Below are 142,697 nucleotides of genomic sequence, written 5' to 3' on the forward strand. Positions count from 1 at the left end.
TATGAATGCCTCTTCTACAGAGGTGCTTTGTGACTGCTGCCGATGTAGAGCCGAGCCAGATCTGCTGAGCCAGTGGCGAGCTCTGAACCACGACTGCAGTAAACTCTTAATACTGTATCAGTTATAAAAATATCCAAAGCCCCAGACAGCTCGCTGATGGGAATTCACCGCAGCCGTCCGTACGAACCCAGTTCCCACGAGGAACGACGAGGAAAGTACAAGACCAGCGCCAAAACGACGCCCGTCCACAAGCTGGCCGCGAGTTCTTCTGCCGCCTTGCGCATGCTCCGATTGCCCTGCCTCCCTCCGCTGAGCCTGACCCCAGCGCTGCTTTGCGGTGGGGTTGTGAGGCGTTTTGCGTTCTAGCCGTAAAGCACAGACTGCCGCCGTTGGGAAGGGAGGGAAGTTTGAAGTAAAGCGGTGTTTTGTACGAGTAAGCGGCGGTATGGAGGGGGAACGCGCTATCCCTGGAGAGCTCTACCTCGTGGATAAGGGGATTCAGAGGTGAGGAGCTTGTCGGAGTAAGCATGGGGAGCTGGGCCCCTGGGGTGAGGGGAGGTTGCGGGGAGCTGGGTCCTTGGGGTGAGGGAATGCCGTGGCGCGGTGCTGGGGGAGCAGCCCGAGAATGAAGCTGCCTGGCTGATGACAGGTGCCTTTCCTTGATAGCTTGCTGGAGGTCTCCCCGAGCTCAGAGCTGCACACCCTCAATGTGCACTGTAACCGCATCACCAGGATCGAAGGTCTGGGTCATCTCTGGAACCTGCAACATTTAGACCTGTCGTCAAATCAAATCCACCGGATCGAGGGGCTAAGTTCCCTGGCTAATCTGCGCACCCTAAGCTTATCCTGTAACCTGATAACGAAAGTGGAGGGTCTGCAATATTTATTTTTGTCCATTTAGCAACAAATGAAGCTTTTCTAGGAGCTGTGTTAAAGCTTGCTTCTGGAAAGTATACACATAATTAAGGTTATATGAACTTAGTTGAGCTACTAACCACATTATGATGTAAATTTTAAAAAGGGTTGTCCTGCTTTCAACTGGGATAAAGTTAATTTTCTTCCTAGTAGCAGGCACAGAGCTGTGTTTTGGCTTTAGTCTGAGAACAATGCTGATAACACACCAATGTTTTAGTTTTTGCTAAGTAAATGCTTAGCCCAATCAAGGACTTTTCATTCTCTTGTGCTCTGCCAATGAGGAGGGGCACAAGAAGCCAGGAAAGAGCAGAAACAGGACACCTGACCCAAACTACTCAAAGGGGTATTCCATACCACAGCATGTCATGCCCAATATGTAAACTGGGGGGAGTTACCTGGAAGCAACTGAATGCTGCTCGGGTCAAACTGAGTATCGGTCTGCAGGTGGTGAGCAGTTGTATAGTGCATCACTTGTGTTTATGGTTTTCCCTTTCCCTTTTAGTTTTATATTCTCTCCCCTTGTTATTTCCCTTGGTGTTATATTGTACTTTAGTTATTAAACTGTTCATATCTCAACTTGTGAGGTTTACATATTTTTGATTCTCCTCCCCATCCTGCCTGGAGAGAGGGGAAGAGGCAGGGGTCAGTGAATGGCTGTGTGGTATTTAGTTGCTGGCTAGGTTTAGACCACAACAAGACTACGTAGTCTCTGTAAGCTTTATCATAGCAAAATGCCTTAATTTAGAAGCTAAACCTGATTTTTATACTGTGATTATAGTTCACTGTCATAATTTGTAGTTAGGATTTTTGAAAGTTGCTCTGCAAGTTTTGATTTGATCAAAGCAGAACATTCTTTTGAATATCTTGCTGTTTCGTTTTTCCCTCATTTTGTTTAGGACTGGAAAAACTCTGTAATTTAACTATGCTGAATTTGTCATATAATCACATACATGATCTCTCTGGTAAGTGACTTTAGTATGTACAGTGCAATAAAAAGCATTTGCCTCACTTTAGTTTTGACCAAGTATATTTTTAAAAGTTTCTAGTAGTTCAGCCAGATCCTGAGTAATGCTGTGAAAGGTGGCAATTCCTCTGAGTACTTGCAGCTTTCAAGTTCCTAACATTAAGGGTTGTTCTGAACTGGAATTTATTCTATATGTGGTGAGTTGAGCTTGTTCACAAAGTAGCACACAAAACATTTCAAGCTTATTTCCAAAGTGAAAGCAAGTGAAAGTCTCAGAAGATATTTCCAAAATATTCATATCTTTATAGGACAGAAATGTAGCTTTGTCTATAATATGGATTTCTCTTCTAAATCTGTTTGTTGGAATGTCCAGTTGTTGCTTCTAACCAAGATTTTAAGTTACAGAATGAAGAGAATAATAGAAAATTTAAATAATAATAATAGAAAATTTAAAAGAACATTGGTAACAATTTTGTTAATGATCTGAGTTATAAAAAGGAACTTGAAGCAAAATGTTTATTTTTCTACATGCTTAACAATTAGAAACTAATCTTTCCTTAAAGCTCCCCAGCTTTTTTTTTTTTTAACTGTGTGGAGGGTACCATAGTTAATGTATGTAGACAGGAATGTGGAGTTGTTATGAAATTTCCAGTTACTATGATGTGTAACTTCCTGAATATCTTTTTATCAAGATGCAATTTGTTCTAAACTAGTCAGGAATTGTAGCAGAAATCATTACTTTGGTGTTTTTTCTCAAATTTTCAGGATTTCAGTGCCTTCATGGAACCAGTCATAAGCTTAGCCATATTGACCTTCACAGCAACTATGTAAACAATATTAATCACTTAGTTCAGTGCACAAAGGGGCTGTGCAGTTTGACACATCTGACACTGGAAAAAAATGGAAAAGCCAATCCAGTTTGTCACACAGCAGGTATGGATCTCAGGTAGATGCTTTGTACTCATTAGGTCAGTGGTTTCTCTAAACTGTAAGCCAGGTTCTGACACTTATTTATTTGTTCATTAACCAGCCAGCTTGCAGAAATCTAACTTCTAACAAAACTAATCTGTTTCCAGTTTAAAAAAAAAATATTCTCTTCACCCCCAGCATATTATCAAAATTGTCATTTGTTGTATGCCTTGATAAGGCTCAGTTTTTCACATTTTATTTTGGATTAAGGTGGGAGATAGACAAAGAGTGATGGGAAAAGAAGGTATCGCAGAAATTGGAGGACAGGAGCATTATATGGTGGGTGGGTGGAGAATTTGAAGAATGTACAGAGAGATATTGAGCTGTGTAGAAAAAGGACAGGCATGGTAAGTAGATGGTCTTCTACTGAGAGAGGTCAGAAGAGGAAGATCAGTAATAAGCACTATTAGCCTTTCCTTCTTTTCCCACAGCTTCAGAAAGTAGTGATGGACTCTATGATGCTCTGCAGTAATTAGCATTTACATCAAAGTAGTAGGCAAGGATTTCACTAGGCAGTGTGGAGACAAGCTGGAGAAATGCATGTGGATATATCACTTTCAGTGTCATTGCCTAGAGCTTCTTGTTTTGGTAGAGGGTTTTTGTGTCCTTTAAATGTTACAGCCGGTGTTCACAAGTTAAGTTCATCCTGTTTTGGTGCAGGTCTTATTTGTGTATAAGAGAGGGAAAATCTACAGGAAGGTAGAAGTGGGGGCTTGATACTTTTGGTGTAGCTCAAAGAGCATTTCATTACGAAGAGCAGAATAGTAGGAATTATATTACGAAATAGCAATCATATTATGAGCACGCAACTGATAAAGGTGTATGTGTACAGTTCTTGGAGATAATTGAGGGAAGACAAAAAAGGACCTAGGTAATGTTTTCAAAAGCACACATGAATGAGTTTTACAGAGGTATTCAGGCACCATGAAAGCAGTAACAGGACTGTTAAAGTTATCTGGATAACTTAGAAAATTACACTATTTTTTTCTGTAAGCGTTTTGCATACCTCTTCATATCTACCTCTGTGGTGGCACTTTTGGAACTACAGTGTTCAGAAGCCCAAATTCTATTAATTTAAAGAAATTTCATTTCGATGTCTTGCAGTTTCATAATTGCTTATTTCATTCACGGAAAAAGGATGACATTATTATCAAAAGATGACATTATCTAAGCCCTGTCTGAACTTGTCTTTCCATGACTGTGTCTACCCTAGCACTTGATAAAACTGTTTTGGTGCAGTAAGCTGATACTAAGTTTGTCCATGCAACTGCTGTGTGCTGGTGGTGGGGGGGAAATGCTCATATAGACCAGGAGTAGGCAGGCAGTTTCCCAGTCAATTTTTTTTTTAATGCCTGTCAAAAGCCTTATGGATGGGGAAAGGCAAGACAAGGTAACTCACTACACATTTTTGTTCTGTTACAAATCCAGTGAATAATTTGTTTAGTGCATTTTATGTACCCCATCATCTTCTTTGGGAATTTATTTCAGTTTAAATGCACTTTGTTTTCCTCAAGGTTATAGAGAAATTGTTCTTCAGATGTTGCCGCAACTAACAGCTCTAGATGGAAGAAATACTTCTGGTGACCCAGTGGGCCCAGCAGAAAAAAAATGTTCAGATTTGCAGTGTTTAGAAGACATCTGGAGCTGTTTGGTTTCACCTGGGTGTCCCTCATCCAAAGATCAGGTGCTGTAGATTCTGTGTACTGATTTGCAAATGGATCTTTTTTTTTTTTATATATATTGCATGTAACTCATTAATGTTACAAGGGTTGTCTTTCCTTTTGATAGAGCTATGTTAGCTTACCAGTAGTGACACCACATATCGACCAGGCATTAGCTCATTTCCATCAGCGTACAAAAATACCGGAACAAAATTCCATCAGCTCCTCTACAGAGCTTGTCTCATCTTCAGAACCAGAGAAGGCTGAACTTGTTAAAATATACAGTGAGATGAGAATTAAAAAAATGGAAGACCAGATTTCACAGATACTGCAAAAGGTGATTTTTTTTTTTTTTTTTTTTTTTTCTGTGATTGTACAGAAAATTTTGTTTGTAAAATGAGGTTTACCTTTTGATAATTCAAAAGCTAACTGGGACAGACTGGAGAATTTCTACTGCTATGTGTGTGCTGACTTAGTGCTAATGTGTTCTTAATAATTATGAGAAACAGGGAATAAACCAAAACCAAGTCTTTAAAACTGAGTAAGTCACAAAAACTTTCATACTGAGTAAAAACCATAAGGTATGGAATTAGGGCATACTGTATTAGAAAATTGTTTTCTGTTTTTTTACCCTGAAGCCATCAATATAGTAAGTGAACCAGAATAAAATATGAAATGCAGCAAAATATCTGGATTATAGAGTTGGTGAAAATTAATTTCACTAGTTGGTCCGATACGTTTGTCAAGTGTGTTTTTGTAACTGCTTGTGGTGTATGTTACATGTTTGCAAGGTGGCTTTGGTTTTAAGTGCTGTTTGTTCCACATTTTGGTCCAAGCTTCTAAGGATTTTACCAAATTTCAGGTGTTTCAAAAAGGTGTTTTCAGAACTGTGTGTTCTCAAGCATGCTGTTCTGTTGGGCTTATTTTAACTTGAAAACAATTAAATGTTTTGTTCCCTCCCTACAAGGAGGGGAGGGGTTGTTCAGAAGCAATTAGTTACTTTTCTATCAAAATTATTCTGTGTAAACTTTTTAAAAGTAGCATCTGAATAAGTATTAGAAATTAGCCAATTAGAAAGGGTAATATGCTTAGATAAAACTTCTATCTGTTTTTAGGTATCTGATGCCTCAGGAAGGGAAGCTTCTCCAAGTGTTCTCAAAGCTAAGAGAGACACAGATCCAACTTCTGAGAGCGAAATTGAGAGCAGGAAAGAGAAGAATAAAAAGGTTACAAAAAGAAGCAAGCTCCCTGCTTACCATAGAACTACATTACCTATGAGGTGTCATGTGCATCCCCTCAAGAACAAAGTAACTGACAGGTATCCCAATGTTTGCCATGTATGAAGCCAGAATGAATTAAGCTGAGTATTGTCAGAGTGAATGTAGTTTAACTTGAAACATTTTGCTGAAAGTGGTAGGTTAGGTAAATTAGCTCTGCTAATAGTGCTCTAGAAATTATTAGCTACTGAGGCTTCACTCAGTCATTTCAGTATATAAGCATTTTTTGTCTTTAGGCAAAAAGAAAATTGCACTGAAGATTCCAAAACACTTTCAGAATTCTAACAGCTTACAGTTTCATCTTTGTTTTAAATTATGGTGACAGAAGTGAGTTACTAAAAGAATAAAAGATTCATGGTGTCAGAACGGTAGTCAAGAATGTAACTGTCTGTATTTTGTGATGAAACTGAGGATGTCATGGTAATTTGCTTGATTTATGTAGCAAATATCAGAAGTGATGAGTAGAAGATGATATAAGTTGGAATATATTAGTTTAGTCAGCCAGTGCAGCTCTACAACTCCTGCTTTTTTAAAATTGTTTTATGTCTATGATCATAGGAGTTTTTTCAGATACCATCTACTAGTACTACATACTTTTTTACAGCTGAAGATTTGAATTTAGCTGTTTTACAATCTGCTTGCAAATTATTTTCTACGTAGTTTTGAACCTCTCTAAAATTCAGCTTCTACAAAGAACTGTAAAATTTTGTTCTGGAAAAATGTCTGAATCCTCTGTTATTGTTTAAACCTTGCATTTTTTTAACTATACCTTGATGCCCTGCTATTACAGGGAAGAGAAGAAGAGTTCCTCAAAATGTTCATACTCCAGTCAGACAGACTCTCATCCCAGTTCATCGTCAAATACTCGATACTTGGAAGTAGTGGGAAAGAAAGCTGAAATGCTAACTGGAAGTCAGAACAATATAGAAAAAGTAGAAGAAATTAATTCAAATGCCACAGAGGAATCAACATACCGAGTATGTTTTGCATCATTTCAAGTGAAATATATTTTCACCTGAAGCCAGGCATATGTCTCCTGGTGAAACTTTAAAATTGGACGTGACAAAAAATAATTGCATGTAGATACTATCAAAAAAATAGTGGAGTTCTTGCAGTGTCAGCTGGAAGAGAATTTATTTTATTTTGTTTCTATGGGGTTATTTGGCCTGGTCGCTTGCACTTTCCCCTATCCTCCATGAGTTCCAGAAAGCAAAAAAAATCTTATTCTACAGTTATGAATATTATTTGTAATTTTTGGCTATACTTCAGTGTTTCCTAGTAAATTGATGCTCACCATATACTTGCTAAGGTGCTGATTCAGGAACTGGATCAGGAGAAAGAAAGGAGGTGGAAAGCGGAGCAAGCAGAGAAGAAATTAATGGAGCATGTCAGAGAGCTACAGAAACATGCAAAAGAAGAAAAGAGTCTTCAGAGTATGGCTGTATACACTACAGACAGGTAGGGAAACAGTGCTGCAGTATAAGAGTTTGTTGTTTGGTTGTTGTTTTTTTTTAATTTAAGACAATTCAATTTATAGTCTTAAGAAAGCAGAACAGCTTTAAACAGTGTAGTTGGAAAATAATGCAGCAAGAAGTAGTGCTAAAATTTCTCTATTACCTAATTAAATTCCTTTCTTCCTGTTCTTGTCTCAGAACAGTATTGGTATTCTAGCCATTATTTTCCAAGCAGTCTGTATCATAATTGTTCAGCACAGGCTATAGTGGCTGTCTCATGCTCATACTTTCGGCTTCCAATTTCCAGTCTTCCTTTCCATCTACAGTGATTGGTTTGGCGTTTTTTGGGGTTCTTTTTTCCTGCACAGTGCGCTTGAACAAAGATGTTTCTGGCAGAGCAGAGTTGGCCAACAGGCAATATTCTGTCCTGGTCAGGCCTATTATATCTTCCTATAGACTGCTGTTATCATCCTTGTAAGTTCTGAGCAGCATTGTTTTTTTTAAAAAAGAAAGTTCTCCCTCCTAAGAGCATTTTTTGTTGTTGGCTGTAATTGGAGATGTCTGTTCTATTTGTCTTAACAGCATTGTATTTATCAAAGACCCATTTTCTTTTGTGTAAGGAAGAAACAAGCCAAATGCTTCCTGAGTTACCATCTGTGACTGGCTGTGATTATTTCCCATTTTTATCCTCTGTTTTAGGTTCACTTCCGCCTTTTATTTATTACCACCTTAAATAAGAGGCTTATTATGTTCCTTTTGTTGTAAGATAGGTCTTGTATCAAAAATTATTAGAGCATTAAAGGATATTACAATTTTTTTCTGAAGAAAATTATTAAATTAGAAATTGTTAACATGTTCAATTTCTGTATAAAGAAAAATGATACTGGAATGCCATTTTCTTGAAGAACCTGTCTCTAGCCTTGTTTCTTTTAAAATGAAGCTCAATATAGTGATGCTGTGCGCAGCTTCAGAAATATTTTACATATCTTTTAACAGTTTTACATGGCAGTGCCTTAAATAGTAAAACTCAACAAAGAACAAGATAGGGTACTACAATGCTTACTGATGTGTTTTTCTCAGTTCATTTGACATCAACCTAAATAATAAAATATTTGTAATACAACCCTATTGCATTTATTCTCAGGCTAAAGGAACTGATATTGAAAGAGAGAAATAATAAAGCAAGACTGCAAGCAGATGTACAACAGTTGAAAGGTGAAACTGAAAGACTTACTAATGAGTTAAATCAGGCAAGAAATAAAGAAGCAGAATATCAGAAGGCCATACAAGCTTTAGAAGAAACGCTATCTAAGAAGGAGACACAGCGACTGCAGCAACGAACAACAGAGGTAAATATTTTTCATGGGTAAATAATACAGTATCAACAGCAATAGCTACTGTAATCCTAGATATCAAGAGACACTAGATTTTATAAGCCTTAAGTCTGAGTTTTCCACAATAGAAGCTGGGGCTTTTTTTTTCATCATAATCATATTTAATAATAAGTATCCACTTTAATTGTCAGTTAATGTCTCTTACAAATAGAGGTATGTCATGTGATGTGGCCTTAAGGTAAAGGAGAGCAAGTCCTGTTAACATGGAGAGTTGGTATTTTCTGACAATATTCAGGAATAACAAGTTTTCTAAAATGTTGCTGAAATCAATAATGATCTTACTATGAGGATGGAAATCTGATAGTTCTGTCTGTTTTACTGATTTAAAGAATTAAGTGTTTTTAATTCCCACCAGAAAAAAAAAACAAATTAAAGTGTTTTTGAGTTTGCTTTAAAGATGAGAACATAATGATGATTTTATTTTTTTTTTTTTTTTGGCAGAGGTACTCTGTTCAGTGTACAAATACATAACATGGAAGATGCTGAAGCAGATATTGCCACTGTATCTAACATAATAATTGGTGAATTTTCAGTGGCCAAATGCTGCATCTACCAATATCTGTTCCAATTGTTTGATTATATTCTGATATTAGCCCATTCCTGTGTCGCTGAAAAACTTCTGAACCACTAGTATGGTGCTGTAGGAAATCTGATCATTCAGATACCCTGAAAAGAAAAAGAACTGCAGAGTTTGCTGACAACTGATCTCCAAGTGCTATTCAAGTTACGAAGTAGCCATCCTTGGCTTCAGGCTTCTGTTTAGGCACCTGAGTATCTCTTCCATTTTTTTTTTTTTTAATTTTTTTTTTTTTTCCTTACCTGTAAATACCCAGAAGCTGTTATGGATCTGGAAGTGACCTTCAGTTTAGATCAGATACCTGTTTGTCACTTTGAAAAGTACCAAATTTAGTGATTTAGAGGAGAGTGGTTGCTTTTTTCATTTGGTTTGGGTTTCTTTTTTTCCTTTCCTGTAAGGAAGAAAATACCTTATTGGTGTATGAGGTTTTTAATTTTCTTTTAAAGAGTTTGTAGACATAAGTAGTCTCTTTTGATAATAGTAGCATCATTTTTATTAACTGCAAAATTTAATTAAGTTCCTGTCTCTAAGATCCTGTAGCAAATACTCTTTAATTATGTTTTGAAGAATAATCATGGTGCTCTAGAAACTAAACTCTCTTTCTGAATGTTCAGATTTAATATACCTTTGGCCTATTTTATCAATGCCAAGATTAACAAATTTTACAATATTTTATAAAGCTTTCTTCTAGTACACATTGGTACTTAGTTTTGGGGTAAATTTTGGTTACTCAGGGTAGTCACCACTTAAGGACTTCAGTCAATATTACTAGATTACTTCTGTAAGAGATTCAAGATAAACAAGCTACTATGCATCTAAATGTGTAAATATTTTCCAGAAGTCTTTAAATTTATATGTATTCTCACTGGAAATCTTTGGGTTTAAGTGTTTCAATTTTGGAGAGAATTGCTTTACTTAATCCACAAAACAACAGCAGTACAGTGGGGCACATGTAAATGTTACTCATGAAGAGGTTTAATATGGGAACTTAGTTTCATATTCAAGTCTCGCAATAATTTTCATACAACTGAAGTTAATGTATGAATTTTAGGTATCTCCGACATTCTCAAGCTGGAACTCATAACATGCAGCAGCACATATGTATCTTAAGGATATATATAATAAGCACATATGTACCATTGCAGGCAATGATGAACATTGAAAACAATGTTTTATTCATCAGTGCCGGACATTCAATACAGCTCTTGATTTTTTGTCTTTCATTTTGATCTTTCAAAAATTCAGCTGAGGGAGACAGTTGTGGCAGAATTGGAAGAAAACAATTTGGGATTTTATTTTATTTTTTATTTTTTGTTTTGTGAGGGTTGCAGGGGGGTGTTTGTTTTCTTGTGAGTTGGAAAATAAACTAGGTTGTATCTTGTTTTCTAGCTCTGCCATTAGATTACTGACACTTAAGACTAATCGATTTGATAATCACAGAATTGATACTCTTGAAAGCAAAGACATAAAACTTGTGTAAGTACAAAATGTGAGGACCCTTTGCTTAGGACAGGTTGACGAGAAAGTTAAGTTGTTACTTCTCACTGCTTGAGCACAAAAGGCTCAAGATGAATGCCACAAGTAATGATGAGGAGTAAGAATATCTTCATTAACATCACCTCTGCTGTTTCTGTGGCATGTGCTAACTTGGAGCCTTCTGAAGTGTCTTGATTCTGAATTACCATTTCATGAGTAATTAAAACCTTTTTTAGAACTTTTTTCATATCTTTTTATTCCTACTTGCTGAGTTAAAAAATACAGCTTGGTTTGTATATGGCTTCAAATTACAAAATTCATAAAAGCTTGCATTAAACAGAAAAAGCAGAGCATGCCACCTGGTATTTATACTGATTCTCCATTTTTTCCTAAAATCATTAGATGCAACTCTGTTCAGCAATTTTAAACATATAACTAAGAAATATACAGATTTTTGTAACTGTGTTTAAAAAAAGTTATATTGAATACATACAAATGTTTTGCTTGAAACTAATGAAATTATTACAATATGAGAGTTTGTAATTGAGCAAATCATTCTGCCAATCAATACGTGTTCCACTTCTGCAAAACATTCTCAAGTTCTTTATAAATTAAGCAAATGTTCTTAGTTCTTCATGAAAGTTGCTTTTTTCTGTTGTAGTAAGTTAAGCAAAGATATAATATTAGACATCTTGTCTGAAATTTCTGCAAGTGTAAAATACACAGTAAATAAAACAACAAACAGGACAAAGGAAAAAAAAAAGACTTCCCTTGTCTTGAGCTAGGTAACATAATAAAATTCCATAAAATTTTATGAAAAATCCTGACATTTGTGGAGCCCAGGTAGATATGTATAACACTGTATTAAAGCACCTGCTCCTGTATGTTCTGGTATAAGACATAAAGAACAGATTTCAGTTTTAAGAAAATCTTCGTGCTCTCTTTATGAATTCTACATAGATGAAACGGGTGCAAGAAGCAGAGCTTAAAGCGTCAGCAAATGAAAGGGAAGTACAGTTACTTCGAATATCCTTCCGACAACAGAAGGAGAAGGTAAAACAACTACATGAACTTCTTATATTAAGAGAGCAAGAGCAAAGGTATGGGATCCTCTGTTTTCACTAATAGAGATGCTAGTATTGCAAATATGTCTTGTTTAAATGTGTTCTGCAAAGTGCCAATGTGTGTTTGTGGGTTTGGGATTGTTTTTGGTTTTTTAATGGGAGAGATGGTCTTTGTAAAAATGTAGATGTCTTCCCACCCATTTTCTTGCTTATTTAAGAGTATCTTCCTATCTTGTAGATTCCTGACTCATAAGTCCATGTAGATAACTGTGCTCTTCCAGCCTTTCATTTGATAGGTTCTTTTCTTATTCTGCGGCTGAACTTTTTATTTTAAATACTTGATCTTTAATCCAGAAAATAATCAGATAAAAAAATCACATTCAAATTATTGTCTGAAGAGCTAATCTGCATATATACAATAACGCAGTGTTCAAAAAACCAGCATCTTCCTCTCAAAATTTTTTTTTTAAGTGTACTTGAAGATAAGTTCATACCGTTTAGTTAATACAATCACATATATGTACTAACTAAAGAAACAAGTGGTGTTTCAATTTACAAGGCTAAATGTATTCAGACACCAAGGCAATTGAGGGTTTAGGTGGGAAGAATCCAATAGCAGTGTTTTGAGATCTCCAATTATTATCTCAAATCTCCAAAAGATGTAATGTGAAGGACAGTGGATGTGTTTTCTGTTTGTGCTTTAAAGCAGATGAACAGAATAGTCTTAAAGTACAAGGTACTTCTGCTTCAACATTCTCTTCCAGACAGGAAGGAGGCTTATCCTGGAACCCTTTAGGTCCCCATTGCTTCCGTTTTTCAGGTTTTGGGCCTGAGTGAGAAGGAAGAGTCTAGTGTGAGGGTGAAGAGAATGACTGCAAAAGAGGGTATCTGGCTGTGGAGTGCTTTTTCCCTATTCCACGATCTCTTCCATATTTTTGTTATCAGCTAAGCAAACAAATGCTAACTAATAGCAAAAGAGCAATTTAACAATTTCTACAAAAGTCTGAATTAAAAAGATTATCCCTTCGGGTGTTTTAACAGTAGTCAACACTTTTCCTTATCCCTGAGCCATTGTCATAGAAGACGGAAATCTGTCTGTGAAACTAAGGAATTTATCCCCTATATTATGTAATTTGTTATCCTTTTTAAGAAATACTAAGGAAATTATTTGAAACAGCTGTGAGATACTGCAGGTCTTGTCTCAAGCATATGTTTGATAACTTCAGGAAAGAACTTGAAACCCGAGTTGCTTTAAATGGACCTGAATTTCAAGATGCTTTGTCAAAAGCAGTGGCTAAAGAGGAACAGAGGCATGAACAGCATGTTAAAGAGTTTCAGGAGAAAATTAATATGTTAAACCAGAAGTACAAAGAATTAGAAGATGAATTTCGTTTAGCTTTAATTATTGAAGGAAAAAGGTTTAAAGAGGTAAGACAAAAAGAACATTTAACAACAATCTAGGTGGAGTTGTAGTTCTCTCAAATTTGTTTGGTTTGAGGTGTTGGGGCTTGGTTTTGGGGGGAGGAAGTGGTTTGGTGGGTTTTTTGTTGTTGTTTTTGTTTGTTTTGCTTTTTTTGGCTGGGTTGGTTGGGGTTTTTTTGACATATCACCAATAAACTAGTAGAAAAACAGTTTAAGATACTCACTAATTTCAAGTACTGTTGATGAACTTATATTTCTTCCTTTATTTGAAATTGAAATGGCATTTGTGTGTATGTGTACATATTTTTTCCAAATGTTAGCAGTTTTCAAGTCTTGTCTTTATAAAACTTTAGGTGAAAGAGGGTTTTGAAAATGTTACTGCTGATCTAGCTGAACATAAACAAGCTGTCTTTGAGTTTGAACAAAAGGAAAAAGAGATGACAAGTGTGATCCAAGACCTTACAAGCATAGTGAAAGAACAGAAAGCAAAGATAGCAGAACTAACAAAAGCAAAGGAAGAAGCTACAGCAAACCTAAAGGTACTTGTTTCAAAACATTTCAACTGCATATATGATTTTTTTTGTAGTATTTTATTTGTAAAAGTTAGCAATGCCATACAAGGTAGGTTGACATGTTTCCTGTTGCACTAAAACCTAGCACTCCACATCAGCCTGTATTCATGCATCCTGCACTTCAATCTCTTAAACACACTGCTCCACATGTAGCAGAATCTAGACTCACCCATCTTCAGAAGTGCACTTCTTCCCTTGTGGGCACTACTATTTTCTATATAATCAAGTGGTCACTCTAAACTGAGAAGTAAAAACCTTAATGAATAGCCCTGACCTCTTTATAAATTCAAAATAATGAAACATGGTTCTGCAGTGGTCACTGTATGTGAAGTAACAATGAAATTGAACAATCAAGAGTAATTATTAACAGCTTAATATCTCAGAGTTGCATAAAATTAGCAGTATTAGTAATTACTTTCTAATTGCCTGATGTTAAAATACTGTGGGCACAATTGCTTTATCTTACACTACTGATCACTATATATTAACATTCTAGTACTACCTTGTTAAATCTTAAAAATCTTAGGAACATAACTTTTAAACCATTGTGTGATCCAGCCCATCTTTGTATTAAAACTTCTGTGCAGTGCAGCCCCTGCACTGTTTCTCATCTCCTCCCTACATGTTGGTGGTGTCCAAACATTGGACAGGATAGCATCCTGCCAGTCAGTGGTGCTGCTACAAAGTTAAATAACTGTATTAAGCACCTGTAATCTGTAGCCTACATAACTGAAGATAAATCTTTATCATAGGGAGTGGGAAGTTCATCCCAGCTTCTGTCTGTTTTCTTTTAATTTGTTTTTTAGTGTCTTAACTAGACTTTCTATTTCTTTTCTCTCTTTGGTTTTTTTTTTGGTGTTTTCCTTTTTTTGTTTGCTTGGTTTTTTTTAAAGTTGTGCGTTTATAATTCTAAACAGGCTTTTCTAATGGTATTGATAATTTAAGGTGGCTGTTTAGAAATCAGCTTTACATTTTTCTGGTATCTAAGTGTGTCTATTTGAAGCAAACATTTGTGTTTTATTTCTGGGAAGAGATGCAGATAGAACCCTATATGCAAGCAGAATATTCTTCAGTTAACTTAATTTGCTGCAAATAAGCATTGCTTTCCTACCACTTAGTAGTGATTTGAAATTTTGAGTACCTGTTTTCAAGGATCTTACTGTCTTTTTTCCAATGTTCATTTATACAGTGTCAAACTGGAGAACTTGAAACTGTAGTCAAGGAGGACAAACAGAAGGCTGCCCAGGTTGAGCTTCTGAAAAAAGAAAATGGAAAGCTTATTTCTCAGCTGACAGCCCAGGAATCTGTGATTGATGGGTTAAAAATGGAAAGAAAAATATGGGGGCAGGAGTTGGCACAACAGGGTAATTTTTTTTCTTTTTCAGAAAAGAATGGTGATGTTCAGTGTCATACCTTTCACATAAACACTCCATTATAGTTGTAACCATGATCTCTGGATCTTACTGATCTCTGTTGATCTTACCTAGTTATAAAGATATATAAAAGTAGGCGCTCTGTAGGATGCAGATCCTTATAGGAACTCTAACAGCAGTTATAATAATTGTGGGAGATAGTTGTAGATGCAGTTTATCTGTTTAACCTAAATGTCAAAATACCTTAATATTATACAAAGAACTTTTAAACATGAAGTTAGGAAAACAAGGATTTGTAAATAGTGTTACATAATGCTGCTTATCTGTCAGATAAATCTAATGTGAAAATTTCAGTATATATCTTAAGAAGTGTTAAATACTGGGTGAAATAAAGCTTGGGCTTTTTTCATTTTTCTTATTGACATGACTCAGCACCACCTTGTGGGTTCTTTGAGACTGGCTGGGTCTGTGAGAAATACTGTTGACTTTATCCTTTGAAACTGATAAAAAGGTAGACCTTCAGTTCTACATGTCCTCTCAAGTGTTACCTGCCTACAGATTAAAGCTCTACAATGTTTCCAGTGGGCAAAATGGTCATGTTTGTTTTTTAAGGTAGTTCTTACTTTTGCCTTCCTCCCTCATTATATATCTTGAACTTACCTGTAAAATGAATGCTATAGTGTCAATACGCTGTTTTATCTAGGAGCTCATCTTGCTCAAGATCGGGGAAAACTGGAGGCAAAAATTGAAGTTTTAACGAATGAGATTGAAATGTTAAAAAAGCAAAAGGAACAGGACAGTGATACTATAAGAATTAAAAACAAAATAGTGGATGATCAGACAGAAACAATTAGGAGATTAAAAGAAGTAAGTGCCATGTCTGACAATTTGTGTGCTTAGCTAAAACTAAGGTGTGCAGTGCAAGTTATAGTAAAGGTTGTGATAAAAGCTGACTGCCCTCCTAGTTTACCAACTTGGAAAGCACCATTAGGCTGACAGTGGCAGCTAATTTCACAGAGAGCAGAAGAGGGCCTTATATAAACTTGATGTACAGAGATGCTACTTTGAATCTTTCACTGAACCTGTTTATGTAAAGACTTTCTTTTTTGTCTCACTTTGAGCTACTTTTGATAATGATTTTGAGAGAGGAAAAATTAGGATGGCATATAGCATTCTTCATGTGAGTTTAACAGAAAAGTAGAAGAAGATTCTTGAAGAGATTGCTTATTTTGCTATGTAAATATTTTTATCTTCTTGTAAATCACTATTTTAACAGCAGAGGTACTATGTTTTAATTCATCTCATTTAGAGACTTCAGACTATCAATCAGAGCAAAGAGAATGTGAACTCAATGATTTGTATATGTAGAATAAGTTGTATTAGAGCTGTTAACAGCTTTTGTCATAACTTGCTTTCAATTTCAGATTTATGTTTTGATGATTAAGTACTTTTCATATAATAATACATTTAGGACAGCAAGCTTTCATATGTTCCTTTCTGCTTCATTCCACCATAGACTAAACAGATCCTGTTAAAGGGTGCCAATAAAGTTAAAGTGAAGGGTGTTCATGTTCTAAAATATTTTATCTTCTGAAGGGCTTACAAGAAAAAGAGAAACAAATCAGAAAACAGCACGAAGAAAACCTGAAAGCTCAAAAATGTTTTCAAGTACAGTTGGATGAAAAAGCTGCTGAAATTGAAGAGCTAATGGAAAAAATAGAAAGGCAAAATGGAAGAAAAGAGGAATTAAAGCAACTGCTAGAAAAGAAAGAAGTAGAACTTGATGACATTAAGGATGCATACAGGTGATACATACAAGTGGCAATAATTTGTGATTATGACTGTGCAGCACTGCTCTGAAGTTATTATTCCATGTTCAGAGAGTACTTGCTTGCTATTAAAACCCACAGAAATATGGAAAAATGAAAACATGGGAAACCTTTTTTTCAGCCCTCCTAGGTGGTCTCTACACTCATTGTAAATATGTGCGTTTTATTTTCAGTGCAGTGAAAATGAAGTGGCAAGGTAAAGAAGAAATATTAAGTCAGCTGGAGGTGCAGGTTAAACGAATGAAGGAGAACTTTGATATCAAAGAGAAAAAGCTGATTGAGGAGAGAGATAAAAGTCTTCAAACTCAGAGGTGAGCACCTTAATAGCTTATTTTGTGACTACGTAGTTATTATAGAGTTGCACTGTTTATAAGTATGCAAAAATGTTTGATTATATGGTGAAGGAATGCATAATACTCTCGTAAGTACTTGGTGAGCACAGTCAGTGCAAAGTCTGTGTGTGTAGAAGTAATTTTTACTATACAGGTAACTGAATTCTAGTTCCACAAAGTAAGTTAAACATTCCTCCTGTAAACTTCTTAGCTGTGTTCCCAATTTCTTTGAATAATTGGAGCCTACATTTGTTCCTCCCTAGTATGCCTGTTCCACCACAGTGCTTTTGTTTTTTTCAGTGAGGAAACTCCATGTTACAATTACATGATAGAGACTCTCTACAGGCATCACACATGCTGGCTGGAGTCATGTAGTGAAGGTGCTTGCACACGAGGCACGGTTTGCAGCAGGGTTTCTTTGAGCATGAGCCTGTAACCCTTCCAGCTCGTGACCTGGATTCGTGGGTTGCAAATCACAGGTTGATGCCTGTAGCCAGCACTTGGACTTACAAGAGAGGCCACGGTATTTCATTATGCAGGATGATGGAAATAGCTTGTGCACTTTATAGGAAATTAAGGGCAGATCCTCAATATTTATCACAACAATACTAATAAATCACAGAATCACAGATTCGTTTAAGTTGGAAAAGACCTTTAAGATCAAGTCCAAACGTTAACCCAGTACTGCCAAGTCCACCACTAAATCGTATCCCTAAGTGCCACATGTATGCACGTTCACCCTTTTGGTGAAGAAATTTTTCCTAATATCCAGTCTAAACCTCCTCTGGTGCAATTTGAGGCCATTTCCTTTCATCCTATTGCTTGTTACTTGGGAGGAGAGACCAACACCCACTTTGGAACATCCTCCTTTCAGGTAGTTGTAGAGAGGGATGAGGTGCCCCCTGAGTCTCTTTTTCTTCAGGCTAAACAGCAGTTCCCTCACAAACACTCTTTTTTCACCAGGCAGCTTTCCAGCCTCTCTTCCCCAAGCCTGTAGCATTGCATGAGGTTGTTGTGGCCCAAGTGCAGGACCTGGCACTTTGCCTTGTTGAGCCTCATGCTATGGGCCATAGCCCATTGATCCAGCCAGTCGTGACCCCTGTGCAGAGCCTTCATACAGTCAAGCAGATCAACACTCCCATGAAACTTGCTATTAACATTTCAGTCTGTGACAAACAGACTGTTTATAAGTTACCTCTCATTCCTTTCCCATAGAGGTAGCAATAGGTTTTTTATTTATTTTATTATTCCTCTTGTACTGTCAATCTTTAATTTTTTTAAGCAGTTAATAGTAAATATGAGATGATACAAAAGAAAATACTTATAACCCAAAAAATAGTCATGGACTTGGATGATGCTCAGTTATTTCAAATGCGTCTGGCATTATGGAGATGTATGGTAGACTACTGCCTGTGATAAGCTTAGATTGCTAGTGTGGTTTTTACTTTATTCTTTGGCCCCTATCTCTTATTTTATTTCCTTCCTCCCTCCCAGCTATTCTTAGGAAAAGATTAGCTATTTAATAAAACTGTATATGTATCTAGCAGTGATAACCACACTGTTACTGAAGTAATAAGCTAGTATGACTAAGGCTTTTTTGCTTTACATTTTTTAATTGAACACATTGATTAATTACATTTTTTTTATTATTTAAGGAAGGTCATATGATTAACAAATGAAAGAAAATACCTTTATGGTTAAGTTTAATTTAAAACAGACAAAACAAAAACAAAAACAAAAAATGGCCACCTCAAATAGTCAATGGTATCATGTGTTGGAAGGTCTGGAGTGAAACTGAAATTTTGTCCCAAATAATTCTGTTCTGTTTCAAAATTTCCTTGTAAATTAATTGCATAGTGGAATAATTTGTCTTGCTTTCTGTTGCTACTTATTTTAGAATTAATAAAAGCAGAATTTGCTTGAAGCCAAGGGAAGGCTTCACTACTGTGAAGCAGATGCTTTTCTATTTCTGTAAGAGATGGGCTTACAGTCTGTTTACAGGATCACATAGTTCAGTCATTGACTTCTCAAGAATCAAAAACATAAGTATGTGTTGGAAAACGGGTGGAGTTCTTATCCATGTTGACAGTAGCAAGCCTGAATCTTTCTGTTGTTAGTGATTAAATGCTTCTAAGAGGAATGCCAGAAGCCCTACGCATGGTGCATAAACCTAGAACGTGTACTTGAGAAAACAGGACATCTGGAGCTAGATATTGCAATAACTTTTTTTTATGCCTATGTTATTAAAACCTTATCAAAGGCAGAATTAGACAAAACAAAATACTTCAGTTGTTTGCAGGACTGTGATTTTTATTTTTTTTTTTAATCTTTTTAGGATTGCTGTGGAAAAGCTTCATGAAATGGATGATGCTTTCAGAAAACAACTTGGGTCAATGTTGGTAGCTCATCAGGAAGAACTATTGCAGCTGGCAAATGAAAAGGAAAAACAAATTGAAGCAGCAAATGAAAAAGTAATTTTAGTACTAAATTTGTATGTTTATTGCGTTTGCATTTTTGTTCTGCAGCTGCTAAAATGGTCCTTGGAATTCACTTGTCTGTATCTATTCAGCTAGTCTCTGAATGGAAATAGCCCTGGTTTAGTACTCAAACTTTGCACAGCCAAAACATCTCTAGAACTTGTACCATCAGGAGGTTCTGGATTCAAGTAAAGTGGCATGTTGTGTAGCTGGTTATGAGGCAATAGCTAAACATTCCCTTACTTATACAGGCAAGAATAATGATGATTATGCCATAAAGTCCACCTAATTCACCTGTGCCGGTGCTAACATATGTTCCTGTCACATACGCAGTAGGTATTTTGGTGTTGGTACATTACTCACTGTCTCCTGGCAAATTAATACTTTTTTTAAAGCAAAATTCTGTTACTGCATACAGTGTCAAAAGTAGTGCATTGCTTATTTAAACATAAGCATGTTACTCTTGCATTGCTTATGAGTGTTTAAAAATAGCCAAGATTGTATGGGTTTGGGTATATTAAGGAAAAGCAAGAATCCTATTTAATCGCTGTGTGCTCTTTCAGGTTTACTGTGTTGAAGAAGAAATGCGGCAGCTTCTGCAGGAAATGGCATACCATAAAAAAGCCATGGAAAATAAAATAAGACGACTTACACATGCACTGAATGATTTTCAACAAGATCTTTGAAAATTGTGTAACACACATTTTTAGTGTATATAGTAACAGATTTTAGCAAATTCATACATGACACTGCATTTTTCCTTGTTTTCTAGAGAATAAATTATTTGATATATTTTGATGGTTCAGGACTCAGACAAGTATTTTTACATTATTTTCATAATAACTATTTATTTCTAATATTTGGTTATTTTTAACTTCTGCCAGAATGGGTCAAAACATATATAAAGGAAGAGCATCGTATTAGCATGTTTAATAAGAGGAAAAGAAGGTTGGGCCTTTGCTTCTAAAACAAAAGCCTGAACCCTTGCTTCCTTGGAGCAGAGATCCAAGAATGTACCTAAAAATACATTCATTCTGCCATTGTTGATGGAGCATGCATGATTTCTTCAACTCAGAGTGGCTTTTTTGGCTGCATAGTTTGGTTCTCTACAGCAATAGGCTTCCTACCAGCTTTTGAAAAACAGGAGATAATAAGCTAACAGCTTTTTACAGAAACTAATCATCAGCTTTATGTTAATATGGCTGTTATATTTCTTTCATGAGGGAGAATTTACCGTCTCTGCTGTACTTGGGCATCTATTGTATATGCTTGTTCTGGGAACATCCTAAACTCTTGTTGCACTACACCACACTGAAGCATTTAATGCTGCAGTAGCAAGTAAAACACTTTAAGTAGTAACCACGACAGGTACTTGTTGGTACACCAGATGGAGCTATTTCTTGCCGTCTTGTAGCTAAAGGAGAGTCCTAGTGCTCCAATGAGGATGGAAGCCAACTTTATCATGGGCCTCTACAGAGCCCGCTGCTGCAGTATAGCGGTACAGGTTCATAATTTTTGTGCCCAGTAAGAGCACCGTTGCTAGTAGAAGGCCCTGGCCTTTGGCTAACTGTACAACGCCTGTTGGGCTTGTTATCAACTTGTTATGAAAGCTTGCTGTGTGAACAAGAGCTTAATACCAGCTCTTCTCATTATGAGGTGCAGCTGAAGCATGGGATGTAACAAAGTCCTTGAAAACATCAGGACAAGCTGAAAGTGGAGTACAGGGTTGCAAAAACAACTCACTGATGATCAGTGACTGGACTTTCATAAAGCACAGCCTTGAGAGCTGGGACCAGGCTGCTTTAGCTCTAAGAAAGGAAGCAGCAAAGCAAAATAAACACTCCAAAAACTGAATAAAGCGCCTCCAGTGGCATAGGAAATCAACAGCCCTTGCCCTGCTGTCCTGGGTTCAGCAGTAGCAGTCATTTTTTCTCCTTCTTAATAGCTGGTGCAGCGCCGTGTTTTGACTTTCAGCCTGGGAACAGCGCTGATAACACCAATGTTTTTAGTTACTGCTCAAATGTTTAGTCTGACCAAGGACTTTGTGAGTCTCATGCTCTGGCAGGGAGGAGGGGAAGCCAGGAGGAAGCAGAGACAGGATACCTGAGCCAAACTAGCCAAAGAGGTATTCCATACCACAGCACATCATGCCCCCGATGTAAACTTAAGAGTTACCTGGAAGGGTGAGTTGACTGCCGGGGTCCGGCTGAGTATTACCGGATGGTGGGTGGTGGTATTGTATTCTCTTCCCTTGTTATTTCCATTATTATTATTATTGGTGGTAGCAGTAGTGATTTGTGTTATACCTTAGTTACTGGACTGTTCTTATCTAGACCCGTGGGAGTTACATTCTTTTGATTCTCCTCCCCATCCCTCTGGGAGCTGGGGAAGGTGGGGGAGTGAGAGAGCGACTGCATGATTTATGGCTGAGCTTAAACCATGACACCTGCACTGCACAGTACTGTTTGTGGGGGGAGGGCAGGGAGATGGCATGGGCTTATAAAGGGTAAAATTTCAGATCCCAGAAAGGGAGCCCACCTGCTTTCTGCTATATGTACAGATACGGCCCTGACCGTGCTGTTATCTGTGTGAGTACTGCTGCTGTACAACATGGCGCATTCAGTGTAATGTCCCTTCACTCTATGCTCTGCTGCCACCTGCGATGGGGCATCTAAGGGGTCTTTTCCCTCACCAGCCCACCACCACCTGGCCTCTGGAGATGCGAGAACATAGTTTATAAAGAATCTAAATGGGCTTCTATCAAAAGCAAACGGTGGAGTGACGAAGAGCTGCCGTGCAGGGCAGAGGCAGGCCTGAGGGGCACCAGGGCCCTGCCCGGCTCTCCCGGTTGGCGGCCGCGGGCAGGACAGCGCCTGGCTCCTGGGAGGACGGGCCTTGAAGCTGACCCTCCCTGCCCCGCGGCCGCAGCCCCGAGGGGCGGGCACAGCCCTTTCCCCTCCGGCAGCCCCTAGCAGCCTGCGGCCGAAACATGCCGGTGTCCAGGCAACAGCGGCGCCGTCACTTCCTGCGGCACCGCCCCTCCCGCCGCAGCCGTCGGGCCGCGGCTCCGTTCCGGGCTCGGGCCGTTACAGTGGTCCGGACACGTGGCGCTGCGGTGCGGCCCCGCAGGGCGGCATGGCCGCGGCGGCCGAAGCGGCGGGCGGTGGCAGCAGCAGCCGCCACGAGAAGAGCCTGGGGCTGCTGACCACCAAGTTCGTGTCGCTGCTGCAGGAGGCCAAGGACGGCGTGCTGGACCTCAAAGCGGTGCGAGGGCGGGGCTGGACGGCGCGGGGCCTGCCAGCGGCGGGGGAACGGTGCACGGCCCCGCCGCGCTGCGGGACGGCGGCGCAGTGGCGGGGCGCCCGAGTTGGGCCGGGCCGGGCTAAACCCAAGCCCAGCCGGGCCGGCCCTGCCCCCGGCGCCTGATCTCTCCTTCCTCTCCTCCCTGGGGTGGTGGGGGTGCCCGGTGATGGCTGACAGCTGCCGCCGTAGGCTAAAACAGGCGTTCCGCCTCTTTTAAAGAGGGTGAAATGGTTACCGTGCATAAAATGTAGCTCGCTGGTTTATTGTTTAATTTATTTTGTACTAACCTGCGTTGCTGTCTTCACTGACTCAGTGTATGGGCCTTTATTTAAGCCTGTTTCTTGTCAGTCCCCCTCGATATCCTTTTAGCAAGGAAGAACAATGTTGAAAACCAGGCCATCCCCTTTTTTAGTACTTTTAAAATCTATATAAAGCAGATATATATAAAAGATGCATAATTGGCGGGGTGGGTGGCAAATCGTCATCACTCACTTCTGCAGGCGGCCGCCTCTGAGGCGTGAAGGGTTGAGCAGCAGGAGGACTTCCCCGGTGAAATCCTGGGACAACCGCAATCCTGTGCCAGTGATGGAGAGGCTGGGGCTTTGCTCAGGCCCCCGGGGCTGTCGGGGCATGCAGCGCGTCGAGGTGAAAGTGTATTTTGGCTGGTTTAGGCCTACATGGAACTGTGAGGGGTAAGCAAGGTGAAATAAGAGGCTGCTTTGGCACTTTGGCTGCTTGAAGTCGTTTGTGGAAAACTGGCCTTATTTGTTGATTGTTCTTAGTGGCTCCATGGAGGTGAATGGTGTTCTCTGGGCTTTTCTGTGCATCCCTGTGGAGAGAGCAAGCTGTTCGGTGATGCTGTTGTGGCTAGTGAAACTTCAGGGTGCACTGGGAAGGACGCTGATAAGTTTTATATTCCTCATCTATTTATGCTGTGGTGTGGGCAGGTAGATTAACTTATTGGTATTTAACTGCCTCTTTCTTTAGTAAAACAGAGCTAAGCTGCCCACATCTCAGGGACTGTTGTGCAGCTTGCTTCTGCTTGCTGCGAGCTGTTCCAGGTCAGTTTGAGAAGCAAACTGTACTCAATTTGTAGGACATCAGGTCAAAAAGCTTAGCCTAAAAAGCTAAAAAAATGGATTTGAACAATGGAGTTGGGCTGTGTAGAGACGTAGGATGACATTTCCCATTTCCTTTTGTGAGGAAGGAATACCCCTAGAGGAAATGGGAAGGTTGGTAGAGTGAGCGTTTCAACAAGCCATAGACATTTCTGCTCAAGACCTATTGGAGACTAGTTTCTGATGCACAGGATACTGTTTGTTAGAAGTAAATACTAACTGAAGTGCAGAAATCGCTTGCAGTTTCATAAACTGTGAGTCAGAATGTACATTTCTGTAGCCAGTATTTCTCATGAATAAGCTGTGTATCTAAGGAAAAATAAAAGCCAACATTCAGGGGAACCGAAGAACAGGACGGTCTTGAAATGGGGCAGTGTTCCAAGAAATGCTTTATGCAGTGAATGTCTTCAGATGTCTCTCTACAGACAGGTATTGTGCTGCTGATGCATATTTCTGCAGCAAAACCAGCAGGGCACTATGAAGGAAATACAAGCTGGAAACATTAAGTGTACTTCTAGCATTGTGATTTAGCAGTTGAGAATGAAATGCTGTTCTGTAGAACATTTCCTGGACAACTTTGGGTACATCTATAATTACAGTTCTGTAAGAGAATACTTTTGGGCGCATGTGCTGAGTCACTGTGAAGAAGTGATGTATCCTATACATGGGAGCTGTTCCTCGCTCTAGGTGCAGGGAGCCCTGCGAGTTCTGTGTGATGAATTTCTTTTGGAAATGTTTCAGTTCTGGACACTTCTCTGCTCACCTCTGACAAGTTGTGGGAGCGGGAGTGAGGATTTTCTTTACATTAAATTTTAACTCTACAGTGCTTACTTTAAAATGAAACAGCTATTCTCAAATCGTGGCACAACTGCCACTGGTAACCCTGTATAAAGAAATCTAGTTATGGAAATAAGCTTAAAACATTAAGGGATGATATAGAAGGGAAAGTAATCAAAGGTCCTATATGCAGCAACCCACAAATTGCAGGGAAGAGAGGAAAAAGAACAAGATGAGTGAATAAAGGATGTCACCTGAAATGATGCCCAAGACATTAGGTATTTTTTCAGTGGCATACAATTACTTCTGCCTTGATTTTGTGAGCAGACTTGTTTTTTAGCAGAATGCCATCCCTCCTGTCCTGATTGTGTTCCTGATGAACAGTGCAAAACATCAGGTACTCTGAAATCTACTTGTTTGCTAGTAACTTTAGAAATGCATTGATCAGGTGCAGATAACAACTGCCTTAGATTGCCCTATTCCACAGAAGGAGAAAAACCCCATCTATTACATGATATGTTCCCTTAACCTTAATGCACATAATGATACTCAATACTTTCACATACAGTTGCCAGGCATGCCTTTCAGTTTAAATCTTCCACCAAACTGTTGACAGTCCTGTTGGGGAGAAGAAGATGTCACCTACTATGGCACAGTCCAGAAAATGCAGGAGCTCCTTCCTTTGACACATGAAGAGCAAGCAGCCATTGCTGGCCCTTCTGCTTTGTTAAGCTTCTCCACAATGACTGCTGCGGTGCTCTAGCAAATTCCTCTGCTCTTCCAAGCAAATGCATTGAATGTGCAGCCAATGCTTCCTGCTGCCTTTTGTCAGCTCCCAGGGAGCAAAGAAATTGTTGTGTGAGAGTGCAACCAAACTCTCAGTTACCCTTTTTCTGGTTGGGTGTTTTATTTCTGGGCAGGGTTTTGTGTGTGTGCAGGCTTGCAGCTGAAACTGCTGACCAGTGTGTTTCCTGTATTCCAGAAGTTGCATGATGTACGTGCACACAGAACTGAAGCCCTGCACTTAGATGTTTTTCTTCCAGTTCTGAATCTGTCTGTGAGGTGCTTATAGTACTTGTCTTTCTTAGATACATACTTAATCAAAGGAATGACTAGGGTGCAGCAGCTTTAGGTGGAAAAGATTTTATGAAGGAACTCCAAATACAAATGATTCAGAGGAAGGACTGTGGAAGCTACATCTAATCATATTAGCAGAGCCACTGTGGTAGATGTCCCTTTCTTATGCTGCTGGATCTGCTTCAGCCGTTTGACATAGGCTGAGAAACTGAGTTTTGAGAAGTGTTTCTGACAACAGATTTGCCTCTGGAGGCTGTTCTAATTATTGAAGTCATTAGTGTGTGGTTTGTGTGAAGGAACTGAATGCCTGAACTTAATTTCTAGCCATGTACCTACCAGGACGTGTTACACTGGACAGTGTCAAGAAGGAACTTTATTTTTTAAAATATCTGTGAAGCTCCCTATAAAATTTTGGGAAGGTAATTAATTAGGTTAAATGACCAACACCAAAAAGCTAGTGAATGTCCGGATTCAACTTCCCAGCTGGCCCCAGTTTGACTTCTTAGTTGGATTTCTTGTTTTAAGTAGTTGGATTATGCAGCTGTGATTGAATTATATACAAGGCTAGTCAAGCCAAATACATATGTAACTGTGGTGTTCATTTTCTCAGTCAGTAACCTGAGGTTCTGGAGCCTAGTTTGCAGCAATGGTGTATCTCCAGTGCTGCTGTTAGTGGGAGCTGTGCTTTGGGGATATGAAATGCAGCAGCATTTAGAGTATTGAGATTACTCCAGTGCTGAACTGTCTGAAGTTGAGCACTCAAAATTATTGACTTTTTTTTTAAGAAGTCTTTAACTTTTGCATCATAGCTACAAATTTATGTACAGTGGTATCTTTTACTGCCAGCACAGTTTGAAAATACATTAAGGGTAGTAAAGCATTTACATATTGTACAGATGGACCTTTTGTAATATCTCAAGAGGTAATGCAGTCTATCTCCAGAGCAGTTTCTTCATCGTTCAGAATAAGCCCTAGGTCTGTATGTAAAGCAGTGAGAAAAAAGCAGAAAGTTGAGTAGCAGCTGATTAATTACGTGCTGTCTATTCCTTGTACTGAATAATGCAGACAGTTTGTAGGAATCATGCCTCTGAACACTGTGAGAGATAAGGGACGTTGATTAAACATTGCATAGGTAGCGTCAGTTTTGTCAATTCCTAGAATCTTGAAGGCTTCTCTTGCAGTTATCATAAGCATTATGTATGTATATGCATGCAGCAGAAATAGCAGGTTATGATAGCAGGCACATACCTGCTGATGCAAGTGACTGAAGAGCCCATTTCCTGGGAGAGAAGTAAAGTGTGTGCCTTATATGAATTTGTATTTGTTTTGTTCTGTTAGATAGGAAAAGATTTTAACAGGCTGCTACAGAAGACTGTACAAAAGCTAACTGTTGATAATGGTATCAGTAAAAACACAGTTTAGTAGGTACATCACTATCAAGGAGAAAAAGCAGAGTTTATACTTCACAGTTATGAGTTGGTTATTTTTTTTTTAAATATTCTTTCTTCTTTAATTTTTGCATTTTAATTTTACTTCACTAGCAAAAATGAAAAATAAGAACTACCAAGTTCTAGTAATTAACTTTCTCACAGGAAAATGTTACTTCTTTGGGAGATTAGCGAGTTTGTTTATAGTTCAGAAAATACTGTAAAAGGAGTTATGTAGACTTTGCTATAAAATGGATTTGGTTTTCCTTCCTAGTTGTGATTGTCTAAGGTTGTACTCTTCATATAATTTACTTTATTAAAAGTATTAATTCAATAGATTGTTAAGACAAACTGAAATAAATCATTATGTGCCTATAGTGGAAATTAGTTGGCTTTACTCACTAGTTCACATTTGGGATGCAGAAGTCTTTGCCAGCTATCCTTCTCTTCTTGTTTTTATTTTAATCTGTTTAATACATATAATCCCTTGTAATCACTGAATCTGAGTTTCTTGAGTAGGTACAGAATCAGACTCCTCTTTGCTTTTTTCTCTTTTTAGCTAATATTCTCTGAACTTGAGCTGCTTCACAGCATCAAAGAGCTGAGGGTGTGGAAGGCACAACTAGCTCAAATTTGCTTATTTTATCTTAGGTCTTTGCTTCAGGTACATAAAAGTCACCCTGGAGAGAATTACAGCATGAAACAGACTGTTTCCTCTGCTTAACACTCTGCTTTGCTTTCAGTGAAGAGCTCTGGCAGCATGCAGACACACAGCATAGTTAGCTGTAATGTAAAAGTCAGAGTGTGACATTGGCAAGCATCCCTGTGATCTGTACCAAGGTCCTGGTGGCTGTGAAACAGCTCTTGGCACTCAGTGTGACAGATAAGAGTAAGCCCATGTATGCTGTGAGGTGAATTTATGCAGTGAAATGTTAGAGGATGATGCTGGCTTGAAGTATTGCAGCCCTCCTTCAGCTGCCATATGAAACTACAGCCCTGTGGTTTCATATCCCAGAACAGTTTAATTGAAACAAAGGCTGCAGTACCTCCAGTGTCAGCAGAAGGGATGATAAACTCAATACGTTGGCTTCAGAGGTTTGCTTAACAGCAGGGTGCTGCTGTCAGCCTTCCCTACTCTGTCCTAGCTTCCAAAAAGAGCAGTGCAGGCTCCTACGTGCAGTTGAATAACATGTGCTCTAAATGCCAGATACGGGTTTTGCAACACATATAAACTCTTCTCAGTGTCGAGGGTAGGCCGTCCAGCCTTCAAAGAGGTGACTCCTCTAGCGTGCTTTGTAACACTACACACAGAACTTCTGAATTCAAGATTGAGCTGTTGAACTGCACCTTCTCCTATCAGAATGACATTAGTGGGCATTTTTCCAAGGGAATGGCTTAACTGTTTTTTGCCCTCAGCATGCAAGTTGCTGATATTTGTTCTTGACAGGCTGCTGATACCCTTGCTGTGAGGCAGAAGAGAAGGATCTATGATATCACCAACGTTTTGGAGGGGATTGATCTCATTGAGAAGAAGTCAAAAAACAGCATTCAATGGAAGTAAGCCATGACAATCTTGCAAATTTTCACATGCTCAAGAGCCACAAAAATTGCTTTTTCTCCACTTACCCTAACTAGATATGACACTGTAAAATTAATGTTATGCTCATCAATCAGCAGTACATTTTAGGATTACAGCAAAGTTGCAAGTGAAAGTCTTCCCTTTAACTTGCATCTTCGATACATAAAATCAAGCTTAAAGCATACAAAAGAGAAACTTTCAGAAAAACTTGCAGTGCTGCTTTATAACTGGCACTTGTAATTGAGTAAATTTACTCTAGGTGAATCTGGGAGGGGTATTGGGACACACTGTCTCCACATACCCACCTTCCTGTAGCCCATGCCTATTTTTCTTTGGGTCATGGAATGTGAAAGCTTAAGCTAAGAGTTAAAGGGGAAGGAGAAATGGCCTGCAAGCCAGCTCCAATGCAGAGAAAGCCTACATTCCATGAGAAAATAAATTTCAGTTAAGGGAAATTCTAAATTTGACCAGATTTTTTTTCTGTTAAAGCACTGCTGCAAGGGTAAACACACATTTCCTTCTGTCCTGGGTTCAGCGGTAACAGTCATTTTTCTCCATCTTAGTACCTGGTGCAGTGCTGTGTTTTTGACTTTCAGTCTGGGAGCAACGGTGATAACACCAATGTTTTTAGTTGTTGCCAGTAATGTTTACTCCAACCAAGGACTTTCTTGGTCTCATGTTCTACCAGGGAGGAGGGGCACAGGAAGTGGGAGAAAGCAAAGACAGGACACCTGACCCAAACCAGCCAAAGGGGTATTCCATACCACAGCACGTCATGCCTAGTCTATAAACTGGGGGGGAGTTACCTGGAAGGTCCAGATTGCTGGTCGGGTCGGGCTGGGTGTCAGTCGGTGGGTGGTGAGCGGTTGTATTCTCTTCCCTTTTTATTTCCCTTATCATTATTATCATTGGTGGCAGCAGTAGTGGTTTGTGTTATACCTTAGTTACTGGATTGTTCTTATCTCAACCCGTGGGAGTTACATTCTTTTGATTCTCCTCCCAGTCCCTCTGGGAGCAGGGGGAGGAAGAAGGGGAGGGAGTGAGCGAGTGGCTGCGTGGTTCTGAGTTACCAGTTGAGCTTAAACCACGACACCCTCATATTGAATATTAGTGGATTTTCAAAATGTTGAAAGTAGTCTGAAAGAATTGCCTTTGCCTGTTTGGTTTAGATTTTTGACTTGTGGTTTCATGAACCCTTATACCTTTTTAAGAGGAGTAGGTGCTGGCTGCAACACAAAAGAAGTCATAGACAGGCTGAGGTATCTGGAAGCTGAAATTGAAGATCTAGAGCTAAAAGAAAAAGAATTGGATCAGCAGAAACTGTGGCTTCAGCAAAGTATCAAGAATGTCATGGATGATTCTACAAACAACCAGTATCCTTTTAAATTAATTCTCTGCATTGTGGAGCCTAAAGTTAAAGCAATAGTTAAAGTGTAGGTAATTGATAAGGTATCATGTAGTCCATTTTATCTAGAAGCCAGGAAAGGTAAATACATTTTTCAGGGTGTTATTCAAAAAGAAAGAAAAATCCAAATCTTATTTACATGACCTTTTAACTTCTGTGACTGTATGATTGGTAACCTGAATAAAATTTAGCACATACATACGTGTGTGTGTATATATATGTATATGGCAGTATTTTTTAAGTCCATAGCATAATCCCAGTGTTTTATTTAAAATTAATTGTATTGGGTTTTGGCATGTGAATTTATACTTTCATACCAGTGCTTTACATAACTTTTATTTGTGTTGCTTTCTTCTTGTGAAAAGATTACTCTATCAACCAAAGATAAAGTGAGTTGAAAAAGTCCTGAAGCTTGCTGGGTTTCAAACAAGAAAAAATTCTGCATGTCAGTACCCCATGAGCAGGGAGTTCCAGCTTCATTGCTTGTAACCATGTGTTTAGCTGTCTTGCAAGATACTGAATAAAATAGGCACCTGAGATTGGAAGCAGGAAAGTGCCCTTCTTAACTATAGCATAGTGAAGAGTGCTTAAAAATTATTTGAGTTGCTCTACAGAAACTGTTCCTGTAAAATGGATCTTGTAGAAGAAGAGGTGGAAGTTAGATGTTAGGAGAAACTTTCATTTGGGAGAGCTAGCACTGGAATTGACCCCCCAGGGAGGTGGTGGAATATCCATCTCTGGAGGTTTTCCGTAAGAGGGGAGGCAAATATCTGTTTGGAATGTCTTTAACAGTTGATCCTACCTTGAGGCAGGGAAATGAGATGGCAAATTCTCTCTCAAGTCCTTCTGGCAGTATTTTTGTGTAATTCTGGGAAGTCCTGTTATGTACTTGAATTCTGTAGTGTCAGAATTCACTGAGGTAAATGGTATTTTTCCAAACAAGATTTTACATGTTCTCCTTCTTATTTTTTTCTTTTTGTATTTTCTTCACAGATACTGATTTTTTTTTTTCCCTTGAAAGGCAGAACTCTGTCATTTTTAACTAGCCATTCTGAAAGCAAAATATCATGTCTTGATTGCACCTCTGAGTAACAGCAGTAAGTTTATAGGTTAGGCTCAGCTTGGACAAATGTCTTTTAAGCAGCGACAAATACTAGTTTTATGTAGCTTTAAAAAAAATGTTCCTTGACATAAATTATGTTCTCATATGTCACCCATGAAGATATCTGCAACTGCTTCAATGGTAAGTTGCTGCTGTTTCTTAAAATGAGGGCCTGACTTTCCTCCTGAAAACTAACTTGCTAATTAGCCTGCTTTTTCCCTTCAAGTACTGTGAATTTAGAAGTACTTAATAGTGATAAGTACTAAGCAGATGTCTCTCATGATGTTCATGACTAGCAAGTTCTAGCGTTTTCTAGTTGTAGTCACAGACTGTATGGAATGCAAGTTCATCTGGTTTTGGAGTACTGGTTTCAGAAGAATTTTCTGTATTCGTGCTTCTCAGCAGCTTGTCTCAGGCCATTAATGGAGCCAGGGACAGGACATGCTGGTCCAGCACACCAGAAAGACGAGGCAGGTCCAAATGTCATAACATTTTCTGATGGCTGTTGTGGACAAAGGGAGCTCCTGATGATGCTATAGATGAATGCTATAAATGGAGCCACCTGAAGTTCAGTGATGGGGCATTGCTACTAAATGGAAAGGATTCCTTCTGAAAAGGAAGTTTGAAGAAGTTGCGAAGAATTTCTAACAGAAGTTACTTGAAATCCTCTCTGGATCCTGGGGCACCCAGGGGAAGATTGCTGTTCAGCCTCCAGCTAGGCTCAGAACATCTCTTCTTTGTCACAGGGAAGAAGGGTTTGGTTTTGAATAGAAATGCAATATCAGACAACTACTGCAGAGTTTAGCAAAAATGAGCTGTTACTAAAACGAGTTAGTCATTACAAAATGTGGAGGCACTTAGTACACCAGCCACATAGTACTTCGTGTCTTAGGAAGCAGAGAAAGAAAAGTGTTATCCCAAGTTCTGGACAAAGGGGAAATGATGTGCAAGTAGGCGAGTGACCTGCAGTGTAAGGCAGGTTGTGCCAGTGTTGTTGATGTAATTGTGATCTACTGACTTTAACCACCATGTTTCAGTGTACATAGTAAGCCACAGATGAGTTTGGTAGCCAGCTGATACATTCCAGTTGTATGTGCTGCAGAAGCTGTGAGATTAGACACTTGGAAGTGCTGGCATCGAAGACAATCATTAATAACTTTTCTTCCTCCTATTAAATTTCTCTGTACTACCACTACTCTTCAAAGCCATGAAGTGAGCTGGACCAGAGAGTTGGTTTAGCTGAAGAAGGAGCTCATTAAATATTTTCACCTCACTTTGTATATACAACTAGGAGATCTGGGGACAGTAACAAACAGGTAAAGGAAGCGGTAAATATTGTACTGCTATGAGAAAAGATTCTTGCAACTATGGTTTAAGTACTAGAACTTTATGATTTATACTGTGCAAAGTACTTACATCTAACAGGGACTATGCAGCCCCCACCACAAGTTTATTTATGCTGTAATTATGCAGTATTACAAGTGGCCTTGTAATATCATTTGAGTGGATAGCATGCCAGACTTAAGGAAAATATGCACACTTAACCCTTTGTTAAACATTGCTATTTAACCAGGAGACACACTTCTAGCAATTCAAGCACCTTGTGGTACACAGTTAGAAGTACCTATACCCGAAATGGTATGTACTGGTTTCTTGTTTACCTAAGCGTTCCACAGGGACAGTGGAAAAGAAGAGCTACATGAGGCATAATTATCATGAATTGCCTTGAGAACTTTTTTAGCAGTGACTTTACGTGTCAGATTTCTCTGCTGTATTGTACTCTTAGGAAAAAGCTATTTAGATTTAGCAGCAGGTTTCGTTCGATTTGTTTAGTCTCATAGTACTAGACTGGATAAACTACAGTCTCACTTTAGCTTAAAGGCTTAAATGGGTGAGATTGGGAGGTCAGATTACTTACCTCTGTCCATCTTTACTTTTTTTTGTTGTATAATTGGGAGACAGCATTGTATGAGGCATGATAGCCACTATGCTTGTAGAAGGCTAAAATTCACCTGAGAAGTTTGACGAGCATTTTTAGTGAGGCTAAGTACAGTCTAGTGTGGTAAAATCGTCAAAAGCTAGAACAATTAAACTAATCAGTGATACTGTCTTGGTCTGTCTCTGCTGAAATCAGTTCAGGCAATGGTAAGGTTCTGTGTGGGACCAAAGTTATCAGCTCTGATGTTTTATCTTTAGGGGTTTTTTGGCTTTTTCTTGAGGACTAAACCAGCTGATCTTAGTCTCTGTCATCATATTCAAGCTGGATGTTTTTTGCTTTGGTTCTTTTCCAAGGCTCCCGTCCCACTTTTCTCACGCTCATTTTTCCTACAATGTATGTGCAGAAAAACAGTTTGCTGAATGAGCCACTGTGTAGTCGGTGGTCTCACTGAGGCTGTGCTAGAGGAAGCTAGTCCTAGCTGTGTTGCTTCAGTAACTTGCCCAAAAGAAAGCCTGGCAAATCAGTTAAGAAATTGTTTCTACTGACTTATGATCCTGTGTTCTCTCAGTCTGGGTGAGATAACCAGCTGTTTTAGCACGCTTGGTACTAACCAGCATCATTCTGAAGCTCCATTTAAAAGGAAGAAACATAAATGCACAGAAATCATTGTTCATCATTGCTGTTACTAGCAAGATGTAGCCTTGCTGTAAGTCTCATGTAAATACAATTCAGTATTTCATTAAGCACTTAATAGAATTTTATGTTTGTGTTCTCTGCAGCTGTGTTTTGTCAGGTAAATACATTACAGGACAGATAACATGTATTAGTTTTAAATACTTTTTTTTTTTTTCCTGAGCATGACTTGATAAGTCTGTGCCAATTCTGAGCTCTTCCTGCTGATGTAACTAAAAGAATATGTGTTTATGTTCTGTATCACTTTGAGAATTCTGTTCAAACATCTTCATGATTTTCTGTGGGAAGTAACTAGGCAGTTACTGTTATATTTTGTAAAGTTAAGAGTTCTCAAGGAATGGTAACTTTCACAATATACCACCATTACAGGGACAGAATGGACAGAAGAAATACCAGATCAATCTTAAAAGTAGTTCAGGACCTATCCATGTGCTGCTTATAAATAAAGAATCAAGCTTCTCCAAGCCCATGGTGTTTCCAGTTCCTCCACCTGATGACCTTGCACAGCCCTCATCACCACCTGCAGCAACAGCAACTCCGCTTAAACCTGCTGCAGCTCCTGAGAATCCATCAGAACAACATGACCTGAGCCAAGCACAAGAGTTACCAGAAACATCAGTTGTGGACACGCCATCAGGTGGGTCCACGGTTTTTCCTGCCTCACATAGGTGGTGGGAGGGGAGGGAACTGGAGGGGAAGAAGGAAAAGGTGCTAGATGAAAGAAAGATCAAGAATTTGCATAGCTTAGCAGCTGTCTGTTAAGAAACTACCCCAAGGGCTTACTAAGAGCTCTGAAGAGGTTACAGAGAAACCTCTTCCTCTTCTGTCTGGTGAAATAGATTCTTCCCTCGTAGCTTATCATCTTGTACCAAACAGGTTTTGAATGTGATCCAGTTAATTATTCTGAGGTGCTTCTCCAGAATGCAGTATGGAAGGAAATTGCCAGCCTCTGATGGAGAATATGATTTGAACATGTACCTTTTAATGAGGCAGATAATACAGGCACCAGTTCCAGCTTTTGTGCCACAAGGTCACTTCACTTCTTCCACATAGCCACAGTGAGAGACTGTCTGAATATCAGGTATATTTTTCATAATAATAGGAGGGTAATAGGAAAAGATTTAAGAAAATGCTGTCAGTGTCACAGCCTGCATTTCTGATAGGTCCTGATTAACCTTTATTTATTAACCTTCAATTAATAGTTAGTTAAACTATGCCTTTGATTTTGGAAGGGCGAGACTCCTCCTGCCTCATCCCAGACATTAGCCATGTTTGCCTCAAAAGACAAAGCCGTGTGCAGGCGGTCTGTGTTCCCTTTTACCATAACAGATTCATAATGTGCCTGTCTTTGCAGACGGCAGCACAGAGCAGAACAGTGCAACCCCAGCAGCTCCTTACTCCAGCCTTCCAGAATCGGTGTTGTACTCCAGCCTTTCAGGCGATGTCACCCAAGCTACAGCTAGTTCAAACGACTACCAGGGCTTGCTGCCCCTGGATGTTAACTGTATTCTCAAGGCAAACTCATTCGACTTGGCAAAGATGGAGGAGCCCACAGGTAGGAAGCAGTAGTTCCTGTTCAAATATTTTTGTTAGTTTCCTAAGCCCTTCTTTGTGACCAAGTTACCAACCAGTTACACAGTGGAAATAACAGGCCCATTTATCTCCTAGTGAAGCCACTGAGCCAGCTCTGAGTATCAAACTCATTTTGAGCAAAATACCTTTCTCTGCTACCAAATAAGTTTCATGTTGTACACAGCTCTAGGGCTGTAAGCCATTTGTTTAAAGTGGCTACTATTGAAATGCAGCCTTCAAGGCAGGGTTTGTGAATACTGCCTAAGACATTCAGAAAATTGGGGAAAAAATGAGGGATACAAAGGTGAATACATTTTACATATTGCCACGGCTCCTACACAGCACATGAGCCATACTTGTACTTTGCAGTTCAGTGTTTTAATGCAGGGAATATGTATTGACTTCCATAAACACATACTTCTGTCCTTCACAGGGATTGGTGGTGATCTTATTGATGAACTCATGTCTTCTGACGGTAAGTATTTAGCATCTTCTCTAATAATCACAAGTAGCAGCATGGGTTTTGTGTGAAGAGCACTCTTAGTTGTTAAATCTGATGCCGAGTCAGTATGATACTACTTCTCTCCCCTATAAAGCCTCCTCTGTCTTTTGTCATTCTTTTCTTTGCTCCCCTTTCCTTTCCCTGCAACAGTGTTTTTTTTAACAAGCAAAATAGTTGGGTTTTAACAATCAAAATATGAAAGTCTTAATCCAGCAAGCACTTACATGCATGAGTAACCCACCAGGCATTAATTCAGGAACAAGGAAAAAACAAGCTGATGACTAGAGTGCTGCCATAAAAAAAACAGATCTGGTTTAATTCTCTTCTGCTTCAGGCTTCCTGCATGTGCTTTGAGTAAACATTTTGGAACATACTGACATGCATGCATGCAGATTGGTAGATGGCACCTTGGTGGCCATACGAGTGCAGAACTGAGCCACAGCTAGTGAGTTCATGTGTTCTCTGCCTCTCTGCTCCATCTCACTGAGGTGCCAGGCAAAGAGGTGAACTCGGCTGGTATTGTTCCTCTTGTCCTCTTCTCTGTAAGCAGCCTCTGCTTACCTGCCTTTCAAGCAGACAACCTCAGGGCTTATCCAGAAAGAACCATGTAATTATAAGATCTGAGGGGCAAAATGGGATTATGTGAATGTGCCAATATATGGCTGAAATGGAAATAGTCTGCTTTTAAAGCAGGTACAGCACGCCCAGCTCCTCTGCACTAGGTTAGTGCTCCCTGAGGTACAGCATGAGGGATGGGCCTTCTCTTCTTGCATTCCCTCCGCAAAGATGTATTGAAGTCCATGCTTGAAATGCAGTGCATGGAAAAACTGCTAGTCTCCATTTATTTTTTTTGATTCCTGTAAAACAGGGATAATTGCAACTTCCTTACTTAAAATGATAAATACTTGAAGGCTGATATAGGCAATACTGTAAGAAGGTGAAGAAGTATAGATATGAATGATGGCTTTCAGGTGGAAGTTTCAAAACCTACTCAGGAACTCCTTTGCTGCAGAAGGAGAAATTAAGTCCTCATTCCACAGGTATCACTCCATTCCAGGAAATTCACTTAAAATACTAAGCAAAACGTGTAGACATGTCACTGACCTAGTCTGAATGAAGGCAGTAGAGGTATTCATGGTATGTGTCTTAGCATGCTTGTCAGATTATCAAGACTATTTTAATTATTAAGACTAACCCTGATACTGGTGATGACAAACATACTGAATTATGAGATAGGGCTGATTTTCCAAAGGTGTTTTTAACTTAAACTAAACTATTCCTGCTTTACAGTTTTTCCTCTCTTACGACTCTCTCCTACTCCCGGAGATGACTACAACTTTAACCTGGATGATAATGAAGGAGTCTGTGATCTCTTTGATGTGCAGATACTAAATTATTAGATATTGTGTCAACCAGACTACTTATCTACCTCTAACTATAACATTCTAGACTTCTTCATAACCTAAGTATTTGAATAATGAATGTATAACTTCTTAGTTCACTGACTCTGGGAGTTTATTTCCTTTTGCTTCCTTTAACTACTTCACAAAACAAATTTAACAATGAGGAAAAAGGGGCTTTTATCAAAAATTCTGGCACATTTTTTCACCTGTGTGTCCTCTGTGTAATCCAGTTATTTGGAGTTTTCTTTAGTAAGAAAAGTGAACATGTTCTATAGTCTTCTGAGCATTTTTCAAAAATGATTAGGCTTCTTGCTCACAGTTAACAGCATTTTCTTTGAAGCTTTACTGCCTAGAAGCTTTCTGTATTTTAACTTTTCAAACAATTTTGAAGCTTTCACTGCCAAGCTGAAAAGGACATCACCTCAAGTTATGCTAAATTGTTTCAGTGAACCAATTTTGTGAAGTGCCTTCTGTTTTAGCACTTTAAGTTTCTCACACTGACTTCTGACATTCCTCTTTCCTAGATGATAGGAAAGGTCTGTTTGTAGTTTGTATTAAAAGTGTGCCAATACTTGTATATTAACAAGATTTTTTAATAAAATTGTACAAACAAAGCCTATTGGTATTTCTTATCTTCATTTCTTGCAATCCCTTCTTTGTTCGTTATGCATCACAACTGAGATAATAAGCTTGTGGCAGCATCCACGTTTACTGGTTCCTTTTCCACAATTGCGGAAACCTGAAAAAAAAAAAGTTTGGGTTTAAAGTACAAAGCAATTTACACCGTTTGGGGAAAAAATGCCACTAATACCTGTTGTCTAGAAGATTAGTCTGTCTTTATGGGTTTAATTTAGGCTAGTATTGCAGTCACAATTCAATAATTTGGAGGAAACCAGGATTCACTACACTTGACAGAGCAGCAGCCAGTACTTTATGCTGCAGGAGAAAGACAAAGCATTATGCCAGTAAGGGCCAAATGGAAACAGGCTCAGCTTTTAGTTCTGAAGTGCTCTTGACAACACTCTTGCAACTTTGGAAGAAATACTATTACAGCCCAAGCGATCAAATTGAGTGTTAGGTCACGGTCAGCCCTACAGGCGCAGGAGCAATGGTGTAGTCTGAATTCCTGCCTGCATGCAGCAACAAGTGAGCAGGGACAGGGCTGGTGGCACCAACTGCCTTGAAACACTTGCTTGGCCTCATCTGTGCTGGCAGCACTGTCACCTATATTTACTTTTACTCAGCCTCTCCTTAAGGTATCTGACACTAGTTTTGTCGCTCCCAGCCATATAGAAACTTGATCACCCCAGGCACAGTAAATAATACTCAACTCATGTCTACTTCTCACAACAGCTGGGGTGGATTCATCTGTACCTCATCCTGGCCCATTGCTTCCTCTCTCCCCCAACCCGGACCATCAGACTCACATACAGAGGAGTTTGTCAGCAGAACTTAAGTTCTGTGAATTACTTCTTGCACAAGACTGCACATAGCCCTGTTTAAGGGACTAGATGAAGACAAGTGAAACACTGTCTTGAACCCTAAGTGCCGCAGGCAAGAGCTTGTCAGGGTTTAAGCCCAGCCAGTAACTCAGAACCACGCAGAAATGCCTCTTTCAGGTGTTGCTACTTCTGATGACGGAATATGAAGGCTTAGGAATTGGGAACAGAGAGAGGCAGAGCTGGTTCAGAGCACTGTCAGGTGCTTCAGGTAGGGAATGACAAGGTTTATCCTTACTTTCTCTGTCTAGTCATGTTGCAAAGTAAGTCTCAGAACAAGGAGCTGGAGCTGAAGTTAACTTAAAAAAAAAAATTAAAAAAAACATAATTTAAAAATATGGTTTTGGAGCCATGCTCCAGCTTGGCTACCCACCCTTTTCTCTCTTTACTTTGGTATTTATAAAGCACTTGAAAATGCTAATGAGATTTCAAAATTACCACACCACTGAAATTAATAAAACTGAGTTTATAGTTTTAAAGCAACTGCATGAATTGCCTACAGTCTTAAGAGCCAGGATATAGTGCTTTGAATATATACATCCCTTTCATTTCCTTCCTCAGATTTTTACAAAGGGAAATTACCTGATGACTCTTCTCAGGTTCTGCTGCTGTGCCTTTTGGTATCTGCTGTATTTCTTTCTGGACTTCCGCAAATGCTTTATTTATTGTGTTAACTTTCTCAGCATTCTTAATGTTTATCTGGGAAGAAAAAAAAAAACCCACATTGGTATTTTTAACAAGAATTCCACTGACATGTGAAACTGCATCATTTTTATACAACTATTACACAGCAAGTCTTATATGTGTATCTTCCAAATTTACTTTTTAGTAGGCTTTTCTGTTACGCAATTATATCATCCAGTCATGTGCTACTAACGTTCTAATAAGCTGAAAATTATGAAAGCAGTCAAACTTGTTCTATTGGAAATGGAGCCCACAGTGATCCAGAAACAGAACATAGAGAAAACAAAGGCCACAGTGTAGACAGGCCCTGTGACGCCATCCTTGGCTCCTCTTAGCTGGACTGGAGTTCCAGGAAAGGTTCCTTCCTTCATTCGTGTGGTGCACTGACCCTGGCTGGATGCCAGATGCCCACCAAAGCCACGCTATCACTCCCCTCCTCAGCTGGACATGAGAGAACATATAATGAAAGGCTCGTGGGTCAAGATAAGGATAGGGAGAGATCACTCACCAGTTACCTTCACAGGCAAAACAGACTCGATCTGGGGAAAAAGTCTATTTATTAAATTTATTACATTTCAAATGTTCTAGAAGCACACTCATACATCTTCAGGCAACCCCATATTTCGGGATACTACTGCTGTTCCACAGGCTACGCCTGTAATTCACCTCTCAGCAATTTACACAGAAGCAAACTGTGAATGGTGACACATATTCATTTTGCTTTCAAAGCTTTTGTAATTTCAGAGCACGTATTCCATTCCACTAATTCCATTTATTCTGAGTCATCAAGAGAACCAGTGGTAAGAAAGCAGTGGCAAGAGGCTGATAAAGCCTGCTCAGGTTAGCACTTCAATTCATAATTGAACCCAAGAAATACAGACTCAGTTCCTAGCTCAGACCAGTGGATGGGACTGTGGGCAACATGATTTACAAAGATCTCAGCTTGCCCATCAGGGCTTGCTACCGTTTTCCAGCTTCACAGAGGTGCTGGAACAATCCAGTCAGTTTTAATACCTGACAGTGGCAGGACCCCTTCACAGAAAGAGGCTCTGTAGCTAGCATGTGTGTATCAAAAGTTGTCTGAGCTTTTATCTATTAAAGAAGAAACCTATTATAACAAATTTTTCTGAACATCTTCCTATACCGGTTAATGGCAAGTAAATCCCCAAAGGCTTAATGAATTAAAGAATACAGCTTCAAACATACAGAATAAAATTTTACTCCTAATAAGCTGAGTTTTCATGAATATGTTTTTTAAACCTGTTTCTCCCTTTATTATACAGAACCCTCTAGACTAAGTGGGGATGTGATGCCATCAACATGAAATTGTTTACTTCCAAAGTTTGTTACGTTCCAGTCCATCTACCACATGAATTTGTCAAGAGGCTTTAGCTTGCAGGAGAAAATCTGAAAGGGTGTTTTTTTAGAGTTCCTGTTTAACTTGGTTTGCCCAACACACTGCCACTAAATCTAATGGGAACAATAAGCCACTAAGTTTCCACTTATATTATCACATGCCTTTCCAGAAACACCAGCTGAACTCTCAGCAGATTACACAGCCCTGGCTGGAGGCATTTTCTGAGAAGCAGATGCTGTATAATGACTTACTGGCTACCAAGAGGAAAATTCTTGCTTAGATCATCCCCCATCCCTTTTCCCCTGCATTGCTCCCAGCCACACGGCCCACTCATTCCTCTTTATTCCTCTCCGTAATAAAAAATTACAGAGTATTATTTTTGCATGCTTTAGCTTTAGAAAGGAGCAGGAAGGCCTTGCCTTAGCTGTATCTGTGCCTGGTGGTTTGGGTCAAGCCATTTTGGTGATGCGTGCCCTGAATTAAATCATCAGTGACGGTGCAAGTAAACATAACCTCACTGAACTACTGACGTTGTCTTTAGCATCCCACTCCCTGAGGCACACCGAGGTGCTAACGGGTACTTTATAAATGACACCCCCCCAAGGAGAACAGCTTTAAGTCTCCTGTGGCAGAAGCTTGCAGGACATGAGTCAAATGAACTGCGCTCCTCTGAAGACTAGATGATCTTAAAGGTGCTTTCCAAAGCTAACCATTCCATGATTCTATGACAGCATCCACAAATAAACCCCACTTTCGGGTGGAAACGGTGTACTCCGCCACTCTGTGGCCCAGAGGAGCTCTGTCCATGAACCACCTCAGTCAGCCACGAGAGCTCCGCAGGACAGGCCCCAGAGGAGGAAGGGCCGCACCCGCCCGGCCCGACCCGGCGGGAACCCCGCGGCAAACCCCCTGCGCGGCTCACCTGCTTCAGCCCGGAGGTGACGGGCCGCGCCCTGCCCTTGCCTTTGCCCTTGGCCTTGGCGGCGGCGGCGCTACGAGCGATGCGGAACACGTTTGCTGCCTTGGCCGCCCGCGACCGGCTCTTCCCCATAGCGGAGGCACCGCGAGGGCGGACGGACGGTGACGTCACTCCCGCGCGCCAGGGAAGCCTCGAATCCCACGCCCCTCACCCCCGCCTCCGCAGCGCCGTCATTGCGCGGCAATCCCGCGCGGAGCCGCCAGGTGGCGCTGCGCCACCCCGGTCCCACCCTCCTGTGCCTCTGACCCACGGCTGCGGCGCGTCCCCGTCTCCGTTCTGTCCCTGTTCCGTCCCGTGCGCTCCCCGCGCTCCACGTGTGTTCCCCCGTTGCCCCGCCGGTCCTCGCCCCTGTGACTGCTGCCCGCCGAGCTACACCCGCGACCCCAAAGTAGTGCCTTAAGGTCCCCTAGCGCGAGGTTTAAAAAGAAATAGTAAAAAAGTCGGGTGGGTTGTGGGAAACCTTCTGTCTTACGGGTCCCGTCTGCAAAACGTGAACCTTCCTACGGTTAATTCCAAATTGAACTGGCTTCGCTGCCCTCGGGGTAAGGCGGGAGGTGAGCTCAGGGGCTGCCTGGCAGCTGTGCGCGCTTTGCTATACTCTTGGGTCTGGGGTGTGACCCCAGAAACAGGCACTGATGTCCCCGTCTCTCTCCGACGCACAACTCGAGGCAGTGACGGAGGAGCAGCACTTCTCTATTGAAGCGGTATCCCCCTGCCCGCTTAGACGGCACAGCACTACGCTGAGGGGCGGCGAAGTGCCTGAGGCGAGAGCCGGCGCGGTGGAGCCAGGGGGCCCGGGGCTGGGGCTGGGGCTGGGGCTGGGGCCGGGGCCGGGGCCGGGGCCGGGGCCGGGGCCGGGGCCGGGGCCGGGCTAGGCGGGCGCAAAGCGCTGCAGGCTTCTTATCGGCTCCCCATCGGGGCGTAGCCGCCCGTCGCCTTCAAAGCGGGCGGCGGTGACGGGGCGGCCGCATCTCGCGTTCCAGCCCGTCCTGGCCCGTCCCAGTCCGCAGCGGCCGGCGAGCAGAGCTATGCTGCACTGGGGATACGATGAGCACAACGGTAAGGCAGCGGAAGGGCGGCGCGGTGGGGACCGGGAGTGGCCGCAGTGCTTTCCCCGGTGCCGTCGGGGCGGCCGGTGCGGCAGGGGGCAGTGAGACCGCCCCAGGGCACCTCCCGAGCCCGTGAGAGTGATGAATGAGCTGAAATGAAATGCTGCTTGGGCTTCCAAGCGTGAGACCGGGCAGGTTTTTGTCTCGGAGTGATGCACGGCAGGCTGCTGCGAGGGGCGTCGGGGCGTGCAGCGTCGCTCACGGGAGTCGGGTCGGGCGCTGGCGCTGCCTCATCCACTGCACGGATTTCGTTTTCTCCCGTAGTTACCAGTTTCCTGTACATACTGAGTATTTATTGAACAGTCACACTGGTTGGAGGTGCTCTATTATCGGCATTGCCTCTCTGATTCAGGGTACCGTCTGCTTCTGTTACACGGTGGGAAACACTAAGGACTAGGATCGGTCATTTGCGTAACTACGCACCTAAGAGGAGATGCTTTTGGATTTTAGTTGTTTCATGGTTTCCTTAATCTTGTTGGTCTTTGAAGTCCCAAGATGTACTCATCAACAGGTTTAAAGACTTTGCTCTGTTTTGCATTGTAAGTCATGCAAATGTTGCTCTGGTGTGCAGACCAGCTCACAAGCCATGCGAAATGAAAGTGCTTTTGTAAATTCGAGACTCAGCTTTGATAAAATGAATAACTTATACTGTCTGTTATAATGCACAGACAAATAAACTACCATGGTACTAAGAGGAGAAAGCTATATATTTGCATATACTAATACCAATAGGAGTATGCTTTCTGTATATTATTACTTAAGAGTTTGGAATACTGTTTGTACTACCTTTCCTGCCTGGCCCCTTTGTTCCATCTTTTCTGGGTGGATGCACTTTTCCTGAAAAACTGGGTGGTGGTTGATCACAGCGATGTTGCAATGATTAGGTGTGTTATCTGCTTTTGTGCAGTGTACTCTACCCCTCCCCTGAAGACGTAAATGGGTCTTGTTTTTCAAATTTGTTTCTCCATATGTTTTCCAAGAGTGCTGTAAACTTCACCTGCACTGTCCAGATAAGAAGCCCATTTTCCCTCCCTTTATACTACCCCTGCTCCTTTGCTATTCTCAAATTCTAGGAAGGGGAGGGCACAACAATTTCTATCAGGGTAGCCCTGGACCTTACTTGAGGCCCCATTTGTTCTATAAAACTCTGTTTACTGGTTGATAACATATTTGGGGTGGAGTTTGGCTTTCTCTCTCCCCTTTTTTGGAGCCCCCAGCAGCTGGGGGGTGGGTAGTTCCTCATCAATCCATCCCATTCCCACCACCTCTCACAAGGGACTAGAGGAGAAAGGCATGAATAGCCAACACTTAACTGCTCTTCCCCAGGATCAGTTTTATTTCTCGTATTTTTCTTTTTTTATGCATTTATTTTATTGCTTTTGCTTGTTTCTTGTTTGGCTGAATAGCAGATGCAGGACATTGCTCTGACTCCTGAAAAATTGTATTGCCCTGCATGGCCCTGAAAATAGTTTCCCTGAAACAAAGATTACATTTTGAAACTAATGAGTCAGAAACCGAGTGAAATTAATTACATGTGTTGCAGTCAGATATTAAAGTTGACTTCCTGAAGAGTTGGAAAGACGTCTGCATTCACTCCGAGTTGTGCATTTGCAGTGATAAATGTGCTGCTTTTTTTAAACTGGGGGAAAACTCATTTGACCCTAATAACTGCAACATAAATCATTATGTGCATAAACTGTCAAATATTACACATACATGTCTGCATATATGGTATATCTATGTATAAGGATATGGGCTGACTGTTACACAGAATGAAGTGTTGTGGTGGGCTGAGGATGACTGGACATCAGATGCCCACCAAAGCTGCTCTGTCACTCCCTAGGGACAGATCACTCACCAATTACCATCATGGGCAAAGCAGTCTGAACTTGGGAAAAAAAAAGTAATTTAATATATTACCTATCAAATCAGAGTAGGATAATGAGAAGTAAAACCAAATCTTAGAACATCTTCTCTCCACCCCTCCCTTCTTCCTGGGCTCAACTTGAATACCAATTTTCTTTAATATCTCTCTACACTGGGAGCTGGTGTTGGTCTGGTTGTTACTTCATTGGACATAGGGGAAGTTTCTGGCACCTTCTTACAGCCCCTCCGCTACCAAAACCAAACCTTGCCCCATAAACCCAGTATAAATGTTCTCCCTTTCTTTGGGCATATATTTCTGTATTTCCTTGGCCTTTGCTTTCTTGCCACTGTCCTTATGTCACAGTTTTGATGGTGCCTCTGTATGGAGGCTTAATATTGAGGTCTTGAAATACGTCTTTTGTGAGGCATTATGCATGCTTTTCTTTGCTGCCCAAGGTTCCTGTAAAAAGGGGAATGTTATCCCCCCTTCACAGAAACAGTCCTTTTAGTTAACTGGAGAATTGGCGTAGTTAAAAGACAAATCAAGAATCAATTGCTTTCAGTTTAATATTTGTTTAATAAAACATATGTATGTAAAATACTTACATATATTGTTGTTTACTGCAAAATATCTCTGGATCTAATTACTACTATATCACTGAGACACTTTATAAATAAAAAGGGATATGAATTCATAGAACCATTCAGGTTGGAAAAGACCTTTACAAGCATTGAGGCCAACTGTAATTCCTTATACTATTTTTTCTCCCTGAGAATAATTACATGGTCCTGACGTCTGCTTTTGAAACAGCACTTAATTATTACCTATTATGAATTGTCAATTGTTTTTATTTGAGCTAATCCTATTGTCACCTAATATGCATCTAAATTACTTGCAAACGTAACTTTGTAAGTTTAAATATTTTGTATATGACAATGTGAGCAATGCATTCACTTTAGGAATAAACAAGGATGTGATCCTGCCATGGTCAGACCATGCCAAACTAATGAACTTTGTGCATATAATAGCAAACTAAAAAAGAATCCACTTTTTCACCTGTAAGTGCTCTATTATGCAAGTATAGAGGCTCAATGCAACTGAACTGTATCCTGCGATGTCTCTGATAGGCTTGTTTCGAGTAAATCTATCCTTTTGATGAAACTTGTCATCTTTTAACTCCAGATGGATAAAAAAGCACTGCTGTTAAATGCTATAGTGAGTTCAATTTCCTGACAAGTTCATAGCTGCCTTCATTATGAGATCTGTTTCATTAACTGAGTGTGTGCAGTGCTGTTGGGAATCATAAATATGATCATCTGATCTAAAAGTGACCAGGGTGTTCATCGCATTTGGTTAATTCTGTGTCCAAAATAAAGGCATGCAGTCTTCAGTGCAGATGGTTTGGGGTTTTTTTGTCCTAAATGTTGGTCACAATGGCTTTGATTCTTAAGAGCTATGAGGTGATGTCTAGCAACAGAGCACTTTCCATAAATTCAAAAATTGACATTTATTAAGCAGATTCTTTTGGTAAATTAAATAATTAAGGGAGCTGAATTGGTGAGTACTTTCCTAGGTATGTCTTAAAGTACATATCTAGAACATTAAAGTGTACATTATGTTGAGATGGAGGAATGTAACTCAGGTCCAAACTCAGAAGACATTTTCATCCTGGATTCCCTATCAGCTTAAACTTGATTGTGTGATATGCAAAATATGATTTTGGTCATCCAAGCTAAGGACAAGTAAAAAAGCAGGTACAATGTCTTTTTAGAACTTTTTTAGAACTTTGTAGAAGTTTATTGTCAAATAACTAGTTAATGACAGAATCACAGCCTTGGGTCCTCTTTTTGGCACATTCGTATTATTTCTGCATGAAAATCATTCATATTATTTAATGTACAATAACTAGTTATTTCTGGGGTGGAGCAATAGAATCATCGAATCATAGAATAGTTAGGGTTGCCTTTCTTCAGTTAAGGAAAACCTGAAACATTAAAATAAGGTAGCAATAAGCTTTTTCTAAGTGTCCCAGATCACAGTACTTAGGTATAAACAATGGAGTGGTGCTGATTGTAAATAAAATTGTGCATTGCATCTCAAACTACAGGGTACTAGGACATAAACACAATTAAAATTATATCCTATGCTAAACTGTACATAATTAAAACATTGAATAGCTTTGACCATTGTGAAGTGAGAAGAATTAAGTTTAAACAGCTTTATATTATATATATGTATCTTCAAACCAGTAGGATTTATATATTCTGCTATAGAAGCAGCTTCCTTCATGATTTTAGTTAATGAAGGCATTAACAAAAGGACTTTTTAACAAAGTTATGACAGAAGACCCTTGCCTTTGTTCTACCTGAGGTTTAAGTCTTAGGCTGGTCTTTACAAGCTTCTTCTTTTTTCCATTTTTCAGTGCTGCTTGGAGGAGAATCAGTCTCTGCCCAGGTGGCTGCTGCCGTGGGGCACTTCCTTTCATGATTTACTGCCGGGGTGCTTGTGTTATTTTAGCACCTGTGAATTTCTGAGCTATATTCTCTTCTATTGAAGTCAAAGAGAGAAAGCTATCTATCAACTTTTGATGTTAGGATATTAATCACCGTGTGACACATTTTAATCCCTTTTTTTATCATGTTTATTTAAGCGCTGAGCCATCCAGAAAGACACAAGCCAGAGATAAGTCACCTTCAATGTAGGGAGTTATGAGGATTTCCAGTGAGGCAGATTTTACAAGATCAGCTTCTGATGCTCATAGTTAAGTGTTTATTATATCCAGTCTTTCTTAGTTAATTTATTATGCTTCTTACCCATGACAAGCCTGGAGGAAAAAAAAGTGCTATGCTCTTTATAATACTGAAAGATCATCAGCCATGCAGGCTTTCCACTTTTCCCTTACCTTACCCTCTTTCCTCTTTCCTTGTCTGATGTCTTTAGTTTATAGAATATGTTTCACAAGCAACTCATTGTTCCCGTTTTTCTTCTATGGCCCCTTTCTGCACTGTTTATTGTTCAAATATGATTCAACAACGGCACATATATTTTTATTGAGAACTCTCTGATGTTTAGTAGATAAGGACACCTCACACATCTCATCAATTAAGCTTTTGTTACTGTTTTAGAATGCCATTTGCCATTTTTCTTATCTACATGTTGCTTATCTACAGAGACAAAGCTTTTCAGCTGACTTGTGGCTTAGCTTGCATGGAGGGAGGACAGGTAACTCAGAGCTAATGGGTTGGGAGGTCTGTGCAGCAATGCTTAGGGTACAGGCACAACTATCAGGCTTCAGGATGCCATGCACCACTTGGCCTTTTTATCAACATCTCCCCATCCCGGTCTGCATAGTCAGTGGAAGATGTGTTCTCAGGTCTTTTGCATCCAATGACTAACGTATTAAAAAAAAAAACCTTAATGCAGAGATTTTGGATAGGTAAGAAGTAAGTCCTTAAAGACATCATGAGCCATGATACTAGGCAAAAATAGCATGTCAGAAATTTATTGGGGTGCAGTGCCTGTTGGATACAGGATGCTTGATTTGAATAAGAATTTGTTGGATATGTCTTGTGTGTAGTTGAGTCTTAATTGTGAATAATTACGTATCTACCTACTGCATCTGGCCTTGTTCAAAGGCCAAATGTAGTTAGATACACCATGTAAGGTAGATAAAGGGATCCTGAGAGCTGCTGCTGTGGTGTGGTGCAGCAAAAATAGCTGAATATTTTGATCCGTGTTTTTCTGGTGTGCCCTTTTTGCATGTAAGAGATGCAAACAAGAACAATCCAAACTGAGTTTTCTTTCACATGAAGAAGGGCACTGCCATCAATTTAGACTTCTCCTCCAATGCATTGCAGGGCCTGCCCACTGGAAGGAGGTTTTTCCTGTTGCCAATGGAGACCGTCAGTCACCCATCGACATCAAAACTGAGGAAACCAAGTATGATCCCTCACTCCGTTCTCTAAATCCCAGTTACGATCCGGCTTCTGCTAAAATCATCCTTAACAATGGGCACTCCACCAGTGTCGAGTTTGATGACAGCGTCAACAAATCAGGTTAGTTCTTTTCCTGTTGCACTGTGTCTTCTTCCACTGTTTCCTGAATAGAGTACATACAGCCTGGGCATGTCTCACAGCTGAATATAAACTCCTCATTAACAGTAAATCATTGCTCCTCCAGGTGATAGTTTCCCTTTTTTTCCCTGGCTTTCAGCATGATGCAATGTAGGAACATATTTGGACATGAGTTTGAAGTTGTATTTCTCAGAAAGTGCTAGGTTTCCCTTTTCACAGGGCTGGTTTGATCCACCTCAACCAACTAGATAGTGCCAGCCCCCTGTTTGAACAGTGTTGTGTGAAATTTTTCAAATGCTGCTCTCTCTCACTGCAGATGAATCCTTTGTGTCTCATTACAGGTTCATTCCAACCGAATCGCTCATGTCTCTTATCTGACTTTAGCTGAAAGTTTGGTTATATATTTTTTTTCATTTTTGCAATCCACACCTCGACTTTTTGTGTCAGGAAAGAGCTAATACAGAACAAATTAAATATATTCCAAGTGATCCCCTTTCTTCTCTGTAAAGTTTTATTGCACCAGTCTTTTCTAGGAGTATGTAGCTTCCCTTTCTGAAAGCAATAATTCTTATTTAGAAGTTCTATGATTTAACATAGTCTTTTAAATCAGTTAGTGCCTTCATCTTTAAAGCCTTCTCCTCAGTGGTAGGCAAGCTAGCACACCTCCCCTTGAAACTGTAGGAGTGCAGATTCTTCAAGCAATAAAATCCTCTTATGGTTGTGTGAGGCTTAGCTGAGGACCCAAGCTCATGTGATGCTTTCACAAGGGTCGATGCCAGAAGAGGACTTATTTGTGATCACCCTGTCCATTAGTCTGAGAACCTATTAACTTGTAGCAGCAACAGGGAGAGACCTAGATTGAGACACCATCATACTTTGCTTTCATGGACAGTCTAAGGTTAATTCTTGAATTTTCTGTTGATACAAGCAACATTGGATGTTGCCTGAAAGCCATCAGCTGACCATCAGTGATCTGGTCTGACCTCCTGTGTGTCAGATGCCACAGTACTTCCCAGAATTAATCTCTGCTTCAAGCCTAGTAGGCATGGGTGAACTAAAGCACATCTGTTAGAAAAACATACAATCTTGATTTCAAAATTGCCAGCGATGAAGAGCCTACCACAGCCTTTGGTAAGTTGTTCTATTTGTTAATTATCCTCACAATGGAAATCACGCTTTATTTTAGTGTAAGTTGGACCAACTCAGCCTTTAAGCTACTTTTCTTTTGTTGGTTTTTGTTTGTTTGTTTAATAAAAAGTAACAAATATGAATATGAATACACCAAGAACCTCTTCCACCTTCTAACTCCATCTTTGAAGTGATAGGGCCTTAACACAGTATTTCTCTAGGCTTACACGGGTAATGTGATCCTCTTCTTACTGGTTTCCTCAGGCCTTAGCTCCGTGGATATAGTTGGTGTCATGGCAAAGCACTGACAGATGTTGATCAGATAATTAGTAAATGTAATCCCCAGTCTCCTGTCTGTTTCTTCTGTGTATGGACTAGATTGTTCAGTCCACACAAATGCCTATACCTTTTGGGCGTTGTCATGCTTTACTTATCAAAGACTTCAAATTCTTCTGTATTCATAAACTGAGTTACTCACTATTTTCCCTAATATTTGTCACTGACAAACTTTATCAGTAATGTTTTTGTTTTCTTTCAGGTCATTGATCAAAAAATACTGAATTTTCTAGGGCCAAAATTTGGCCTCTGGGGCACTCCTGTGAAGTAAGAACACCTAACATATGTTGGTTTAATTAAAAAAAAAAAAAAAAGAAATCAAATTAATTGGTAAAATTTTTCATGTTAAATGCATTAGCATCTTTTAATGCATCATTAACTGGGCTCCATATGAACTATTTCTTCATCTTGGCCAGCACTGAAACTGGGCTGTCAAGTCTGTAACTGTATAATTCTTTTTATCCTCTTTGGTGCCACATTCTCTGAAATTGGTCTATTGGTATTTCAAAGACTCTTCTTCCAGTCCTTTTCAAACTTTGAGATCTTGGTATTTGCCTTAAATAGCTTCTGACTAACCTCTTCCTTAATTACTGTTGTAATGGAAGGGCTTTACCATTGATAGTGATGTGGCCCAAATACATCATCAGGCCATTTTCCATCTTTTTCAGCAGTAATTCATTGAATGCTGATTAATTACTATATAATTGTTTTCCCTCAACCAATTAGAACACCAGTCTTTACACATTTCTAGGATCATTTGTCTGCAAGTTTTCAGTCCTAGAAAGAAGGAGTTTGTTTTAGGACTGCCACTTCCCCATCCCCTTTGTTCACTGGGTTTATAGGCTCTGTAAAAGCATGGTTCTGAGTTGAAGTTTTAAGGAGGTCATATACTTTTCTCCACAGATAAACAGTTCCAGTTCCTTTTAATTAGCCAGGCTACTTGTGTTAGCAGAGAGGCAACGAAGTTTAGGCTTTTAGAAGAGAGGAAAACTGTTGTCCCTCCCATCACTCTTAATTTAAAATCTATCTAGTTAAAGCTCCCCTCCTTTTCCCTTAAGTTCTCTATAATGAGCCAGTAAACCCACCCAGAATAATTCCCAAACCCTCAGAGGAAATGTGGAGCCAGGAGAGTGGGGTGCTTTGATTTGCAGTGAATAAGGAATCTTTCTGAATGTGATTCACATTCGAGTCTCTGTGCAGAGATGGTTTGGTTCCAGCTGTGCTTAGCAAAAGACAAATACTTCCAAAAGCAAAACAATGAAAAGCCCACCCATATGCCTGTTAGGTAGAACAGAAGAGAACAGAATAGAATTAATATTTCAGTTGGAAGGGACCTATAACAGTCATCTAGTCCAACTGCCTGACCAATTCAGGTCTGACCATGTTAAAGCATGTTGTTAAGGGCATTGTCCAAATGCCTTTTAAACATTGACAGGCTAGGGACATCAACCACCTCTACAGGCCTGTTCTAGTGTTTGACCGCCCTCTTAGCAAAGAAATGCCCCATGTAAATCTCCCCTGGCACAGCTTTGAACCATTCCCATGTGTCCCATCACTGGATGTCAGGGAGAAGAGATCAGCATGTCCCTCTCCACTTCTACTCCTCAGGGAGGTGTAGAGATCAGTGAGGTTGCTCCTCAGCCTCCTTTTCTCAAAACTAGACAAGCCCAAACTCCTTAGCTGCTACCTGTAGGCCATTCCTTCCAGCCATGGCTAATTAAATGTTTGTAATATTAAAGTTGTACAATGCTACAATGCATATGTAGTGTTGGCTTCATTTTATGTATGCTAATAAATGCTCCTTTTCCTCGGACTTAAATCTGACATAACTGGATCTATTTGCAAATGAAGGAAAGAGCCTTGAAATTTTTTTGCTTTCCTCCAAAATTTCAAAGAGGAGAAGAAATTATGTTCACACTGTATTTTTCTGATCCTCCCCTTTATTCATAAAACCTATATTTTAAGCGTAATTTCTTCGTGATTCTTTTAAGTACTTTCAAGAGAGGAAACCACTTGAAAAATAGACATATTGTCCCATCTTCAGAGAAGTATCCAACCCTGGATAAGTAAGGTAAACCTGGTGACAACAGTATTCCCTTTAGTGGGCAATAACCCACTAATCTTCTACACATAAGTGCACTTTTGAAAGTCATATCCTGGACAAATGAGAGTTTCTGTAGTACTTCAAAGAAATGGGAAGCCATTGAGAAGGAGTAGGGAGTTGTCTGAAGACTGAAGTCTGTGTCAGGCTAGAGGATGTGGGTAGCAGCTTCCGTTCCTGCAGTGAAGCCTCTTCATCTGCTTGGGTTTCCAGTGCTGACTGGGGGACCACTCAGCGGGACCTACAGGCTGCGCCAGATTCACTTCCACTGGGGATCCAATGATGAAGCCGGCTCTGAGCACACAGTGGATGGGATGAAGTATGCAGCAGAGGTAAGGCTTTAAATGGCATCATCTGTACCTCTAAGCTAGTGACTAGTTTTCCATTGTAAATAGAATGTTGCCCCTCCTCGTCCTGCTTTTTATTCTCCCCCCATTTTATTGAAAGACAAGTGGTCTTCCTGAAGTGTTGCATGTTTGGTCCGTTCTCAAAGGAGAACCCATTTGAAAGCTTTGGAGAGCATTAAAAAAGGAGTACAGAAGACAAGAGCTTGATAAAAGCAAGATTTAATGTTCAAGAGTTAGTTTAAACATTGTCTTTCCCTGTGTCTTCCTTGAAGAATCTTTTCAAAGTCAGCTTCCATTACAAACCACAGAATTATTTGATTTGGGGTCTGTGCCATGTAAAGTTTATGCAAGACTTAGGAGTGTTGCATTTTCTGATGCATATAGCAATGTCATGGTTATGACTTTGAGAACCACACGTTAGTATCTGTGGGGTGCTGCCTGTGGAGGTACCGCATTTCAGTGGCGGCAGTGTGTCAGAGGGAGAAATGACACGGAGAGTTTGCTCCTGCTCTGTCTCTTTTGGTGCCCTTGAATAGAATACAGTAGGAAGTATTCTGTATCCCATTCCTCTTTGCAAATGGAAGTAACATGGAGTGTTTTCAATGAGACTGAGATCTTTAACACAGTGGAAGAGCTTTCTGGGGTTAAAAAGAAGTAAAATGTGTAAAAGTAAATGTTAATGGAAAAATAAATGACATAATATTAAAGAAGAAAAAATGAAATGTATGCACAGTGGTGTGATCAGATTTTACTGGAAATGCTATAAGAGACAGTGGTCAGAAAAAAAAAAATCAGTTTCTAATGGGGAAAAGTGACATTTGCAGTGTTTAAAGACTTATGTTTTCCACAGGAACCAGGTGAGATGGAATATAAAGAATTAATAGAGGTGCTTTAAAACCATTAAGTGCCAAAACCAAATTTCTAGCTGAGAAAATATATATGTTTCCCATCTAAGAAACCAAATGGAAGGAGAAAATATCTGAATTTCTAGCCAGTCTAAAAACCTTTCTGTTACCTGTTGGTTGAGTAACCCTCCACAAGAAGCTTTCTAGATGTCACTTTGGCTTTGGGATAAGAAATCCAGAATTAAGATCAAGGCTTCTGAGCACTGTTCACATAAAAAGAAAACACCTCAGAAGGAGACATGAAGATGGTTTCAGTGCTCACCTTCTTAAGAAAGTTGTGCAAGATTTCAAGAAAAAGCATTGACCCGGTTGAAGGAAGAATTAATGTGCAGGTAAAGAAGACTGCAAAGTTCAGTCCCCTAAGCCTACCGGGAAGCAGAAGGCATCCATGGCTTCATTCTTTGTGACAACGTATGGTCTGATCAAGGTCTCTTCACAAGCTGCAATGACAGAGCGGTGGTAAGACGGGATATATTCCTTAAAAAGAAGTTACGAGCCGTAAGAATGGAGCTGTACCCAAAAGTGTTTTACAGCTCTGTTTATATGGGGGTATTGGTTTTTAGGGAGGTTGGTTTGGGGGTTTTTTGCAAAGCTATGAGGGAGTGGAGATGGGCTATATTCAGTTCTGGGAATTTTCCTTTTTGTCATTTGTTGTTTTTTTGTTTTTTTTTTTTCTTTAAATCCACAATAAAAGTAAATTCCGACTGAGAGTATCTGTTTTCTTTTTATGTATGCAAAAGTGTAATTGTTTAAATGTTGTTTAATGTAGCTTCTGTGAACTTATACTAGTGAGTGGTGCAGGCACTATGAGCTCCAGGATACTAATGCACCTGAGAATGGTTTAGTGGACTATGTTCTCTTCCTGGTTTAATTTAGAATATTCTTAGCAACATTCCTTCGAGGATCTCTGAAGCTGGGAGCCAACGTGTGTTTCATCATAAGCATGTATATATTATTACTGGTTTCAGTGGGATTCCTAACTTGCTGGAAGTAATGTTTCAGCACTTTAGAGCCCAAGTGCTCAACAAACATACCTTTTAAGATCTCCATTTTACAGATATGGAAAATTTAAACGAATAGAGGTTAGGTAAGGTCTGAGATTAGAGTCAAAATCTTCACACTCCTAGATCCCTATTTCAACCATGCAGCTATGTCTTTTCCCATAGAAAACCTTTAAAGTAAGTTCCAGCTTTCCTAAACTGCTGTCACTTTAGAGGTCTTGAGATGCTGTATTCCAAAAGGAAGCTTTTTTTTTTTTTTTCCCCAAGGGTTCATCCCAGTTTTTGTCACTCAGTGGAGTTGCTTTTCAGCACTCCTAAAGAGTAGAGTTTAAAGTCTGGGAAAACCAGTGCCATGTTCTACTTCTGAGCCTCTCTTTCTTTATCTGAAAACTATGGGTAATAAGATTTACTAATCCACTGAGGATCTGTGAGAGTTTAATGTTTGTGAAGTACTTAGTCGTAATACTGTGTGAGTGTTTGTGCTCTCTCCAATTTGGCAGTTGGACCATTTCCCAAGGCTGGAACATCCGGGTGCTTCCCGGGAACCAGGAGCTCCTGCTGTGGAGCATGGCCAGGATTTAGGAAACCTGGCTTAACAGAAGGGATTGAGGTGGTATGTGGGCAGACATCACAGGCTTTTCCTCTCCCCATCTGGCTGGTGGTGTCTGTAAGCTACTTAAGCAACTACCACTGTGCAGTTCCAGAATAATGCATGTTGGAAATGCAAATGCTCAAACCTGAGATAATCAAGCTTCTTGTAAGTGCCAAACTACTGGTAATCATAGATGACATTTGGGAGGTATCAAAAAGGAAATTTCAGTGTTCAGCTTAAACTAAACATGGGAAAAGGGGTTGGTGCATGTTTAATGTGTGTTCCCCTGGCTGTTTTCTAGCTATTTACGTGGCTGATTAATGTTACTGAAAGCTTGATTAAAAGAAAAAGAGGAGCAAAATAATAATGACTTCCTCATGATTCTCAGTTACTTTTTAAAATCATCTATGCTAAAAACAGATTTAAAAGCTTTAGTTATATAACCATGGGACATCTTGTCTTAGCCTCTCTGTTCAAAATCTGGGGTCCCAACAGCAGTTTGCCAGGCACTGTGGCATTCTGATTGCTGCTAAATTTTGAATAATCCCAGCCACTGAAATGCTTCTGCCATTTCTGTAAACTACATATTTACCAAATTCATGAAATATTTACATTTAGAAAACCAAATGGCTCTGAATACAAAAGAGCAAAGTAAAGTATCAAAACCAGAAAAGTTGCAGTATTAATTTGTGACTATTTGAGTTCAGCGGGAGTTGATGCTGTCTGTGTCTCTTGCTTTTCAGCTTCATGTGGTCCATTGGAACTCAGAGAAGTATTCCAGTTTTGTTGAGGCAGCTCGTCAGTCAGATGGATTAGCAGTCATGGCAGTATTTCTGAAGGTAAAAAAAGAATGCCTGATCCCTCCTAGTAAATCTGCATAATAAACCCAAAGGGATAATGAGATGATTGGTATAATTATTGCTAAAGGCATACTTGTTTTATATGGGCATTAAATGATACTGTTTCCTTCACACTGTTTCCTTGCCAATATGAAAAATTGTGCTTTCTTGAAGGTGAAAAATATCAGATTAATAGATTTTCAAGACAGTGAGACTCTTCAGTTTGCCTAGTGGAACTTTAATTCAGCTGCCCCTAAATGGATCTTGACTAACAGTTTTTTTTAGGAGAGCAATGTGATTTGATTCAAATGCTTCTCTAAAGGTTTGTTTCTGAGCTGGTAGTTTCTTCTGAAAAACAATAATAAGAAAGCCCCCAAACCCAGAAACTGGGGAATTTCCTCATATTTGTCATATACCTCTTTGCCTTCTGTACCTGTTCTAAAATGAAATTAAACTCTTGCAACATCTTAACTGCCTTCTGTATGAAGAAGCAGACGGAGAATTCACACAATCCATGACAAAGGATGGTGCTGGCCCCAGCGTGGTCAGGGAGTAGTTGTATGCAGCAGTTGCAAAGAACTGTTTCAGTAATTCTGTCTTTCAAATTTACATTAGTGATTCAAGGACAGTTTCACACGATTTCTTAGCGCATAAATTCTGCTTGGGATGCATAAGAATGATGTTTTCACTGTTTTAAGAATTCAAATTTCAGATGTAAGCCTACCACTTTTAATATATTGCATATAAAACATTAAAAATAAATTGCTTTTGTTCTCCTGCAATATAAAGTTTGTGGGTCTTTTGTAGCTGAAATAATTACTATGAGTAGCCAGAATAAATACTGTCTATAAATAATAAATTAAAAAAAAAAGGAAAGAGTAGATCTTCTTTACGACCAGTACTGTTTCTAAGGACCAGCTAGTCAGACTTGTACTCACAAAATCCATCAGATCTCACAGTCATTTAAGTTCTTTGAAACATTTTTGTTCTGCATTTGCTATTTTATTATTTAATTTTGCTACTTTTCCCTGGAGCTCAAATATTTCTTTTTTGTCTGGTCTGAACAGATTGGTGAATGCAACCCTCAGCTGAAGAAGATTACTGACCGCTTGGACACCATCAGAATCAAGGTGAACAAATACTTCTAAGAGAATACCAGTATTGGTGGTTGCTTTTGTTGCTTTGGGGTTGGTTTTTTTGGTAGCCTGTCTGCTACTGCCTTCACTTTCATGTTCCTTAGTCCCTAATTTCGTAGCTATCCTTATCTGATTTGGGACAAAATTAGGTGAAGTGAAAAACTAAGTTTAGGTGAAGTTGAAAACTAAGCACTAAAACTAATTTTTATAAGGTAAGGGATCAGAGGAAAAGGCTAATTCTTCACAGAACCTAGTCTCTGACAAATCTGTTGCTATGACTATTAAGAGGAGAAGAACATATTTTATGGAAAACTGTGAAAAAGATGAGGAAAAGGTTTCCTTCCCTGTTTTGCTGAGGTACAGGTTGAGAAATAAGCTATTGTTTGTATGAGAGAAATTAGGCAGACTTATAACATCATGCATCCTACAGGCATTTCTGGCCTGGTAGCTGCAAAAGGGGGAAGAAGAAGTAAGCTGTGGGCCTGGACAAAAAGAATGGGGAGGGAAGCAGATGGCAGTAAGCTGTGGGATTGCTCTGCCAGCCCCATACAGACCACATTGAAAGTCTAACATCTTCTCACCTCTCCCTTCAACTTCCATCTTATGGTCATTTGTAATTCTAAGCTCTGCCTCCTTTGGCATGATTTATCTCAGCCTCTTGCTTTTAAATAATACTGCACTGTTTTTCCTCTCTTTTTTTTTAAATACAAAAAATAATTTTCTAAATGTCATAGAATCACAGAATGGTTTAGGTTGGAAGGGACCTTTAAAGCTCATCTGGTTCCAAACCCCCTCCCACAGTAGAGGTCCAGGTTTTCCTAGGCCAGGTTGCTCCAAGCCTCATCCAACTTGGCCTTGAGCACTGCCAGGGATGGGGCAGCCACAGCTTTTCTGGGCAACCTGTGCCAGGGTCTCACCGCCCTCAGAGTAAAGAATTTATTCTTAATATCTAATCTAATCTACCCTCTTCCAGGCTACAACCATTCCCCCTTGTCCTATCTATACATGCCCTTGTGAAAGGTCCCTCTGCAGCTTTCGTGCTGGCCTGTTTAGGTACTGGAAGCTGCTCTAAGGTCTCCTGGAGCCTTCTCTTCTCTAGGCGGAACAAACCCAGGTCTCATATATTTAATCTAGAATCACAACAAGCTATTTTGTTTTCTTTCCAGGGTAAAAGAGCACTATTCACCAACTTTGATCCTAGCTGTCTGCTTCCCAAATCCCTGGACTACTGGACTTACTTTGGCTCTCTCACTGTTCCTCCTCTTCTTGAGAGTGTCATCTGGATTGTTCTGAGAGAGCCCATAAGTGTTTGTTCTGAACAGGTATTTTTGAATTTTTCACTGCTATAGAAACGTTGCTTTTGTAAGACTTGAAATTGTAAATACCACCCAAAAATATATTTATTTCAGACCTTGGCATTGCATACCTCATCAAATTTTCAAAGGACAAAATATGTCTATCAAATTTATACTAACTTCTTTTTGCCATTCTTTGTGAACAGCTACTTCTTTTCTTTTTTTCTTTTTTTTTTTTCCCTAAGAATCTGCATACTCTGATAATTAACAGTAAAAATAACCCACAAGGAACTTACAAAAGAAAAGTGTTTTGGTGATGCTTAGAAATCCTAGAATTCCATTATTAGTATATCCTGCTAAACCTCATTTTGGGATTTTTATTTGTCACATCAATAGTAAATGTCTTCTTGCATTCCAGATATGTAAAACCTAGTAAATTTACTAGAATAATGAAATTCAGATGTAATTATAATAAGTGAGGTTTTATGTTAGGCTATCTTAGCAAAAGTGTGATACAAGAATCTACTTAAATTTTTTGTGAAATTAAGCTTAATGCTGTATGTTAATGTTGCAACAGTGACACCCAGTGGGCTGATCACCTTAGGTATAAAAAGCTTTTTGCATTTGAGTCACTGTCAGGTTATAATTTCTAATATTGGGTGTTGATATATTATTAATATTCTGAGCACATGTAACCCTCAAGATTTTGGTGCCACAGCTTTTGTCTCATTCATGGTAAATATTACAAATACCTCAGAAAATTCAGTACCTGAGGCCACATGAAATGGTGACTGCAGACTGTGCAAAATGGTAAAACAGTTCCTTGAATGGGATGCTTGTTAGTCAGGAGACTAAAATCCTGTTTGTCAGTGTGTGCATTTTTCTCATCCGTATCTCTTCCCCACTCCCCTCAATCTGGCTTCATAAGACTCGCTGTAATACATATCAATCTGGAACTGAAAATGCTTGTGAAGATATCAACTCCCAAAAGACAAGCCATTGTTAAGGTTAAAAGGTTCTTATTTGGGCTAATCTATAATGAATACATTCTCAAATGTGAAATACAGTCTGCAAACACCCATGTGTAACAGATTCAGAGGACATGGTGTTAGAAACAGTGTCAAATACAGTGATTCTTTAAGAGTCATTTTTCACAGGCTGTACCTATATCTTAAGTATTTAAGTATGCTATATTCATATAAATATAAGCGTGCATGTAGCTAAAAGTGTTTGTTTCTAGTAATGTCCACCATTGTGATTGATCAATAATCACCATCACTGGTACTGTGCCATTTAAATTTATTCCTCATGTTTGTATTTGTTCTGGGGTTTACAGTTTCCGACATGCTTTTGGGGCATTTTTCAGGTTGAAAAAATAAAAAATAGATTTTAAGACTGTAGAAACTCACAGGGAGCCTGAATTACAGATGTTAGCTTTAGAGTGGGGTGAAGTAAGGTAGCATTGACTTTTTTGCTCTTACTGTGATTAAGGTGCAGTGTACCATACAACTAAATGCTCTATTCTAATAAAATGATTGTCATACTGTCCTACCTCTGGTAACTTAGAAGGGAACTAAGGTGATTTATAAAAATAGTAAATATTGGAAATATTAACAATTAGAAAAAATACTAAACTTCAGGTCAGAAATCAGACTCAGCCTTTCTGAGGTTTAGACATGGAGCTCTGATGCGGGTTTCTGCTGAGATCACGTTAAGCAGAGGAGCTTATACTGAAAGAATAACTGCTTGTTCTGTGTCTTCACAAGAGAAAATTTTGAATTCTCTCCTGGTTTGAGTACATGTTTAATATGTGAAAAGTGCTAATTGCAGAAGCTTTCTATAGCACCGCACCTCCTATTCCAGGTTAATTGTGAATATACAGTTTGAACAAGATGTACACAAGTGCATATAATATAGCTAATTATTGGCATGAAATATTCTAGAAATCTCCATACTGTAAAATTAAACTAAAATATATAAAACCCCCTGGTTTAAATCAGGTTATGGAAGACAAAGTGTGAATACAGGAAACAAATAATCCTTATGCACAGTTTCATTCCAACACACGCTTTGGGAGGGTTTTCTCAGTAGTCATTGCTTTTCATTTGCAAGAACATGATATAGAAAAATAGAGTTCCATTCTTCCTTGCAGCAAAAAAAGGTGACAAATATCTTTAATATTTACTACATGATTTTTCATTAGTATAAGCATGAGGGTTTTGTGCTGAACCTTATGTCTCTCTTGATTGCAGCTAGCCAAGTTCCGCAGCCTCCTGAGCACAGCTGAGGATGAAGTTGCCTGCTGCTTGCTGAGAAACTACCGCCCTCCCCAGCCTTTAAAGGGACGAGAAGTCAGGAGGAATTAAAGGAGTAAAGACAGAATAGTCTCCCTCTGAAACCAAAGGCTGAATTAATTTTAATAGTTAATATTCTTAATGATTTTTTTTTTTTGTGAGTTGTTTTAACAAATAGGTGTTGTTTTGTTAGTGGTTACCATGCAATCATTTCTAACAGACAAGTATGTCCTGAGCTGTTGCAGGTTCATCAATGTTAACAGATCTGACTGTGTTTGAGTGCATTGGTTTGAGAGTGTCTAGGCATTAGCATGCACAGAAGGCAGTGCTAATTATAAAGTTCAAGACATGGTGAAGGAGTTGTCCAGAATTTGCCACCATATTACTGAACAGGATCTCTGATATTAATGGCATCAAAGGATGCTGTGGGATTATTATTTTGGTCTCTAGCATAACATTTAGCTTCTAAATAAGACTTCACACCGTAATTCTCAAGAAAAAGATGTTTCAAAGTTGATACATTATCATTGCTGACTTCTGCAATACCACGCTTACCTTCCTACAAAAAAGCAGTAATGACTGCTTTTAAGTAAAACAGATATATGCATATGATCCTGTTATTCTGGCTGCTTCATGGCAGTAAAGATGTCATGATTTTTAATTTTTTTTAAGCAAATAGTAAGGATTTTGTATATTCTAGGATCATATCAGATGGATTAGGTATTCCTGAATTCCATCACATGTAGTGATGCAATTGTCCTGAAAACTTAAAGGCAGAAAGGCACAGAGGGAATTGTTTGTTCCTAAATCTAATCTGTTGGATTTGATGAACAGTAAGGGACTGTAACACTATATCTATGTAGCATCAGACTCCTGCTACTTAAAAACAGGAGGCAGGGGTAGCTGTTGCTCCAGACTGTTTCCTGCTAGACACGTTGCACACTGCAGTGTGAAGCACATGCTGCATACCTCACGTCTTGCAGTGGAACACAGCACTACTCAGGTATGTAATGTATCCTAGGTACTGGCTAATGTTCTGCTATAATAGCTGAACTTGGGTGGGTTGCACTTACATTCCAAGACCAAAGATAGCAGATAGACCAAGCCAAAGAAATCAGAATCAATTCAATATCTAATAAAAGATCAGCCCTCAGCAGCAATTGTTGAAATGTCTGTCTTGAATGAATTTATTTGAACCTGTGTTTCTCTCAGGAGCTTTTGTTATCTGAATATAATTGTTTGGTTTGTGCCAAATTGATTTTCATTATTTTTAATGAATTTGCCATAGGATAGAGCTTAGTATAGGATTAGGTTTACCCTCAGACTGTGAGTACTAAATAGTGAAAACCAGTGATACCTAAAAGAGGCAGCTAAAGGTTTCATGGGCAGCAACTACCACCAGTCTCTGCAGTAACTTGTGACCAACTCGCCTTCTGTGACTGCTCTGCATGAGCTTGTGTTTTTATAGGTTTTATATGCTGTGCCTTGTACCTCAACAAGTCTTTTAATCTTAGATGGATAAATATGAGGGAGATCAGAATCAGGATTGACTTTATATACCTTTATAAAACTGAATAAATTAGACATAGAGACATAAATATTTTAGCTTAGATTAAGATAGGTGGATTTGTTTGTTTGTTTATTTTCTCTTCCCCAGTATATAGCTACTATTACTGCACAGCCTCTCAATACCCGCTGAATGTTTTCTGAATAAAGAGCGCAAATAGACCATGGGAGAAATAAAAGGCATTTGGCAGTGGCAGAAGGTGTAAAGATTAGCCAAAGAGGAAAAACCTGCAGATACTTTTTGTTTTCTGGCATAGGGAGAAGAATGCAGCTGAAAAGACCTCACGTTGGTTCTTTATGAATGAGGATGTCTGGAAAATGTGCATGGAGAATGCAGGGGCGTATGCGTGTTTTCATACTCTTTTTTAGTCTTAGTGTTGAATCTGATATGTTTCCTTGTCATGTGAATAGCTGCAGAACATGAATGTTTACAAATGCTCAAAGGTTATAAGGTTTGTTTGCCTCAAGAGAGAGTGATAAGACTACTGCTTCATGTCAGAAACAAAAGTTTTACATGTTTTTTACATATTGAAAACAGTGGAGTTAATCCAGTGCATTCATATTTATAAGGATTTTATCAAAATAAAAAATTTATTGTAGGAATGTGTCTTGTATTTTGTATTGAAGAGATTCAAGTTTTACAGAGAAGGCTGCGATTTTATGAATACTGCCTGCAGCTCTAGTTTTGGAAAAAATTGTCACCCCCTCATTTGAAGTCTGTCTTTGGGCAGTGCAGTATTAGGTATTTCTTTAGTGTTCCAAGTAATATGTCTTTGGGAATGGTAAGACATGCAATCAATTGTTCATAAAGTTTCTGATAGTGCTTGTTTGAACTATTGACTATTTTTATAGAGTTATGCAAATAAGTTCTAGAAGAAGACATCATTTACAGTAATTCTCCTAATGTGGAGATGCTGTGTTCATGTTAGATTGAGCTAGCATAGTACTGCATCTGTGCTGAAACCTAGTGGTGCCATCTGAAAAAGACTAGAAATGCTCAGTTTCCTCAAATCCTGTGGGAACAGCTTTCCATATTATCCATCTGCTGGAACTGTAAAGTGAGAGCATGGACCCAGTCTCAGCACCGAGCACTTGGTTGCATCCTCAGTCACTAACTTACTCAATGTCCAAGCTGTGCTGAGTCTCAACCAGACTATATGACATGGTCCCAGGGAATTAAATCTCCGGTGTGGGCTCTGTGCTGTACTAAGATGACTGTAGGAGCAAACAAGGCTATAATATATCATCAGCCCCCCAGCTGCAGGTCGCTTTGATCAACTCTTTACCCTTTGATACACTTGGAGCCTTTGTACTAAGAAGAATGAAATGCTCAGTGACCAAAAAACATATAGAGTATTTGCTGAAAATAGTAGCTGTCAGGAATTGTATACAGCTGGATGGTTGGTCACCCATAAACTTATTCTCAGAATTAAATGCACTCCCAAGGGCTCTGCTGGTTTTGGCAGGGAAGGGAAGCAATGCGCTCTGTTGTGTTGACAGCTTTTGGCAGTCATGCTCATGATGGTTTTCATGTTGCAAAGACAGAGTTCAATGTCAGCTGGGAATTTTCTTTATGTGAAGAAAAAACCTGGGAAGTAGATGTCTTTCCTTCTGGAGTATATTGGGCTGAAGATGAGGCAAACAACTATTTGCTGCCACACACCCCCTTGATACATACTTGTGCTTTGTCTGTCCCTTCAGAGATTTGTCCCTCTGTTGCTTCAGCAAGCAGGACTTTGCTGGACTTTCAGGCATAAACTGGGACCTAAAGGAATTTGAAGAATCAGTTCCAGGAAAACAAAAACAAACAGAAGTCTTCCAAATAATCAATTTCAAAATAAGTTTACTGAAAAAAAAAAGTGGAATATGTCATATGAATAAAGTAACAGAAAGAAATATGCAAGACATTTTTAATGAACTTATTGGAAAGGAAATTAGGGATTTAGATTCTTGTAGCTTTAGGTAGGCAAGGAGCAGATTGGTAGAGATTAATCTTGCCTAGCCTTCAGATGTTAAAAGTTGCAAATAATGGAGAGACTTAGAGCACCTCTAGACTGCAGTCTCAGCATGAAGGTACAAATGCTAAAGGAATGCTGCTGCAGAGACTGGGTTTCTTTTTTCGTTTATGAACTAGTATAAAAAAGCATCGTGACAATCTCCTTTATCACTCTGCTGATAGTTAGACTACATCTAACTTATGACCTAACTACATTTTGTTTCTGACACTGTCTCATCTTCCTTTGTAGTTTAAGCTGTGGAGTAAAAAGTTTGTTCCATTTTTCTTTTTAATTAGCATTGTTTGCCTATGCTTATTTTTCTTTGATACTTCTTCCCCGGCATCTCTTTGGGACTTAGGATAAATTAACCTTTAAATTATCCTACAAAAATAGTGTTATATTTCCACCAATGTTCTCCACTTACAGATAGCCTGCTTATTTTTCATATTAAGTCTTGCTATATTGTTTGTACAGATCTGGCCTAATAGAGATGTGGTCATTGACTTAATCTCCTAGTGATCTCTCATACCTTTTATTCATTAAATACTTTATGGACAGACAGCCTTCTGAGTTTCTGCTGTCTTTGTGAAACAGGAGGTAATGCTGAAGTGCTTAAACAAAAATGTTTCTAAATTAGTGTTTTGCTTCCTATTTCTGTCAACCTCTCCATCATTCATGCCAAGTACAAGTTTTCAATGTGGTGAACCAATTGCATGTGCGATCTGTGTTGGCTTCTCTGTGCAGCAGAATTTGAGGACAGGGAATGAATGTCAGGAGAGTACTGGATTGTCATGTGAAAACAAAAATTCTCTGCCTCCACTTCACAGAACTGATGTGCTGCACAGTCAGTTCCTGTGTCACTTCTATTTTACCAACTTTCACCCACATACTTGGGTACATAAATCTGAATAATCTGCAGTTGCTCCTGACAGTTTCACTTTTCAGATGTAAATTATACAGGTTGCATGCAACAGATAAATGTGGTTTTATGGAGATCTGTTTTTTTTTTTTCTGAGTCTGATTTGAAAGTATTTTGAATAAAGCATCAGCTGTTTAAATGTCATCAGTTTGCTTCCAGTTCTTCTCTTTTGAACAGTTGGAATAACAGCAGACAGAAATATACCTTCAATAAAATAAATTGTTAAAAAAACCCTAGCACTTCAGCATTTTTGAGGAAAAAAAGGGCCTCAGTCACCCATGGTGTTTTTCAATTTGTTCTTGATTTGTTTTTCCTTTGTCTTGCTTAAACTCCAGCTTAAGTAGTTTGTGATTTCATGAATAGTTTACTTGGAACTCACTAAAAATTTCAGCATCCAAATTTATATTTCAAAATTGTTTTAAAATTCTTGTGGTTATGTAGAAAGCATAGGTATCTATGTATGAATAGTTGAAAGAATGCTGTGTCCCCAGGTCTGCAGATGGCAGCGGCAATCAAAAAATTGCTGAAGGTTAAATATTTGTTGCCTATTTCATTGCAAATAGTTATAAATAAGAGCAATATCTTATTGTTGCACCAAACTAGATAATACAAAAGTCATGGTACCAAGCTATTCAAAAACATGATGACTTATAGCACAACAGATTCTGGTGAGTACTGTGGACTTGAGCTGACAGTGGACTCCGCCAGCCTCCTGAAGTCTGCAGACAAGGTCCTGTGTGCAGAGATGCTTCAGTTTTGCTGTGTAGATGGTGTCAGTGATAGCTACATTCAATAGGTAGGTATGTGGGTATGCTAAATATATGATGTTGAGCCAATGATACCTCAGCAGAAACTGTCTCCTGAATGTTGGAGATGCCCAGCACTCTTACATGCACCAGTAGATGGTACTGATGATACAAAATATTCTGTTTTGATGCATACTCTGGATATAGATAGATGGATGATTGATTGAGAACAGGGATATTGGGTTTGAAAAAATGACAGACTGAAAGATATTCAATAAACTAAAACATTGAACTGACTGTGAACAACTGCATGATGAGATGTGAAGAAGATGAAGAAAAATGCCAGAGATAGGTGAGAATGAGCACTGAAAAAAAACAGTAGTGAAAAAGGGCCTTTACAGATTGCTTTTGCTGGTACATGTCACTGTAAATAACTCCATAGTCTGGATGTCACCTTCACTCAGACAGTACAGCCCCAGTAATACCCATGGTGTTCCACAATCTGAAGTCTCAGCTTGTGGAAGAAGAGTGTGAATATAACTCATGTATTAAGCATGTGCTGTTGATTGTGACCTACTCCCTTTCTTAAAAGTGAAACAAGAATCATGAAAAAAAAGGGATTACTTGCAGGTACATAACAAATGATGTTCAAATTCAAAAGATTATATTTAGGTGAATCTATGCATTTAAATGTTCCTGTTTTCTGTAAGCAATTACCAACACATAGTTGCCTAAAAGTCATATGGCAGAAACAACCACTACAGGATGAAATAAGTTTTTCCATGTTTTCTTCTAGCTGGCAGTTTCCCCAGGCATTAAAAATAAAGAAAGAGTATCTAAGTTATTTCTGTACAGGGAGCTTGGGCTGTGCATGGTCACATCAGTGCACCACGCAGGATCTGTAGGTCCAGCGTGGTCTGCATTTCCCTAAGCATGTTGAAAGCCTTTGGGCAGAGCATGAACAGCAGATCATACTGTGCTGATGCCTGAAAGTTCTGGGAGCAAGCTTCCTGCAAGGACAAATTCATATATGCAGTAAATACTAACAAGTTTAGGTGATCATCACTGAGCTTTTTTTTTTGAAAGGGAATAGTAAAGATTCATAGAGAAAATCTGACCAGTTCTTTGAAACCAGATTCTGCTTCAGTTTTCTGACTGATCCAGATGAATGGTGGTGCTTGCTTCAGCTGTGGCACCACTCCAGCCTGACTTTCTGTGTGAGGTTCTAGAAAGCTTTTGCCTTCTTTGCTCTCAGTTATGAGATACCTAAATACCGCTGCTGGGATTCAAGGCAGGCATCTTGGTTCAGTCACTGTAAATGTGTTAACTGGAAAAAAGATCTTTGTGATTACAGAAAAGATGGGAATTGTAACTATGGACAGGAAAATGCACTACCAAAATGTCCTTCTCTGTTTGGCCTGCTCTTTTTTTTTTTTTTTTTTTTTTATTTATTGGATAGCTGTCATTTTTACTGGATTTCACCTTCTGTGTCAGTTTAGAGGACACATACAACCTACATCGCCCCCAACTCTGGGTTATGACAATCAGGAAATAATCTAGTAATCTAACCCTGCAGCATGGCCATCTAATAGCAGAGTGGGAACACCCAGGATATCAGAGCTGAACAGCACGTGGGTATACACACTCCTTAGGTGTGATATTGCTTAAATAATGCAGAAGTTCTCATGACTGTGCTTCATTCTTCCTTAGTGACTGGCATGGGTGTGTTTCATCATGACATTGTGTTCAGGGGTGTTCACAGAGACACTTTCACTAAGTTCCTACTAAAGTGGGTTGAGATTTAAAAAAGAAAGATTGAAATAAAGAATATTCTCTTGCATCTTGCATCCAGTAGTTCATGCAAATGGAAAACGTAACTGAGTGAACTGCTTTGTATTGTAATAGTGAAAGCTCTATTTTGTTTTCTGAAAAGTATGTGTTGCTGGTTAGATGTGCTTTACATGTTTATATATCTGTACTGGACTTCTTTTCTCTTGTGTCTTAAAGCTAGATTCAGCCTTTTCAGAGTCAGTAGTCATCCCAGTCTGGATACTGGGTGAAGTATTAAGCATGCAGGCCTTTGAATGCTAAGATGTGCTTCACTTGCAGTACTTAGTATTCTTGCGTTGCTAGGCACTGTACAAACATTAGCTAATGCTTCCTACTGGCACTAGGAGCTACCTTTCCCATTTGGCAAGGAAAACACTACCCATCCAAGGTATAAAACCACTAACCGAATCAATGGCTAGATAGTTAAAAAGAAATAGTGTAGCTACATACCATTTTATTTTCTGAGTTTATGGAGAGGCATGATATCACACCACAATGTAAGCACTACCCAGTTATAGCAGTGAAGAGTTCATGTCAAAAAACAGTGTAGCTGTTTCAAAGCCTGCCCATCAAGGCACTTGGAGAGGTAACACGGAACCCTCAGGTTGAGTGGGAAAAAGTCACCTACTTCTTGAATGAGTGTATTAACTCACAATGTTGGGGAGCTTCCACCTGAACATGTCCGAGTCCTGTCCCTCTCTGGCTGCTGGTATGGGCACAGCATGTGTGTGCCAGAAGTGCCAGAAGTGTCATGTGCAGCAAAGGGACCCAGGGCTTCACCAGCACCACTCTCTTTTCTGAATTCCACTGGAGTGGCTGTGTGACACCTTGTCCCTAGTCTGGTCACTTAAGTCTCCATAAGCTGGCTGCTGTGTGGGCACCACTGCACGTGGGATTCCTGAACAGCAGTGGTATTTAAATGTCTTATAAATGAGAAAGCCAGGCTGTCATCTGCTTTCTGGAGTTCTCTACTGAATTTAGCCACTGGCGTTCATCCTAAGCTTCATTATAGGTGCCAAAATGCATCTTCTGTATCCTATTCTGTATCTTGTCCCTCTCCTCATTTGCAAACCAGGTGCATTAATGCTTATTCTATTCATTAACCTGTTGTCTTTCAGCAGAAGTTGAAGATGTGACTTTTGTGTCACAGAAACCAGCACATAAGCAAATGCTGATTTAATTAAAGAAGCAGCCACTGTCTTTGTTAGGTATGTGGTCAAACTAGAACTAACTCATCTTGCGGTCAAAGCCAGGAGTATGCAAGTAAGATTAAGAAGGATAGGAGCAATTAGAAATTGAGCTCCTTCTTTCTGTATGAAGAAAGAGGGTGCTTCTGGTTTGCAGCCTGGAAAACTGGATGTGTAGGAGTTGACTTTAGGCCTTGAATGGGTAACGTCTGTCTCAGGGAGAGCAGTGGAAGGTGGTTTTGGAAAGCTGTGTTTTAATGGCAGGGTTTGCTCTGGGGGACTGAGCCACCTCTAGCATAGGAGCCCTGCACAGAAGCTGTTCTCTTCCCAGCTTAGCTCACCTTTCTTTGTGGCTTTGCAGTTGTCATGACACATAACTATGTCCCTGCATGCTTACAGATCTACAGAAGAACATGAATACGAATGTTTGTCATAGTCTTGAACACAATTAGGTTTAATACATACTCCTTTATACTTGCAGTATGGTTCTGTTGAACCAATTATTTGAATTCAGTCTATGCTCTTTCCACAACTTGCCTAACTTGCTGTAGTATCACAGAAATGAGATTTCAGAAACAGGTCTAGAGCTGATCTCCTGTATGTAAGTGTCTGGTCTTGCGAGTGCTTGAGCCAAATACCTGTTCTCTGACTCCCTCTCATCAATTAGATATGCTCAAATGAGTTAAAATGTCACTTGAAGAAAGAAATATGCATACAACAAATACTTGGAAGCAAGGCTAAATGATAACAGGATAGGTCAGCAATGTTCATACTAGGGAAACCTAGGAGTCCAGAAGCAGAATACAATGACCGAAATAGGAAATAATTCCATAGGTCTTGGCAGAGCTTTCCTTTGCAATAATTATCTAAAACTGTCCGGAGGCTTTCCCTGGAGCCTTTCTCTCCTTTACCCAATGACAAAAGAACCTGTGTTACAAACTTTGCTGTGGGATATGTCACAGAAATGCAAACTGAAGCATTGTTAGCTCACAGCCTTGTAAAATCCTGCCCAATGTTAATCCTACAATACTTGTTCATGGGCTGAAAGCACCCTGAATAGTTGAAGTGTGACCATTTAAGACATTCCTCTGGCATATGTGCATTTTCAGACAGAAACAATGGCTCCATTGGACCATGCCTCCAAAGTATGTTGCCATTGCAGAAACGACCACGCTTCACAACGGTGTGAATCAATGGAAGACCACACATTCTGGTGAGGGAAGGAGGGGGATGTGCAGATCTGGTGTCCCTCAGAGGAAGTCCAATCGCTTGTACAGAAGCACTGTGGGTGTCCCCCTCCTTGCTCTTCCTCACAGGGGACCTCCAGATAAACGGGGGTGGCCTAGTGTCAGTTGCTGACAGCTTTTTGTGTCACTGCTATCAAATCTGTCCTAACACATTTTTCAAGGGTAAATCTAAATGTTTCCTGACAGCACATTGTTGGTGTGCCAAGGGCTAGTGTCTCCTTATCGTGAGGAAGCAGTTCAGCTTTCAAGGTGCAGCCCAGATGACCAGATTGCTCTGTCCCTCAGCTCTCTCCTGATTAACACCCCTCCAGCCAAAGGAGCACGTTTACAGCAGGGTAGGAGAGGGAATGTTCAGAGGTACCATCCATAAAAGTATTTGCAGGGCATGACTTGGTCTTTTATATTGATTCATGTTTCTGCATTGCTCTGGTAATCAAATTTCCCAGGTAGAGATGAGGTTTTATTGCATTAGATTTTGTTATTCCAAACTATTTTTTCAATCTCATTCAGCTTCATTCAGTCTTTCAGCCTCATTCACTGCTTTATCCTGTCCAACTTCAGTCAGCAGACAGTTTGCTAAAGATTTCAGTCACAATAAGAGCAGGCCAGATCACCACCACATATCAAATCTGTGGTGTCTCAAAAAAACACGTCCTCGTGCCTCCAGGATTCCTGTGCACAGCTGGTGAGTTTGGACAAAAAGGTCAAAAATGCTGCTTAGGACAGTCTTACCTGATGCTGACAAGGTCAGTGCTCATCTATGCAGGGGTAAACCTGGCTCAGCCGGGCCCTGGTGCAGGCCAAGCAGAGCAGAGCTGCAGGCCCGTCCCCTGGCCATGCTGTGCAGCAGCATTCTGTCAGACACACGCTTTGCCCCTGCCCTGCTGTATCTGGTTACTGAGGCGTCACCCCAGCAGCTGTCATCCCACATGCCAAGAGCCACCAGGCATGCGACATTCTTGGTGCCCCTCAGCCACCCTCGGGCTTCTTTTGTTTGGGTGGCATAGATTTAAGCTCCTGAGGAGTGGTAAGCGTTGTTCCAAGGGTATGTGAAGAATAAAGCCAATTCCCCCTGAGGGTGGGAAGTGAGAGGAAAGCTTGGGGCTTTCCACAGCTCACAAATTTCCACCCTGGATTGTATGTGTGTATATTTATGAGAAAATTGAGCAGAGGCTACACATTGCCCAATACAACAAACATCAGGGATAAGATATTCCAGCCTCTCGATTTCACAGATTCATGCAAATACAAGCAGTATCTCTCCACAGACAAACCAGGAAGTGAACGTAATGGCTATCTAGAAGGGGTCATCAGGTGTCAATAGCTTGGTGGTGAGGGAAGTGCTCGTTTCAGGCTGCAGGATCAGAACGTGCTGCTGCTGTCACTGCTTCCAAAACAGCACATTCGGGCACCATGGCCTCAGCAGGCCAGCACCCTGCAGTAGCACCACCCTTTGCTTGTCGGCTGGAAGCCACTGGGACTCCTTAGGGATGAAGGGCACTCAGTCTCTTGTGGGAGCAGGAGCCTCATTGTCACTCAGGCTCACTTAGCACCCTTCTGAGAGGAACTTTACGCCTTTGGCTGACTTAGTGCTGCAATGCACTTAAAGACATTAGTCACAGTACACTGTGCTGGTGTGAACGCAATCCCACAGATGTCTTTTTCTTATACTGATTAAACTGACTTGGCTCCAGCTACACTAAGGCGAAATGTGTGGCACAATATAGCTTTTTTATTTAAATGCTTTTATGGTGTGATCTCTTTGTTACCTCAGAGCATTGCAAAGGATTTAATGGCTTCAGCAGTCAAAAAATAAATGCATTTTATTTAAGCTCTGTGCTAGTGCAGAAAATCTTGAGTAAGGCATGCAAGGAAGGAAGAATGCATTACTGTGCAGCAGTACACCATTAATCCTTGTGCCTGTTTTTCAGCAACCTTTTCCTTTTCCTTGGTTGTCATAATCAGGTCCATTTGATTTCCACAGTTGTTCCGACTTGATGTTTTCACTTGTATTTTACTGAAGTAATTTTCTGAAGGAGTTGCACAAAAAAGCAGCAGGTGAAATAATTTATGTTGGAGAAGAACTTGAAAAAAACGGTAGATCCAGGTGCCCACTCTCTGTCATCCTTATGCACATCCGCAAAAGCCTCCAACTGGTTGAACCCACAGCTGGGCAGCTCAGTCCCACCCTCAATCTGAGAAATTACAAGATATAGCTCAGGACACTTGTTACAAAGCTCTGTAAAGAGACTTTGAATGAAACAGCTCTGTATAGGCAGCTGTTGTTATGCCTAACAGATTTGTTCCTATTTCTTAAATGTGTGCCTGTTGTGATCTCTTTGTGAAGTTAAATTTTTTCACTGCCATCACAAGGAAGATGCCTCTTCTGAAACCTGTCAAACTGATACAGCAGTGTCTGTTCTCACTTTTCCCATGAGCACCATCAGATTTTGCTTCTGGAGAACCAAGAGGAATGAAAATTATTATTTTCCTGATCACAGCTGCATCCATGATGCAGCTGCATCCATGATGCAGCTGTTGCACCAAGACAGAGACAAGCGGTGTGGTTTCAGGATCACTCATTAAGAAGGTATCAGTTACCTGAGAGAATTATTTGCCTCTTTGTAATCCTTTTTGTGAATTTATGAAGAGAAGGAAGCATTTTGCTAGCTTGGCTTAATACAGTAATAGGAATAGGTATTGCTGATGAGGATGACAGGAGTTTCTGACTAAATGTTGATTTGTCTGCTTTTTGATTATCACAGAAGTGGAGACTGATTTTGAGTACTGAGCTCCTCATTCCTATGTTCATGGGGTAACTCCCATTTTGTTTATGATTTTGCATCAGGGAATGATATTAAGAAAAGAAGCTTTTCTGACAAAAGGAAGACTCTTGTTCATAAAGGTGGAAGTCTCAAACTAAGCTGAAGTATTACATTTTAGCTGCTGCTTATGCTTACTCTTCTGCACTTTCAATTAACAATTTTTCCTTTAGTTCCAAGCTAGTAGAATAAGACCAAATGACCTCCCCTTTTTTCCCCCGGTACACTGCTTGTGATATCTCAAAACCTATTAAATACAGAAAGCTATCTATAAATGTGACACCTGTATGGAACAGAGTCGATAAAGGTCTTGGAATGATTTTATTGTGTTTCTTACAAAGGCATTGCACAGAGTTAAGTTAGAGTCTTGACTTCTGTTATTGTGTTTAACAGGCTAATGGCACAAGGCAGCAAAAGTGCACTAGCCAACGAGGTATAAGATGATTTGATTTGGGCAAGTAATTAGTTATTCATTTCACATGTTGCTGGATACACACACTGGTTAGCTAAAAAGGAGGACTGACTGCAGCAGCGGTGGTATTCTGCATTTAAAGCAGTTTGGCTTTTGGATATGTTGGGAACATGGATTTGAAAATTTATAGGAAATGTGAGGAACTGTGAATGTTTACAGTGCTTCTTTTACTGGAAAGTCCCAGGCATGCAAATGTTAAAGGAGAAACTATATCTGTAGAAACAAATACTGCAAGCACCAAACAGATAATGGTCGCATAATTTAATGAAGGTACTTCATAATTTCAGTCAAATAACATTTAAATTACATAATGAGGTCAACTAGAATCCTAATTCCTGCTCTAATGCTTTATGTTTTTTCTATAGAAGTTGGTTATCTTCTTCAGACCTTTGCCACTGCTCTATGACATAATTCAGTTGCCACTGCTGAGGTCATTTGCAGAGTATTCCTCTGCTTGAGAAATAGTGAGATTGGTGCCATAAGTATTATGGCTAGACCAAGGTGCTTTATTTTTTTCATGGACATATGTCTAAGAATTCTTTATTAGATCTACAGATGAAATAAAACAGCAATTATCACACAATTTCTTATAAAACACTGGTAGCATAGCTCTAATACAAGTGTTTCTTTTCAAAGTGTTTTCTTTATTAATTTAATTGGGAATATATCAGCTAAACTAGAAAAAGAAACCGTTTTTATTAGCCACATCGACAATAACCCATTAGTAATTGCTATTAGCAGCAGAAATTTAATTGAAAAAAAAAAAACAACAGACATCTCATAGAGTTGCATAAACTCCTTGTGGAAAGCTGAATACTGATTAATTTCACTCTGAACAATTACTTTGCTTCTTATGAACACAATTTACTTAGTACATCAGAAGGAATGAGAAGACTAATTAAAAACTTTAAAGTACATTTCATTGTTAAAATTCACTGTTAAAATGAATTTGCCTACCACAAAATGAATATAGATTAATTCTGGTAAAAGCACTAGCCAAATACCATAGTGAATTACAATGGCTTCTGGCAGGACAGGAAAATTGCAGCTAAGAACACATAGAAACATAGAGTTATAGAATGGTTTGGGTTGGAAGCGACCTTAAAAATCATCTTGTTCCAAACCCCCTGCCATAGGCAGGGACACGTTCCACTAGACTGTGATGAAGACCCCGTCCAAAGAGCTGATAGCTGTCTACATGGTGGAGCACCAACAATACAAATATCTTATGGGATCCCACTAACTTATGCCCAGGATCATGCTTTCAGCTCCCACACCCCAACAGCCTCCTTCAGCTGCATTCTTCTGAGGTGTTCAAAAGGCAGATGAGAGACTGCTTATAATTCAATTTAGCTACCTTATATATTATCATGATTAGGCTGTGATGATGTTTATCTTAGTCTTTACTGAATCCAAGGCCTTCAAAACAGCCTTCATGTTTTCCTTGCATAAGCCAATCTGTAAATAAGAAAATCCTAAGTACGTAGCAATAGTTTTTTTCTAACAGAATTGAGAATAACAATATGCTTTATAAATGCTGATTACTTTAGCTTTGCAAACCCTCTGAGACAAAATTTAGGACTTTTGAGGAAATAACAAGAAGTTTTGCTTCTGCTTGGCAGACTAATGCCATCAGCAGTGCAAAACCAGTCTGTCGTTCAGAAGTATATGGTTGCCTTGATCATATGTTCTTATCCTTAAAATTCACTTTGAAAGCATTCAAAGAGATGGTTTTGCTGTTTTTGAGGTTTTGCTTTGTTGTTTTGTTTTTTTTTTTCCTGTCTCAGTTGATTTTGACAGATACGTGCATGGGTTCTAGATTTCTTGGCTTTCTGATTTAGAATTTTCTGATTATCAGACAATAATAGCACATGCAATTCAAAACTACTTTCTGTGAAAGTTCACGTTGCTCTAAGTGGACTGGAAAGCAAACACAAAAGGTGGGAGCTCATGAAATGGGTATTCGGGTAAAAATATCAGTGTAGAAGCATGGGAAAAGTTGTCAATATGGGCTAAATCAGGATAAGAGACAGTAATGTCCACTGATTTAACTGAAAGGCCTGTTTTTCCTAGTCCTCATCACTGACTGCAGTATTGCTAAGGAAAGGGAAGAGCAATGTGTTTTCAGTATGTCAGTAACTGCCCTTCAGGACAAGTGACAACTGCCAAGCCATCCAGCTTGCTGGAAACCTCAGCTGCATTTGAATACTTGTCTTCATTCCAGAGAGTGAAATAAAGCTAAAAGGCAATTTACAGGATCATTTTTGCTGGTCCTATTACACAGAAATGCCACAATTAGAGTAAAACAGAAACACCACTCTGCACTCTTAGGGTCAGACTGTGAAACCGAGACCATGCTTGTGAACGAACGCCTGCAGATTTATGGTGTTTAGCTGAATTGCCCTGGCCTTGTCAGGACTCGCATCCAGGCTTCACCTTGGGGTAGGCAGAACTGCATGTATTCCTGAAAGCAATTCAGCGGTAAGAACACAGAGATGTGGAAAAACACAGCTTCAAAGGGACATGTATTTTTCTCAACTTTATTGTTAACAGTTTCCTGTGCATGCCTTTAATTCCATGTCTTTAAAAATGTAATGCATTAAACAGCATTTAATGTGGTTTTGCACTTTGTTACACATGGTGCAATATTTGTTCACAATAGTCCCATTCACTGAAAAAGATTGATTGTATGGCAATGAACGCCATGGCTGTGGATGGTTTGTATTCAAAATAGATCTTTCAATAAGCATTCAAGAGTATTTGCTTTTATAGAGTTTTAAGGAAGTTTGTTCAGCCTAGTATGTTGCATATTATGTCTTGAACTATTTTTTTTTGTGTGTGAAATATAAAATTCCAAAACTTACAGAACATGGAAATCATAATAATTTCTTTAAATGCCTTCTCATCTATGAATATGCTTGGCAGTTCCTTACTGACTATGTAATTCTATGGCAGTAGTCTAGTCCTGGATTATTTGTGTAATGTTACAGCAATATGGCCACAAAAAATATCAATACATCTTAAAATACAGGCAGAAGATTCTAAAATACAGAAACAGAACACGGAAATAATCATGTAATGCACATAATCTTAAAATTCTGATTTAAATCGGGGGGGTTAATTTCTGCTATTTTTTTAAAGCTGAATTGCTTTTCAACTCAATATCTGTACTGTTTCATATATTTTAAACGATTGATTCAAAGCAAACTAATAAACAATCATGTGCTGCTTAAACACAACTTAAGTGCACTATCTCTTTACAGCAGAAAGCAATTCTAAAGGGACACCCCTTCCTTATCTTGGCTGCATCAAATGAGATAGCTTTAGCACTCTCAATAGTGGAAAATTTCTTATTAGGAACACACTTCTGTCTCTGTTTCTAATGCCTAAATTAAAAATCCATCTCATTAGTTTGTCATGTTGTAATGTTCCTAAAATCTAGAAAGCTGCCAAAGATAACAGTACATGGATTGAACATGAATTGGTTTTTGGTGTGTTGATCACTATTAGCAGGACACTAAGCCACAGGAAAGCAAATAAAAGCTGTTACTTTGGAGGTGGGTCTTAATTTTTGTAAACCAGACCTTGCTTTGTTATCTGAAGTCATTTAATGTACTTGACAGCTGTTGATGCCCTCGCTATTTATATTTTTACCTCTTTTTCTTTGTGAATTTCTTCTGGGTTCCTTTCTTATTTGCTGATTTTGAAAATCCAGGGAAAAAAAAAACACCTTACAATAATCATCATGCCTGTAGCTTGTAGCTCCAGCTACAAATATAGTGTGCTAAGTGATGAAACTCTCTAAAAAGCAGCTGATTTAGTTTTAAGATGAATGTACTTTTGCAGCTGACATTTTAACATCTAGCAGGTGCTACTTACTTTTATACCTGCACATTCCAGATCTATTTCATTATTTAAGAACTATTTCAAGTATCTCAATTCAGAATAATAAGTACTGATTACAAACCCTAATTTGTTTCTTCAACTTTGCACATGCATAAATGGAATTGCTTTTGCACAATAAAATAATTATCAATCAATCAAAGCTATCCACATATGCTTTTTTAATTTTTTTTTCCTTTTTGCCTGGGGTGATGTATGTGACCCGACTGAAAACTTGGCTTTGACATTTTTCCATTGACTGTACCTCTCAGGCATATATCCTTCCATCCACTGTGTGCTCTGATCCTTGCTCTTCAGTTTGGCCTTTGGAATGAAACTGCCTCAATCTCCATATTTCAAGGAGAGGTCCACCACTCAGCTCTGCAAATACATGATGTATGGTACAAAAAATTAAATCAGTAATGTCTTCCTGACAAGCAAGGTATAGATTTTAAAGATTTTTTAACTTGCAAGCCATTTTCTCCATGTTTACATGTTAACATATCTTGATATTAGATTATTTTTGAACATCTGGAAGAAAAACAAAACAAAACAAAACATAACAAAGAAAAACCTCAACACAACAGTTTATGCAGTTAAGCCAAAGTTATTGAAAGTTTTAATTCTAGGTATGTATATAAGTGCATTAATATTAGTGAATCTGCATGTCTCCTTGATACAGTTCCAAAATTCAGGTGAAATACCCGTGAATACACCTACTTCAGAGGGAAAACAAAAGGAAAAATAATGCAGAAAACCAGCAGTTTGCCAAAAACAGTAATTGGATTTTAATTACTGCAGAACAAACAGTCCTACCTCATGGAATTCACTTCTCACTAAAATTTATTTATGACAGTTTTTTAAGGTCTCTTTCTTCACAGAAGTAACAGCTACAGGTACTTGATGCTTTCTGAATTTAGATTATGAGATACCACAGGTGTACTCGGATGTTATTGGCACTGTTTGTTGTCCATTATCATTATTTCCTTGCTTACAAGAACACAAATAGGTATTGTTTCCCACCTGTAACTGTTCACAATGCTTAGAAATACATTCCTGAAGTTCTTGCAGCACATGCAGTATTACACACCAAGAAATCTCTTCTTTTGCTGTCAAGGTAATAAAGAAAAAAAACGAGTCCAGAATGATTTCATATGGGGTTATACTTTTACAGATGCATAAATCTCCCACCACACGTTGATAACAAAATAAAAAGCGCAATTGAGTAACTGCTTAGAAACCTTCCTCTTACCTTCTACTCCCCAAATCAGTGATTATCCTGATGATTTCCTACTGGTAAACTGGCAGTCCTTTTGCCGATAGTCCTAATTTTAAAGAACATAATCTCGTGTGACACTTAATGTGTATTGCCAACTAGTATAACAAAGTTAGCAAGCATATCCTAATCTATGTAAATACTGCTTAAAGGCAGTTAGTAGTTTTCTATATAAATTGGAGAAAAAGAGAATGAAAAAAAGAATTTCTCACATCCCCTCTCCAGATCCACTTTTTACTAATCTGATTGATTGTCCTTATCCTCAAATTCCAGATGGAATGAATGTCCAACATCTACAATCTTTTTGCATGTGGAAAGTTTCCAAGTGATCCAGAAGAGCCCCAGAGATACACATTTTTTTACTTCCTTGGGTTTTATATGAGATTGATGGTCTCTGCTGGCAATAGGGTATAACTTGTGCCAGTGGTCAGGTCCCAGGCAAATAAATAAATGATCAAAGTTTCCTACTTCTAATTCTGTACCAATACTGAATTCACGACAGTTTCCCTTAGAACCAATTGTATACATAATACAGATACTTGATATGCTAATAATCCGTGTAATTCTGGAGAATTTTTATAAGGAAAGGAAATAAATATTCAATATATGTAAATAAATCTGATCTATTAAAGATAGTTTTTACTATTGTTCCTTCAATAACTCCAGTTCAAATTTGACACCTTTTTTTCTCCTTGCAAGGTACTGTCTTCTTTTAAAGAAAATGATAGTCCTGATAAAAGGTGTTAAGATGTCTGCTTTGATTTTCTTCTGAATGTCTAACTTACTTATGCCTGGGCTTTCATACGCCTGCTTAAACAGTAATATTTTCTAACCAACCTTTATTGATTTCATATGATTTCAGAATGGTATGAGTAACTGTGATAAGAGAAAGGATTGTAATAAGGAAACAGTGTGGCTTGCAATGTATTTACTTTTTGTTTCAGTACGTATATTGACACAGATATGATTTAGATGCCAAGTTAAAATATACATCATTATAACTATTCAAATGCTATCGAAAGACCTTTACATTAAATCTTCACAATCCAAAGGATAATTACAGTATGAAAGTGCAGACCACAGAGAAAACAATGAATGCTCAGCCTTTTTGAAAATCCATGTCAATGATTAAAGACATTTACATATGGATTTTATGATGTTAACTTTTAATATCTCTAATAAATATGTGGTCTCAGTAGCTTTTATTGGGGGAAAACAAATAACAATGTCCGTGTGCAACAAAATGGTCAATATATTATTAAATAATTACATTAATATGACTAACAATGCTCTCATTAATAAAAGAGAACATTTGAGGCCTACTAAGTGCTACCAGCTTCAGATGTTTTGGAAATGATCTCAAGCCATTCTTGTACTGCTGGGAATCTTCAAGGCAATCTTCCTGGGGACTGATACCTGATTAAGTGCATGACTGAAGTCCAACTTCTAAAGCAGGTCCTATCTCGTACTTCAAGAATACACACAATCAGCTGTTTCTTCAGTAATAAGACACCATGCCCTGACTCTCTGTTTTAAAGCTAAATTCTACTAACACATATGGGATTTTGCTTGGCTTAAACTCTGTCTCAGATGTGCTGAAAAGCAGGATTTTATTTTTAGGACCTTATGATTGACAAGTACGGTAGCACAGTTAAATAGTTGTGGTATTATCTATATTTGTAACCATTTGAACAGAGTGCATGGAGTAATTATTTCTATATAAAATAAGGTTTATCATAGACTATGTAGGCATTGCCTTGTCATCCTGAGTTGCAAAAATGGAACCTGTTGACATTTTCCTGTTTTTCTTGCAGACTATTCTCAGTAATAGGAAACTACTGATATCTGCTCTTGCAGATGTCCGCAGCCGACGTCAGGAATTTCAGATACCATTGTGCAAGTAATGGTATAATCTGTAAAATAGGATGCCTGGGAGTATGACAGCTTTTAGGTGTGTCTCAGTTATAGGTGGATTGCAATATTCTGTTGATTTTTTTGTTGCTCAGAAATTATGTTTTATCAGAATTGAAAAGTTCAAGGGAAAATTACCACCACCAACTTCTGTTGAAAGAAAGACAGCTTCACCTGCTTAGTCCCTGATCAATTTACTAGTCAGATTACTAAAATGGTATCAGTGTTTCACTACATCATGAAATTTCTCCTGGAAGTGAAGGGTGCACGATTTATGGTCCTTGGGCAAATTTCCTGTGCAAATTACGTGAGAAATTAAGATCGAAAAACAAGTAGATCAGCTGGAAATACTAGGTTTGCTGGACCTGGCCTGCTGTTAACTTCCAGTTCTTCAGCAGGGAGTCTGAAGATCTCAGGAACCCTTCCAGGGTCTTCCAGCAACCCTTCAGCACCTTGTTGGGGTAAGGGGAACTGCGAGCCTGACGCTGTCCTGGCTGCTACGGTCTGGAATTGCTGCGATAAATTACTCCCATGTTTAGACTTGCAACAGACTTGGGTTGGTATCAGTGACTGTGTTTTGAGGCTTCAGAAAGCAAACCTGACACCAGACACTAAAAAAATTCAATCCACTGCTCTGGAGAACTGCGTCATAGAGCAGGCAGCCCAGGAGCACCCAAAAATGCTACTTTCATCCCAGGCACTCAGGACTTGAAGACTCTCTCCTGCTGCATGAGAAGATTTGGGATTTAAGTCCAAGCTACAAGGTTATTAGGGACATGTAAACCTCCCAACCTCCTGCCTGTCCCCTAGGACAGTTAGGAGTCCTGGAGGGACAGGCAGGCCTCGTACATTGGGAAAAAGATATTCATGGCTCAAAAGTTTTTCACTTTAAGGATCAGAACACTTTCAAACATATTTGGGGAGGGATTTGGCAAGCATCAGTAAAATGTATAAATTCTTTAAAGAACTGTCCTGAAACAGATTGTGTTTCTTCCAGAAGAGAAACTTTTGACCAGATTTGATGTCAATTATCATCATTGCTTTGGAATAATGTAGGATAAATTCCTTCATTCCTATGAGAGTCACAGCACCAAATCCTCTGCAGTTGTTCACAATCACAGCAGAGTGAAAGAGCCAGAGATTCCTCAGTTCCTTGTCTGATCAGTCATCTGTAGGCAGCGTTGGTCACTGTGAGTTATATAGATAATATCAAAAACCTTCTGTCAGGTTCTGTCAGAACTATTGGCTGGACCACTAAAAAACCCCCAAGTGACTAGTTAGGAGTAATCCACAGAGATCTGAAATTGTGTTTATGGTCTGAGTGAAACAGAGGGTGCATTCCAGCATGATACGGGGACAAAATAATACGAAGAAAGTCAGTGACAAAAAATACAGAAGAGTTGGACAAGATAATTTTGAATGTTCTAACAAAGAAGGGAATCAAATTTTAGGAATAACAGGCAAAGGAAATATAAATCTTAACTTGTTATACAGATGCAATGGGAATATAATGTGGAAAAATGTCCACAGTATCTTTTGCTTGATCAGATAATCAATGTCAATTTTCTGACTATGAAAGATATTCTTTCTGCACAAGGTGAGCATGGCAGAGTGTCAGGAAAATGATCTCTTGGAAGAGGAGCCAAGATTTTAGAATTGTGACCTTTTTACTGTCTCATCAACCAGGCTTTAGAGTAATTCTAGACCTCCAACTAAAATGCAGCAGACAGTGTGTGACTGACACAACAACTGGTTTGCTTCTTGAAACCCAACACAAGTGGCTTATGATTTCTCCCATTACACCCTTTTATACCTCCTGAAGTTTCAGCTTTTAACTATGACCCTATTACTATTGCTAAAATACTTAATTACTAGTATTTCTTAATTAAAGTACAAGCTGTTCTTACAATTTTAAATTAAAGCCTGTCAAAAACAATTTTTTTTTTTTCTGTGTGAATGTAGAGAGTAAGATTAATGTTACAAAGGAGCTCTTGAGCTCACGAAGAGATCATGAATCAGGATTCAAAGGAAAAGAATCCAGTATTTCTTTTAATAGATTTACCACACATTTTAATTCTTGAAGTTACAATGTGCCTGTATCATCAGCTTTTCTGCAGATGACAAAGAAATTAGCTTTGACTTTAAACAAAGTCCCAGGAACTAAGGTGATGCAACTTAGGAATTGTGGCTCATACCTTACCACTTGTTGCACAGCACTTGCCATTTGGGTGACTTCTTTCAGTTCCCTCTCCTACCCGACAATATGATAGACAATATGATTCAAAGCACTTTATAACTATTTCTATGGCTGTCGTGCATTCCTCCAGTGTCCTTGTAGTCCAGCCATTCTTATGTTATACAAATGCACTAGAATTGTGGGACTAAATTACAAGACAGCAACCACAAAAAACGTCCCAGCAGCACAGGCAGCTGAAGATCATGGATGGTTAATAAGCTGTATTCCATCAACCGCTAACTACTGCATCCACACTTTAGGCTATCCACACTCTGCAGGGAAAATGTTAGCACCTTTCCAGGAAACCGGGATGAAAGAAATGTGATATCCTTGGCAAAACCTTCAAAGTATAAATAGAAGTGGATCCCTGGCTTTGCAGATGAGTGTGGGCAAAGTTTTGATGTCTATAGCTCTACACCTGTAAACCACTATAGATGTTTCTAACTTTCTGCATAGCAGGACACCTAATGATCTTATTTGCAAGTATGAAATTAAAAGTGAACATCGTATAGGAATGAATGTAAAAAGTCTTATTTTAAGGACACTGGACAGAAAGAAACCAGACCAAAACAAAACAAAACAAAGCAGAACACAAAAAAACTCTTTCGAAAAATGTTAAATTACAAGAATATTCAGAGGACTTCTTTTGCATTTTTAACTGCCAAATACTATGTACCTTGATGATTAATTGATTTGTGAAAAAATCCTACAAAAAGTTTATAAAATATTTCACTAGGTCTCATAGTGATCCTACTTAGGTGATGTTTACAAAGAATTAAGATATTGTTATTTGTAATGCTCTGGTCAAAATTAAATAAACTGTATTACATAATCTTCCCTTATAGCTATTGTAAATAAATTAGTGGAAGGAAATTGCAAAGTTATGAAAGTTTTGGATTGAGATAGAAGGAGGATGCTTCCATGCTATCAGGCATTGCTTGGTCTGAGGAAGCTCTGTCTATTCTTGTGAAAAGTATTGCATAGCATGCAAGAGATAAGGATTTAAAAATAAAATAAGACATAGTAAATATTGGCCTGTGGCATAAAGGTGGGAGATAACAGGACCCCAATGGTTGTGAACAAGGTATTTTCTCGTGTTACCTTTCTCCTGCTTCCTGCACCAGGCTTTGCTAATGGGAAAGATACAGTTTACTTTTGTCTATGCACGGCTGGTTATTGTGCATAAGATAAAACCTGACCTCTCTTTGTGAGGGAAAAAGTGTCAGCTTAACTGTGGAGTTTTATCTGCTACAGGATATAGTTTTAGTTTTTAATACTAACTAGGCATTTATTTTAAGTAGTGAAAGATAAAAGATTTCTTTACTCCTATTTGTTGACAGACCTATAAATTATGAAACTGTCTGTCCTGTAACTCCCTATCCCAGTTATGAGGACAGCCAAAGTCTGAAGCAAGGAAAAAAAATGTGTCCAGCTAATGAAGTATGCATAATCTTTTCCTGTATCAAGTGTTAAGTGAGCTTATGTAATCCATATTTTCTAGTAAATGTCATCAAAACTTTATAAATGTCATTATGCAACTTGGATTCAGGGAATATATTGAATGGCGACTGATACATACAGATATCAGAACAGATTTATAGGTGGACATTGCATGGTGATAAATAAAAAATTGATTATTTGCAGTTATATTGGCACAGCATTAAACAAGCTGTGTCAGAAGTGATGGGTAGTCCTATGTTTGATTCTTTCATTTTAATTCTGTACCTTAATATGTAAGGAGCATACCTAGCTGCAACAGACTTAATGGGTTTTTCAGATACAACATATGAAAGAGAAAGACAGACTGCTATAATGGTATATTTTACTTGCTCTACATTAGGGGGTTTCAGTTCTTTGATTTCCAGATGCTTAAACATTTACCAACAAAGAGAAAATCAAAGCCTACTGAAAGCAAGTTTGCTGTTAATTGCCTTTCACCTTGAAAAGAATCCACAGACTCCAGAGTTTGGGGCCAGAAGTTGAAAATCACATTTGTGTGCCATAAGACTGCTGGAAATTGTTACCTGAATGAGGTAACAGCCTGAGGATTTGGTTGGACCCTTTAATTGAAGCTGCTAATCAGTTTGAATACAGCTTCGCCAAGTATTACTCCTAGTGCTTCTGAATAAATTCAGACTGTACGTAAGGAGCAGATGTTTGCCAAAGGTAACCAAACATACACAATTTTTGGAGTTGTGTACAAAATAGTATGTAAATACTTAAAGTGGTCTGCAGTAACAGCTGTATTCTGGAAGTTGCATCAGGCATTAACAAAACCTTATGATTTTGTACAGAATTAACTGCTGGCTAAAGAGAAGCACCTCCTGTCAGGGGTATTACTGGCTGTGGAAACTGCAGTGTTTTAATCAAACATCTCTTTTGATACATTTTAGAAACGTTTCAGAAAAGGTTTTAAGCAGAATAAGGCAGTCACACAACCTCCCGCTTGGGAGGCTTTCAGCAGGGAGCTGTGCCCTCTGCTGCTTGCTTGAGCACAGTGAAGAAATAGCAGGAAGAAATAGCTTGTATGCCTTTGACCCGAACCCTGGATGAAATAGGACAATTCAAAGGCATCTCCTAACATAAGTATTTTTATAGGATATGGTTGTTGTCCAAAAGCAATTTCTGTTATTAGGATTTTTGTCAAAATGGCACAGAAAATTTGTGTTTGATTGTAAGCTGCATTGGGCGGCTGAGAATATTTTGTTTCCAATCTCCCGAAAGACAAGTGAAAAACAGCAGTGAAAAAACAGGAGCAGCAGAACTCTGAGAAGTTTGGGTTTTATTTTCTTTTTTTTTCAGTGACAGAGCGTTAAAAGTCGTGCTTTCTTCAGAAAGTAAAGTAAAAAACTGTTAGCTCTTCTGTGTTTGAAACCTGCTGCAACTAACAATTGCAATCTAAGAATCATATTTGTTAAGAAACAGGAATAGTTTCAGGAATGCCACAGATTTCATGAGTACCCCAGAGCCATTAGACCATCTCTGCCACCTACAGCCATGCCAGTTCCATATTTTGCCCTTAAAAACCCCACCTTAGCCCTGTGTAGAGTTTTGCAGAAATGAAACTAGCAGGCATCCCAACCGAACAATCCCAGCATGTAAACCAGAAGTACAGGAATGCAATGAATGCTTAAGATTCATGCTCTTACCTCTTCAGAGAAGTTAAGAAGAAACCCTAAAAAAATCTCCCTATCCCTTACCATCTCCCTGGTCATTGCCTATCCTATTGCATGCTGACAGAACAGGGATGTGGGTAACCATAAGGCTCACAGCTGCTTCACTGCAACTCTGAAAAACATCCGTACCTGTCAGGACAGATGATAGCAAAAAAATCAGAATTATTCCTTTTGTGAAGAATTCACATTCTGTGTGTTTCTTTGCAGTTTCCTCCAATTTCACACTTCCCACTAGCAGTGTCTTAAGAAATTCCTGCTCTTATTTGAAATGACTATACCCTTGTGTTTCTTTAGTGGAAGATTAAAGCCACTCAGATGATCTCAATAACAGCACTCTTTGACAGCTTTCTGAAGTGATAAGAAAACAGTTCTAAATAAAGATATTTTGGGTTCTGTGTTTTAGAAACTGACCATGAACTTTTGAAGAGTCTGCGGGGAGGCTGTAAGATGTCAACAGAAAATGGAGGACCTGCAAAAGTATTAGGGAATGAAGAAAAAAATCTAAGGAGTGCAGAATAACATGAATCTGGACTGGAAATGAAGATGTGGGAAGATAAAAAGGAAATATATGTGTGGGAGAACCTGGTGAGATAAGAGTGCTAACTTACATACCTTGAGTACCTCTAATGCAGATATATAGAACAAAGCTATTTTAGTGCTTCTTGATGTTAGCAAACATTCAGACAAAGGATTCCTAGGCAAAAAATGAGGACACGGGATTAGACAGTTTCTGTAATATTCATGGCAGTCAGGTGAAGTTCCTGATGACTGGAAAAAGGGAAATATAACCCCCATTTTCAAGAAGGGGAAAATGGATGACCCGGGGAATTACAGACCAGTCAGTCTCACCTCTGTGCCTGGCAAAATCTTGGAGCAGATTCTCCTGGAAGGCATGCTAAGGCGCATGAAAAACAACAAGGTGCTTGGTGACAGCCAGCATGGCTTCACGAAGGGGAAATCCTGCCTGACCAATTTGGTGGCCTTCTATGATGGGGCTACGGAACTGATGGACAGGGGTAGAGCAGTTGATGTCATCTACCTGGACTTGTGCAAAGCGTTCGACACTGTCCCACATGACATCCTTGTCTCTAATTTGATAGATGGACCACTCGGTGGATAAAGAACTGGCTGGATGGCCACACACAAAGAGCTGTGGTCAATGGCTCAATGTCCAGCTGGAGAATAGTAACGAGTGGCATCCCTCAGGGATCAGTGTTGGGACCGGTCTTGTTCAACATCTTTGACGCTGACATGGACAATGGGATTGAGTGTGCCCTCAGCAAGTCTGCCAATGACACCAAGCTGTGTGGTTCGGTTGATACCCTGGAGGGAAGGAATGCCATCCACAGGGACCTTGACACGCTTGTGAGGTGGGCTGATACCAACCTCATGAAGTTTAACCATGCCAAGTGCAAGGTCCTACACCTGGGTCGGAGCAATCCCAGGCACAGCTACAGGTTGGGCAGAGAAGAGATTCAGAGCAGCCCCGCAGAGAAGGACTTGGGGGTGTTGGTTGATGAGAAAATGAACATGGGCCGGCAGTGTGCACTTGCAGCCCAGAAAGCCAACCGTATCCGGGGCTGCATCAAAAGGAGCGTGACCAGCAGGTCGAAGGAGGTGATCCTGCCCCTCTACTCTGCTCTTGTGAGACCTCACCTGGAGTATTGTGTGCAGTTCTGGTGTCCTCAACATAAAAAGGACATGGAACTGTTGGAACAAGTCCAGAGAAGGGCCACAAGGATGATCAGGGGACTGGAGCACCTCCCGTATGAAGACAGGCTGAGAAAGTTGGGGCTGTTCAGCCTGGAGAAGAGAAGGCTGTGTGGAGACCTCATAGCAGCCTTCCAGTATCTGAAGGGGGCCTATAGGGATGCTGGAGAGGGACTCTTCATTAGAGACTGTAGTGATAGGACAAGGGGTAACGGGTTAAAACTTAAACAGGGGAAGTTTAGATTGGATATAAGAAGGAAATTCTTTCCTGTTAGGGTGGTGAGGCACTGGAATAGGTTGTCCAGGGAGGTTGTGAATGCTCCATCCCTGGCAGTGTTCAAGACCAGGTTGGAAGAGGCCTTGGGTGATATGATTTAGCGTAAGGTGTCCCTGGCCATGGCAGTGGGTTGGAACTTGATGATCTTAAGGTCCTTTCCAACCCTAACTATTCTATGATTCTATGATTCTATGAAATATTTCTGACCTTTATAATAACCATGCTGTACTTTGCTGGAGTTACTAACGTTAAGTGAAGGCTGGTCCTTTTACTCATCTTTGTCTTGTTGTCTGCTAAAGACAACCACCATAGAATTTCTGTTTGCTATTTTTCTTGCAGAAGTAGTGCTCTGGATGCTTTCTTATTTGTCCATGTGATGCTATTGTTGCTTTTCTGCTAAAACCTGCTGTCCTTTTATGAAGGTTAACCTCATCTAATGAGAGACTTTGGACTTTAGATATATCATTTTTGCTTATTGTTTCACTATTCTCTTACTGAACATCAGCATATGGTGTACCTGGGTGGTTTTTTTACATTAACCCTACACATTTCTTTTTACATGGCCATCCATTCTGGAAGTATATATTTCATCCAGAGACTACTGAGACCACTAGTTCTTCTATTTCTGTCCAAAATTTATCTCAGTAACTGAAATAAAATTTTAGTAACCATTTTAAGAATAAATTTTTCAAGCAGGTCAAATATGTCATTTTAGTATATTTTCTGAGATGTGAGATATTTTAAGGTTGTTATTTGTGCAGGAGGTTGGACTAGATGGCTGCCTGAGGTCCCTTCCAATCTGAGTGTTTTCAGGGTTCTGTGAGTGAAGTTTCATCTGGAATATTAAAACATTTCTCTGTCACTATGAAAAATATTGGAACACTAGATAAAAATTATACTGAGTTTCAGCAAAGCTGGTTTCTTTTCTGTTTATTTTCTATGATCAGGTATAGGATTCAAAGAATGTGTTGCATAGAGAATATGTCCAGAGTTAAAGATAAGAAGAATGAGTCAGAGACGTGGGCATGAGCTCGGGAATTCTGAACATTGTTGTGCAATGGTTTTTATACTTCATGACATTTAGATTAAGACATAGAGATAATGGCTGATTTTTTATCTTTAGTTAAATCAATCATGTGAATAAGGTAAAACAGCAAATAGTCCAGAATCTATCACTAAGTTAAGATAGACTAATAGAATTGAGAGTTCAGAAATGGATATTGGTAGGAAAAACAGGATATCCAGCAAATGACCGTGTAGGATGTTGCAAGATGGGGATGAACTCAACTATTACAAACTGGAAACTAGTTCTAAATGAAGGGGATTAAAAAAGCTATAATTAGCTAATGCTTCCTAAAAGCCTAACTAAACTGTTGGGTTTTTTCCATTCCAGAGTGCAAAAGCACAGTGAGATCAAGTATCATGTAGTAAGTGTAGTCAGAGAAACAAATCTTTTAAAGACAATATTGTCTGTCATTATCCCAGGACCTTGTAACCTCTCTGAAACAGGTGCTTTTCCTTTAATGATGCTGTGATTGTTGAAGGACTGTTTACTTATTATACTGGAATATAATGAACACATCACAATTAACTGCCACCAATTTATGTTAATTTTATTTACAGGCGATGCTTCTTTAATCTCTAAATGTGCTGTAAATTCTGAAGACAACAGAATCCCTTGTCTCATAAAAGCATGCTTACTGTCCCTGTGAAAGTGTCTCAGTGCCCCACTGAACTCCTGTTCTCTTCATTTTATTAAATAAATAAAAGCTTTAGTTATTAGGACATAGAAGCAAATGACTTACAGAGGATCTAAGTAACTGTCTGGTAACACCAAATCTTAGTCTTTACCTGAGTCAATGCTAACAGTTATGATCTGTTTGGATGACAGATGATAAATACATCTTGTGTAACCCATAAGGAGGTTTTCCCTGCATGGGGCGTGATTTGCCATCACTGAGGCACTGGAGCTACAACGCTGACTGTGAATGGAGAGACATCAGTTTTTTAAGAAACCGTTAGCAGCACTCCATGAAAGTGTGTGCAAGGATTGCTCACAGTTGCAGCAGCTTGCAGTTGTACCAGCTGTACTGTTGCCTTTCAGCTGATATAAGCACTGGATCAGAAAGTCTTCTGTTTGGCTGATCTTTAAGAGAGAAAAATCTCTGTTAAAAAGATTAAGTTGCTGAAGTAAGCACAGTTTGGCTGATAGATGAAAACCATTACTTGCCTTTCCTTTTGAGATTATCACAGGCATATGAAAACACGTCACTGGACTTTTCAATTAAGAAAGGCAGTTATCTGTAGGTGACAGGATGATTTGAGTAAAAAATAACAGCCTCAACACTGAAATCTTGCCTTTGATAGTAGGTATTTGAGTTTACAGATCCTCATTCATTTGCTGCACCTAGAATGATAAGTCTATTTGGAATCCCATAAATTTCTCTGTGTTTTGTAATAATACAACTGAGAGAAGAGCTGAACAAATTGTTTTGGGCAGAAAGGTTATGCAGTTTCTTGTCATGGTGCTAAGATGAACCTGGTCATAGGGATTGTTCAAAGATATTAAAGAAATGTTAGAAAATAAAACTTTTTGGTTTGACACTTTATATTGTTAAGTAACATTTTCAAATTAAATTTATTTAAAAAAAATCAAAATAAACCAAATGATGAAAATAATGTCAGTAATAGAAGTTTACTTAAAAATCAGTTTAACACAAAAGAGCTTTTTTCTTACCTTGTTATTGTGTTTAACTTTCTGTTTAGCAACTGACATCTGGCATGAATTCAGAGAATTTGACTTAGGATAATACTTCTGGTACCATTAATGTTTATTTGAAATTAGATATTTTTCATTACCCAGAATCTAGTATTCCTTGTATAAATTTGCAAACATATTTCGGTTACACAAGTATGTGTGTTCTCTGTGTATGAAAATTTATTAGCAGGAAATGAGGGCATAGCCACATTTAAAGATCGATTGGCTCCTTTATAGTTTAGTCTATTAAAATAATACAGTAGATAAATTATTAAAAAAATATAAACCAATAAAAGCTAGAAGCAGAAATGTCATCGCTTCAAGCCTCCTGAGGAATCCAAAATGTTCTGTACTTTAGTCTTGTCTTGTCCAAATTAATACTATTCCAGGTGAGAGAGGGAAAAGGCATAAGTTGCATGTCTGTTATGTTTCTCTCACATAATCTTTACCTTTCTTTTTCCATAGGAGCAAGATGTAAGATATCTGTAAGACAAATAATGAGTGCAGTAGCATATGCTCCCTTCTTGATCTCCCATCATAAATACCTTCTTTTATTACATTTTATTAGTTTTAGAATCTGGAGTTTAATTGCAATTTGATTAATTAGATTCAACTGTTTTGAGAAGGCCTTAATCTTCCTGACAGAAGACCGTAACCTGCAGCATCTCTGAATTTATAGCTAAACAGATGCTACAGGTCCTGGAATACACAGATGAAAATTGTTGGCCTGTTGCCCAATAGTGTGTGTAAGACCTATAATTGAAACACTACATTTATTGCCTCTGTCAAAAAAGGTATAGTGATGCAAGGTTATGAAAATACTTTCCATGTCTCATGCCTTAAAATACTTGGCTACAATTTATGTAGAGAACCTTTGCAAAAAGCACATACTTTAATTTGGAACCCCTAGCCACAATTACACATAAAAACGCTGAATAGTGAAACTAGTCTTATAACCATCAATGTTTAGGGATGAAAACTGAGAAATACTAATATAAATTCTGGGTTGCTGTAGGTGTTCAATCAGCTGTTCTTCCCACCCAGCATGCTATTTGCAGATAATAGCTCTACGAGAAAATAATGATATTTCATCTATTGATTGGCGCTGCTGTGCAGTGCAGACACCCAGAACAGATCAGATTTCCCCTCTTCAGTAAAGGTGTTCCTGCAATAAGTAGGCAGCTAGCATTTAGCATTTGTGTGGCTGTTTTGATTAATAATAGCATTTGCAGTAATCATCTTATTAATCTTTAATACAGTCCTATGAGATAGGGAGTAGGATGCTGTACTATGCACAATTATAGTAACGTGAACACTAGTTAGGAGTGACACACACAGGACCTCAGAGGTGTTAGAGATAGGACTAATTTCTTGTCATATCACTTTCACTACAGTTGTGCTGTCCTGGAGGAATCTGCTTTCTGAATAGCTGGGAAATCTTTGCTGTGTCCATGTGGGATGTTTGAGAAATTGACAGATACTGCTTGCATATATAAACTGCTTATATTGACTGTCTTGAGACTTCTAATAGGTATTTCCTGATCTGTGATTGTTATCACATATTTATTCCTCATTTCTCTATTCCAGCCCAGCATATTTCTTAAAACTAACCATTAAGATCTACTAAGGAATTAGGTCAGCTACATTTTGTATCTAGGTTGTGCAGTAGTGAACTGGTGCATCATTCATGTCCTCAGAGAATGCACCTCAGTGTTCATCCTGAACACAAAGGTTTCATCATTCTTAACTCTGAGCAAACCAAAGGCATTTCTAAGTCTAGAATGATTGCTTGACGATATAAAAAAGAGAGTTTCTTGAAATTACTAGGACTGAGGGAAAGACAACAACCCAGCTCCAAGCAAAAATGAAGAACCAAACAGAATTATTTGTATTCTCAACCGCTTTCCACATTCAAAACTGTTCTCCTACAATGACAGGGATTAGGATCTGTGCCTGTGACAATCTGGGGAGGATGCACAATCAAGTGGGACAAAGTCTGTAGTTCCAGATCACACATGGCATCTGGCTACCAGCAGACAGTGCTTGCATGCTCTGGGTTAGGGGCCCCAAGCTGGGATAACAAAAACAGTTTCAGTGTTCACTATTACTGAGCTCATTATGTGTTGATTGTAAGCAGTGACCACTAGTGAAGTGGAAGAAGCAGCAAACACCAGAGGCCACCTCTCAGTGTCACTCATTAGTATGATGCTGCACTATTTCCAAAAAAGCCTGAAGTGCAGCACAATATAAAGGTAGTCATTGTCTTCACTGCAAGCATGAAGCGTAATTTCCTTATTTACCTCTAGCTTATCACATCAAGACCCTTACTAGTCTTCTTTGCAGAGAAGTTAGGAAGATGTAGAGTGTTTGCACCAGAAAATATTCTGTCCTTGTCTAGGAAGAACAGTTCCACAATGACATAAAGAGTTTACTAATAAAACCCCTCAATTTAAATATCCAAAAGGTAAGTAAGTATTGCATTGATACTTTTTACTGCATTTATAGGTAGTACTGAAGCATCCTTAGGGTCAAGAGTCAAGAACTTAGTTCTGAAAGGGTCTCAGTACTTTGGCTCCGTTCTTCAAATATATTTCTGTACCTCAGCACTACTGTATGTAGTATGTGAGTAAGGTCACTAAAACAGCTATGAGTTTTTAATGGCAATTTGGTTGTATCATATAAAATAAGTCTAGCAATGACCTTCAAAACCAATCATGAAGTTTTGGCGTTCATTCAGGAGAGAAAAGATTAGGGGATTTTTCAGGACACATAATGAGATGCATTGGGCAGCCAACACACTTGTACAGAATGAATAGTAACACGACAGAGAAAGTTAAAGAAATTTCAAGAAAGAAACTGGGGACACAGGAAGGTGGGAATGGAGGGAAAAACTAGCAAAATCTGTGCTGGACACTGAACTGAGTCTGCTGAACTGTCAGACCAACAGCATCTCAGTTACTGGCAACTTTGAAGAGCACACAGGTTGCAGAATCCACAGCCTAAGCTTGTAATGGTCATGCTAGAGAAAGCTGTATATTTCAGAGGAACTCATAAAGATGCATCAGTATAAAGTCACAGAAATGAGACTTAAAATGCAGAGGATGGAATCTGAGGATTTTGTCCATAAGACTGTAACATACTACCAACTGCAAAATGAGGTACTGCTCTATCACTGTATTCTCAGAGAGGTTTTTAGAGATGACGTCTTAGGATCACTGCATGTCATTCTTTTAGTCTGTCTCTGTGGGGTTTGTTTAAAAAAATAATAAATGCCTTTGATATATTCTTAATTTCTTTTGCTGTTCTGAAAAGAACATTAATATTTCCAGCTGATATTGGGTTTAGGTTACTGAAAGCTTTTTATTATGTATTTCTTTCCCTCTTTTCTGGTATTACCTGCCCTTCGATATGTGTTGTTGAAATTTATTTATTTGACAAGCATGGGTTTCCTTATATTGACTACTTTTTAATTACATACTCCTTACACTTCCTATACACATATAAATGTTTATAGTTCTACACATCAAGTTCTCTTTTTATGACCAACAGATGATGCTTTGAAAGTTGTTTTGTTGTCTCAAGAGTGAAATCTTGACTCCACTAAAGTGAAGAGAAGCACAGGTGTTGACAGAAATGGGATGCTATGCTCTGACCTTTTGAAGTGCGCAAATGGTATGGATTCATAAGCAGTGACTTTCTCAGGGCTTTAGGAGGCAAAGATCTCAAGGCATTTCTGGAAGACGATTACAAGCTGAAAATTCTGCTGCCTGCAGAGGGCATATTTCAAGGGCTGAGAATCCAATGATTTTATTACATAACTCTCTTTTAGGAGGACATGTCTCACAGGAAAAAATGCATGAAGTTATTTCTGATTTGCTGCATCATTAACTATGTGACATATATCAAAAATGTCTTCTGTAAAATTCTTACAAAGTCCTTCAGCTTCATTTTAGCATTCCTGTGGTCTGGTTAGGGCTGTCTGTAGGCAGATGTTACTGCCAGAGTATCATGAAAGATGAAGGTCACACATAAAACTCTGTCTTGATATAGAAGAGTTGCCAATCTGCTGGAATTTCCAAACAGACACGTCCAGACCTTATAAATGCAAACAGGATAGGTCAAATTCTCATACTTGGATTATTTGAAGTCAGACTGTGCCAGTGTGTATAAAAGTAGACAGCTTAGCTCAGATTTGGATTTCAGAGCAAATCCCTGTGTCAAAAAGAGAAGAGTTATCTTCTTGCAGAGCTCATCAGTTTAGTTTTTCAGATCTGGAAGTCATGTCTTAAACAGGCAGTATATTTTTTTTTTTTGGTACCAGATCTGTATGTGGCATCTAATAAATTTACTTTGGGGGGGGGGGGGTTGGGTTTGTTTGGTTTTCCAGTTTGTTGTTGTCATTGTTGCTGGGTTTTTTACTGATAGTCTCTTAGGTCTATGCTCATTTTAATAGATTGCCACAAGGAAAACTTGTTCATCTTTAGTTCCTATTGCTAAATATGAAGTCTGATTTACTGTTTCTATGTTTATTATATCTTATGAACTAAATATTAAGTTCTGCAAATGGTAATGTAGGTTCCGAGCCACAACAGTAGAATGATGAGATTTTGCAAGCAAGGTTCTAGATTCTGAAGTGCAGACTGCAGTTATGTGCCTTCTGAAAAGGGAAGATGCATTAAAAGTCTGCCTAATGTTTGTCTAGATGTGCTACATTCTGTGTTTTATCAAATAAAGTAAATGTAGGTGAGGAACACATCGTGTATAAAAACAACATAATTGACCCAATATGCTTCTCATTTTCCCTTGGCAGATCTTCCAATATAGATCTGGCCTTCAATGGGGGTTTCCATTCATGCCTACAATGTTTTCCATAGCATGGCATCTCAGTGAAGTGGAAGGCATATGACAATTTGGCTTTTTTGGCTATGGTGTCCTCAATCAAAAGCATGGAGTGACATTCCTTTCCTGCACTGCCTGGCATGCAATGTGCAATATGTCAAAAAACATTGCTGCCCCTTCCATATTGTGTATTGTTTTCTTCCACAAGCTATTAAATACAGTGGAAGATATTTCATATTTAGATTGGTCACAGGCAGTGAGTAAATACTTTTGCTAATTTAACAATGTGCTTATTGTGGGCACATTCTGTGCTCCAGTAAAGCCTTTTGCATGAAATCACCCATGGGAAATAGCCCTAAGCACAGTGGAACCTGGAAAACTTAGCTTCGAGCAGGGGAACTCTTGAATTACGTGGTGCTGGTGTATTTATGTCTATGTGTCCCCTTACAGTCAGCCATCCCTAGCTGACACCCTGGCCCCTGGAGACTGCTGGAAACTGACACACTGAGGTGGAGCAGCACTTCGATTGTTCTATGTCAAGGTATTGGCCAAAACAGTCCTGGCTGGCAGAGCCCAAAGCTGCTGTAGGTCACTTTCCAATGCATCATTCTTCTGTACATGCTTTGTGTGCTCTGGGTTAAAGCTGTGGCTCTGAGCCATTTTCCAGACTCCACTTATTCCTGCTTCATGTTCTCAAATAAAGGATCTATGATTTCAGGTAAGCTGTTTTCATAAGTGAGGTGAGCATGATTATGCTTTTTGTTTCTTTACTGAAAACAAATATTGCATCTGAACTACAAGTCAAGTCCAACACAGCGTCCCATAGCCATAGCACGTCAATTAGTTTTGGTTCCTCTGTTTCAATCTTTCATCTAGATGACAAATATATAAAACCCTCTTTTGGATGACTATGGTTAGGTGTCCAACAGGACCAATATGTTTTATTTATTCTGATAAGCATTTCAAGTAAACTGTTGTCACCAGGTGCCCAGCTGTGGTCCTGTTACTGGGTACCAGTTTCAGACACGTGTGATATGTGCATTTCTCTACCTCACATGGGGGAGAGGGGTAACTGTAACAGAGGAGCACTTTAGCATGAAGAATGCTGGTTTATATCCACTGGGATTGGATTATACTACTTTTTAATATTACACTTTTACAGCTAGAGAGTGACAGGAAGCTCTCTGGCAGGTATCTTTCAAAGCTGTGACATTGCTGCTTTCTTTAATGAGATCACTTTCCATGTCCTTTTTTTCCACGTCACTTGTTTTTTACTTAAGTATTTACACTGTATGTGCTGCATTGCTGGATCACTCTAAAAGGACAGAGAGAGAAGCCATATCTAGTATTTATTCAGCCTGCACTTCACCTAGCAATCTCCATCTGATGCTCAGATCAGTTCTAACTTTAAGGGCAAAATCAGAACACTATGAACAGATGCACAGCTTTCCTTCTGCAACTGAAGTAATAGATAATGACTTTACTAATATGTCAGCCATTAATGATGCTGCTGAAATCTGCCATTTGCTTTGGTCAGTTTGCTTTAATTCCCCAGTTTTCCTCTTTCCTTCCCTGATTTCTCAAACCTTATCTTTCTGATGAAACAGATGTCAGCTGTACTGCAGCTGGGCATGCAGAAATCCTGAAGTGTTTCATGAACGGTATAGGTTCATCTTGTTATGCTCTTCCCTTTGCTATCACAGGTGGCTGTTGGCTTTCTAAACATGTCAGAGGTTTAGAAAATAAAGACAAATCACCTCAATGCAGCTATGAATGCACTAGGTGAACTACCCCTAAATGTTTAAAGCCGCTTCATTTTCTTAGTTATAATGGCTTTTCCATGACAGATGTATCTAATTCCTAGAGAAAGAAATGTTATGCAAGTTAGATGATAATGAATTTCTTAGACAATATCAGAAGAAAAGGATAAATGTGAAGGTAGGTCTTAAGGGATGCAAAAATAATTTTATTGTGATTATCTCTTAATGCAGATAAAGCTACTACATTTTCTTTTTACTGTGCCTTTGATGATGAAAGCAAGAGGAAAAGAATACCACTACCATCAAGTCAGTGAGGCACTGTGATATGACTCAGTGCCTGGAGCTGACTCCAAGTACCCACACTGTTGATCCTACCATTTGTCACTTCTGCAAAAGTCAGTGCCTAGAAGTCACAACATGCAGAAGCTGACAAAGAGCTGATCATCTGGGTGCAACACGAACAGTTCACTGGAAAGCTAAAATATGAAGACTTGCTGTAGGCATGGGAGTCCTTAATAGAGAAGATTATGTAAATTCTCTCACAGAGCAATGAATTTAAATCCTGTCAAAAGAACTGACTTGTACCCTTTTCTATATAATACAAATCATAGAATCATAAAATCATAGGTTAGTTTGGGTTGGAAGGGATCTTAGAGATCATCACGTTCCAACCCCCCTGGCATGGGCAGAAGCAACTTTCACTAGACCAGGTTGATCAAGGCCCTGTCCAACCTGGCCTTGAATACTTCCACAGATGGGGCAGCCACAGCGTGTCTGGACAACCTGTGTCAGTGTCTCACCACCCTCACAGTAAAAAACTTCCTAATATCTAATTTAAATCTATGCTATTTCAGTTTAAATCCATTACCCTTTGATCTCTCACTACATGCTGTTGCAAAAAGTCCTTCTCTGTATTTCTTGTAGACCCCCTTTAGGTAGCAGAAGCTGCTGCTCTCCCCAGAGATCTTCTCCAGGCTGAACAAGCCCAGCTCTCTCAGCTTCTCTTCACAGGAGAGGTGCTCCAGCCCTCTGAGCAGCTTTGTGACCTCCTCTGGACTCACTCCAACAAGTCCACATCCTTCTTATGTTGGTGGCCCTAGAGCTGAATGCAGTAATCCAGGTGGGATCTCACATAGCAGAAGGGGGAACAATCCCTTCCCTCAACCTGCTGGACACACTGCTTTTGATCCAGCCCATCACACAGTTGATTTCCTGAGCTGCAAGCGTACATTGCTGGCCCTTATTGAGCTTCTTCATATCCTTTACCTCCATAAACGGCTCCAATAAGCACTGTTTTTATATAGGAAGTTGATGAGAAGTGCCCCTGAGCCTTCAATAAACAAGCCTACTAAAGCTGTCTGTTTATATAGACAGAAAATGAGCTGGTCCAATCAGAATTTCACGAGCTCACAAATGCTTTTTCCTAGGAAGATGAAGTAGAAACCATTTCAAAAGGATTAATGTCTAAACTTTCTGAATTAAAATTGTAACAGGTGTCAATTTTACATGCTTGTCCTTGCAACAAATTATCCATTTGATTGATGACAGTAAAAGATAGTATTTTCTTTAGTTTTAGAGTTCTCTTTTGGAAGTGAAAAGCTGTGATTTTTCCATACAACTGTACTTAAATCACCTCCTACTATTTTCTTAATTGAGCTCTGCCTAAGGAAGATGTGAGGAACTACATTTTTTGAAGGACACTTTGCTAATGACTTCATCTTTGTATGTTTAAAGATGGTAAGAGGAACTCCACTTATAAGTTGCTATGGTTTACTGAGTTTCACTCTGATCTATCTTCTCTATGTAAAGATATTATATACATGCCTACATAAATCTTCTCAGGTGCAGGTTTCTAAGTAAGAGGTCTTGTCCTACCTTTCTCTCAAAGGGGGGATGTCTGCTTATGATTAACCTCAGAGCAAAACAGATTGACTAACAACATTTAATGAAATCACTGTACTTACCCTTAAGTCTGTATAGTCAGTTATTAGCCTCATTATACAGGTAACCTAGAAGGGGAACTTTTATCCTCCAGATGCTTGGAGACATGAAATATGACCAAACTAAACTTAGTCTCTGTATGTTGCAGTTTCTCAATCTTTTCCCTGTATCTCACCAATACAAAGTGTTTATAACCTCTCAAAGCTGCAAGTTTATTTTGCTACTTTGCAGTGCTGATGTGTACAAGGAACATTTGAGCGAGTTTGCTGCAACTGTGTTGAAAATCTCCATTGTCCATGATGCTTCTTGGCTGACTCCCAAATATTTAGCTTACGATATTATTTAGCTCGAGGTATCCAGTTTGAGGTAGCATTTAGCTAGAGGTAGATAGAGTTGCCGCAGTCATAACACAGACTGACAAAGCCAAGGGAGACTGTAAGAAAGCTGGCATTTGAAAGAAAAGCTTTAGTATTCAACAGAAATGTACAGACAATGCCAACTAACACAACCATACCAATAGCTCCATCATCTGAAAAACTTTTCCTGACTGAAATGTCACCTGCTAAGTTGCCTGACATGAGAAACACGCTTGGTGTAAGGCTCCCTGTGCAAAAAAAAAGAATCGACTGGACAATGTCAAACCCGAATTTGACTGGAAAGCCTTCATTCCATCAGGAATGGCCTGAGTTGGGGCTGTCAGAGGCTAGCTCTGTGTAACAGCATGGTTTTGCAGGCTATGAGGCATGCTTTCAGGCAGACAGTGTCTTCCGGCGCTGTTAAACAGAGTACTTGTGAGCGCAGTGAAGCCGCAGCCCTGGAGCCCACCTAGCCTGTGAGCTCGCCCAGGACCATCCGGGCGCACTTCTCGCGTGGAGCACTGCCCGCAGACGGGGAAAACCTGGCGGGCAGAGCCGGGCTGGGTGCTGCGTTCCGCCTGGCTGGCTTCCCGTGCTTGTGCAGCCGCCCTCCGCCCCAGCCCGGCTCCACGTCCATTGCTGCCTCAGGCCCAGCACCGCCGCCCGTCCGCTCCTGGTGCACCCTTCCCGCCGCCGGGGCCGGGAGTGCCCTTGTGCGGGGTGTGAAGGCGGCTGCTGTGCCCCCTGACATCCCTCTGCCCCGTCCCTGGGGCAGGAAACGTTCCTTCCCGTCGACAGCCCTACCCGCCCCGCAGCCGCCCGGCGCCGCCCTGCCCCTGCCTACCCCTCAGGGGAGGACACGAAGCCGCAGAGCCTTATAAAAAGCCCCCCGAGGCGGGCGGCAGGAGCGCACCGCGCTGCCGGGGCCGCTGCCGAGCGTAAGGGACGGGACGGGACGGGACGGGACGGGGCGCGGGCAGTGTCACCATGGCCCAGGCCGTGTGGGGCTACGACAGCGACAACGGTGAGTTGAGGGCGCGGGGCCGCCGGGCCGGGCTGAGCCAGGGAGACATTTCCCTGCCTTCCTCCGCAGGACCCGAGCGCTGGCATGAAAACTACCCCCTGGCCAAGGGAGACAAGCAGTCGCCCATTGAGATCAACAGCAAGGACGTGAAGCACGACAGTTCTCTCGCCTCTTGGCACGCCAGTTACGATCCCGGGGCAGCGAAAACCATCCTAAACAACGGGCGCACCTGCCGAGTCGTCTTTGATGACACTTTCGATCGATCAGGTTGGTTTTTGTTTGGCTTTTGGGGGATTATTGTAAGGAGCTGAGCAAAGAGTTGGGAATCTAAACGCATCCTGTGGTACCTGACCTATGCAGGCTAGCAAAGAAAAGTCATTTGGAAATGTAAAGTAGTTTATTCTGGTGGATGCGGCCATTTTTAGGTCCACCATAGGTGGGACAGGGAGGCTGGCGCTGCAGGGGCATTCCTAAGATTTGGACTCTGCTGGAAGGTGGACTTCTCCCCAGGTCACCTCCTTCAACACAGACACCACATCCTCAGCTTTTGTGTAGGGAGAGAGCCCTCTTCATACAAACATACCTCAGGCTGTGGCTCTGGTAGCCCAAGGGCCTGTGCAAAAGTGTTTCTCCACCAAAAGTTTGTATTTTAATAGTCAGTCATGTTTATATACAGAAGCCAATTGCAGGTATTCTGTATATAACCCCAGAGGGGTTTAGTGTGTGCTCTGAGGCACTTCGTAAACAAAAACCTCATATATACATTTCCAGTGACAGTGATTTTGATTTCTTCTGTTTGTACAGAAATTCTTCAAATACTGCACAACCTGAAAAAGCTATGAAGATAATATTTATGAAAATAGCATTTCATAGCTTCTGGAAAGGTGTGAAATGGCTTTGTAATGTCAGTGAGAGAGGGCAGCCTCGCATCTCAAAGTCAAATTGTTCAAAAACTGACTCCAGAGCTACGTCAGTGTGTAGCTCTGAATGCAGACAGGCAACAACTATCAACATGAATAATAAATTCTCAATACCATATAATACAAAGATATCTCAAGAGCATACAGTATTGATCAGTCCAAGAAGGAAAACAATCTAATTAATGGAAAACAGTTACTTTCCGTTATGTTTTCCTATATCTGCTTTGGTGGCATTTGTATTGGGATTTTATTCTTAGTAAGCTTTGTAATTAATTAAATACATCTGCATTATACTGAAAGATCTCCATCTCTCTTATCAAGAGAAACTCATTGTTTCCTTGGACTCCTGCCAATAGAGCTACCTGTTACTGTTCCATGTCTTGCAGACGGAACCTAAATTACATAGGACAGGGGCCATCTCTTTGCTATATATTTGTATGTACTTTAGTATTTATTACAGCAGTTCATACACAATGACCTCAGACAAATCATACATAAGTTGCACTTTCGTTGCAACACAGAATGCTCTTCCACAAGCAGTTCATAAAATCGGTGCTGTGGCTGAAAGCATGGGAAGTAAATTGATTATGAACCTTTTTCACATGGTGGTTCTGCTCTGTCTTCTTTGCAGCTTCCTAAAGGCTGAGGTGTTGACAGAGGCTGCTCAAGACCATGTCTGCCCAGGGAACTGTTTTGGAGAAGGACCCTAATTTGGCCAAGCAGAGTGCAGTCCTTCCTCTAAATTATCTTTCCTCCATTTCTTCCCTGCCTTTCCCTCCCCATCACGTCTTGTCATTCCTCTGGACATTAATTGTGCACAGTCACTCCCTGCTGCTGTTACTAACTTTCTGCAGGCTGATGGACAGTAGTTTAGGAATCAAGCCTTTCATAGGGATGTGTCTGATTGGAATCAAATACAATGTTTGACAGCTGTGAAAACTGTGAAAAACCACATGAGAAAGTATTTAATAAACATTTTTTACCTTATGTAGTGGCAACAGCTGAGGATAAGCAGTAGCCACAGACCTGATTTTAACTGGAAAAAGAAATCTAGCTTGAAGATATTGATCTAATCAAATGGAAAATTTTGAATGTTAAGATTAATTTTTATGGTGGAGAGATCTGTATACTGTTATGAAATGCTGTTTCCAAGTGCTTTGCACTATGATCTCTGGAAAGGGCTATCTGTAAGAAACAACTGCTACATGAGGTCCCAACTCTGTTGATTTAGCTTGTCAAAGTAATTAGATCATATAAATTCAGCTCCTGAAAGTTTCTGCTCCCCACTGATTCCAGTGTGAAATGGCAAGTAAATACTTGTGAGGATTTGGGTCTTAAGAGTCTATGTCTTATTTTTCCTACATTCACAAGTAAAACAATACATATTTTCTATTGCTGGCTTTTATACAGAAGGCTTACTTATAACTTGTATGAGTTAGTTATGATAATTTAGTTATGTACAAACTCAGAAGCTAATTGGAATTACATGCTAAAACTCAGCCATTTGTTTCTGCCCCCCAGTGGCTGCAATGTCTACCAACTGAAAAGAGAAACTGCAAAATCAAACCTTTTGCTCTGTGTGTTCCAACACATATAATATCAAGAATTAATTTGAAACCACGAGGGACAAGAGGATTTAGATACTACTTCAACCTTAACTTTGAACTTCAAAGCTATTGGTAGACATTCAAACTTGAGTGCTATTTAAACAAGTTCTTCTGGCACTGCAGTTGTGAATTGCATTACCAGCTTCTGTGTAAGGGACATGTCTCATTCCTGTCTTAGGTAAGGAATGAAAAATGTATTTGAGAGATTATCCTCTAAGCAGTCCCTGCTTGAAAGAATTCCTAAACTAAAAGAGCAGGTATTAGGTTTTGAAAGTCAGAGTTGATGTCAACTGTCAGACGGATGGTCAGCATTATTCGGCTATGAACAGCAGACATAATGGCTGCTTATTTTTTTTCATTATTGGCAACGTAAATGTGGACTATAGTTTTTACTTGCTCAAGAACACTTTTCTAATTAATTTGACCTAAACTTTCTTCTCTTCCCCCAGTTTTAAGAAATAGATTTATTTTTTTTAGTTTTCTGTTGTGTGGTTTTGGATTTTTTGTTTGGTTTTGGGTTGTTGTTTTTTTTTAAAGGAGCAAACTATGCTGTTTGGTTATCTGAACTGTAAAAGGTATGCCAGTCATGGACTAGAGGTATGCTTCGAAGCACCTTTGGGTTAATTTCACAGTCCTATTCCCAACCATTTCACAACAGACCATTTCTTGACAAGGATTAACTTGAATACCTTCCGTCTCTCTCCACATCAGGAACTATAGGGTGTCCACTTGCCAAAAGAAAAGCTGCTTGTTGGGCAACTGGGGTTTGATTCTGTGTTTGACTCACAGCAGATTTCACAGTTTCCACATTAAGCAGGACTCCTCCTGAGAGATAACAGAATTCAGCTCCTATCTTGTAAAGGGATAAATGTTGTGATCCTTACTGCAGTTAGCTGGATTTCCAAGAGGTGCTCCACACTTTTGAAGTATGGGTCCCTGCACAGTGAATGTGTATGTGAGTGTTCTGGAGGCTAGTGCTGATGTGGATTGTCTATCACAGTGCTGAGAGGTGGGCCGCTCACAGGAGCCTACAGGCTGCGTCAGCTTCACCTGCACTGGGGTTCCTCTGATGACCATGGCTCTGAACATGTTATAGATGGGGTGAAATACGCAGCAGAGGTAGGATTTACTTTTGACAGTAGTGTTCAGTACTAACTGGAGTCTTAGTGTTTGTGCATCTGAACAGATTAACCATTCTCCCTTTTGTGAGTATTTAGCTCTGGATTTTTCTCTAAAAATCCGTGAAACTTGTGAATATTCATCAGCATGCAGTGGGGTAAGTTGCATCTGCCAACAAATGTATCTTTGCAAGTATATACTAACATGGAATTTGCTTCTTCAAGCAAGAGTTTTGCTGATATTTTAGAATGTTTTAAAAATATTTGAGGCAAAGTGATATGTTATTTCCAAATAGGAAGATCTGTTTTCTGCTGACAGCTTTTGGCTTTCAGCTATTTGTGGTATAGCTTGAATGACTAAGTTAGTTTCAGAAAGGATTGCTAAGGAATAGAAAAACTCACTAAAAGCACATTTGATAAACTGACATTCAGAATTAGATCCACCTTAAAACAGATTCAGAGTGGTAAAGAGTATCTTCCAGTTTCTGAACATCTGTGCTTTAAAATCTGTTTATTTTCAGGAACTGTGGACAATGGTTGGTTGGTTGTATTTTAATGTAAGCTACTGCACTACTGTTGTCTAAATTTGCTAAAATTGATGGTTTCTCTAGGCCCTGAAGACTTCTTGATGTTTTCATTACTGATGTTAGTGAATTACTAGCAAATGTTACCCCCTTCCTCCATCTTATTTGAGAATAAGCTCAAAACATATGCTTACTCCCACAAAAAGTCTGCAGTAGTGTTTTCCTGCCTTCCACCTCTACCCTCAATGTGTAGAGCAGGTGCTTTGCCCACCTATCATAGGAGAAAATTTAGGCATGCATTTTGCAGGGTCAGTGTGCACAAACATTGAGAGATGACTGTAAGTGATGATTTGGGGGAGAAAGGGGTTCCCATTCTTTGGCCACAGCCAAACTGTGTTAGTGTTTTATTTTTCTGTGGCCAACTAAACAGACAAATTCTGCTTCCTCAAGCTATTTCTTGGTTAGTTCAAGCACAGGCTTTTTATGTTACTTTTGTTTGCAGTTCTCAGATAGGTATTGGCAGGAGAAGAAAGCCTGGAATGTATAAAATTTTGCTAGCATGCAACCAAAGGTATATGGCTGCTCCACCTTTATCTTAAGCAATGATATCCTTATCCTCAAGAGAAAAGAAACATAAATCAATACATTAATTTCTATTCAGGACAAATGATTTTGTTGTTATTTAAAATAAATATTACTATGCATTAAAAAAAAAGGTAAAATTTGCATTCAAAAATATGCACCGTATGTTTGGATTTTGGTTTGGGTTTTTGTATGGTGCTATGTTCCAGATGCCACTTATTTGAGATTCCACACTGCTGGTTGCAGCAGTTGTAGATATATGCAGGAGCCAAAGATTTTTTTTAATAGATGGAGAAAGACTTTTTTTTTAATAGATGGAGAAGTAAAAGCTTGAAACATATCCTGAAATACAGCTTTGTTCAAAGTAGAAATGGGAAAGAAATGGCAGGTTACTCTATCCACTCCTTTCCAGTACAATACGCTTGGAGTAGTAACAGATAAAAAACAATGTGTGCACTGAATACAGTCCAGTGTAAATCCTTGAGCTGATATCTGCATAACCTGAAGATCAAAAAGTCTACTGGAGATGAAGTGCATGTCAGGAGGTGGTTTATGCACTGCATGTGTGCATGCTGCGTGCTTGGGTTAAATTGTTTGTAGTTGCATTGTCTGATTAATTTTTAAATATATTGCATGGAAAGCACAATTTTCTTCTTATGCTTCAATTAAATGCAAAGTGGTGCTTTATAGGAAATGAGAGCATATGGAAGCATGAGAACAGCAGCAGGAAATACATAAATTTTTGGTTTTCATGTCCATTTACTTACTGTGTACTGTAAACTTTTCTTAATTTAATTCAAAACCTGGTAAGATTGTGCTGTTGGCAATTTCTTGATTTAATAACTGAGGTTTCATTGATTTTTAGTTACATATGGTGCACTGGAATCCAAAACATGGTAATTTTGCTGGAGCTTTAAAACAACCTGATGGTGTGGCTGTTGTGGGCATTTTTCTGAAAGTAAGTCACAAATATTTAGTCTTTGTAATTTTCTGTATATTTCTCTCTAGTGCCAGGGAAAATTGTCCCATAATTGTTCCCTGCACTGTACCATTCTACAGGAGAACACTCAAAGTGACGTACAGACTGATGTCACATGTGCACTAACCTGTTCAGAGCCAGCTTCTGACACCATCTGTACCAGTGGCACATATCATGGGTAGTAGCAAACAAGTCACAAAACTTCAAGCCTGGGACACTTGCTAGCTTTATCTCTGATAGCTGACCAGCTCTGGAGTGTGGACTGAGGAGAACAGTCTGCATAGGAAGAGTGTTTCCTCCTGCCCTTTGTCTGCTAGCAGGTAGTGTCTGCCTGTCAGCAAGGTTATGTAAACTGAATCCCTTACTTCACGTCTTGGTGATCCTTACGTAAGCTGGGAATCAAAAGGAGTTTCACAAACCTGCTTGAAAAAAAAGGAATTCCTGGTAAAAGAAGTTAACTAAGATTTTAACCATGAAATACAACAGCTTGATAACAAAATAATGGAAAACATGTACCAATAGTTTCAAATTGTTTTTCCTAGTATCAGATGTGCAGGTGGTTTACGGTACTGAAAAACACCAACAGGCACACAAACTAATAGCAGTAAGTTACGCAAACTTCAGCTATGTCACTTTATGTCAAGATGGGCATTTCAGTTTGAACAATATCAGAGAATAGCTCTCCTTATATTGTTTTATCACTAGTAAGCTGCATTTATACAAGCAATAGCAAGTGGATGTAATTAATTTTGCCACAGTGTTCCTGGACAGAGTAGATCCAATTAATTTTAATTCTGTTACACTGTGAGCAAGCCTGACCTTTTTTTCTTGTGGTTGGTTGGTCAGCACTTGTCCAGATTCTCCCTTATGATTATGTCCTTCAATTATTCTTTCTTTGTCACTTCTTCAGGTCTTTTTTAGGCTAAAGCTTTTATCTTGTAAAACACAAGAGTAACGCTATCTTCCTATTAATCATGCTAAGGTCAGCTAAAAGGTCTAGAAAAGTACATGGTATCAGTGTATCTTGTCTGGCTTTCTTTCCTTGTTTCCTTCTTGCCCTTTAGTGTAGGGGCTGTTTTGCTCTGGGTTTGTCATGTTCTCCAACTGCCTTTTTGGATATTGCTAAAACAGAGATAGAACTATCTCCTGAAGAACTGAATTTAATCTATTTTGGAGCAAGACATGGCAATAACAGCATGTCTTAACGCATACTGTCTACTCATCTTGGATGCAGAACCACGTCAAAGTTTTCGGAAGTGCTGAATTTCATGAACACAAACAATAAAGTGACCCCATAGCTTGAGGAGGTCATGACATGAATCTCATCGTGTCTGACACGAAGTCTGATCTGACTGCATATATGCTGTAGAGTGTTTGAAGTGCCTGCAAGAACTCAGCTCGTCAGATTATCAACACTTTGCTGAGTGCTCATATATCTCACACTGGTTGTGGGTTGCTTTCAAACCAGGAGCCAAGAGCCAGGCCTCGGGTGATGTAGATGACACTGTCTGACCACGCAGTTTGTTCCCCAGACAGTGGGAGGTGCCTTGTAGAGTCCTTCAACACATTCTTGAATTGCAAAGCCAGTTACTTGAGTCTGCTATTCTGGATGTGCTTTTAACACACATAATTTTGTGTCAGTCTGTACCGGATGTTCTGCAAGTACTGCTGCTAACCTGACAGATGGGATGTACTGAATTTCTTTCAAACACTGTGGAACATGATAAAAAATGCAGTACTTGTGCTTTGCATTGCAGGTTGGAAATACTCCCAAACCAGAGATGAAGAGAATTCTTGAAGAAATTGATAACATTAAGACCAAGGTATCAAAACAATTTCTGTGATATAATGTAGTTGAAAAGCAGCACAAGCAGAAATCAGAAGTTCAGATTAACTTCTTGTCATCATTCTCATACCTAACAGTAGCACGAGAGGTGATACATTGAACTGTGGAGCAGGAAACTTTCTTTTACTTTAGTAAACATGTAACTCCTCACTTCTGTAAGTATTCTTGTTGTAAAGGATTTTCTACCAATCTTTGCACAATTTGTAATCTTATTGATACTGCTCTGTAAAAAAACATGTCAGTGATCAAATATCAGGAATAAATTAAAAGATCTTTTTAATATGACAGCAGTGGCCAAAGCAAATGCATAATCGAGTCAGAAATTTAGTTGGCCTGAAATGAGAAGAAACTGGTAGGAATGATGGAGCAAGCTCCCGCTCAATGTAAGGGAGATTAAAAACTTTATTAGTTTTAACATGGAACTGAATTCAGTTATAAAGGATTACACAGTACAGTTTCTACAGGAGCCCTAGGTTCTCTCTTCCTTTGTTTGTGCTGTGATACCAGCACAAACACTATTGCAAACCTATTCTAAACTGGTTTTCAGCTTAGTTAATTATCTAAGACCACAGTCCATACCTATTGCATAGACACAACTGCAGAAGGGACTTCTTTGCAGAGAATTGCAAAAATAACAACTGCATCTGTTGTTACTTAACATGGCAGGGGAGTTGGAACTAAGTGATCTCAAAAGTCCCTTCCAACCCAAACCATTCTGTGGTTCTGATTGTTATTTAACATAAACCTAACTTCTAGGTATACTTAAGCAATTCTACTTCATGATAAGTTTTATGATTCTAATGATGCTAAAAGTCCCTTTTTTACATAACATTGAACATACCACCAGATCATCAGAACTGAATTTTAGAAATTTTGTAAGTATTTTCTTACATATTTAGCAGAATTTCTTGCATTTAATTTATGTATGTATGTACTGCCACTGATACACAGGTCTAAGCCTGAAGTCTGTTCTCTCGTCACTCAGTCGTATTCATTTTATTTTTCAGCCTTTTCTTAGTCTTCAGATACAATTCAGTTCTTTCTACTGATGGAACTGAAGGTCATTTTTTATTCTCTACCCACTGCTTCCCCTGCTGTGTCAATAATACCTGTCTTGATTCAGATGCTGCTTTCTCTCATGATCCCTCTATAATTTTTTGTCCATTTACTTACAAAAGAGCTTTGCCACTGTTAGTAAAGTTGATCAGTCACCCTGTGAAAAGCTGTGTCATACAGTGATGACAAGATATACTCCATTACATTGTATCTGAGGCTGCCTCACTGGAGATTTTGTGATTTTTATTAGCAAAAAAATAGAAGTATCATTTCCTACATACAGATATCATCTGTAGTGGTTCTTGGAAAAGGAACAGTTAAAGAAAAGTACATGTGCAAACAGCCACATCTTGTGTTTCATTTCTAATACTTATTTTCTTTCCTATCATCACATATATTTTACCAAGATTACCTATTTTTCAGGAAAGAGTAATAGATGGTATCACTGGTATATTTATTGCACGTGCAGTTTCAACTGCTGTGATGTATTACAGGCCGAGTAGTTTCTTGGACACTACTTACTGAAAAAGCGTAATTTTGCAAAGTTACTTGCAAACTTATTGAACTTGCACGATTATTTTTCCAGGAAGATACATTTTGAGTCTTGAGGTTATTCTTCCTACCCATGTTTTGTGAAAGGATGTGTGGGAAAGATTTCAGAGCCTCCCACTGCGTTTTCTAGAGTAGTAACTCTGTTCCCATCTAGAAAAGATACTCCATGTTAGGAGAAGGAATTAGGAACAATATATTTTGCATTCCAGAACTGCATCCTAAATACCAGTAGAAAAGTGAACTTTCTTGTTTAGTTCTTGTTGCCATGGGAGGATAAGGAAGTCTCATCACAGTCTTGTGGAGATAATCTTGTGGAGTATCCTATCGGATGGAAAAGAAAAACTTCTCAGGATATATTGTCTGGTGTCTGATGTTCTCCCTTGCCTGGTGATAATCACGTTTAGTTGTGAGATATTCAGGATCCAGTACTCTTCCAGGAACTAGCTTATTTTTTCACATGAAGTGTAACAGTATCAACAAAAAGATTGAGAGTGTCACTAAGACATTGTAATTACAATGTAAAAATAGAGAAGACTAACGAATCTGGGCTAAATGCCTGGCCACTGTTCTATCAGATAAAAAGTGTGCAGGTACCCACAGCCACAGCCCTGAACTTTTATCGCAACTGACCCAAAATAAAGTAAAAATTTGATAATTTGAACAGAAAAAGGCAACTGTGAATTTGCTTTGGTCCCACACAATTCAGTTTGTAATTTCTTCTACTTTATTAATGGAATCAAAATGTCAGCTGTTATTAATTACAGGGCAAATGCTTGACAGTAAGAAAAGGAGATTGATCTCTTGCATGAATCTTGGTATTTAATTACTTCCTTTATAATAACATAGATACTGATGTCTTTTTAAGATGCATATCCCTAGAGTTACTGCAAAGAGTTATGTCTTGTTTCTCTAAGGGGAAAGAGGCTCCTTTTCAGCACTTTGATCCTTCAATTCTTTTCCCCAAATCTCGGGACTACTGGACCTACCACGGTTCTTTCACAACACCCCCCTGTGAGGAGTGCATCACTTGGATTCTCTTGAGGGAGCCAATTGAAGTCAGCGCAGATCAGGTAAACTCCAGCTAGTTTTGCTACTCCTTTACCAGTTCTCACCAGTGTCTCAGTATGTCAGGGGGATGATTTGCAATCCCTGTGTTTCCTTGTATTTTCTAACGAAGAAAGCTTTATTTGAGCACTGTGAGAAATTTACTGCAGAATAGACTATTGAAATTGGCTGACCTTGAGAATCAGGGTCCCTTCTTAGACACCTCCTGCAATAGCTTCAACAGCAGTGTTCTTGGGATCCTGAAAACCTGCAGAAGTGTCCCTGAGCCACAAAATTCAGCCATCATAGCAGCCTCAGTTCATTCTCTGTGTTTCAGCATTACGTGGAGAGACTGACATTTAGCTGGTTTCCCAGTTTAAGAAGTTGCTGGTCCACATCTTGACTTCATAAAACCTGTCAGAAGGATCAGACTAGCTAGAACCTGCAAACGTGAATGTTACTACAAATCAATGGACTAATTGTATTAATATAATGTTCATTTAGACAGGAGAAAGAATAGAGAGTCAGTCTGGGTAAGGTGACCTTCTTTTTAATTCTTGCATTAAAACTTTTGGTTATTTATAGTATTTTCTGGTTCAGCAATACAAGCCAGGGTATAGCCTTTTTCCTGATTTGGCTGGTTTTTGAACAGATTTATTTTGCATTCTGATGAAAGAGTAACAATTAACAAAGTAACACTGAATTTAAATTAATTTGGAGAACAGTGTCTAAATGCTGAATTCATGATTCAACTTAGTAATCCAGTTGGCCTATGTTTCTCTGCCGTACAGAACAAAATAGGAACTTCTGCAGACCAGCTTTTTTCTCTACTTGCATAGACTTGGCTGGCCATATTTTCAGAAGTGGTTTAACTACAGTCCAGCTCCAGCAGGGTCATCGTCTTGATCTTCATCAAAAAGAGTAAAGCCCTTTACTCTTCTTCCACATTCTGAGTGTCAATCCACAAATCCAAAAGAAGTCCAGGCAAGGGTGGTGCAGTGTTCTGTAGATGAAGAATGTAAAGATCCACAGAAATAGTGCTAGCTGTTGGGCTGCAGTGATTTCTACCAACAGTCTCTACCACTATGCTTGACATTACATAAGAAAACTCCTCTTCTGTCGTTTTCTGTTTGTTCTAAGCATCAAGGTTGACACTACTTCCAGGTGAATTCACATGGATGCTTTACTTTTTCTTCTTGCAGATGGCAAAGCTCCGTAGCCTTTCCAAGAATCCTGAGAACGAGCCTGTGAACCCACTAGTTGATAACTGGCGCCCACCTCAGCCTGTGAAGGGCAGGATAGTGAGAGCCTCATTCAAGTGAAGTCTCAAGGCTCACTCTGTTCAACCTGAGTGGGAAAACCCCTGCATCCCAAAGTGTAGTTAGTTTTTGCTGTCTACTGCTTTTCCTCTGGATCCAGATCTGTTTCTCAGCTTGAAATTCTGAGTGGTAAAACTGAATCTGATTTTGAAAGCAGAAAAAAATACTGTATGCAAATGCTAACCTTAATAAGGAAGTGCAAGATATAAGTGATTCTTAACCACAAATGCTGAGTTATTTGTGATGGTGTCACTTCTCTGCCATGTGGTCTTGGAAGAACAATGGGCTCAGTTTCAATATCTAAAATTAACTTCAAAGGAAATGTAGTAAAGGCAGAAAAATGAACCAGTAGTTCAGAAAAGCAGAAATATCAGTGAATGAAAAGGAGGAAAAATACTTGCTTTTAAAGCATCTCTAGTAGCGATCTTCCTCAGATATCCCACCTCTAGTGCAAACATCCAAAGGGTAATTTCCTCTTGAACATACCAGATTTCTCCTTCCCTCTCCTGTTCACAGTTTGCTATCCATGATTACATTAGTATTCTGATACAATCAGGCATATTCAGCTTCTGTGTGTGAAGAAGAAAAGATACCTTGCTGTCATTTCAGCATTTACTGTCTGTCATGTCCTGCTGCTGCCCGTTGATCTTTTCTTCTTTCACTGTTGCTGTTACTCCACTCATCCATCTGTAGACTGCTGCTGGTGTCTTGGTGCCTTGTATTCAGTTACACCTTTAGTATTGCTGAGTGGAAAGTGGCTTTTTTCTGATGCTCTGTGTTACCTCCCAGGAAGATGGATTTTTAGTTTTGATGCTGTACCTGTTTATTTTTGACATCTTGGGATGTATATTAATGATTTCACCTATTAGGGACTTTATTGCATATGGAAAGGGTCTTTGTGGGTGACTCACATTTCATCTGTCTTCCCCAGTACTGAAAAATCGAGGTTAACTCACCTCAGTGTTTGTTTATTGTGACTGTAGTTAGAGACTCATAAGTGAAGTCTCTTAACTTTCTGGGGAGACCCATCAGCTTTTATATACGATCTGAGCAAGGAATCAATCACTGTCAGACAGAAACTTCTAAATCATCTTCTCTTGTCCTTCATCATGTAAACTTTATCACTGCAGCATGCTTCCTAAACAGCATAGCACAAATACCATCTAGTTTGAACCCATGTGCAGACTATGTGAGTAAAGATCTGTTACATTATATCAGGGTTATTATTTGGTATTATACATACGGGAGATTGGGTGGCCAAAGCCGGTGCACAAAGAATCCTGCAAATGAAGCTCTGGGATTCTGTGTATTCCTCTGGCTCATCAGGTGGTAGCAAAGTGGAGTCTTTGTTAGATGTTGCCACAAACATGTTCATAGCAATGTTTTTAAGGGATGTGTCAAAGCCTGAAAAAAGCAGGGTTACAAATTACTAAGTGGGCGTTTTCCAGTTCTCCTTCAGTATTGCACTTTGCATCATTACTAGAAAAATGGTGCTCCCAAAAGGAAGTACTGAATGGGTAACATGAGGGAAATTTTGCTGTTATTGCCAGCACAATTCAGTGAGAATTCAGGAATGAAACTGAGAGCAGTGTTTGATCTTTTCTGTTCTTGTATGCATGTTCAAGACCAGGTTGGACAAGGCCTTGGGTGATAACGGTTTAGTGTGGGGCCTTGGGTGATACGGTTTAGTGGCAGGGGGGTTGGAACTAGATGATCTTAAGGTCCTTTCCAACCCTAACTATTCTGTGTTCAAAAAATTGCTTAATTACCACAGAGAGATATTATTTCAGTTTATTAGAAGTGCATTTTACTCAGTATAAAGCAGTTTCATTTTAAAAATGAAGTTTGTGTCATCGAGAACTATTTATTGAATCCTTTCTGCATATATTTTGGCATTGGCTTAATCTTATCAGAAGATCAGCTTTTGATATTGCAAGTGCACCACTTGCAACAGTATTGATTTTAAGAGTCTCTTAGATCTCCTTTAAACTCCCAAATCTGTACATCTTCTTAACACATAAATATGTTCCTACAGAAAGCTCATGAGCAAGTTTTTCTACTGTACTAAAGTTTCTTCTGGTAGCCATATGCAGTTGATCTTGAGAAAATTTCAACACAAATAACTGAGACAAAAGTTTGAGCCTTTCTACCTAACTGGCTGTGATGTTTTAATCTCTTGTTATTGGGGCAATAAAACAAGATAACAGCTTTTAAAATAACACCTTTTTTGTCTTCAGATAATCAATAAATTTACTTATATAAAAATTTATTTCTGGTTTTATTTCTGATGCTGAATGATGATTAAAAGTAAGAACTTAGTAGAAATTTTTTTTATAAATATGCTTGTAATACAAGATTGGACAGGCACACTCTTACCTGTTGAAGTTTAGTTTAATGTCTTACCCTGGATATTGCGTGTCAAAAATATGAGACATCAGAACAGTATCACTTGTTGTCTCTTTTCAGGTACAAAAAAAAAAAAGTGTTTATTTCTTGCCTGAACGCAAATATTCTTACATCTTCCCCAAATTCATACATTCATGTCTGATCATGAAAACCACTCACTTGTATATGTATTTCTGTTTCTTGCAAGAAGCACATGGATCAATTAGCTGAAGTGTTGCATTATTCTGAAATTTCCTGGTTAATACATACTTTTTAAGCACACAAAATAAACTTGTTAAAGTGAAATGATACCTTATTTGTTCACAAAATCAAATACTGAGTGTGCTTTGCTTTATTTGCATGGTTTCTCTACTGTCTTTGAAAGGCAGAATAGGCAGAAGTTTATTAACTACTCACGCAGTAGTTTTGGTTTCAGCAGGAAACACATGCTTTGTATGTTGGCACAAAGCAATACAGTCTGAAATTTATATTCTCTCATGCATTTGCTCTGGATCCATTCTGTCTTCGAACTATAACCACAGAAAAAAACATCAACCTCATTGTAAATACGCTTTACACTTCCTCGCTTGAAGAATAAAGCATACATGGATTTGTTCCATTGCCTTTCTGTCTTTGATGAATAGTGTAGCTCAGTATTGATTACCTTAGTAAGAAACTGAGAATATGTCATGTGGACTCTAATCCTGCTGCTTCGTCTATCTTAGAGAGAGGGAGAGACAGAAAGCCTGTAAATTCTGTGTTAACTTAAAACACAGAAACAGACTTGAATACAGATGGAGACCTCGTGATATTGCTAGGAAAATAAACACCAAGAGTGTGAAAGTTTTAGCCTTTTATATTTGGACTAGGCAGCTTAATACTTAAAAGGATGTGTAGAATCCACTTAATCCTGTACATAACAAATGCCAGATTTACTTATCAATTAATCATGAATCTAACAGGAGGTAATGTGTGATACAATTGTAGTTTGGATTTCAGTGAAGAGGCATGCTTGTCCTTGAAATGAATCTAGCATTGATTATTGCAAGTTTCATCCATTCTAATTAAAAGAGGAGCAGATAAAACTGCATTTCCAAAGCTTTTAATTTTAAAAAGGCAATCATTCAGTATTTGTGTGAATACAAATAAAATGAACTTAAAAGTCAAAGGAGCTGTCTCTGCTTCAGAAAAATTAAAAGATTGGCATAATAAATTGCAACTCATCTGTTAAGAACTCTGTTTAACAAGATCTCCCTGGAGATGGCCGCCTGCTTTTCCAGGAAAATCTAACAGGATGGAAATGATGATGCCATCAGGTATGCAGAAGTGGCTGCACTACTGAACCATACCTGGGCTTAGCAAAAGCAGGAGCACTTACACAGAATGTTATCTGTACACCTGGGAATTCTAAAGTCTCACTACTGTGCCAGTAATTGTCCAAGCCCATTAATTCATGCTTTTGCACTTCTATCATGTCATCAGTAGGCAGAACATGCAGTAGGTGTTAGGAAAAAATAAGCCTTTGGTGAATTTGAGTTGCACACTGTCACACTCCTACTAATATCTTGAAGAAGATCTGTCAGGAAACTGCTGAAGAACTCAAAATGCCTTACTGGAGTTAAACCAACTTCCTCAGTGGGCTAGATCAGGGAGACCATAGGCCAGTTCTCTCAGGGCAGTATAGTGGCAACAATAAAGCTTTACTAGACTAAGTTTTTTTTTTTTCCAATTTCTCCCAGATATTTTTTTTTCCCTTACATTCCCACTATTAATCCTACCTTTATCCCATAGACAGTGCAAACAAGTGAATGTCCAGTGCTTCTTGATGGCCTTTTCATGTTCATTTCCCGTAGCCCACACGGTGGAGCCAGTTCCTCAACGTTCACGTTTCTGTCACCACTTGCAGCTACCTGGAGGCGTGAGCTGCCACACAGAGAGGATTCCTCTAGCCTGCAGGAGTAATTAAATAAGCACTGAAACAAATCCAGTTTATCCAAGCTACTCTTAAGCTATGAGATCCTGTGTTTAAATATACGTGGATAGTAGCAGACTAATATCCATCTCCATCTAAGAAAGCTTTTGTATTTTGCCTGCATGTTTACTCATGCAAAGTCTGTGTATATAATAAGTACTTTTGCTTCTGTAGGTTGAAAAAAGTCTGGCTAATTCCATTCCTAAAGTCCCAAAAAATCCTTTTGCACAGTAAGAGGAACTAAAGATGAAAATTCCCCAGTGATATGCACCAAATTGGTTGCTGATTTGAGCAATCATGAGACCAGGACTGCAGGACATGTTGTCCTGAATACTAGCAATAGCCTGTCAGACTAGCTTTTTCAGTCTACATATTCCTTTTGTCTCTGCACATGATGTCTCAATCATCCTTCATGTTTATAATAATTTCTCCACTGAATTAAAAACCAAAGGCATTTCTATTAAAGTTCACTTCGTTCAGAGAACATTGATTCTTTTTTTTTTTTTCTTAACACTGCAGGCTACCAACCATTAAACCCTAATTTAAGAGCTCCCACAGTGTTGTGCATTGTCTGTGTAATAAATCTCTGTTGGAGAAAGAATATAATCAAGGAGTAATAATTTTTCTTGTCAGGCATGACTGAGCAGCGGATGGCATCAGTGTCTGCAACATACCTAAATTTATAGCTAAACAAACATTACTGGCCCTTGAATAAACAGACGAAAGTTGATTCATTGCCCAACAGTGTGTAAGACCTATAATTGAAACACTGATTTCATTGTCTCTTTTAGGAAAGGCAGGGGATACAAGTTTAGAAACAATACTTTCCATGCCTAATGTCTCAGAGCACTTTGCTGTAACTTCCATCACCAAAAAAGTCTGTAAAAGGCATGGAGTCAGCTCAGTCCAAATAAAAGTTGAGGATATGAAACATGTCTTCTGCTTTTAAAGTAGCAATTGTGCTAGGAGCTACTATGGTACAGTATTAATTAACAACAAAAATAATTATGTTCTTATACTAGTGTCCATCTTCAGACTACTTCAATGCCACTGTAAGTCCCATAAAACAGCTTAAACATTCCCAACCAGAATTCCTGTATGTGCTTCCCACAGCCTTAAAAACCAAAAATCAAAATAATAATATTTGCTGTGTATACAGGTATCTATCTCCTCCTCCCTTAGAGGTGATGGGGAGTGAAGGTCTAACACAGAGAATCTTGCCTGTCCAGCTTCTCACTGGACTCTCAATTGTGACTTCTTACGCAGGGATATGAACCGAGTTACACTGAGTTGTGCTTTCTATTGTTTTATATGCCATTCAGTCTGAACTTTTAATGGTTAATATTTCCTAGTACAAAATTGTGTCAGTTACAATTTAATACAATTTAATAGAATTTAGTACTGCCAGTAAATAGTCATTTTTTGGAAACCTGACAAAATCTGCTGCTCCTGCTACTTTGCTGAGCTTGTCTGTCCTTACTACTCTCTGTCATCTATGCAGGAAGCACAGTGTTCACTTGGCACAAGATCTGACTGAAGGGTTAACCATTTTTAAATAGGTTTCTGGTATTCGCTTGCTCTGTAATTAAATGCTGAACAAAAAGCAGCACTACCTTAGAGCTCTCTATTTTATTTTAATTTTTCTTGTTGCATTGAAATGTCTTTCATGAAGTCCCATGATTCAGAAAAGATTTCCCTGGAACATCTTCACAGAAGCATCTACGCAACACTGCATAGAACCATATAATTTCAAGTTAAACAGTGATCCATTTCTTAATACTTGCATTTGTATCTTAATATTCCAGGTTTGTAAGGTCCAGTTTATAACACACCTGTTCAAGTGAGTAGCCTCTTCACTTGGCAGTATTTACTGTGACTGAGCTGTTGAATGAAAGATCCTCTAGAACTTGCCTGGACAAATATAATGAACTTAAGTGAACATAGTTCCATGTCAGCAAGAGAGCTCAAGAACACTTTTTTGTGCAGGAAAAAGGAGTAGATGAATTCTGTTTATGCATGCATAGAGAAAACTTCACGACTGATAAATAAGCATCATAGCAATGCATGCTTATAACTGCTCAGGAAACAAGCTGTTGAACATTTCCTTGCCTCAACTTCTGACTCACTGTCTAGTCTGTCTGATGCACAAAAAATGCCATGCTTTGCTAGTTGGAACTGGTGGAGAGAATATGTGAGGACATTCACTTAAATTAGAATGGAGAAAGCTTTCCCATCTACTCCTTGTTGCTCGGAATCTCTGCATAATCAATCTATCTTGTTAGTATTTGTTGGAATTTATGATCTGATTCTATTTTTTCAATCACTATATGGACACTTAGTTAAAGCATACAAATAACTTTTGTTATTTACACTTTCTCCATTTGGAGTATGCTCTAGGTTGCATGCGGGAAGGAAATGGCATGGCCTTCACCATAACAGAAGCTAAATCCAACTCCATCTACATAATTACACTGGCCACAGCCCAGAAACCCCTCTCACTTGGTTTTCCCCCAATAATCTATGGCTCATATTATGTATCCCACATCAGGTCTTGCTGTGGACATGGTTCCTCCACATGCTTCTCTGTCTCTACGTACATGATAAGATCTACAGAGTATTTTGCCAGCCTGTCTCAATGACTATCTGTCTTACTGCTTACCTTGTGCCAGGGTTGTCTCTAGCAGCAGGCTCTGTTCTGAAGTTTGCTCTCATGTTTATTTTTTTTTTCTTTAGTTTTTGGCAGGATTTTTGGGGGCCCTTTCATCATCAGTCTTCCTCCTGGTGACTCTTCTTGCTTACCTATGTCTAGTCTAGAAAAGCATACTTCTCATTGCACAGGAGATGGTCACTGCAGTATGCAAGACTGTACTGATGTAGCAAATGTGGACTTGTTGGATTTTTTAACAGGCTGATAAAGAGTTGCCAAACTTGGAGTAATTTAGGAGCCCCTTGCACTAGGCATCAGTCTGGTTGACCCATTTCATGAACACCAGACAGACTTCTGCAGATGAGATCTTTGTAAAGGAATGCGTGTTCCTGGTTTGTCTTGCATTACCATCACCACTACTGTAGTGATACAAGCTGTTAATCTGAAACTAATGTGGTCCTCTTCCCATCCAGTAGTATACTTGGCTTAGCATATTTTGGTTGTTCAGCCTAGGCTGCTGCACGTTCAATGAAGAAAACCCGTTGGCTTTGACAATTAAATATTGGTGATGTGTGTGTGTGCATGCATACAGAAGCAAATATTTTCCAGGGCTTTGAAAGGAAGGTAGCAGGCAAAACAATGCAGTTGACAGAAATGGCTGGATGGCATTCAGAAAGTATCCAAACGAGCTCACAATTATGTATTGTAGCTGCACTGCATTGCAAAGTGGGTTGATGGGAACATATGCTGAAATACAGCATTTTACCCAGCGCTGCAGCCAAGAGTGCCAACACATTTTTAACATTCACCTAAATGTGTTTACTTTTTTTTTTTTCCTCGTTCATCCACATAAAAACATCTTCACCTGAGAATGTGTCAAAGTTACTGTTATTAACAAAATTTGCATTGTTTCTTGCTTTAATATACTTGTGGTTCATGTGGACTTTTAAATAACATAAGTGGTGGAGCAGAATATGCCATAGCAGCTCTGGGATTTTGTAAATGAGTAGAAATAAAAATAAATCCTGGCAGGAAGATATTTTATAGAGCTAGCTACTCTTAGTAAGTATCAGATTCTGCTCTTTGACAATAGAAACTGTGTGAAAAATAAGGATTGTGACATAATAGCAACATATTTAACTCAGTATGTTGTTCTTTTTATTTTGGCAGATCTGGCTGTTGACAGGTTTCCATTCATGCCTACCATGTTTTCCATAGCCTGGCAGAAATTTCAGTGAAGTGGAAGGCATATGACAAACTGGCTTCTTGACTGTGGCATGTCACACCAACTATGGCATACTCAATGAAAAGCACTGTGTGAATGTCTTTTGCACACTGCCAGGCATGCTTTGTGCAATCAGCTGCAAGCAGTATGGTGCTTTCTGCAGCTTCTTTTTCATTACATGATTTTCCACAAATTTATAATTAAAATAGAAGGCATGTACTATTTGCACTATGCACAAACCAATCATTCCAAAACTATTCTGTAACATGGTGCAACCATGCTTCAGCCAGGCACTGAGGTGAAACAGAATTAAAGCAGCCATATCCTAGACTGCTCTGCTGACTGAACAAATCCAGCACACTCAGCTTCTCTGTGCCTGTCATATGCTCCAGCCCACTAACTTTATGCTGGCTCTCCACTGCACTCACACTTATTCAGTGTCTTTCTTACAGGCTCAAAATTGAACGCAAGAACCAGTTGCACAAATGTTGAAGACAGGGAAATTATCACTGCCATCAACCTGCTGGCTATGCTTTTGTTAACGCAGCTTGGTGTGCACCACAGCAAGGGCGCACCACTCACTGTTCACCAGGATCCCCCTGTCCTTTCTTGCGAAGCTGCCTGCTGGCCAGTCAGCCCAAGCATGGCCTTGTACAGGGAGGTGGTACCAGACTCTGTGCTGCTTTTGTTGAACTGCATGAAGTTCCTGCCAGCCCACTTCTCCAGCCTGTCTGGTCTCCTCTGTAGAGCAGCCCATGATTTCAGGCTTGAACTTGCTGAGGGTGTATTTTCAAGTGCCACTGTTCATGTCATTAAAGTTTTGCCAGTAAATAAAACAAATGAAATTTCACTCCAGCACAGTAATGAATACTCTACTGGGTCAAATCTTTTCCATAGTATCTGAATATGTAGCTACTTTAAATTCTTTTAAATTAGCATAATCTCTTTGACTTGCCTCTTTCTTTTTGACCATAGATGTATGAACTTTCAATGACAGCAACTCTATGTATAGAGGAGGACTGTACCAATACATTACTGCTTTTACTGGACATGTTTATTGATTTTCCCAATGGCTTTTTTAGCTTCTCCACTCACAGACATTGTAAACTGCCTTCCTTTTCTCCTTTTTGTTTCATGGACTCCTGGCAACTAGCCTATCTTCTATCATGCAAATAATTCTTGTGCCACAAATCTTTTCCCGTCTTTTTCTCCACTGCTGCCCCTTTCTATTCAGTCCCCTTTCTCTTTTCTGCTTGCCCCAGGAATTTATATCAGTTTCCATTACCCTTTTCCCATACTCAGCTCCCATTCTCCTTACAGCAAAGGGTTCCATTGTGTCCCTTGCCCAACCTATTCTCTCTGTCACACAACAGAGGCTTCATATCCCTCTTTTCCCCTTTATTTCCCTTTATTTCCTTTTTCTTTTTTTTCCTGCTCAGCCAATAAATCACTCAGTGATTTATCAGTAAATATACCTAATTGGGAAGGTGAATAGGGAAAACACATTTATAGCTGGGCAGTGCACTATTAACTGCTGTGATCAGCTGGCTGTTTATTTGATCTGCAGAAAACTGCAGAGGTATTTAAGCTGCTAGAGTGATATAGTGCTACCCATTCCATAGTTATCACATTACTTCCAAGCAGACAGAGAAATGTCATCAAGATGATGTCGTAATGCTTAGCCAACTGGCTTATGTGATGCTGATCCAACGCACTTCTCAAATATGCTGCAGTTCTGAGGATGGATCTTTCTAGGCTAGTTTTAGGCAAGCTTATATGTATAAAGTAGCAGGTATTAAAGTCCTCTCTTTTCCCAGCACGTTTTCCTCAGATTTTTATTCTATTGCATATGTGCATTTTTCAGACTTACTGAATAATATGCCTGCTATACAAATACCTGAGGCACTGTAGCTGATCAGCAGTTCACTAAGAGGGCTTTCCAAGCACCTAATAATAACAGGGATTTCATCCTCTTTGGATACTTTTCATGTATAGATACAAGACTAAAATGACATTTTCTGACTACATCCTTTTGAAAAGCAGTGCTTCATTCACTCCCTTAAAAGGTTATATCATTGTTTGCAGCTTTTTTTTTTAATTAGATTTAAAGATAAAATATTAAATCCTTATGGTATAATTTTTCTCTACATTTTTTCATCAATACACCACTATGTTGAGTCACAATAATGAAATGACAAATGGGAAAATACTGTCTACTTAATATTTATTAAGCCAATTACTCTTCTGAGTGTGACCATCTGATTTTCAAATTTTGGGAGGGTTATAGTCAATAAAGGTCAAGCAAGTAAAGTATTTGTTTATCTTCCTTTCTTTGAGTGTAAAATTATAGATAACTTAGCTAGCTTTCTTTGCAAGTAGCTGACAGCTATTCTGGTGAAGTATGATTTCATTGCTCTCTTTTGGTGATCCACAAAATACCCACAGGACCTTCAGCTCTCAAAATTCTCTCTGCTGAAGCTGTTTGGTGTGCTTGCCACCAAACTTCACATTTAAAGGCTCTGGATGCAATCGCTGAAGACAGTGTGAAACACATGCCGTAGTCTCATTACTTTCCCACAGATGTCTTATCTGTTCCTTTTGCTCTGTATTCCATTCTGTAAATACTGTATTAAAAGTTTATTTTTGGGGTGAAACAGATGTAAATGGGTGAGTTAGCATTCCCAATCTGTTGAAGAATCAGTTCAGTATTAGAAAACAGATATAACTCTAGAGAAGTAAGCATGGCCTTAGTAAGCATAGCCTTTTGGCAGAGGTTCAGCTCTGGAAAGCAATGTTTTTCTGTTGCCTTCTACTCCCTTGTACACACATCATAGAGATGAAGAGGAAGAGGCAAAGAGAAAATGAAAGAATAACTGTCTGGGGAAAAAAATGCTTGGTTTAACAATGCAGTGTATCAGTGTTTATGTGAATAAGCCAAAACTGGGGTTGGGGTATGCTGTAGAAGTGGCAGCATGTGATGAAAGGTAAATCTGACCTTACTTGTAATTGCTATTGATCCATCTAATAATGCAAGAATGGATTTTTCTGTTTAATAATGGACTTTCTCAATACCTCTTTATATTTCTTGTCACCTAGTTCTGAAAAGAAATTGCAAGGAACAAGAATCTTTGGATGAGAATTCTGTAATAATCTAATGCAGCAGGAGCGGATTCTTCCTAGGCTTAATAACAGGAATTATAAAAATACCACAGAAAAAGCTTTACTCTTGTTATGAAAGAAGCAGGCTGGCAATTCCATTACATTCTACGGTTATATATTAAAGTCTTTTCAATCCTCTATAATTTGACCCTCCGTGTGGCTGACTAGTGCCATAGCTTCATAACTTCTTTCTCATGTTCTCAGCAAAATGTCAATATGGGAAATTTCTGTAGTTAGAAATGAAAGCATCTTAGTTGCTGAGACTTCTGTAAAATGTGAATAACTTGAAAGAATAAATATACCTTTATATTTATAATGAAAGCAAAATTTATACATTCTGATTTGACGAGTTTGGAAAAACATATGTCTAAATCCAGGAATGAAGACACAGTTATGCTAAGAGAAATATAGTAATTCTTAGCTTGATACTTTGAATGTAATTAGCCTTATATTACAACATTTTTGTGCACACCCTGTACCTAAATTCAGAATAAGCTTCAAATCATTTCTTCACTCCTCCTGGCAAAGCCTTAGTTTTAATGGAGATTAGTATTATGTGGAAAAAGACCCAGCTGAAGTGTGAAGTCCAAGCATATATATGAGAAGTAAATATAACTGCCAAACCTAAATCTCTTGGCCAACTATGTGCCTTTGTCTCTTTGAACAGGAATTAATCTTGTACTTGCTCAAAATGAAACTACACACTCTTGGGTTAACAATCTTTTGTCCTGTGAATCTGTAAGGAAAAGTGAATAATCATAAGGAGTGGAAACAATATGTTGAGGTGATAGTTTGCTGATCAGTCGCGGATCTTGCACTGATTCCTGGTCTCCTTTGCAAAGCCTAAATAAAAGGCATTTGGAAGGAGTCACTATGTCAGTATTACTAGCAATAGCAACCTCCTCCACTCTCTGGAAGTGAGTTATGAAACATGAGCAAACACAACCTCTTATCTATTTCTGGAAGTCATTTTTGTATCTTTGTCCCCACCATCATCAGTAGCACCAAGGCTTTGCCTGATGGATCCTCACAATTGCAGATCTACCCTCCCACTGTGTTCCTCAGAGTTTTTAGTTTACTGACACAGAAGATGCTTTTGTTGAGCACTTCTCCATGACATGTAAGGAATGTGGATTCATGCTATGCTTTCTGTCCGGGGACTTTGCCTCTCACTAGCTATACTGCAGAACTATTTAAGTTCTGATATATTTCAATTCTTCTAAAAAGGCAAGTAAAGGGCAGGATCTGGACCCTAATTCTAAAAGTGCTCAGGTTAGCCTTACTTCTAAACCATTTAATGGAGTATTTAAAGGCATATGAACCATAAATATTTTCTGTTAAACACATGCTACAGTGAATATGGTCAGAGGAAAAGTGAGATCTGGGCATTATAGACTGGGGAAGTAGGACTGCTGCCTAAGTTTATAAAGAGTTTGGGTTTCTCTTCCCAGTTTTCCTTATGTGTGTTTGGATCCTAAGACTGAAAGTTTTATCATATCAGTTAATAACCAAGGATTAAGAATAAATGGTTTGTATAAGCTTTAGAAAATTATCCTGGTAAACTTAATCAGCTGTTTAATATGAGGTCAAATTCTTAGTATTCTAACATGACATGAGGTCAAATTCTTACTATTCCAAGCCTCAGTGCCAGAGCACACATGAGCAGATTGCTCCACTTTTGAACAGGAACTTACCTTTCAGTGTATATGCCATCTGGGTAACACTTAAAGTAACACCATAATGGCTATCTAACTAGAAAGTTTATAGGATTCCTTGTGTTGAATTTGCCTGTTTATTTTTTTTAGTAGATAGATGTTGCCTGGTAAATTTTAATCTCACTTCCTGACTGCTTTTCATCTCTAAACTTGATCTTAATATTTATTTTAGATTAGAGACCAAGTCCTTCATATATTTTGTAAATCTAACTTTACCGTTATCTAAAGCAGCTGTACATTTATTAATTACAATACACAGATGGGACTCACCAAACTGTAACCCATGGTCTGCCCTGAAATAGATTTCCATAGCTCATCAAGAAATTAGGACAACAAAACTTGATTTTGTGTATGGAATCCTATTTCTGTCTCATTATTCTGCTTTGTAATTACGAGCTACTCTCAGTGCTCCTGACTGCCTACCTGCTTCCCCTGTGTCTCTCAGGCCTCTGAAGAAGGCCTTATTAAATGTTTGTACAATACCTAGTATGATAGGTCCTCTGACTGCTTCTGTTATATAAAGAGCAAATACCAACAATAATAACTCTTCATTGTAATACAACCTATAAATATATGCGTGGAAGAGAAACATTTTCAAAAAAAAAGAGGAGCCTTACTGGGATCCAAAGGAATTCTCTTTTGTTGTCAAATTAAAAAGAATCCTCTTTAAAATTTAAAAAATTAAGTTAGTCTCTATCTTTCTCTCTTTCTCTCTCTCTTTGATTTGCGGAGTTTTAATGACTCTGTACTATATTAATAAAATCTTTAAAAAAGCAAATAACATTCTGGAAGAAGCTTATGTAGATCAACCCCTGTTTAAAGCAGAGTTAATTCCAAAGATTAGATTTGATCAGATTAAATCTCCCAGGGCTTTGTGTTCTTGCAATCCATCTCTTTCTGGCTGGGCAAGGAAGTTCTTTTGGTGGGTATAAGGCACTTATTCAAAAACGGGGATACTGGGGAAGCTCTGTGTGTGGCAGGTGAGACCAACTGATCAATGCATGAATAGAGGAGGCACTAGAACTATGTTTTCCCTGACTTAACATTAATTTGGCTTTCAGGAGCAAATTAAAGCTATATATATATATATATATATATATATATATACACACACATATAAATAAACTCAGAAATTGGAAAAGTGAAGAGAGCTGGGCTCCATCTGAGCAAATGTATGACTGGGCTGCTGTAGGTAGGCTATGGTCATGTTTGCAGTACAGCTCTTTCTGTAAGTCTGGTGAGTGTACTGAGTCACTGGGGGATGATTTGGTTTTGGAAATTTGTCTGTGGGTCATGGCAATAAGAAGATGGTGGGAAATGGAAGTGAAAACTGAGGAAGAAGTGGGAAATAGTAAGCAATCTGTAGGGCATAAATATATAGCTCCTGTGTACCTTATTCATGTCTCCACTTTTGGCATTGCAAAGTTACTGCAGTTACTAGAATACCTTGGGTGGTCCCAAATCTTCATCCATTACCTTGTCACAAACTTTTCATGGCACATGTATATATAGTTGATCCTTGGCTAACATTGCTCTTTACTCTTGTAATTTCTTGGTGTTTACCTCTCTGATGGTGTGTAGATACAGACAGCTGTCACCTCCCCTTTCACCATTTATTCACTAAGCCTTTAGTGTCCTCTCATAAAAGAGGCTCTTTAGTTCCCTTGTCTCCCCTGCACCTGTTGCAACTCATCCTAATTGAGCTTTATGAGGACAACAGACCTGTTTCAGAGGAGGTCATGCCAGGGTCCATCCAGACCCAGTGACATGCCCCTAGTCCGTGAGCAGTTCACGCTATTTTGACATGCTTTAGCGATGCACTTGGCAGTCCTGGGGTAATGGCTGGACTTGATCCTAAAGGTCTTTTCCAACCTAATTGATTCCATGCTTAATTTGATAATGCAGATTTTATCTGGAGCTGTCAGGAACTGGGTCTTCAGCTAGTTTAGTCATTTCCAGTTTCCAAGAGTCCTCGCAGTGGGAAGCAGCACCTTTTTAAAGGCCAGGGGCAATTAATGCCACCCATTTTTTGCAGAAGCTCTTCAGGAAGGCAGTAGGAGACAGCACAGTGGGGAGCAGTGCTGGAACCCACGTGTGTATGTGGAAATTCCATAGGGAAGGGTTGGAACCTTGCATACAGGAGCTGTTGGATTGGTCCCCTCACCCCCAGCTGCACATCGAGTGTGAAACATATCACCAATGGGTCTCCTGTGGATAGACCCAGCCTTTCCAGACCTGATGCTGGTCTTACGGCAAACAGGCTTTCTGCAAACCACCATAAAAAAAAAAAAAAAACAGCCAGACCTGTAAATATAATTTCAGAAGTCAGCCAGGCAAAGCTTCCTGGTTTATGTGTGTTCCTGTCTGTGTGTGTACGCACATATGTATCTCGTTTGAACTGAACATTGTACCTAGTTCTGGATATTAGTGCTTTTCCACACTCGATGTTCTTGGAGCCGGGGCAGGCTCCCTTCCCCTCACCCACTGTCCAGGGCGGGCTCCTTTACCCGCAGCCCCGGCACAAGCACGACCATGTTTTCCTACCGGACCCCCCACAGCGGGAGCCCCTCGACCCCCGTCCCCAGCAGCAGCTCTAAGGCGAATCACCCGGCGACCCCGGACGCCTCACCACAGGAGCTACGGGCGAGCAGTGTGAAGCGGAGCGGCTCTGCCCGCCCCCGCCGGCCGGGGCAATGCGGTCCCTCCCGGGTAAGGGCATGGAGTTGGCGGGAGTCTATAAAAAGCCGCCTTGAAAGGAGGCCGCCGTGCTGCCACAGCCGCCGGGAGAGGCTGAGGCGCTGCGGCGGGGCGCGGCAGCGAGACCGACACCATGATTAACCCCAACTACTACCCGTGGGGCTACGACAGCGACAACGGTGAGTGGGGCCGCTGCCCGGCTCCGCTGTGCTGCGGGCTGGCGAGCACAGCCATTCACGAACGGGGGGACTGTGGGCACCAGGCGGGCCTGGGTCGTCGCTCGCAGGTGTGGAAGAGGAGAAGCAGGAAGGAGAGGCCTTGCAGAGAGGTCTCTAAGTTAAATAAAGTCAGTTTTCCTACTGTTAATGTAATTTAACATTTGACAGAGCTTTGAAATCCAGCTTTAGGTTAGCCTTGCTGCAGGAGTAGTAGTGCTTGCCCACAGCGCAGACACCATGCTTCCTGCCTGCAGAGGCTGTAAATCTCGCCTCAGTCAGGCTTCTTCCACATTAAGTTCTTGCTAGAACTGTGACGATAATTAAATCTATGTGGCACATTTCTGGCTTCTTTAGGTATCGATGGCCTTTTCTTTCTCCAGATGGTTGCTTGGTGCCACATTGGAATCATACCATCATAAAAACAGGAAATGGTTTAGGTTGAAAGGAATAAAAAGATCATAAAGTTCCAGTGCCCCTGCCATGGGCAGAGACACGTTCCACAAAAACATGTTGCTCAAAGCCCCATCCGACCTTGCCTTGAACACTTCCATGGATAGAGCATCCACAACTTCTCTGGGCAATCATTTGGGTATATCCCATCCCATGTCTAGCTACTGGTAGACTTAGAGCGTGCTCCTCTAGTTTCCTTCCTTGATGTATTGTCAGTCTCCTGATAAGTAAGGTATTATGGTTGCTATGAAGGTTTAGGTTCAGTTGAATGACTTGCAGTATCCAGGATTTCAACTAGAATAATCTTAATTGCTACACTAATTATACAGTGAAAATCTTCACATGGCCTGACTAACAACCAGATTATTAGTAACCTATTTATTAGTACATTTAATTGATGTTCTGTAGCTAGGTAAAGCCAAGCTTGCATTTAATTGTAACATTAAGTGTAATTCATACCTAGCTGGAAAAGGTTGTCTTGATGTTTCTCTGGCCTTCTTTCTAGGACCAGATCAGTGGCACAAAAATTACCCGATTGCCAAAGGACGCCATCAGTCACCTATTGAAATCAATAACAAAGAAGTGCATTATGATCCCTCCCTGCTACCATGGTTTGCTAGTTACGATCCTGGTGCAGCGAAGACCATCCTCAACAATGGGAAAACCTGCAGAGTTGTATTTGATGATTCATTCGATAGATCAGGTTAGTTTTGTTTTCATCTCAAGCTTTCATTATATATTAGTGACTATTTCTGAAGCTGGTTGGAGAGCAGCTCTGAATGCTCATGGCTGTCGGAAGGTCTCTGTGTATTGCTCAAGTGTGAAGTGCAGGCTTCTGTGATGCCAGTGCTCTGCAAAACTGGTGGGAAAAGCCTGGGACCGATTTTAAAGGATATAGATAAAATCCTAGGGAATGGAGAGAGCTGCAAAGAAGCTTGGTGAAGGGTGAATTAAGGTGTAAGGTAGATTTCTGAACTTCCAAAAGTCATTGCAGTTGTCTTGCTTTCCAGGAGCAAGGAGTCCAGGTACTATCTAAGGATCAAATTCCATTTAAGCTATTTGAGATGCCCAGCAAAACACCTTTAACTGTGTATCTGGCTGAAATTACAGTATTTGTAAACTGTACCCATGTAATTTCTGATAAATGAAGTAATGAACCATATGTTGCCACAAAGTCATGGTATTTAATCAGTTAAAACTCTTCGGCATTCATGAGATTTTGTCTTAATAAATTTTATTAGGCTGAAAATATCCAATGTTTCAGATTCAATGTCCAAAATCTTATATCCACTTGTAATTATGACAACAATGTGCTGCATATATAATGCATATCTTTTAGGGTTACTGAGGTATATATTTTAAAGAGATTCTTCTGTTCTGTTTAACAGGTGCTAGAAATACTTAGTTTATGTTGGCAGAATCACCTACATTTCATGTTAAATACTGTTGGCTATATTTCAAAGGAAAAAGCATTACTGAAAAGCATGAAATCGCATTACTACGGTGATAAAAAGAAAAATCAAATCCATACCTCACTCTTTAATTCTTGAATCAAGGTCAGCAGAGTTGTGTTGTTTTTTCTAGTACCTGGGATGGTAAAGAAAAGGAAAAAAAATGTCAATTTCAGGAAAATATTCAAAGTTTATCTAATATAGTATGCAGTTAAGAAATAAATCTGCACTAAAAGCTTCAGTTTCTATTACAATATAACTAGGATTGATGCTATAATTACTAGGAATTTTACTCATAGTTTGGTCTTAAATATATATATATGCATGGATTTAATTTAATGGATTTTTAATTACTGAGGTGGGTTTCATGAAGGTAGAGGATCAACATGTATGTAAGCTGAACTAGTTAATACGCTATCAAAACTCAAAAATGACTGTGCGGTGAAGACTTTCATTCATTTTTGAGCAAAGTGGGAATCTTTAATGTTGTTTGAATAAAATACTAAACATGATGCATCAGTAAGGAGGTGTAGCTATGGCTACATGGATAATGTCCATGACTGCTACTTGCCTTTTTTTACCATAGAATCATAGAATAGTTAGGGTTGGAAAGGACCTTAAGATCACCTAGTTCCAACCCATCTGCCATCCCTTGTATTTGTTTGGAACAGCATCAGATAGATTAGTGGTTTCATCTTCTGCGTAAATGTCAAAGTAATTATTGTTAGAATTACTCAGATTTTGCATAGGAGGGAGTATCCAAGCTCTACAATCTGCAGCATGGATCCAACACTAGCCACAAAGAGCAGAAAGTTTTGAAATGTTCTGATTTATTTTTTTTTCAGATTAACTTCTGAGTAACTGTTGTATTCTGAGCTCAGAAATAAAAAATTACTCACTGGAAAAAAGGTGTAGTTCTCAGTTCTTTGAAGGCAAGAGACATTCAGTGTTTACTGTTATGTTTCCTTTGTTATACTATTGCCTGCAGAGTCTGTGGGTGGTGTTCCTTCTCTAAGATAATGCTAATTGCAGGACTAATTGCACTGTGCATACTCCTACTGACTTGAGCATGTTTTACGTTTTTTAAAATATGTACAGTGATTTATTTTTTTGTGTAGAGGATTAACCATCTGCATAATATATACATACGTAATAGCAGTCTTGTAGGAATGGAGCTTTTATTCCTCTGGAACAAAAACATTTTGTCTCTATCTGTCTGTATCTCTGTGTATCTCTCTCTCTCTCTCTATGTATATATACATATGTATATCTCCTATCTATCTGAATTATTTCTGAGTTAATCAGAAAACTAAGGGCTTCCTTTTTTTCCTGATGTTTTCAGTTAGAGTGGTCATATTCATATACGTAGAAATAGGTTGCTGAATAAATTGCAAACGTGAATGGTAAATCAGATTGCTTTGGACGTCTCCAAGTTTTACTTCCATTGTGTCTTCTCTGATAGGAATACTTTGAATATTTGCCATTAGGACAGTTTCTTAAACTCAAATTATTAGAGAGAAGCTTCTGGGGAAAACTGCCATTCAATGTGATTCACATTATGTTGAAAAAGGCCTTATTATTGTTATCTTTGGAGTTAGTCTAGTGTAAGTAATTGAAGAATTTTTCTACAGCTGTTCATAAAGTCTGGTTGACTTTAAGTATCTGTTATACAGTTGAAGGCTTTGATGACAGATACTTGCTTTAGGTGCTGTGTCCTGCTTTAGCTGCCTGTCCATACAAATTAATGGATTGTTGCAGACTCAGTTCCCCATTTGACCGTACCTATGTGGAAGAAAAACTGTAAGCACTGTAAGGTCATTTCAGGTGGAGGCTGGAGTCTCAAAATCCAAGAAAGAACTGGGAGCTGTATTCAAAACCTCTTAGGTGGCTGTGCCGAATAAAACCCTTACTAGAACTTGGTTACTTTGTCAGCCTACCACTGCTGTGTTCTTCAGCCTGAATGGTAACTCAGACATTCTTTTAGATCCAGCAGTGACTCTGGTTTTGTTTTGAATTAGGGCTGAAATCTTACTTCTACTAGGACAGTCCATTTGCTTTTAAAATTCAAATAGTATTCATGCCAGAGAAGTGTCCTGAGAGCACCTATCTGGTGGAACCATTGTCATGATGCTGTGTGAGATATATAGCTTGCAACTTTCTTAAAATTAATGACTCGTTGGCTTTCTTTATAGTACCTTGGTTAGATGGCTAGATCAAGATGTTCAATCATTAATAAACAGTAAAGATATGTAATCTTGTATTGGAATCCAGGCATAGCAACTGAGGAGAGATGCACTAAGGCTATGTCAAAGGGATGCCTTCTTTCATCTTCTCATTTTGTTGTTTTTGTTGTCTCCTTGGCACTTTCTATGGAGGTTCATTGGCCAGATTACTACTTTTAGTGACTTTCTGATCGTTGACATTTCAGGGCTTGGAGTACCTCAGTGCAGGCACACTTTCTTACGAGGCTATTTTGATAGTGTCTGCAGAATCTTTAATTTTCTTATCAAAGGAATGTGTGCCTTTGGAAGTGGATGATGGATAAAATAATTTAAAGTGACAGTTACTGTTCCTTATTCATATCTTTTAGTATGACTCATGCTTGTGGAAAGCACTTCATAGAGTACTACTTTGTGGGAAATCTCACTTATCTTTGCAGGTGAGATTTTGATTATCAGCTTCTGGTGAATAAACATTTATTTGTTGGCTGCCTCTAAAACAATGAGGACAAACTCCATAAAATTTAATTAAAACTAGGAGAAGTCTGTCTATAGATATACAGCTTTTGGTTGATTCCTGCAAAATGTTGCTTAACATTTTGTGTTTTGACCTCATAGCAGCTTTCCAGTATCAGAAGGGGGCCTATAGGGATGCTGGAGAGGGACTCTTCGTTAGAGACTGTAGTGATAGGACAAGGGGTAACGGGATAAAACTTAAACAGGGGAAGTTTAGGTTGGATATAAGATGGAAACTCTTTCCTCTTAGGGTGATGAGGCACTGGAATAGGTTGCCTAGGGAGGTTGTGAATGCTCCATCCCTGGCAGTGTTCAAGACCAGGTTGGACGAGGCCTTGGCTGACATGATTTAGTGTAAGGTGTCCCTGCCCACAGCAGGGGGGTTGGAACTAGATGATCTTAAGGTCCTTTCCAATCCTAACTATTCTATGATTCTATGAATTTACACTGGAAAAAGCCAGTATCCATTACAAGAATAGCACAGCTAAATCCCAGTGCTTGTGTAGCTGCAGTACAACGGCTATGCTGCATACCACAAAAGGCAGCAAAGTTTAATTCTTCAGTGTTTGAAACATCTACTATATGTAGTGTCTCGTGAAGGTACTGAGAGTTACTATGAGCACTGAAAAGCTTGAGTACAGAGAATTTAGGAGGTCAGTTTCTGTTAACTTTGAATTTCCATTGTAAGAGATAAAAATGCTTGAACAGTCATGGGTTCAAGCTATGCAGTTACACAGTGCAATGTCAGTTTTTTGCCTCTGGAGATGGGGATTTCAGCCCTGCCACAGATCACAAACAAGGTGGATGGAACATTTCTCCAATGAGGAAAGGCTGAGAGAGTTGGGCTTTTTCAGCCTAGAGAAGACTCAGGAGACCTTAGAGCACCCTTCCAATACCTAAAGGGAATGTGCAGGAAAGATGGGGAAAGTCTTTTTAGGCAAGGCCTCCTGTGAAAGGATGAGGGGTAATGGTTTTAAAATTAAAAAGGGAGATTGAGGCTGGACATAAGGAAAAGTTTTTTTACAGTGAGGGTGGTAAAACACTGGCACATCTTGCCCAGGGACCTGGTGGATGCATCATCCCTGGAGAGACATTCATGGCCAGTCTGGATGTGGTTCTGGGCAACCTGAGCTAGTTGATCATGTCCCTGTTCATTGCAGGGGGTTTGGACTAGATGACCTTTGAAGGTCCACCCCAAACTGTTCTGTGATTCTATGAGTTGGGAGCTGACTGATGAACAGGCTGTGATCAACAGGCACAGAACTGGAAAAGGTGTGTTACAGTGCATGTGAGGGTGGATTGCATGCTGACAGACTTCTGACAGACACTTCTCTTTCCCAGTCTGTCCCTATAAGTTCAAATACAAACAAAAGTAATTCTTCTGCATATCTGTTCAGTGCTTGCTAAAGAAAATTTCAGTGAGAACTGAAATCTCAGTTCCAAAAGCTTTTAGGAAGCAGATTTTATCTCTGCAGTTAGCCAGTACAGAGATCCTCTTTTGAGCAGAGGATTTTTATAACATCTAAAATGTGGCACTGACATTAAAAAAACTGAGTTTTATAGTGCACTGTTAGATTCTGTTATAAAGCAATCTAACAAAGGTAATGTGTCTTTTTCAACTGTCATGCAGTAATACCTTACTAATTTAGTTTTCCTATGGTTTACCAGTTCACTTTATGGATTTGGCAGGATGTGAGGATTATAAATCTTGTATGAACAGTTATTTCTTCTCATGTGTTTATAAGTACAACTCACTTCATGAGTCTGGTGCTCCTTATTGTGATAAACACATAAATGTATTGGCTTTTACAAATCATAGGTATTGCTATGTGGATATAACTGTATGAGTTCGCAAAGCTTGCTAAAGACACAAGATTAGACAAGTTGAAAATGGCCAGAACTCCTGAGCAAAATGGAGTCACATAGCAGAGAATTTGTAAAGGTAAAAGAAAAAGAAAGGGGGGGGGGGGGGGGGCTGGATATGAGGAAAGCTAGTGCCTGGAAAACATAGGGTTAAAGTACTTTTAGCTTAACTTAGGTCAGAGGTAAAGAACAATGTTTATGTTGTAAGTCTGTGGAATTTAGTGGCCCCACTAAACATGAGTAAATTATTTCACACCATCCTTCTACTTACCATTTAGTTTAGAGCCAGTGCCTCCCAAACATCTGCTGGCTTTGGATACTCCTTGTCTGTTCATCCTGCAATAAATTTTGCAGGAAGGTCACACTGTTCTAACCCTTTGCCAGCTATCAGAAAAATTACGGGTATAGCTGGTTTCAGCTAGTTTTGTGATTATTGGGGCATCCAACTGTGCCAAAGGTGAAAAGTACACTGTGAGGAAGACTGCTTACTTCATTCTCAAGACCACTGCCCACAATCACTGGAGAGCAGTGCGCAGAGGCCAAGAGGAGGAGACTTATGATAATAAGTTCCTGGAGCTAGTTATAATATTCCCCGCCTATACGCAGGAATTATGAATATGTATATGATTAATGCAATAGTGAAAGTATGTAAACCTCTAACAAATGCTAATCAGTACGCTTCTGGCTACGGTCATATGCCCAGCCCTGTTGCTTTTGCTTTATTGACTTTGCCCCTCAATAAAACCCTGTTATCTCCATTAGAGGAGTGAGCTCATATTTCACATTTATGTTTTTCCACCTGACTTTGACAGTATGCTTTCACAGCAAACAGGGAAGGCATTTGTGTAGTCATTACTTTGTCAATTTTACCTTAATGAGGATAGAGACAACTGACATTAGCGCAAATTAACAACCAGACCCCTACCTAAGATGCTCAGCAAGTAGATGCACGTATTCCTAAACCTTCTTGTCACATTTCTGTTGTTAAGGACACCCTGCTAACTAAGGTGGAATGGAGTGGCCGTCTCCACTCAAACCACATCACACATTCATTTTGCTGTGTAAACATGCAAAGTGAAATACAGAGTTTTTTTTCTTACATTAATTGCATCCTTCTGTCCAACACCTGCCCTCTTTTGGACAAACATCTGCCTCAATACATCATAAACAGAGCAGCATGAGACAGAACTGGCTAATACGTGGAATGAGTGGAGTGACTCCACTGAGAGTGGAAAAAAAACATTCTTTTATTAGCCAGTTCTGTCTCATGCTGCTCTGTTTATGATGGATCAACTAAAAGGTGATTTTTTTTTATTTTTTTTTTACTGGGACAGATGTCTATGTATGTGTCCATGTAGGATTGCTCTGTGGTTGACCATTCTTCTGTGTGGACGGGGAGAACATGGAATTTGAGCAATGATTCAGACTGATATGACATTTTTATGTCTGGTATCAGGCACTGCGGAGGGTGATGTGCAAACCTATATAAAAAGATTCAGTCACAGAGCAATGGCTTGATAGGTTGCATTGACAAGACACCAAAAAGGAGAGAATACTTTTCTCCCTTGCCTTCTGGGCTGGTTTGTGTATTCCTGCAGCTGGGACATGTTACTTCAATGACAGCAAGTTTGAAGGAGTTACATTTTGGTAAGTCCGCTATGGCCATCCTGTTGTTTCCTGAAGAGCAGAGATTGGAACAGAAATGTCATGTTTCCAATATTCAGAAGTAAGACCAGCCATTCAGCTAGCCGTGTGAAAAGGATTACACAATATTTCAGAGGACTAAGAGAAAAGCTGCCCATATATCAGGGAAGGAAATGAGCCTGCATGCTCTTTTTTTAAAAGCTCTTTCTTTTTATTTCATTGAGTGTCATAGGCAGAAGCTCAGAGTTAAGTCATGAGGCCTGCTAGAAAAGCATCTTTTACTAAGTGTTTTGTGCTAGGAAAACAGTTATCACAGCCCTAAAACTGCGAGTCTCAGTTATATGAGTATTTCCTATGAAATAATTGTTAGACTAATTCCCTGATACATATAAATATGTAAATATATAAAAATAAAGCTATATTTTAACACCACTGAAAAACAAAGATACTGTAGTTTCTTTTATAAACTTTTATAAACTTTTACTTCATATTTTACTTCATTTTTTTTTCTAACTGTTTCTAATGTGTATTCATGTTAGTATTTTCTGAATACAAAAATCCAAGAGGATAAAGATACCTTCAGAATTTAGGTTCCAAGCCACATGTTTTTAAAAAAATAAAGATTTCTTTTACTGCCTTTGAGCTATGCAGGCATACTTTGGGATTTTTTATGTTTTAGATATTGGAGAAAGTCATTCTTGCAACTGTTTTGTTTACCTTCTTTAAAATATAGCAAAATTTAATTACATTGTAATCATAAACATGTTTTTCCATGATTTACACTACTCACTTGCAATTAAAAGAAAGAAAATGCCTTTTTGCTCTGAGGAGATGGTGGTTTATAGGCATCTTAATATTTGCTTCATTCTGTGTGCTAAGTAAAAGCTGCTGTTTATAGATGCATGAAACAGGAATGTGTTGGCACACAGTGATGCAGAGCTTCACCTAATGCCCAGTTGAAAAGTGTCTGATGCTGGCCCATCAGTGGAAATAATGACACATTTTTACCTTAAACTGGATTATTTGGTCTTACAGATCTATTTTAATGGAGAATTGATGGCCTTCTCAGCTGCTATTGTTACTGTGTCTGCATTGGCCATGGTACTGAACATCCGTGGGAACAAGTAAAGGGAAGTTGTTGATAATAGCAGCTTGCTCTTAATGTTCAGTAAAGAATACTCTTGGTACGTTATTTCTGGAGATGATAGTGGATTTCATTCCTTTTTAGATTTAAGGATATTTTTCTCTAACATAGAAAAGACCTGCTCTTGAGAATTGGAATCTCTGCGGAATGGCTTATAGGGATGTTATAACTTCTGTCTCCAAATAAAGTGAGTGAGGATTGAATATTAATTAGTATTTGGTGAATGTGAAAAGTTCTTCCCTTTTATTGTGAGACCATTTCAAATACATCACCTTAATTTAGGATATAATGTAAAAATGTGTAAAAAAATGTAAAAGTTTATTTAGAATACAGAGTATTGTTCATCACAGGCTGAACTCTTCTTTAGGGAAGTAACTTGCATTCTCAGAGCTTGCTTTTCTGGCTCATTTGCTGGTTTTATTTTCCTTTTCCACTGCTGAAGGGTGCAGCTATTATAGCAGAAGCAGCATCAGTAATGTCGTTGCTTTTAAAACAAATAAATCATAGCCTGCAGTAAGGGCCAAAACTTGTAGTGTTTTGTGGGAGTTTATCATCTAGTCCTCCAGTAGCTGATCTTAATCATGGCTATTTTTGTTTGCTTTGATATAGGTAGATATTACATGGATTTCAGGGGAAGATTAAAGCATCTAAATTTAGGTGGTTTATGTGGGCTTTTAAAAGTAGGTGGGTTATATCTCTAAACATTCTAGTCAACAGAGATGCAGCCACACTTAATCAGTGGAATCCAGAGAGCAATTCAGGTCATCATATGTTGAGTATCTACCTTAAAGCAAGCAGAATTAACTCTAGAAGGTTTACTGTTCTGATTAGGGGCTTACTTCCCAAACATAGGTATCCCATGCTATTTTTGATAACCCAGTGTACTCACCTTGCCTCCAGATACTGCTTTAGAAAAGTACAGTTCTACAAATTTTCAACCACATCTTCCAGAGGTCCAGGTGTATTCACAGTATCCCAGAAGGTACTAGAGTCACATTTATGCAACTGCATTAAAACAGTGATCTCTGTTAACTGTAATGGAAGCCTAGACACAAATAATTTTCATCTGCCTGTAAGTGCATATAGCTGAAGATGGTTTCCTAGAGTGCTGCTAAAATCAGTGCAGAGTTACTTAGTACTCTCAGAACATATAGCACCTGTAATAAATATTTTTAATACATATATATTTCTTTTAAAATAATTGGAAGATACTTGAGTCTAATGCTGTTGCAGATTATCAATTGCAGTGCTGAGAGGTGGGCCACTTCCAGGAGTCTACAGGCTGCGCCAACTTCACTTTCATTGGGGTTCGTCTGATGACCATGGCTCTGAGCATGTTGTGAATGGAGTGAGATATGCAGGAGAGGTAAGACTCACCACTTTTTTTCCTTTAAAACAGGGTGTAAAATAACATTTGTCTTTAGTGTTCAGGTGGGACAAAATTTGTTATTTGTCTGCTTTTCAAGGAGTTCTCTGTTTATTTCTAGCTTTCTGTCTATTCTTACTCCCACTGAGTCTTACGAGTCAGGTTGAAGTAATTCTCACTAAGGAAGAATACATGTGAAACAAAAGTTTGCATGTTCTCAAACCAAAGTGGCTTGAAGCGCAGGACAGCAAGACTGAATTACTGTGAAGCAGTGCAAACTTACTAAGCAGTATTCTGAAAGTATAGTGGTATAGCAGATGGTAGCAACAGAAAGGAGGAAGAATGTGTTGCTTTGATTTTCTGCCACTTGGGGATAATAAGGGAGAATGAGAACTGTAGACTAATAGTATGCAGTTCTTACATTCATATGGGTTCTTTGCTAGAATTACTGTAATTTGAAAGCCAAATGGAAATGAATCACATATCACTAGATGACTTTTGAACTGCATGTTCTGCCTGCTTACTTAAGTATCTTTTCTGTGTTCTTCAGCTTTAAGATGAGATTTCTGTTCTTTTTTGCAATTTCTGTATTAAGATGTTTATAGTTCATTTTAAAGCAAATAGTAGCCTAAGTTTAAATATATAACTTATATATGGATTGCTGTCCATTTTTTCTTTTTTTTTTTCCTGAAGGTCTAATCCTCATTCCTTGTTGCACCAAATGCTAACATATATGATGAACTCTAAATTCAGGCTCTGATGGCTTGCTATTCAATAATGGATTTTTTTTTCATGCATTTCTTTGCTTCTAGCTACACTTATTACACTGGAATCCAAAATACAGTAATTACCTTGATGCTGTGAGAAGAACTGATGGAATAGCTGTTCTGGCCATATTTTTGCAAGTAAGTAGAAGCATGCAATGCTACTATAGAGTTTTCTATTCTTACAGGCTTAAAAAAGCAAAACCCTCTGAATATTTTCTAGGGATCGAACCACGCTGAAGGACTTGACTTTCAGTAATGCATGGTTTTCAAGTTACAGAGCCTGAGTCATGTTATTTCAAAGGGTATCCAATACTACACACACTTGTCCCAGCAGCTATTGTGTCACTATGTGAGTGGTGGAAGCTGTAAATCCAGATGTATTTGTCCCTGCTTTGGGGACACAATGTCAGGAGTGGCTCTCTGACCAGTAGCAGTCAGCTGTCTCTATGCTAATCATAGTCTGATTTCAAGGACAGATATAGCTTCTAGGCTTTTCATGCACTTTCTACCAGCAGAACTAACTCACAGGCAATACCAGTATCTTATTCTTTTCTAAAGTCTTTGGGGGCATACAGTCTTAGACTGAAATATTGGCCTTTGCCGTCTCTTGTTTAACTGATATTCACTAGGGATAGAAAGATGGATGTCTATGTTGAGATCAGCAATTGTAGACAGTAGATCTGACCATGAGAACTGTTTTTTTAACTAGACTAAAACTTACTCAATTTCTGTACTTGAGTCTGAAGAGTTAATTATCTTTATTAGGCTAAAATTTCATGTCAACAGGAATTGCTGTATTGTAAAATTACCCACAATGCTGAGTTTCTATACTGATATCATTTCTTCATTTGGATCATAATATCTGTTTGGGTATAGACAAAGGCTACAGGCAGAAGACCTAGCTTATTAGGCTGTTAGGGGTGATAGGTGTGGTTAATGAATTATAATTTTGTAGTTGATACATGTTTAGATGCATATAAAACAGGAGAAAAAAGAAAACTGATTGAACAGAACTCTGGTTAGCTGGTGTTTCTTCTCTACAGGTAGGGGAAACTCCCAAACCAGAGATGAAGAGAATTCTTGAGGAAATAAATGCTATCAAGACAAAGGTAACCATATTGGGCTTCTCATTATAGCGAAATTGCTGAAAACCATCAGGACAGAAAAAAAAAACACCTCAGGAGTCATGACTTTCTAGGTTTCAAATTCTGCTCTGCAACATTGCCATAATGTATTTGTGAATAAAACCATGGGTAGCTTTTCCTTAACAGTATAAGTCCTTCCTTCCATTTACGTATGAGCTTTCTTTGGCTTTAGTGCACGTCATGATTTCGTGAAAATGAGAGTCATCTTGCCAAATTTTACACCTAAAAAGTAGGCATGGAGTCTTATTCCCTCAGTCGTCAGTGACAAAAGAAAGGCACCTTTGAAAATTGGTCCATTCTTTCCTGAAATATGCTGCCTAATGGACCTTTGTAAATGCTGCTGACTAGACATCTGTGTCTCAGATAACATTATGTGATAAGAATGTCATATTTTGTAGGCTGTCTTGTTTGCTATTAAATATTTTAAATCTGGACTACCTGTCTCACTTCATTATATAGTGACCTAATCCAGTGTTCGGTAGATAGACAGAATTTCCATAAGAAAGGAAGCCAGAAGGAAGAGTATTTCTGCAGAGAAATGACCAAAAGCACATCTGGATGCTGTTTCACATGAGTTAGCTCAGGTACAAGAAGTACCATTATGAAGTTGTTTGTCGTGTCATGCTCCTCTGAGCCCGTCTGTGAGGGTCATTCAGCCCACTTATCTTTACACTGCATCACTATGTCTTGTGTAAATGTGTGCTTAGATTCCTTAGTTCGTACCTATGAAGTACCTGAGCCACTCTGTTTCTTAAAATACCAGAGCTGCATCTTTACCTAATCCTGACTGGAACTGTTGAAGACTTTTCTGTTTGGTTTTGTCTTACTTGTTGGTTTTGTTGTGTTTTTTTTTTTCTTAAGGGGAAAGAAGCTCCTTTTCCAAACTTTGATCCTTCAATTCTTTTCCCTAAATCTCATCACTACTGGACATACCATGGGTCTTTCACTACTCCACCTTGTGAAGAGTGCATCACCTGGATTATTCTGAGAGACCCTATTATAGTCAGCTCAGACCAGGTAAATTTCAAATAGATAATATTTTACCCACTTCTTTTTAGTTACATGTCAACCTGATGCAGTGGGACAGCCGGGTACCCTAACTGCTTTGCACACTGAATAAAGCAGGAGTCCAGTGTTCTCACCTCATGCAGCTGAACATTTCCAATTCTGAACATCCTACTTTGCAAGTGTGTCTCTTATAGCATGCTTCTTTCAAAAACATCTTCTATCAGAATCCAAATTTAATGGAATGGGTGATTCTCTTTGCCACATATTCTAGATGGCATCATGGAAACAAGAAAATTACAGAAGAGCTGTATCAGGTTCTTGATACCCATATTTCTGTAAGGTACACCAGCTACTGTGTACAAATACAATAGAAAGACTTTCCTCACTGCAGAGTGCCTGCAGTCTAAGTAATGTGTTCATAAAAGAGGATTG

The 142,697-nt window shown here is 39.3% G+C and overlaps 6 protein-coding genes and 1 long non-coding RNA gene across 16 annotated transcripts in view; 5 read left to right on the forward strand and 2 right to left on the reverse strand.

The window, feature by feature from the left end:
• The first annotated feature begins 348 nt into the window (after nt 1-348).
• On the forward strand, nt 349-20,573 carry LRRCC1 (leucine rich repeat and coiled-coil centrosomal protein 1). Of its 2 annotated transcripts, XM_057426193.1 has the most exons (19): nt 349-504; nt 667-872; nt 1,812-1,877; nt 2,645-2,812; nt 4,363-4,532; nt 4,637-4,846; nt 5,625-5,827; nt 6,577-6,763; nt 7,096-7,244; nt 8,385-8,589; nt 11,648-11,787; nt 12,978-13,179; nt 13,527-13,712; nt 14,935-15,109; nt 15,822-15,985; nt 16,715-16,923; nt 17,121-17,258; nt 19,615-19,750; nt 20,320-20,573. In XM_057426193.1, exons 1-19 carry the CDS (start codon nt 446-448, stop codon nt 20,440-20,442), a joined length of 3,096 nt encoding a protein of 1,031 aa, XP_057282176.1. In that variant the 5' UTR covers nt 349-445; the 3' UTR covers nt 20,443-20,573. The 2 variants fall into 2 exon arrangements, with proteins under 2 accessions (XP_057282176.1, XP_057282177.1); XM_057426194.1 differs by lacking the exon at nt 349-504 and having other exon boundaries at nt 822-848.
• Nucleotides 20,574-22,744: 2,171 nt separating this feature from the next.
• Nucleotides 22,745-38,267, forward strand: E2F5 (E2F transcription factor 5). Of its 3 annotated transcripts, XM_057426118.1 has the most exons (9): nt 22,745-23,020; nt 28,906-29,015; nt 30,249-30,410; nt 31,642-31,685; nt 33,118-33,182; nt 34,546-34,813; nt 35,531-35,731; nt 36,182-36,223; nt 37,541-38,267. In XM_057426118.1, the coding sequence occupies exons 1-9, from the start codon at nt 22,892-22,894 to the stop codon at nt 37,648-37,650; spliced, it is 1,131 nt and encodes a 376-aa protein (XP_057282101.1). In that variant the 5' UTR covers nt 22,745-22,891; the 3' UTR covers nt 37,651-38,267. The 3 variants fall into 3 exon arrangements, with proteins under 3 accessions (XP_057282101.1, XP_057282099.1, XP_057282100.1); XM_057426116.1 differs by lacking the exon at nt 35,531-35,731; XM_057426117.1 differs by lacking the exons at nt 35,531-35,731; nt 36,182-36,223; nt 37,541-38,267 and adding an exon at nt 35,053-35,514.
• RBIS (ribosomal biogenesis factor) lies at nt 38,226-42,288 on the reverse strand. The gene is made up of 3 exons (XM_057426119.1): nt 42,116-42,288; nt 39,735-39,851; nt 38,226-38,392 (listed from the first exon to the last, which is right to left on the reverse strand). The coding sequence occupies exons 1-3, from the start codon at nt 42,242-42,244 to the stop codon at nt 38,324-38,326; spliced, it is 315 nt and encodes a 104-aa protein (XP_057282102.1). The 5' UTR covers nt 42,245-42,288; the 3' UTR covers nt 38,226-38,323.
• Nucleotides 42,289-43,074: 786 nt separating this feature from the next.
• Nucleotides 43,075-63,360, forward strand: LOC130608308 (carbonic anhydrase 13-like). Of its 4 annotated transcripts, none has more exons than XM_057426153.1 (9): nt 43,570-44,165; nt 49,006-49,203; nt 49,563-50,352; nt 50,888-50,952; nt 53,000-53,118; nt 56,375-56,470; nt 57,538-57,600; nt 58,773-58,928; nt 61,154-63,360. In XM_057426153.1, coding segments are annotated over exons 4-9 (549 nt in total). In that variant the 5' UTR covers nt 43,570-44,165; nt 49,006-49,203; nt 49,563-50,352; nt 50,888-50,951; the 3' UTR covers nt 61,268-63,360. The 4 variants fall into 4 exon arrangements, with proteins under 4 accessions (XP_057282135.1, XP_057282136.1, XP_057282137.1 ...); XM_057426154.1 differs by having other exon boundaries at nt 50,150-50,352; XM_057426155.1 differs by lacking the exon at nt 49,563-50,352.
• An 11,775-nt stretch (nt 63,361-75,135) lies between these two features.
• On the reverse strand, nt 75,136-81,010 carry LOC130608309 (uncharacterized). 3 transcript variants are annotated; one of them, XR_008974506.1, is made up of 3 exons: nt 80,556-81,010; nt 78,129-78,244; nt 75,136-75,439 (listed from the first exon to the last, which is right to left on the reverse strand). It is a non-coding gene; the product is annotated as an uncharacterized LOC130608309 (long non-coding RNA). The 3 variants fall into 3 exon arrangements; XR_008974508.1 differs by lacking the exon at nt 80,556-81,010 and adding an exon at nt 80,473-80,487; XR_008974507.1 differs by lacking the exon at nt 80,556-81,010 and adding an exon at nt 79,116-79,160.
• Nucleotides 81,011-101,072: 20,062 nt separating this feature from the next.
• Nucleotides 101,073-114,298, forward strand: LOC130608306 (carbonic anhydrase 3-like). Of its 2 annotated transcripts, XM_057426150.1 has the most exons (7): nt 101,073-101,127; nt 101,197-101,394; nt 104,655-104,773; nt 106,744-106,836; nt 108,615-108,680; nt 111,226-111,381; nt 112,558-114,298. In XM_057426150.1, exons 1-7 carry the CDS (start codon nt 101,091-101,093, stop codon nt 112,675-112,677), a joined length of 789 nt encoding a protein of 262 aa, XP_057282133.1. In that variant the 5' UTR covers nt 101,073-101,090; the 3' UTR covers nt 112,678-114,298. The 2 variants fall into 2 exon arrangements, with proteins under 2 accessions (XP_057282133.1, XP_057282134.1); XM_057426151.1 differs by lacking the exons at nt 101,073-101,127; nt 104,655-104,773 and having other exon boundaries at nt 101,234-101,394.
• A 14,142-nt stretch (nt 114,299-128,440) lies between these two features.
• LOC130608305 (carbonic anhydrase 3-like) overlaps nt 128,441-142,697 on the forward strand; it is a 16,725-nt gene continuing 2,468 nt past the window's right edge. Inside the window, exons 1-6 of the mRNA XM_057426149.1 lie at nt 128,441-128,653; nt 129,648-129,845; nt 139,227-139,345; nt 140,158-140,250; nt 141,156-141,221; nt 142,119-142,274. Of these exons, the coding sequence (XP_057282132.1) occupies nt 128,608-128,653; nt 129,648-129,845; nt 139,227-139,345; nt 140,158-140,250; nt 141,156-141,221; nt 142,119-142,274 (678 nt within the window). The 5' untranslated portion in view covers nt 128,441-128,607. The remainder of the gene's footprint in view (nt 128,654-129,647; nt 129,846-139,226; nt 139,346-140,157; nt 140,251-141,155; nt 141,222-142,118; nt 142,275-142,697) is intronic.

Source organism: Pezoporus wallicus, unplaced genomic scaffold (assembly GCF_028554395.1).
Source record: "Pezoporus wallicus isolate ANWC-B61680 ecotype Strahan unplaced genomic scaffold, APGP_CSIRO_Pwel_v1 contig_4131, whole genome shotgun sequence".
Lineage (NCBI taxonomy): Eukaryota > Metazoa > Chordata > Aves > Psittaciformes > Psittacidae > Pezoporus > Pezoporus wallicus.

Coding starts and splice junctions, on each gene's coding strand:
- RBIS (XM_057426119.1), bottom strand. CDS start 42,244: ATGGGGAAGAGCCGGTCGCGGGCGGCCAAGGCAGCAAACGTGTTCCGC. Junction 39,852..42,115: donor TCACCTCCGGGCTGAAGCAG/GTGAGCCGCGCA, acceptor TTTTCTTCCCAG/ATAAACATTAAGAATGCTGA. Junction 38,393..39,734: donor AACCTGAGAAGAGTCATCAG/GTAATTTCCCTT, acceptor TTTTTTTTTCAG/GTTTCCGCAATTGTGGAAAA.
- E2F5 (XM_057426118.1), top strand. CDS start 22,892: ATGGCCGCGGCGGCCGAAGCGGCGGGCGGTGGCAGCAGCAGCCGCCAC. Junction 30,411..31,641: donor GATGATTCTACAAACAACCA/GTATCCTTTTAA, acceptor GACATAAATTAT/GTTCTCATATGTCACCCATG. Junction 35,732..36,181: donor AAAGATGGAGGAGCCCACAG/GTAGGAAGCAGT, acceptor TGTCCTTCACAG/GGATTGGTGGTGATCTTATT.
- LOC130608308 (XM_057426152.1), top strand. CDS start 43,201: ATGCTGCACTGGGGATACGATGAGCACAACG. Junction 49,204..52,999: donor TGACAGCGTCAACAAATCAG/GTTAGTTCTTTT, acceptor TTGGGTTTCCAG/TGCTGACTGGGGGACCACTC. Junction 53,119..56,374: donor GGATGAAGTATGCAGCAGAG/GTAAGGCTTTAA, acceptor CTTGCTTTTCAG/CTTCATGTGGTCCATTGGAA.
- LRRCC1 (XM_057426193.1), top strand. CDS start 446: ATGGAGGGGGAACGCGCTATCCCTGGAGAGCTCTACCTCGTGGATAAG. Junction 11,788..12,977: donor TTAAGAGAGCAAGAGCAAAG/GTATGGGATCCT, acceptor TGATAACTTCAG/GAAAGAACTTGAAACCCGAG. Junction 13,713..14,934: donor AAGCTACAGCAAACCTAAAG/GTACTTGTTTCA, acceptor TCATTTATACAG/TGTCAAACTGGAGAACTTGA.
- LOC130608306 (XM_057426150.1), top strand. CDS start 101,091: ATGGCCCAGGCCGTGTGGGGCTACGACAGCGACAACG. Junction 106,837..108,614: donor TTGTGGGCATTTTTCTGAAA/GTAAGTCACAAA, acceptor TTTGCATTGCAG/GTTGGAAATACTCCCAAACC. Junction 111,382..112,557: donor TTGAAGTCAGCGCAGATCAG/GTAAACTCCAGC, acceptor TTCTTCTTGCAG/ATGGCAAAGCTCCGTAGCCT.